This window comes from Athene noctua, chromosome 2, assembly GCF_965140245.1.
Source record: "Athene noctua chromosome 2, bAthNoc1.hap1.1, whole genome shotgun sequence".
In the NCBI taxonomy this organism is placed as follows: Eukaryota; Metazoa; Chordata; class Aves; order Strigiformes; family Strigidae; genus Athene; species Athene noctua.
Genome location: NC_134038.1, coordinates 167,467,788 through 167,611,966, shown reverse-complemented (window position 1 = coordinate 167,611,966; position 144,179 = coordinate 167,467,788). Strand labels below are relative to the sequence as shown.

General features: G+C 44.4%; 1 protein-coding gene across 1 annotated transcript; it reads right to left on the bottom strand.

The window, feature by feature from the left end:
• Positions 1–39,221: 39,221 nt before the first annotated feature.
• Positions 39,222–126,537, bottom strand: WNT3A (Wnt family member 3A). The gene is made up of 4 exons (XM_074898211.1): positions 126,296–126,537; positions 75,709–75,950; positions 42,678–42,943; positions 39,222–39,701 (listed from the first exon to the last, which is right to left on the bottom strand). Exons 1-4 carry the CDS (start codon positions 126,364–126,366, stop codon positions 39,222–39,224), a joined length of 1,059 nt encoding a protein of 352 aa, XP_074754312.1. The 5' UTR covers positions 126,367–126,537.
• Between the last annotated feature and the right edge of the window lie 17,642 nt (positions 126,538–144,179).

Sequence of the window (144,179 nt, the reverse complement as noted above, 5' to 3'; positions counted from 1 at the left end):
GGCAAGTGTGAAAATAGCTTGTGTAGTCGAACGAAAGGATGTGTAATGCAGTGGAGTAGGGCATAATCTGTATTTTAAGAAAACTGCAGCTAGGAGAAGCTGGGACATAATTATTGGAGGGCTATATCCTACAGCTGGGTCTGTGGGACTAAATGAACCTGGTAGGATGAGCTAACCACAAGGCCTGTGAGAACAGGATAATGCTCTCTGGTTTAAGCCCTGTGGAGTTGGAGGAACCTTGTGAAGAAAGACACTGATGGAGACACTTAGCATTTGTGCAGGAGCCTCTCTGAGGTGCAGTATACATGCATATGGACCATCTCTGCCACCAATACCTGCCCTGGGAGAAGGGACCTCTTAGAAATATCAGTCTGGACTAGTTGTTCCAAGGGTGTCCAACTTTCCAGAAACACATTGCGTGCCTGCAGGCCACAGGATATTTTCTTCTGATCTCAGGCAGGGAAGAGGGAAATTTAGGAGTAGTTCACAGCCAGAAGATACATCCCAGGAGTGCTCTTGCTCCATGGTGGGCAGGCTGCAGTGTGGAACAGCAAGGACTCATGATGCAGCAATGCTAGCATGACATAAAAAACAACACGTGGGCGATAGACTGAACGACGTCTTAATCTTCCAGCTCCATTTGCCTGTCATTTTCCCTGTGCTTATTTTATCACCACAGATGGACCTAGAAATCTTTTCCCAGTGATATAAGGGAATGTTTGTCCATCATAATGTCCCATCTGCCTGCTTGCAGCTTCCGAGTGCTATTCTTACTTGATCCTGTGTCCCGCTCATGACCATAGCCTTCATATACCAAGAGCTTTATTACATTCCTCTGAACCAAGGGATTTAGAGCTGTGTAAAATTATGCAGGGAAAGAAAATAGCAGGGTAGAAATACAAATACCAAAAGATCTTGTCTGGAGAACTGAACCTCATGGATGGATGGTCCTTCTATTGTAGGCTTTGGACAGAGCAGCTGACCCTCTCATGCAAATGGATTTGTTTCAGACTCGACTAGGACCTCCCTATCCTGAAGTGTTGTTCAGCACCAGACCAGACGAGTTGTACGAACTAAACATGAGCACGTCTGGAGGAGTGAATCAGTTGATCGTGACTGAGTAGATTACTCTGCTTTTTTTTTTTTTTTTTTTTTTTTTTTCCCCTGAGCTCTCTATTTTTAATTTTAAACCAGTATGCTGGTATCCTGTGATTATACAGCCCACTCTGTTGACTTTATATCTTAATTATGCAGGGATTATTGCAGAATTAAAAAGTGCATTTATAAGGTTTTTAAAAGAAGTCTATGCTCTGCCAGTGGCCCTGGAGATGAACCAATCTAGTGACTTTTATGTCCCTTCCAACCAATACAAAAAGCCTCTTTTCAGCTTCCAAACCTGTCTGTAAATAACCTGCCTTGTTATAATCCCCCTGACCCTCCCTCCTGCCCCCCACACTCCTTCCACTCAGTTTTCTTCCTGTAATAGGTCTGAAAAGGTTGAAAGGTGCTGAACTCTTGTGTGGGGAATTCAGCTCTAAAGACCCTGAACTTTTAAATTCCCTGAGGGATGCAGAGGAGGGAAGGAGGAGGAAGGGGGGGGTGTCTTGTGCTATAGCACAGTGACCTAAATGATACATCTCATGTACGTGTCATGTCAAATGTCATCTCTAGGGCTGGAAGTACTCTGAATAACCTGTCTGGTCAGTAGAAGTGACTGAAAATACTTAGCTGCAAGCCATCGCTTTGAGAAAGCCTTGCATTTTATGCTTCCTTCTTTAATTCTTTACGGGTTGGGGATTTTTTTTCCTCTCCTGTACAGGATCCAACAATGGGCTTTTGCTCCAGCAGATTGCAGAACTGTTTGATGAGTAGCAAACAGCAGCTGCAAAACAGGAAGGAAACAGTGAACCCCATTGCTAGGTGCTTTCTTGAGGTCAGAAATGAGAAACTGTGCCTAGGAACAATAGCTGAGAGCAGCAGCTTGAGCAGTTTCATTTGACTGGGCTCAGCAAGGAGGAAGGCACTCAGCTAGGACCCTTCATAAAAGTCTTGCAAAGCTGAGCAGCAGTACCAATGTTATGGCCATTGTCCATTGGGGTGCTGGTTTCATCCCCCAACCCACCTCCTCTCTCACCACTTCCCTCTGCTGCAAAGCCTCTCACCACCTTCCCTGGGGAAGTGCCTGTGGATTTTCCAAAGGAGGGTGTCAAAAGATGTCTTCATTGCAACCTCCCTTGGAAGCAAGTGCTGCCAGCTCAAGGGCTCTTCAATCTGCTGGGGAAGCACCTGAAAACAAGCAGTGGAATATGAAAACCCGGATTAATTCAAAGTAGAAATAAGGCAGAGTTGCCCCAAGAAGGTCTTTCAGCCTGCCTGTTTGTCCCCAGCAGCTTGGGAAAGCCTTGTTTGCCAGGATAAATGTCCAACTTTTAAACAGGTGATGCTTGGGATGCCATTAAAAACGGGGAGGGAGAAGATGCTGAAGAAAAGCCTGGGATCACAGCCTGATGCATAGGGAATCCTTTGGCCTGTGCTGTGTTGGAGAGCAGACTAAATGTTTGTTACAGCACCTTAGTTCCTCTATGAACTGCAGTTACCTGTCTCTTACCCATTACTGCGTGCTGAGCATCCCTCTGCACCCATCACCAGCAAATAAATCAATGCAAAGCAAGAATTGGTAAGTGCCCAGTATGGTCTGGTCTTGTAGAGGGTATCAGGACTACTGAAATAGCAATAAATACAGAGCTGTGTGTTTCAGCCTTAGCAGTGACTTCTGTACCTTTCTGATGGGAGATGCAGGTCTCCATCTCAGCAAAATTTTGTCCCGATGTTTGGGTGGCATTATGTGGTAGGATTATTGCTTCTAGCAGGTTGTCCAAAATGTTTTGGTTTTGTTTTTGGTTTTGTTTTTTTTTTTCTGGCTGATGGGAACTTAACACTTAGAAGTCAGGTATGTGAACTTCAGCTCAAGAGCTTAAACCCCACCAGAGCGAGAAAGTAACTAACAACAGCTGGAATGGCTTTGCCAACAGTCTTGTGGACTGAGAGGGTTTTTTCCTGTGTCAGTTTTCTGGGGGGCAAACAAACTCTTGCTAAACAGCTGTCTGATCACTACTCCAAGAGAAGACTTTTCCTAACTTAGTGCTGCCTTTTGCCCTTTTACCAGGCAGGATACAATTCATACTTGGGGTTTCAAGCAGGAACAAGAGGGTACATTAAGCCTTCCCAGCAACTCCTGTCAAAAAAGTAGGGTTTTTTAATGCATACGTCTACACAGTGATGGAATTTCCTTGGCTTTTTGACAAATGCTTTGAACTTCCAGCTGTTCTTGGGAAAAGAAGGAACATCAAAGACATGTCTGCAAAGGCCGTTCATGTACCTGAGCTCTGTTCTTCTCCTGAAGTGCCTCTACGAAAGTGGTCAGGAGGGCTGAGGAGGGCAAGAGTCTGAATTTAGTAATGAGAGACAAAAATACATCACAGAGACCCTACCAAAAAAGCCAAATGCACCCATGCTCCTTCATATAATGTAATATCAATTTGCATATTAAGAAGGCAATGACATTTCTGGACAAAGCTGCACAAAGCTACTTATGGGTTCTTCATCCCCCTGGAGCTGGGATGCCAGGTTCATCCTGGACTTGATTGATTTTTGTTTGAAACAATAATTTAGGGGGATAGGGAAAAACCACAATCTCTCCTGAACTTTTTCTGTGGCACATGGTATTTTTCAGCCTTCCTGTGTTTGGTTGAAATTCAGTGTACAGGCCATCACACCAGAAAACTTCACAGTCTTTTTTTGGTTCTTCAATTCCAGTACATTTATGAAGTCCTAAAAAAAAAATTAATATCCTTGCTTATAAGCGATTAAATATAAGACACTTGCTTGGCAAAGCATTCTTGGGCCAATTTAGCACCTATTCATCCTAACAAACAGGACTGAATTACACATTTATAAGTAAGTGGTTTTTTAAGGATTTTGCAGAAATGTGAGGAATAATTTGATTTAATACATGGTGAAACAAGTGAATAGGGAATACAAAGATGAATTAATAAGATAAGAAATTATTATAGCATGGTCCATGTATTCATTTCAGTATTCAAGCCATAATAATAGCTGTGTCGTATCCAAAATGGCTACAGACACTGAGTTAGACAGACACATTCATAGAGCATTTTAAACTGGAAGAGCTGTTAGGAGGTCCCTGTCCAACTTCATGCTCAAAGCAGGACCGGTCTCCAAGTTAGATCCAACCTTGACATTAGATCCACTTGCTTAGGGGAAATGTTGATGTCTCCAGGTAGAAGGGTGTTGCACCCTGAAACACCTCCCTGGTGCAGGGCGCACTCAACAGTGTGGGTTACCAGTCCTTTGAGTCTATAAACACAAACAGGCAGTAAGAGAGCAACAATATGGTGCAGGCACAGACCCCTCTGCATGCAAGAGTTGTGGTCTTGGTTGATGAAGATCATTCAGGAAAGATGGGAACCATCAGAAGAAGCCTTGACGACAGCAGCAGGAGAAAGCAGAGGCACTGCATGACCCTGTGGATGGTGCAGTAGGCAAGGCTTGTCATGCAGGGAGGTCTGCATGTCCTCCTGGGCCAGCTCACCTCCACTTTTTCCAGCTCATGTCCAAGGTGGTCCCCAGGGTGACGATGGCGTTGGTTGTTGCAGCCCAGCACAAGATTTCCATAGCCATAAGATTGGCTCCCTCTGTAAAACAAGAAGGCTGGTTTTAGATCCATAAGACTAAAGTATATTCATGAATATTGGTTTGGACTCCTAAATTGTATCTTCCTTGTGATCATCAAGGTTAGCCATTAGTTGTTGGAAAAGAAAGGGAGGGGGAGAGAGAGAGAGGAAGGAAGCAAGAAGGCAAGACAGAAGAAGAAAAAATAAGAAGATAACACCTAGAAAGGTGACTTAAGGACCATGGGGCTTTGCAAACAGCTGCAAGATGCTCAGAAAACCTCAAGAGATGGCAATGTGGTAGAAATCCAGATGCAGGGTGGAACAGGGCTAGTGTGGCTTCTCTTGGGAATTCAGGAGAATTTCCCCTTTTCTGTGATAAACTGGCCTTTTTACTGAACTTCACTGAAGATACTTTTCCATCTATCACTATTCTTCAAGGCCCCGCATCTCTGTCCTTGTTGCCTCCCAGCCATGATTAGAGAGACACTGGACTGTGCAAGGTCCTTTACTAGGTCCTTCCACAAGTGTTGAACTGTCTTATAAAAATTAGTGTTTCAAAATACCAAACAACAACTATTTTAATTGCCGGAAAGACAAGCAAAGGATGGCTCTGAGGTTGGAGCATGTAGGTGAGCAAGAGAGGAGAAGAGACTACCATGCCACAGAATTCTTGGATGACCTTGGGTGAGTCACCCTCAGTTGGTGTCTCGGTTTTAAAAATTGGAAGTAGTATTGCTTCCTCAGCTTGGAAAGGTTGAATGAGGATGACCAGGTGAGGCTGTAAAGCTCAGACAGGCAGGGTGGAAGGCTTATGAAGGGGCTTGGAGCCAGCAAGGAGCCACCATGCCTGGTGGGTCTCTGTATGAAGACAGTGTTTCTCTGCAGGGAGCTCGCCATGGCTCCAAAGCCTTTGGTACTTGTGTTTTTTGGGAGAAGACAAAGTTATTTAGGCAGCCAGGAGAGCAGAAGTGTGTGATTTATCATGGGGAAAACCACAACTTCTGCCACTGTTGCTTAAATAATTGATAAAGCTGTTGTGGCATAAAGTAGAAATGACTTAGAAAGCACCATCTATTTTTTTTTTTTTTTAAATCTGAACTTCAGTAAATGCTTCCTGCTTGTTGTGACTGGAGAGAAGAGCTGCCCTTTTTTTTCCCTCTTAGTTTTCTGAGGAAAAAAAAAAAAAAAAGGAAAAAGAAAAAAAGAGTTGCTTGCAGACGATCAACAGAAACAAAACCAGGGGATTTGAGAGTGAAAGGATCTGATTGCAGAGATGAATTGCTTTCCAGTTCCAGAGCTGAAGTGATTGGGGAAGGGGAAAGGAGGGGCAAATGTGGGGCTTATTGGGAGAGGGAGGTGTTTGGGGATCTGGAGTGAGAGTTGCTAATATTGGGTTGAGACCCTCCACCTGAATATCTGAGAACCACTTTAGTGTCTCTTGCCTCTCTTTCCTGTGCTCTTGTGTCCAATTTCAGGGAGGTGAGCTCTCAGTGAAGCCAGGTGAATGCACTTCCTGGAACCAGGTTCTTGAGGAAAGCTTGGGGTGTGTTGAATTATTTTGCTCCTTTTCATAAGGAAATTGGAGAGAGAGAAAAAGAAAATGAGGGGGAAGAGCAACAACCACTGTGTGAATATTGGAAAAGACTCAAAGACAAAAAAAAAAAGAAAAGGAAAAAACCCCAAACACACACCCCCACCCCCCACGTTAAATACTCTGACCTGAGAAGGGTTTGAGGACAGGAACAGAGAGTAAAGGATGAGAGAGAGGTTGGCGATCCAGCAACTTGCCACTTAGAAGCCCTTTCCAAAGCTCAAGTGACTTCTGTGGTGTGGGAAGGATCTGCAGATCATCAAGGACAACCTTGACCTCTCTCCAGAAGAGAAAACCAGGGGTGCATTTTTGTACTTGGGAGCCACAAGCATATCTTATGCTAAAGAGCATTCAGTTTTGAAGAAAAGTTGGAGGTTCAGTTAAATTTAGGGGACAGGGGATGGGGAAAGGGATGGAAGAACAGTGTCTAAGTTACTTGGGGATGCCTGGGTCTTCTCACTGAGCATAGGGAGGGCCTAGGTGGATCCACAAGGTTGGATGGCGGATGCTGGATTTGACCTCCTAGATTCTGTGCAAATGGGAGTGATTCAGCTGCAAACTTGATGCCTTAGGGTGAAACATAGAGGATATTCTTCATTCAGCAGAAATCCACCCCCAAAACAAGTAAAAGAGCAATAAAAAGGGCATTGTGAAAACTGAAAGTAACGTTCTTAATCAACTAAATGAGTGGAAAGAAAATGGCCCTGAACTAATGGAGACAAAGTCAGTTCCATTTTTTCCCCCGCTTTTAAACCTTTATTTAAAAATATATATTTTTTAAAACAGTTTAAAATATTTCTAATAACAAAAATGGCATTGAGTCATGTTGACGATCAGAAATCATACCTCTTCCTTTAGAAATGCTGAATGAAACATGTCCATTTTCCTCTGACCATCCACAGATAGATCTTTTCCCCTACAAAACAAAATGAATGAAAATTAAAAAAAAACCCCATCAGTTAAACTGTCACAATCTTGCAGTGCATTTCAGGACCAGGGATATGAGGGGGGGGGGGGGGGGAAGCAAAAAAGCAAAAAAGCTGAAGAAAAGGAACTTTGTCAAGCTCTTCTTTTCACTTTAAGAATTATTGGTACCTGTCCTGAGCCTGTCTGCAAGAAAGCAAGAGCAATTTTGCTACAAAACTTGTGAGTTTGGGTTTGCTTTATCTGGGGACATACATCTGGGCTGCCGCAACCAGCTGCTGCCCAAACAGCCCCTTCTTGGACATCCCTAAGCCCCTGCATGATGTCGTGATGCTCACCAACATCAAAGGCCAAATGATTCAACCTGGAGTGTGACATGTGGGAGGAACGTCCCCAGCTTGGGAAAACAGTTCAAATAGCTCCCGCCACAGCAGTAGGGACATATAGATATGCAGGAACTCCATCCCTCCGGGCTGTTCGCCTTGGCAGGGGGAGAGTGGCGTTATGGCCAGGAGGTTTTGTGCACGGGATGCAGCGGAGGGAGCTGATTGCCCTGACAGCCGCCCCCAACCCTTTTATATGGTCATTAGGAGACCTGAATGGGGGAGGCTTTGGGGACTTCTCACGCCTCCAGCTCAATGCAGCAAGCAGCCCCTCTCTCAAGTACCTGCTAACAGGTCGACTTGCCTTTGGTCTCAGTCAGGTCCCAGCGGAGACGAGGCACCATTTCCTAAGCTAATAGGTGTGAGGGGAGCCAAGAATTTAACTCTTTTTTTTTTTTTTTTTTTTTTTTTTTCTTTTCAAGGCAGGCTATAAACCTCTTGTTTTCTTCCCCCTTCTCTGGATTTGTTTCTCTGCTTCCTCCCCACCCCCAGGTGGTGTTAAAAGTCAACAAGCCCCTTTATCTCAGGGCTGGCCTTTTCCCCTCGGATGCTGGAGCAAATCCACATTTCCGAGGAGGTGGCAGTCCCACACCCTTTGGGTCTTTCCAAGTCCTCACTGGGACTTTCCCCACCTTATGCAGGCTTGGGGCAGGGTCCCCATTAGACAGATTGCAGTCAGACAGGGCTGACAATCCCCATTTCCCTTCAGTTTACAGTGGTGCACCTCAAGAAGTGTTGTATGATGAGCTGCAAAGATGCTGAGCTGAGGACAGCCTGGCTGTGAGCAGAGCCAGGGACCGGCAGCTGTGTTCTCACCTCCTGCCTTGGGTTGATGTTGAACCACTGGATGTTGAAATGGAGGGATCCCAGTTTGCCTTGTAGCTCCTGACTTAGCAGCCAAGCGCATGGGTGTCAATCAGAGCAGCAAAACGGATGCCTTAAGAGCCTGGCTGGCAGTCTGGCATGGAGCTGATTCTGCTCTTAGTCTGCTTATTCCCACTGGTGCAAAGTGGCTGTGAGTAGTTTTCCCAGTGCAGCAGGAGCAAGGAGGGATCAGCCCTGATTTTGAAGCTGATTTCAGTGATTTTGGCTCAGATCGTGGGTGTTGCTCCCCCCAATGACCTTTTCTTTTTTAAAAATTTGAATGGCCCAGATCTAGAACATCCTTTTCTCCTCTCTGAGACTGCTAACATCAAAGTGATATCCTTTAGTGTTACCTTTTCCCTGTAAGAATTGCTGGATGACATTGAGAGAAAGTCGTCATTCACTAAGGAGCTCTGCAAAGACCTTCTCCTTCAGAGGAGGCCATTTGGGCTGTGCTCTCTAAAGACACAGTTTCAAGGCTGTGGCTGCTGGAAAGCAGTAGGGCTGCTCTGCCTCTTCCCTCCTCCACATGATAGAGAGATGTAACTCTGATATCCTATTGAGTCCTTATCCTGGCCATGGGAGAGAAGGGTCTGCTGGTCCATGCACCAAGTAAATGCCTTGGTTTCTCCAACCACCACAGTAGAAAACATATTTATCGGGGGGTCCTCAGGTCACCGAGTGGAGGTTTACTTCAGAAGAGTACAGGTGAGCCATCAGGTCTGTGTACTATGCAGTTCATCCAGTGTCTTCTTCTAGCAAGTCTCCCTGCCTCAGTTTCCTCACTGGCAAAACAGGGATGGTGAGGCACAGCTCTGAGCTGAACTTTGAGAGCTGCAATGCAGCCTTGCTTCAAAGGGCTTTAAGTTCTCTCCCCTCCTTCATTAGGCTGTCTTTTTCAGCCCAGTGCAGGACAGGAATCAGGCCTCAAGACATTTTCTATTTTTCATTGCAGACTTGACTTTTATCTGTTCCATATGCAGTTTCTAACACTGTGAGGGATACGGGCAGGATGGTATCCAGAGGTCTCTTCTAACCACCATCTCCACGACTCTCTCACCTCTTCCCCTCTTGACAGCACCATTCATCCTCCTTGCCCTGGTGCAGTAACAGGCTGAAAGCCCCTTGAAGGGGTTAGCAGGGTAAAAAATTCCCTCTGTGGTGCTCAAAAATCTCTTCTAAGAAGGTCCTCCTGAGGGACACCTGCAGACATTTCCTACAGAAAGCCTTAGAACTTCTAGAAAAGGGGTAGTCCAACAGTGGTGAAGAATATCCTATTATCAGGGAACTCTAAAGGAGTGCTTTCTAACCAGGGTAAGACAGCAAGGGATAGGCTTAGACAGAAGCTTGGCAGTGTCACTCCTTCTCTAACCGCACTGGCTTCCCCAGAAGAGAAACAGGCACTTTACTCTTGCCCTTGGCTTCCCTCAACCGTGTAGACTGGAAGACCCTCCAAATGGCTTAGATGCCTCCTGTTGAGGGCAATGCAAGATAATAGTTTTGTGAACATGAAACAGGGGACACTGTCAATTAAAAACCTTGGAAAAATGAGGATGAACCCTTAACAGGGTCTCTAAACTTCCATGTCCAGCAGAGATGAACCATCTTTCTCAACTGCTGCCTGGAGAGCCGTAGATTCCTCTCTCTTGCATTTTTTGGTCCTGGGACTGAGTTTTGGTCACCACCGCGGAGGTGGTGGGGACGGATGGGGACCTGGGGGGTTCTTCAGGAAGTGCAGCCCAGGATGCAGCATGCAGGGGGTTAATTATATTAATGTGAATACCTGAGGAATTAATAATGATTTGCTGCTCATCAGGCAGCCTTCCTTGAGAAATGTAACGCAAGAAAAAACATGTTAGGAAATGCCAGAAAAATGCAGCAAAAAAAAGAAATTGTGGGTGTGTGTGGAGAGGGGTGGTGTGAAGAAACAGTATGGGACCTCAGCTAGGCTGGGTCCAGAAGTCACACAAGAAGTCTGATTTCCAGGTGGACGGAGCCGGACAGCACCCCTAGGGCCTGACTCTGCCCTTTGTTCAGCTACACCAGACTCCTAGAGACTGAAGAGTTGTGGGGACTTTCATGCAGGGCACGATCTGGCTTGCTGTGGTGCTGCAGCTCCATAAAAGGAGCTTGGAGAAAGCAGCTGTCCGTGCTGGGAAGGAGAGGCACAACTGTGGTATGACAAGCATTTGTGCTGAGGATGGATTACCTTGATTCCTATCAGAGTGAGAGCAAGGGATGCAAGCCCAACGCAAGCCATGCACAGCCATCGTGTAATGTCCCCATCTGAGGAACTCCTTGCTGCAGGACACTGCTGTGCTATCATAAAGAAGAAAGTAAAAAAGAATTAAAGTTGTTTAGAGGAGTGAAAAAAGCATCTGAAGGTATGCTTGGACCTCTGAGGGCTTGAAAATGCTCATGTTTCAGGGCATAGAGAAGTGAAGGAGGAGTGTTTAACAACTAACCCTAATTTTGCATATCAGGGATAAATGTAGACAGCCTTCTTGGCATGGGAGCATCTCTGAAGCTTGAATGTCTCTACTACCATAGGGCTGTCCTTGGAGAGATGACAGTGCTGTGAACCCCACTGCATGGAGAAGGGACCTGAGGTGCAGAGAGGTGGCGGGGAGATTTGGCATGACACATGAAGACAGCTCGCATCTGCCCCAGGCCTGAAGCACATCTCCACAACAGCCCCCCTATTCCCTCTCGGGGCACTCATCTAATTTGCTGTCATGATGCCCTGCCAGGGAAGTTCGGTGTCAGAAGGTGGTGATTATTGGGCAATATGAGACATTTCTGCTTGGTGTCCCGTCCCCTGCGGGGGCTGGCCATAGTCCCCCATTTCTTTTCTTTGAAGGATGAAACCCTTTGGTACCCTGTGGTACATCAGTCCCACATTGTCCCCCTAGTGCTTGTGGGTTCCCACTACTACCTTTCACTGAGATGGGGCTGGTGTTAGCTTGGGATCTGCTTGCTAACAAGTATTTTGGCAGCAAAAGACAAGAGACTTGTCACTTCCTCATGGGCACCATGTAATAGCAGGGACATCCAGAAATCACAAGGGTTGTTTTATTTTTCCTCCCTTTTTAGAGTCTTTTGGAGTACCTACCCTAATTATTAGGCAAGCCAGCAATGTTAACACAATCTGCTGCCTGTCTCCTGCTTTCTCTCCTATCCTGTTCCCCCCTGAAGTGCGAGATCTGTCTTTGGCGGGTTGGAAATGGCCCAGCCTGGATGTCAGCTCCTCTATCAGACAGCTGGCACAGCCATTTTCGGTGTCAAGGTATGTTTTTCGATAGCCAAGGTGCTGCTCCCAACTTCCTTGTCTGTCACCCGCTTGGAGGAAGCCGCCTTGCATATTTGATTCGGAGACAGTCTGTTGATGGAGTGATGCTGCTTTTTCACCAGGCTAGAAGCTCTTGCTACTGCCAAACAGCCGATGAGCTGCTCAGCCATCTCTTGCTCTGCCTTTTGCTAGGTGTGATTTTTGTCTTGATACCAGAGAGTTCTTGGAGCACGGGGGATGTCTGATTTTGAGAAGAAATTTGCAGTGGTACTGTGTCCAAAATACATGTAATAGAAAGAAAATATCTGGCTCCCAGATGTTTATTTCATCAATATTGGTGAATATCAGAATTAATTTATTTAACATCCAAGAACCTGCACTGCCCTTAGAATGAAGAGATTGGACCCTGTCCCTCAGATTTGCAGAGCTGATATAATCCTTCCTATATCACTTTTCCTGAAACTGCCATCCCTGTGAGGAAAGCAGAAAGAAAAAAAAAAAAAAAATCAGGACAATTTGTGTCCATTTACAGATCTGTGGTTCAACAGCCCAGCTCATTCTCTCCTTTCTAATTGCTGCTTTTTTTCTCTTCTTGGGCTCCTTTGTTTCTCTCTGCAAGGAGCCACAGCTTCCAGATGTTTTAGGGTCATTCCTCCATGTGCTGCAAATGCTAATTATTTCTTCTGCCCTAATTCAGTTTTACGTATCACTCCCAGCCACACAGGCCATGTAGCACACACAAGCACGCTCTCTGCATTCACATGATAAAACCTCCTCACAGACACATGCAGGACAACACAAAGCCACAGGATCCTGACACCGGAGAGCAAACCATAGTTTCTGTTGTGCTGCCATCGCTTCATAATCATGCCATCTTCATTAGAGGGTTTCCAAGGCTAGAAATCTGGTACAGCCATGTACCAAGTTTGCCCCACTAATACTTTGAAATTATGAAGATAACACTGATAATAATGCCTAAGACTCCCTTTCTCGATGTTCATTGTGGCCTATCCACAGCATCCAAAATATGTTACGTGGAAACTACTCAAAAGACTTTCCAGTTAATGAATGAATTGTGAAAAGCTCTCTCTTCCAGAAATGACCAATATTAGAATTGGTGCTGATGTCATATAACAGCTCCCATTCAGAAAACCTATTGAAAACAGGCCAAATTCCTCAGAACTGTTAAAACTCTTTTAATTTCTCTTCTTTGTGTATGTGGAGGTTTTGTTTGTTTATTTCCCTCTTGCAGGGAGTAAATTTGAATTTAACTTGTATGTTGCGTTGCTGCTTCTTTTGTGTTGCATTTAATATATTCAGAGCATTTTGGGAGCCTGAGGTTTGGAGGCAGTGGAGAGTGAGATTGTTTCCATTGATGAATGTGGCTCTCAGAAAATAAATTAAAAAGTTGGGGAAAATAAATTCCAAGAGTGCCAGCATGGACAAGGAAATGGAGGATTTTTTTTTCCTCGCATTTTTCCCAGGTAAAATCAGCAAAAAGTCTGTCCTTCCTCATTTTATTTTTTTAATGGCATCTGCTTTAATAAAAATAATTGCAATGATGGCAAGAAAAAAACCCTAGGTAGGGGTTAAGGTACGTAAGTCCCAAGGAAAGATTAATCAGAAGAATGCATGGAGATGTACAGCTCCCATCCAAAAATATACTGGAAAATTAATATAGAGAGGCTTGTGCAGAGCTCTCCATGTACAACACTGGGTCTTGTATATTTGGGTAGTGTTTTGCAACCCGAGGGCTGTCTACGAGGATGCGTGAGGGATGGGGATGCATTGATGTAGCATGTTTTCTGAGATATAAAGAAAGAGATATTTCTTCCAGATCACTTCTTCCATCTCCCCTCCTCATACTTGCTTCTTTTCAAAGTGACATTTCTAATTTCATCTTTTAGAGCCTGAAATGAGCAATGTGTGATGAGGAGGAGGTTTTCTCCTGGCTGAAGGATGTGATAATGCTGAGGACTCCTTGCTGAGGACCCTTGTCTCTCCTAAAGAAGGATTTAGTATTTTTTGACGACTAAAAAAAAAAAAAAGCAGCTGTAGGAGGGCTTGTCCCTGGGCAAGGAAAGGCCTATGTGATCTAATCAGGTTTTGCCATCCTGAGTTGCTGAGGTTTGATATGGTTAAAAGACACACGGTGCACCTGCACCCAGAGTCAACCTTGGGAGCCTTTGCAATGGTCTTTGAGAATGTGTTGCCAAATCCAGGATTGCCTTTCAAAATGAAAGAGCGGGGTCCCTAAAAGGGATCACAAAGATGTTTTATTTTTCTCTCCCCTCCCCAAAAAATACACATATAGAAAGTGCATCTGTCACCTGCCCAAGGGGTGTATCTGGGGAATGTAAGAACCGGGGAGAGGTTATGCCTAGAGATGTCCCAGATGAGGGTCAAACGTTTGTTTTTCCCACTTAATGCTGGAGACCTGTCACCGCTCCTACGTGAATTCCTGGAGACAAAGCGAGCTGCCCCCAACCGATGAAAGGCTCCCGTCCTGCTGGGTCTTCGGGGAGATAACCCTGACAAAACCCCTGCAAGCCTCCGCTGAGCGCCTACAGCCCTCCCCCCGGAGGGCTGTATCCTCCGTGTTTGCAATTTGTGTGTGTGGCACCATTAAGAATTGATATGCTCGATATGAATGGCGATATTTCAAAATGCCTGAATAGGCTCCGAGCCCCCCACCTCCCCCCCCCACCCCCCCAAAAAAAAACCCCAACATTGTTGAAAAAGTCCCCTACTCAGCCTGGGAGGGAAAGTTTGTGTATCAATCTAGTTTTATAATAGTGTAATTTAGTGTCTAGGCCCGGGCTCTGGTGGTGATATTGTACTGCAATGAATGAAACAGAGGACTCCAGGCTGAGCAAGAGCTCGAGGACCCGGCTGGCTCTATTCAGGCCAAACTAATCGGCTTCAGCTCAGCTCTCCGCCAAAGCTCCCCTCTCAGTAGTGGGTTTTTCTCTGGGTTTTTGTTACTGTTTCTTAAAGAGCTCAGCTGGCTGCTGAGGCTGAAAAGAATCAAATTATTAAAGATTTTGTGGAAAATCCAGTGAGAATGGGCCCATGCAAGAATAATAGCATTGTGCCACCGTGGGCCATTCCCAGCTTCCAGTCGGGAGAAATTGTCAACTCTGTCTTTGTTTTCTTAACCCTTTCAATGGAAACAAAATAATATTTAGCTCAGCACAAAATACCTTCTTTTTAATTTCTAATCCTTTCAGGTTCTTTTTTTTTTTTTTTTTTTTTTTCCCCCCCTTCTCCTCCTCCTCTTCCTTCCTCCCTCCCTCTCTTTTTCTCTCTCCTGTCTCTCTTTTTGTTGGCTGTCTTCTGAAATACATTTATATACTTCATACATTCCCCTTTTTCTTGACAGTTGGCCAGAGGAGCATCTGTTTTCAGGAAAGACACTTCTTTTTTAAACAGGATGTAAAATGGGTGATTAAATCCTTTATTAACAGTCACCACCAGGAAAGGGAAGAGGAAAGGGAAATGTTTTCTTTCAAGCTTCTATTTTTAACATTTTTATTAACTGTTAATAAATCATTAGTATGTTGTTCAATGGGCTGGCTATATAATGTCTCACGTTTTTAAATGTCTATACATCCTAAATTTAGAAAAGTATTTAATTGGGGAATTGTAATGTCATTAAAGAACAAAAAGGAAGTGTCTGCCTGTCTGTCTGTCCATCCTCAATCCATCAGGGTAGATACAGACAAGCAATTTAATCACTCTGCTCCTCTTTTATTTAGGGACGAAGCAACTTTCCACTTGTGAGATATATCTCTTCTCAGCTCTTTCTCCGCTGCGTGTGCTGGTCCTAAATGCATTGAGGAGCAGCATTGTCTCAGTGATGGAAGGAAGAGGCCCCTAGCTGTGGCATGGACATTGAACCCAGCTGGGCTGCAGGTCTCTCCAGGTTGCAGAGCAACTAGGTGCAAGGAGCTTGGCTATACCCCATCTTTCCAGGGGAGACAAAAGCCCGTGGCCACAGCTCCTTTGTGTGAGGAAGGCAAAGCTGCTGCCACCTTTTCAAGGCTTTCTCAGGAACGGAGAAGAAGAAGAAGGGATAAAAAAAAAAAAAAAAAAGAGAATTGTCCAAACAAGCCCCCTCCATACCAATCGTTTGGCACCAGGGATGGGGTGACAAAGCATGATGCAGGATCTGCTCCTGGTGTAAAATTGAAGCCAGCAGAGTTAGGCGGAGGTAAACCGGATGAGCCCGTAACCCGCCAAGTTATAAGGTTGATAGCAAGCCCGGTGTTAGGGTATGGGGGTGAAAATTAAGGGACAAAAGGGACAAAATCTCCCATTGTGGGAGATGTCTCTAATCAGGATATTCTCCCTCAATTTTGCTCCGCTCTAACCTATTGACAACAGAACTAGGTCATCTTGGTGAATAGGGTAGATTTTCTGCTGCCTCAGTGTCTTTAAGGCTGGAAGGGATTGTGTGTTCGGTGTTACAAACAGACCTTCTGTCTTTATTTCCCGACCAGCAGCGCGCCGCTTAACAAGGAGAACTGGACCAGACATTTTTCCCGTAACAAATGGAGGGTCCCATCCAAGCTGTCCTTGCCAGTTGGCTTTCAGACAGGGGAAGCTTATTCATGTTTTTAGACCTCAGCCAAGTTCAGTCAGGAAGCCTGAGATGTTTTAAACTGGGGGAAAGGAGGGGGTATCCAGAGCTCCCTTGCCAGCTAGGAAGAGGGAGGCATTGCATTATCTCGGTATTTTCTTGAGTTGGGTCTTTTTTTTTGTGCACTCCCAGGGATAGAGTTGTCTCTCTATATCCCTGGAATAATGCTGGCTTGGGAGGGAGGTGCACAAGGACTTTTTTTGTTTTTCTGGCATTCCTTAAGAGGACAAGTCCACCCCTGCTTGCTTGAATCACCTACAACTGTGGGAGAAGAATGGAGGATGTGCGCTGAGGTTGCTAGTGGTGAGGGATCTCACAGGTGAGTCACTGCCCGTGTAGGTGGATATTACATTACAGCCCAACACTAAAACGTCTTGTGAGAAGCTCTTGGTTACTTTCCTCTGCAGAAGATGTTTATTCTCCAAGTCACCCTAGGATGTTTCCTCTTCAAACGTCTGCTTCGGGGAAGGACAGAGCATCATCATGCTTTCCATCTGAGATCACGGGGCAATATCGCAGAAAAACACTTGCACCACCTTTGTGTAATGTTGCTCCTGGCCCTTTCCAAGTGTAAAAACAACCTTGGATCTCGCGGTGCAGATGATAAGAATAGAATATTCCCTCCTAAGGAACAGCATTACCCTCTCCTAGGGATCCCATAGACATTAGCTCATGGCCTTACACCCATTTTCCTAGGTAGCCAAACATCATCTCCATTACTGTGAATGAGTGGCTGATCTCCTGCATCCTCCTCTGCCCATTTTCAGGCATTGTGCAGAAATGTGACCTATACCTCACTGGACAGCCACCTCCTGTGAATATGCAGGCGAGAGCACCCTGCACTGTCCACTAGATGCCCCATGACTTTCCCCACTGTGATCCCCTGTTGCTGACACCACAGCCACCCCTCAGCAACACCTTTTGGGACATCTGACATCAGGATGAAGGGGGAATACCTGGATAGGGCTAAAAGAGGGATGACTGACGGTGTTTGGTGGAGCAAAACCTTCTCAAGGACATGTCTCATCCTGGTAACACTCAGCATTCTTTCTTCTTCACAACCTTGGAGATAGGATGAGGAGGGTCAGCAGGAGAAGAGGTTCTTCTCGAAGTGTCCTGTTTCTCGTGGTTATCTCTAACTGTCCTCTGTCAGCTCTTGGAGACAAGTTTTGGGGCTCAGGGGACTTTTGGCCTGATCCATCAGAGCTGTTCTCAAGCTGTAGGATGCTCATATGACTGCTACAGCCAGTGCTGAATATAATGTGTCCTAAACTTGGCTATATGCCTGGATTAGAAATTAAAGGCAAATAAGGCAACCTAAGGTCTGGAACTGCATCAAAGGGAAATCCAGGCTAAATGGGAAGGATCCAATTTCACAGTTAAGTTTGTTAAATAGGTGGGTGGTTGTTGCCGGTGGTGCGCACGTCCCTTTATTAACAATTTAAAAATGAAAGGTCCCTGCCTGGAGATAACTGGAGGATCAGACCTTTTTCTGGCTCCCTTGCCATAAGTAATCCTTACTCATGCAAGATTCCTACTAAAATAGACGGAGCTACTCTCGCATGCACACTCGCATGCACAAGGACTATCCTGGATAAACAGAATGTAATGGCAAGGATGATGGGAAAATGCAAGGACAGTAAGACACGCTTGGCAGACCCAGCACAGCAGAAAACAATACAACAAATCTAGCTCTTTCTTTTTCACTTATGAGTAGTCTGCAAGAAAACAATTCCCAGCCATAAATTATTCAACTGTTTGTTCATGCAAGCATGTTTTTAATTTTGGATAGCTTCTGAATTTTGCTGTAATGAATTATAACTTCAGTGTGTGCCCCTTTCACAGACCTTCTGACTGCTTTCCCTGAAGTGCACACTGGTTAAGGATGACAATTTGCAGAAGAGAGTTTGACCATTTTTTTTTTTTTTTTTTTGGTGCAAATCCTAATGTCCTCATTACTGGGTAATCGCTAAAGTGAGAGTTTGTAGAGCTTCCACTGACACTGTCGTGATGCATATTTCGCCTAAAGATTGCTCTTTGCAATGTAGAAAAAGGCTGCGTATAACCTTAGAAAAAGTTTAGTAGTTTCATTCAAAGTCTCTTGCATATGTTTGCAGTGTTCACTGGACATGAATTATAAGAGGGGTCTCCTCTACTTACATCATCATATCATGATTATATTTTGTATATACCTTTGTGTGTAATGTTGAATTATTACTACCTTTTGGCTGATTTTTTTTTCTTGCTTATGGTAATTTATGATTACACTGCAGACTTTTTATATCTGGACTTCTCCTCGTGTTCCCATTCTCAGCCACGTGGCAAAATTATTTGAAAAGAAACAAAACCTCCTCCCTGGGTTTTTAGTACTCAGAACCAGGTTTGAGAAAAATCCCAACAGAGACTCAGAAATCAGCAAATAAATTACATGAATCCAGCACGAACTATTTCTAAGATGTCATTATTTTATGCAGATCTCATAATTTTAGCAGGGAAATGACAGGAGAGGTTGGGCTGCTTGGCAAGGGCTGTGCTGTGGTATGCTACATGAAATGATCCTGTAAACAAAAGGAGGTAATTAAAATACGTTTGCCAGAAAAGAGCCTAGATTTCTTATGCAATGTGCAATACTCTTTACAGAGCAGAGCTTTTCCTTTCTGTGCTCCTCTCAGCTCCATGGTTTTATCATCTCTCAGTCAGAGGCAAGCAAGACAATAGACATTCTTTGAGAAATTCACTACAGGGGATGCGAAACTGAGGTCTGTGGTGCCAGTTTTACATCTCCTTAGGACTTGTCTTCTTGGAAAATGTGACCAGAATAACTATTTTAGAATTAGCTTTCTATGGTGTCACTATTCCAGAGGAAAGAGATTTTATTCCAGATGAATTACCCTGTTTAGGAAAGCACTTGTTATTTTGCAGCTAAAACGCGTATGTGTAGAACAGCACATGGCAGTGTACAGAGATATCTGATATAAGGAGGGTCAGAGATGCAATATGGACACATTAATGCCATGCTCAGATCATGCTCTTATTTGCAGCATCACATAGTTACGTGCACCCAGCAAAAATAGGGTATTTCTCATTAAAACGGTGTTGCCTGAAATACATTGTCCAGTGTGAGCTGGCCAGCTTGTCTTTCTACAGTTCATGGGGTGAGAGGATCCTCCAGAAGGATGTTGGTCTCAGCTGTCTTATCTATCTTAGGGCAGGCAAACTGCTTTGTGTAAACATTTGCCTCTCTGCTGATTAGAAAGGAAGCCAAAATTCCGAGCTTAATCTACATTTGCAAGAGTGTTGATGAAACAAATCCTTCTTTGGGTGACTTCTGTTCTCAGACAGAGTGTGGAACTCATCCTCATATTTCAGATCAGGGTACGCATTGCTTTTTCAGGGATGAACACACCTAAGATAAAAGCTGTTGCAGTCCCTGTGATAAAGGTTTAAGATACCAGCGGATCACCTGTAGACAAAAGCTTTGCACCTGAGTTTGGTTGTATATCTGGGCTTCCCAGAAGTTACCACCTTCTCATGGATTTCCCCACACCATTACCCTTTGCCAAGCAGTGTCTTTTGTGTGGCTCAGCTCCCATTGCCCGCATATTTTGTGTTGGATTTTTAAGTGGATCAGTTGGCCCCTGGCTCCAGCTGGGAAACTGGCCTCCGCTGCTTGGTAGTGACCTGCCTGTGGAAACATCCATCCTGTTCCTGGTGAAGGTGGTGCTTCTGTTTTGTTAACCATGTGTGACCCATGGAGAATGATGAAAAAAAATAACACATCATGGTCAGGCAACATCAGAAAGCATCTCTGAGTCACAGGCCCTCCCCAGTGGAGAGATGCCTGCATGGTTTCTACCACTTTGATGAAAAATGGCAAATCTTAGCAGCTTTTGTGGGGCGAGAGTAGAGTGGGGGATGTTCTCCTCTAGTTAAGTATTGCTAGGGAAATTCATCAGGCCCTAGACCTTGCAGTGAAAGGTGCTCTATAAATGCAGGGAAAAATCAACACTACAAAGGATATAGGTCACTCAGAGTTTGTGGGGAGGGTGAATATCTTTTGTTAGGCCATCTGATACAACTGGAGTAGAGAGATGTGCTTCCAGTTACACAAGATCTTATTTTTATCTAGATTAGTCAAAATTAGGGGAGATCAGACAAATGAAGTAGGTAGATTAGACCGTGCCCTGTGGTGGTAAATGGTTTTCAGCCTCCTAGTCATGACACAGGTTGAGACTTAATCTCATCAAGGTATGCTCAGAATGAACCTTGGGGGCCTTTTCCAGCTACAATCACTTGTAGGGGCCTTATGTGAAAGACAGTTCCTCAGGATGTCAATTGACAGCTCTGGAGAGCATGGACTGCAAGGTCAGTGTGTTGCAAGGCCAATTCCCTAATCAATACGTAGATGGAATGTTTTTCCTTGTTGCTGAAAGATGTCTTACAAGGGTTAGGTTGAACAACTGGCCCTTGGGATAAGGGGACTCAGTCCCTGTGATGCAATTCCTTGTGCAACACTGGGAAATTTATTTGATGTGGGAGACTCATCTCACATTATCTATCAAAAACTAACGTCTAACCCAAGCTAGTCTTTCACCTCTACAGTTAATTAGAGAGACACCAGAGACTTGATACATAAATTTGAGAGAACCAAAGTCAGGTGAAATGACTCAACTTTTGGTTTCTTTGTGCTTCTGCTCCTCATTTGTAAAATAAACACAAGTGCACTCCATTATAGAGAAGATGTGGACAGAAATATGTTAAAGACCATGAACTGTTTGCTGTGGTCACAAAGTGGGAAGGGAAGTGTAGATTAATTATCCTGATATCTGTTATCTTCTGCTTTGATGGACAGTGGGTGAAGGCATGCAGTTCAGAGAAGACAACCGACAGAGTAAACCTCATCTCTATTTCTCTATGCTCGGTAACCAAAACCAAATGTCACCACTGGGAGGCATCACTGGTAGGAAAGAGTTTCAGTTGCACTCATGAGTTTGGCCTACAGCTGGTGAAAAAAACCAACCGGGTCGTGGCATGAGGAAGTGCTCCAAGTTGCCTGAAGCAAAATTGACTTGGGGAATTTTTGTAGGTGTTGATTCGCTATCAAAAGAAATAGTGGTGGAAAAGCAAGGAGAACGGTTGTCAGGGTTTTACTGTTGATGCCTAGTGTGACCTCATGAATAGGTCAGTCCATCACTGTGCTGCCAGTTTTGGCCTCCTGAACCTGACTGAAGTGCTGATCTAAAACCCTTGTCCAACACAAATGACCAAAGAATGTATGTCACTATGGAACCGCTTTCAGTGATGGGCACTTTACAGCCCACAACAGCTAGTACAGAGTTGCCTACCTTAGCCAATCCCATAGCAAAATAGGGGTAGTGACAGTCAGCCAGCTCTGTGCTGTACTTCAGGTCTTGGGGTGCCAAGAACCATGGGAAAACAATGTAATGTGGGGCAACAGTGCAGAATGTAGCTCATTTTGGTCATTTTTTTCTCGCCTTTTATTTCATCCCATGAGTAAACAATTCCAGAACAAATTCCTATGCTGGTGACTCTTCTGGTTTAGAGTCTGGAGGGATTAGCAACCAGTGAAGATGTGTCCTCTCCAACAGTGCCTCAAGTCTCACACCTAAAGATCTTGAGAAGGTTTCTACACTAGTCATGCAAAGGAAGATTAGAAGGAATTATTGACAGTCCCTCTGTAGGATTACTTTCCAGATGCTGGTTTAAATGCTGTAACTCTCCTCTTCAGCCAGCTTTTGCTTTGGAGGACTTCAGGGGTTAACCAACACTCTGCTCCACCTGAACCTCTCCTGTCGATCGCAGAAGAAGGGCTTCTTATGAAGCCTGGTGGGAGAAAAACTTCTTCTTTGCCAATGTTTTGTTTAGAAAAGGAGAAATCAAGACCTGACTGACAACCACCCTTTGTATGTCCACTGAGGTGAAATGAGAGAGGGCAGAGAGAGGGCTGGGATAAGAGATATGGGCTTGATTGGAATTCATAAGATTTTGTTTGTATTCCCTGTTTCTCTGCCACCCAACTCTGAGATATTTTTATTCTTTTCTAAATAGGTTTCTCATTACTTATCCTTTCTACCTATTTTTAACGTCTATGGGGTACAGAATGCTTATCATTATGTACATGCACTGTAGCCAACTTTTGGTTGTGCCATAACAGAAAAAACAAAATAAAATATTGAGACCATTGTGGCAGGAAGACTCCTTAGCACCAACTACTTTGAACACCTTTGCTGGCCTAAAACTATTGCAACGTATCTCTGAGATTTGAGTCTTTTTATGTTTGTATAGCCCCTAGCACAATGCAGACATTATAACTGTGTCATTCAGGCTCTGTTTGACCATAATAGCTGAACACTGTGACTGTGGCATTGTAGCGTAGGGAACATTATTCACCTGCCGACCGTTGTCCCCTACCAAGATAATGCTTATGCAACGGCTCATGTGCATTACTCAGGGTATTGACTGTTGAGATCAAGTGGTAGGCGATAGAAATTTTACAGCAAAAGGAATTGCATATGTTGGTTACAAGAGGCTGCTTATACAAATGTTACAGACCTAGACTTGCCCTCCCCGTTCAAACCTACAGTCATTCTACCATTGTCTCAGTGGAGGAAGAGGTGAGAACTACGTCCAGTTCATTTCAGTTCTGTCAGCAGCTTCCAGTGAAACGCAACATTTGAGGCCTCAAGGAGACATCTCTTGTCTCAACAGACACGGTTTTGGCACATTTTTTGCCCCAGTGAAGAGATGGCAGATTTATTGTTGAAGTGGGAGATGTGGAGGTGTGCGACACTGCTTCAAGTGAACTGAATGGCACGGTGTCTCTGAAGATACCTGTTCTTCTTGAGCCACCTCCCAGCAAAGACATGTCCCAAGAGGATGTGTTTGCTTGCAGAAAATTATTCAGCCACGAGATGTCTCTCCATGCTCCCTGGTGAACGAGGAAGACAAAACTGGAACTCGGGTCATAGGGAAAAATGCTCATTTTCAGCTTCTAACTCTTTATTAAACATCTGCTGCCTGGAGTTGGCTTTAGCACGATCTCAGGAGATACTCTGCTTCAGGGGTGGATCTTGATGCATCTCCTTGGGTTCAGGAGACTGGAATAAATATTGTCTGGAGCTCTCTAAATCAAAGGGGTTTATCTGCCCATGGCTATACATGACAGTACTGTTGAAAGATTAGTACTAAGTAGGTCGCTTAGGTCAGAGGAACTTTATGGAAGAGATGGCCTTTAACGAAGTTGTTTCAAAATGGAGAATGTCTAAGATGGAGTGGAGTAGTCAAAGAAGAACATCCAACCATGAATTCAGAGCATGGAGAACAAGTCTGTAGAGGACTCATTTCCAACACGCATTGTTTCTCCAAACTGCTGATTCTCAATCTCTTCATCCTTCAGACACCCTATACCGAAATGATGTGGAGTCTGAAGCAACATTTATCTCCTGATTATTTTGAGAAGTTTACAGTTAGAGACCATCATGTCAGCCTGACGTTCCAAACAAAAGGGGAAACTGCACGTTTCTGACACTAAGAGCTCATAGACCTGGAATAATAAGTAATGCAGCTTCCTCTGTCCTCACATATTGTGACTGACTTCAGTTCCCAGTGGGATAGAGGATTTTATTCCGCTTAGTAGTCAGTCTACACCAGGATAGGAATTAAATGCCCCCAAACATTTTCTCTCTTTTTCTGCAACACATTAAGGCTTTTCTTTAAAAACTGCAGTATCATTTGAGTTTGCGGCACTTGTAGAGTTACAGCCCCTTAAATTTACCCTTCAAAGTCACCCCCAATTCAGATTTACAACCAGCTCCTGAATCTGACAGGAAACCGTTCTCTGGTGGAAGTGAAAAGACAACAGCTCTGAAGACTTTGGCTCTGAAAGAGGAGTGCACTCACCATTGCTGGCATTCTCTGAAAGACTCCTTGCTAAGGAAGGCTTAACAAGATGAGTGCTAGGTTTGAACTACCTGGATTCCTTGTAACCATAGAATCAAAATCCAGCTGACTGAACTCAAACTTTTTGCACTTCAGCAGCTAAGGAGAGTCTGTTCAGATTATTCCCATTAAGAATACACTTTTTTCATGGTCTGGACAGATATTAAGGCCATTTTTTTGGTCAGAATGAAATTTATTTCGGTGTCTTCAGCTACAAGTTTCTCCCTAGTTAAAAGTGGCCTTTTCATCTTGTTTGATTGTCAAGAGCTTTTCCTTCTTACGGAAATCCTTGTAGTCTTCACAGGGATAACTGTTGTTGGGTCAGGAATTCGCATGTATACCAGAGGGATTGAAAAGAAATTTTGGTGCTAAGATTTAGTTAGCCTGTACAAACCTGTTTGGAAACATACGTGCATTTTCTTTAGCATTTAATACCTTTTTTGGGGTACTTTTTCTATGTTCTACCTCACAGTTGAGATTCCTGCAAATTTGAGGTGAGGTTTGCAGTTTTGGGAGGGTTTCATCAACACTATTTTACATTTACAAACAAAGTTAGATGCCCAGGTCCAAGTTAGTCAGCCCAGGCTTGCTCTGTAGTCAAGGGAGAGGAGAGTTTCCCCTAGGGGGAGATTCATCTCTTAAAACAGACACTCAAGGTTGCTCATGCAAGTCACTTGCTGAATATGTCCCATTCTCTCTCTTGGCTATAAAGATTTGCCAGACTCTTAATCTTTTTAAAGTTAGGTGAAATGACCACTGTCTTCAGGGGTTTTTTTTTAGACAGAGTGAAAAAAAAAAGAACCTTTTTCTTGGAAGTCATCCTTCCCAAAGAGTAGAAAGAGTATTAGTCTCTCCCAAGTTTGTTTCATGGACATTTGCATGTTAACGAACACACAATCAGCTGTGCTGGATCAGACAGCAAGTTGTGTTGGCCCTGTCTCTGAGAGAGGGCAAGAGTAGGTGCCTGGGGAAGAGCAGGACAAACACAGGGTGATACTTCCACTGGAGTATGCCCAACTCCCAGCAATCGCTGGCTGGGATTTCTGATTGAGGAGTTGTATCTTTGAGTGTAAAACCTCCTCATTTTAATTCAGCAAATTTTGTCTAGTTGCTCTTTAAACTCAGGTAAATTTCAATAGCCACAGCTCCCCACAACAGAAATTTCTACTACCAAACCATGTCCGATGAGAAGAAACACTCTTTTCTGTTGTTTTCAACCTGCTAATTCCAGTGGATGTCTCCTAGTTTTATTATTATGAGAAATGGTGGATATTTGTTCTATATTCACCTCTCAGCCCTGTTGTCTCCCCAGGCCTGGCTGCTCCAAGTATTTCTTTTGCAAATCAGGCCAGCTTGCACCCTATAGCCTCTGCTTACAGAGCAGTTCCCATCTTCTTTATGCCAGCGAGGTATATAAACCACATGCTTGGTGAGCTAGCAGAACTTTTTTATTGCTTTGTACTAATTCCAAGCCAGAAGTGAAAAAAGTAATTTCCTTGACATGACGTATTTGATTAATGATGCTAAAAGGTGGACCTCACTTTTCCCTAGTTAAGCCAGACATTGTTACTGTTACTAACTTGATGTTATTTTTGTATTCATATGACTTGTAAGACATCTGCTTGATATGTACGGCTTTGTGGCCTCCTTCGGTATGGTTGTTGTGTCTACAGGCAAATTGGCTCAGGCAGCCTTCAGTAATGCCTAGGAGCTGTTTTGCTTTATTGGCATCACTGATGGATGTAAACAGGGTTAGGTAGAAACAGATCACTTGGAGTGGAAGTTCTTTAGGACAGGGTCCACCACCTTGTTCTGTACTTGTATATCATCTAGCACTTGGGGTGGTCTTCAGCACCAGAGACCCCATCACAAGCCAAGGAGTATGATTATGACTAATATTATCATATAACAATGACATCTGGATCTCATTGTGTTCCTCCAAAATATCCTAATTAAAGTGGATAAAAAAAATTTCAACAAATTTGTGCAGCCAGCCTTTCGGTTGTTTCATTCTGTATGAATTTGCAGTGTCTACTGCCTTTTAATGTATAACCACCTTCTTCTCAGCAGGAACAACATCTGCTGCTAAGACAAGGTGTGTCAGGCAGTCCCTGCCAGCCTGTAACAGCAGCTGGGCAGACAGGGAATTTATTCAGAACTCTTGAGGACCACTCAATTGTCATTCATTAACAACTCTAAAGGTTAGCTCCTTGACAGCCTTCCATGTGCCAAACTCCTTCCTGGTGAACTCCGTTCTTGGGGGATGGTGTTCTCACTCCTCGGTTGAACCAATAACAAGTGTGATTACTGATTTAGTTGCTAATATCAGCCAAAGTCCTTCCCTTACCCACTTCAGGGCTATTTACTTGTCCTGCCCTCTCCATTTTATTGAGACACACTACTGTCCCAACGGACACTGTATAAAGCATGCATGAGAGAAATCTCCTGCAAAGTCTGGTCTGCTATTCTGGTCTGGGTTAGCAATGTGGAAGACAAAACCATCTGCTGGGTGTTTGAAGGGGCTGTGTCTCATCACAGTCTACGTGCAAAGGGATAAATCTTTGTCAAAAACCTCACCCATCTTCAATCACATTGACTAGCCAAATGCTACTGTGCAGTCTCTTCTGTGAACTTGAGTTTAAAGAGTGGGTGGGATCCAAGTTAATTCTTCATTTTTGAGAGCACTTGGAATTCAGGTGTATTGCTTGTGAGGGAGTGTTATGAGGAACAGAGAGGGAGCAGCAATTTCAGAGGGAGCATTTTTCCTCTGGAAAGCAGCAGTTTGTTGAAACCAGAATTCCAGTGAGGTTGCCCAAGACTAGACTGGAGCTATCAGTCACTCAGAAACAGTTGGTGATTCAGCCAGGATATTGGCCGTAGGTTCAAGTCTCTGTCTGACAGGGAGGGGAGGCTTGCACTTGGATTTCCATATGCTGCCAGTTGTCCTTGCTCTGTGGCTGTTGTGGGATACTTTTCTCACCGAAGCTATCCTGTTTTGCATAAAGACCTTGATATTCCCAGGATGAAAGACACTGCGTGCATAACCCAACAGCATTGATTAGGACAGAAAAAACAGGTTCAAGATTCTCCTCGGATGCCTGCGTGAAAGAAATTCTCTCTATAACAAGTTGGCAGCCCACCACTACCACCACTGTTCCCCACACACATCAGTGCTGCAGAATTGAGAATGACCATGGCCTCACCTATCATGGGAAAGAATATCATACTGCAGGTTTATTTCTCAGAGCTCAGGTGCCTGGTGAGACACACTTAACACAGCCTTGTTGTACTTTGACAAAAGAGCAGATGAAAATTAGGGTGTTGGGATGTGCACGAACAGGGAGATTCAAACAAGGGTTCAAAGGTTCAGGTCCAGAGTACAGATATATTTTAGATCACTGTTGAAGTCTATTTAACCCTGTTGTCCTTTCACGAAACCAACTTGCAGAGAAATTGAGCTGACCTCACCTTAACACTAGCACCAAGTTCATTAGTTAACACTTCACCTGTTGACACTGGCAGGCAAATCCCAGACCGGATTGTAGCCCTGTGGAATGCAAATCTGGCTATGTGCCTCCAAATGACTCTATGATGGGGAAAAAAAATTCACACCTGCAAATAAAAGAGATCAGTAAGCAAATTCCAAAGCCAGGCTGGGTAGCGATGAGATGGTAAGGCTTTCAAATTATATTGGATCACAGCTTATTTCTTTATGGCCATGGTTAGCTGCTGGTCAGGAATTGCTTTCAGCTGTTTTTTGCAGCTTCAAAGGATGCAGTATTGGACTGATTGCTCAAGCGGGATTCAACTTGCAGATCAAAACATCTAAATTTAGGCAGCAATATGTAGTGTTCTGCCTACATGTTCTCGGGGAGCCTAAGCTCCCCTTACAGCCAGTGGAGACGAAATTTTCAATGTGCTTGTCTAAACACTGGTGTCTGATACCATCTACGGTATCTTAGTGTAATTCCTCTGGGTGTTCCCCTGCCAATCCAGAAGGACATGGATCTCCTAAAAGGTCTGTAGCGTTTTATGTGCCAGGGCGATACGATATTGCAGATGCACTGTGATATAAGGCAACATTCAGACCTGATGGTGAAAGGAATCCCCCGTTAGACTTCGCTAACAATAATGGGAACTTGAAAGCCAGACCTCAAATTCAGACGAATTGGGCTCAATTCACTTGACTAAAGTGTCTAGTGCCTCTTTAACATGTCTTAGGGTATCTGAGACATCCTCCTGGAGCTTCTAGACATGACACAGACCTGCAGGAGACTTACGGTGGCTCTGGAACAGCACCTGGAAGACAGGCGGAATACTCCAGATCAAAATGCCTAGAGGCCATCGATATGCCTTTTTGTGGTTCCGTGGGCACCTACGTTTGTGTGTTTGAATCTGTGAGTTGAATCCCACTCCTTGTAATCAGTGAAGCCTGTGTGGCAAGTCTGCAAGTCTGTGGAGGCTTTGGATGCCTTGTTCACATGTAGATTTGTCTGACTACGGGTGGTTTGTTTCCACCAGGCTGGTGCACAAGGTCTCTGGGAGGGCTCAGAAGCTTTGGGCTGCATGTACAGACCAGTTTGCACGTGCTATGGGTCTGGCACATCGCAAACTGTTTTGAGTTCCTGTTTGTATGTGACTGGGCAGCCTGTGCATGGAGAGCAGTCAGGAGAGATGATGTAGAACTACCAGCAATGTGGCATGTGAACCTGGCTTTGGAGTAGTGTATTGAGTACTGATTTTTTACTGGTAACCAAAACCTTTGACCAGGTTCAGTGCACTGTTTCTCAAAGAAACACGGAGCTCTCAACTCTGCTGATTGCAAGGAAGTCAGGGGCCTAATTACCTCTCTGCAATCAAGACCTGTGTGCACATTAGTCCTTAAATTACACTCGGGAATGAGGCTAGGCTCTTGGATCTGTGTATTGAATAGTTGCCACTTGGTAGTGGAACAGTTTTAGGTGACTTCTAAGACGTAGGTTGTCACGAGAAAAGCCCATTTCCATGGCTAAATGTGACCATAGTTAGACTATGTTGCCTACCCACAGAGGAGAAAAGGACTGTTCTGCAAAAGACAGGACTTCGACAATTTCCCTATTGATGAGAAGTCGAGGTCATGGGGCAGCAATGAGTTACCAACACCAGATTTTCTTCTTTAGTTCATAAAAGGGTCTGTAAGGGTTAATAGCATGTATAAGGTAAGAGTAAGAGCAACTGACATGTCTATTCATTTCTTAGTTTTTCCTATTAAGGTAAGAGTAAGAGCAACTGACATGTCTATTCATTTCTTAGTTTTTCCTATTTAAGCCAAAAAAAAAAAAAAAAAAAGAAAAGATTCTTGCTCAAACCTGGTGAAGGAGGCAACACAGCTTAACAAATAAGCTTATCTCAAGTGCTCTTTAATAAGAATGTTTATCATTTATTTCTGGAAAATATGCTAAGTCCGGTATGCTGAAAGCTCTCTGTGGTGTTTGACCTGTGTCATGCAGAGCAGGGTGTGGGTGTGTGTTTGTGGGGGGGATATTTTCTCTGGGGAATCACAGTATGCTACTTGCCTCCCAGTCCCTTCTCATAGGAAAGGTGTTGGGGTTTTTTTTGTTTATAGACGTGCTTGTTTAGAGTCTTTGTAGAAAAACAGATGTCTTTGGAAGGTGATTTCTACCAACTAAGGTCTATGTTTCAAATAAGTGGAATAAATCTCTGGATGCGCTCAGATCTCCCCATTGGCTATAAAGGAGTTGTCAAGGATGAGCTCAGAGGAGATACCTGGTCTATGAGGGATAAAAATGGGTGGCTTGAATCTCTCCGAAGTGAATGACCAAGGCCATTGGATCTGATCTGTTTCTGTTTGTATGAGTGGAGTGAGAGGTGAACAAGCACAGAGCCCTGAGAAAGGCTGTTAGAGGGTCTCTTTTGGGAGCAGATTTCTCTGTACACAGTCCATGCTAGCCATAGTAGGGTCCAATGAACAATGTGAGTTCCCCCCTCTTGCCCATCAGCAGTGTGTCCCCCCAATATAAGGACTGTACCCCAATGCTCGGTCCCTGCAATCTATTCACTTTTCCAGCATGATTACAGCCTTGGTGGTTGCATGACTGTGTCCATCAGGTTCCCAACCTAATGTACTAATTGAAGAAGAAAACGGCAGGAAATGGCAGAAGCAACATGAAATTTCTTAAAGCCTTCCAGGGTCATTGTGCAAAGCAACGTCTTGCCCATGTCAGGCTTTTCTTGCTCCAGAGAAAGAATATTTACAGCAGTCACAGGCTGAGCTGGTAGTATCTTACCATGTACCAATTCAGCCATGAGTAGCCTGTGTGGTTGGTCTTTGTCTTCCCCACATCTGAAGCAAGATGCATGTCTTTTGGCCACCTTTCCTCACACTGGAGCTGGACTCTTGAGGGGAAACCGGGTCCCCGTCCTAGTGATGCTCAGCTGAGAAATGGGTTTGTGGCACTTTAAGTGTACATGTTTTACTCGTATTGTCACCTACCACAGCAGCTGGGCATGGGTTAAATGGTGTCAGGTGGCATCTCTTCTTCAAAAGCACACAACTTCCACCCTACAAGAGGAAGACATATTTGTTCCCTACTTCTCCCCAGCTGTATTTCAGCCAGTAATATGAAATACCATCCCATCAAAACTGTGGAATAGTGGGAAAAATACCCAAACACAAGTTAAAATGAATGCTTTTTTTTTTTTTTTTTTTTTTTTTTAATTTTCATTATAAAGTTAACACATCTATCAAACTTAACTGGTAACAAAAAACAGTTACAAGACATCGCTAGTGTGCTGTCAGTAGAAAATAGGGTAGAAGCCAATGAGGTCACAAGCACAACAGCAGAGCAACAACACTGTCCCGATGAGTTATTTCCGCAAATATATACTCTTACTAATATATACATTTATTCATAAAATAAATAATCATAAAAAAATCATCAGACTTAACAAAATACTGAGAAAAAAAGGTGACAATCCTACTTTGTACAATAGCTTTGGAATTTCAGGTTGTATCATACATGCAATCTGTACAAAGGGGTGCTCAGGTGGGGTGAGGGCAGGGGCAGGCTGGGGAAGGGTTACAGACAGTGATGTAGCTTTGAAGATAGTGATGTAATCAGTCAGACAGTCTGTGGGAAGGGAAAGCAATAGTGAAAAAACCCACCCACAAGAAGATACTTGTCCTTGACTGCTGGACAAGCATGTTTTGTACCATGGGGAATCCCCTGGGGTGCTACAGGTCTGTGTTTTATGTCTTCCACACTGCTGGTGGGCTTGTCAGATAGTCCAAAGCTATGACAGGTCTTGTTCAGGCAGGTTTTGTCCTGGGAGTGACAGAAAGCGATGCTATAAGAAACAGATTGAGTGAGTCTCCACCGACATTAAGAGGTGTAAGGCTGAGCTGCAGTTAGTCAGGGACAGGCAAACAGTGGGGCAACCAGATCTGGAGGAATGCACCAGTGGGAACCAGGGTTTTAGTGGGGATGATTTCACCACATGCAGGAAGGTTTTGGGAGCCTACCTTGGAAAGACTCTGGCCTTTTGTGCTTTTCAAGTGGTAGCACAGGGTGGCAAGTGCATGTTGGGAAGGAGCTCTGACAAGATGGTGCCTTCCCTCGAAAACATGGGTGATACTTGTCTGCTTGCTAGACTATGTCTAGCAGACGTGCCCTCAGGATTTTTGATGGAGTGGAATGAATGATAAGAAATAAATAAATACTAATAAATAAGAAGAAGAAACTTGGAAAAGAAAGGAAAATGAGGAAAGCATCTTCTCGCACCTTCCCCACTCTCCACTTCCATGCGGGGCTGTCCAAGACCTCCCTCGGTCCACAGAACATGTGTGAGAAAAGCAAGGTCTATAGAGACAGAGGAGGAGACCAAGTCACATGGAAGAAGACCCTTGTGACCACTGTACCTCAAGGAGCTTTCTCTATCTGGTTGGTATTCACATAACAGCAGGATTATGTCTGTAGGTGACTTGTCCATTTTCATTATGTGCTCACCAACAGGAAGAGCAGAGGTGGTCCCTTGGGGTCAAACCCATTACATACCAGTCAGTAATGTGGATTCAAATATTTATTCTTACAGAATAGGTCCTCCCTCTGCTCCATTCAATACACTTGGAAATCTGGTGTTATGGAAATGATGCCTCCTGATTGATATCGTTTTAAGTGAGATCAGAATTAAGCCCATACACAGTTTTCCATCTTAAAGTCTCTGAAAACGTGAGACTTAGCCATCTGGAGTGGGATCAAGCTCATAGATTAAGACACACACTTGTAGATGTCCACAACCATGTGTCTCCATCTGAGTTAAACATCTGAACACTCATATCTGATGGAGATCTAGTCAGCACAGTCAGTGAAGTCCAGAGAGTGGTTCAGCTTGCCCTACAGTGGGCACTTACATGTGGTCAGCTGAACTGCTCTCTAGCCTCCACTGCTTGTTGACCAGGAGCTCAACTCAGTTGCTCACACACAGCCATCTACTGCCATCTGAGATGCCCTGGGGTTTCTGAAGCATCTGCATGGAGCTTGCAGATATGCCATGGGACTTAAGCGAAGTTCCCACTCTTCCAGAGTAGCTTCTTGAAGCCAGTGAGGTACCCTAGAGCATCCCAAATGGTTTTAGACACTTGTCTCCAATAATTCAGTTCATCCCTAGATGCTATGTTTAGGGCAATGGATTTGTATGGGAGCTTAAGCACCTAGCTCACATGTAGATATCTGTATTTAAACATCTCACTTTGTATTGTGAATCTCACCCTGGGTACCACTGCCTGGGAGATAACTACTGGCCTCTTGTTTGTGCTTAGGAAAATCTCCCCCTCCAAGGTGGAGATGCACCAAAGATACCCCTGGAAACTGCAGCAAAGTGGTGGAAGAATGACTTGCCCAAGTCCATGAAGACACTGGAAGTGTCAGAAATAAGGACTAAACACTCCTTTCTCAAAACGGAGGCCACAGGAACCTCCGTTTCCCACCAAATGGAAGTACCTGCACCCCACAGCAGTTAACGGAGGCCTGAGGCAGGAAGGTCCTGTCCCTTTGCTAAGTAGTGGTGAACTGCAGGTTAGTAGCTTTTGTTGGAGCACACAAGAGAGGGCAGGAAATGTGAACATGGGGAGGTTAAGCCATGAAGAAAACAACTCAGCAAAAAACAAGCCAGATCCCACTGCTGCTGCCCAGAGAGAGGGAAAAATCTAGAAAAGAGATTCTCCCATATTAAGAAGTCCCTACTATAACAGCCAAGATTTAGCTTGGAGGGAGGTAGAAAATAGGAGACATTTAGCTATGAAGAAGAGATGTCCTCCTGCCCAGCCCACCTTCTCTTCCATCATCTAACGCTCTCTCTATGGTTTCTCATCCAAACAGCTTCTTGGGCACATGACTGACAGATCTGAGCAAATATCCCACTCACTCGCTACACCACTGACTGCAGAGCATTGCCTTCTCAGCAGCCTCAGCTCTGGAGCAGGTCTCTGGAAGAGCCAGGAATCATTTTCCTACAGGCAGCCTATTTAACCAGGTGCAATGGTTGGTGTCTGCAGGGCAGTTTGTTTTGGTGTCTTTTCATGGCCCTGTTTTGTCTTCCCAAAGCAATATCATTAAGGCATCAAGGGAAGCCCGGAGTAACTTCCATAGTGCAGAACCTAGGACTAGATTCACAACTCTTAGCTCCTGCAGAGTGCTCCTGCTGTAACCCTGAATATCCCCATGAACATCAAACCCCAGATTTCCAGCACTGGAACCTCTCTTTGAAGCTAACAAAGTGACCCAAAGCTCACAACGTTTCTCCTGTATTTGAATTTAAGGATAAGAATGAGACAAGCATATGAACACACATGATGAATGTATTATAATCCATGGACATCTCTGTGGTAATATATCTGAACGAACTGAAAACACAGAAAATATTTTAGGTTGAGTGGCAGAAGAAATTGCTCTCTGACCTTTGCTAATACAGATATTCTGCAATGCCCAGCTAAGACTACAGCACTTCTGTCTGCAGGGCTGAAGCGTGTGACTTAGAGATTTCCGTACCATATTGCGTTTTGTGGTGTGGTTGTCTCTGCAGACCCTCCTCCCAAAGTCTTATCTGCTTTAGTTCTGCACATGAAGCCCCTCATAAGGAGTGAAAACAATTCTGGAGACTTCAAAATGCTTTGGAGAAGACTGTCCGTGCTGAGCATGACAGTCAGAAGAGATACATCAGGGGTCAAGTAATAGAAAATGTCATGCATTTCTCTCCCCATGCTTTTCTTTTCTCTGAGAAAGAGAAGTTCCCAAATTCTAAAACTAAACCAAAACAAGAAAAAAAAAACCTCCTAAACTTTCCATTTCTTTCATAGAAAGAAAAGAGATGAGTCCAAGTTCACCCCTCGTAGGTAACTCCACTGATTTTAACAGGCTTGATGTGGAACTGATTTGGTCCGTCAAACCCATCTGTTCAGCTAAAGGAAAGGTTGGATAGCAGCATGTGAGAGGATGGGATTGATGGGATTATGTTCCCTTTTTAGTTTTATTTTTTTTACATCTGTGTTACTTGGTTGGATGATACCTTCTCCCTTTTCATGGGTACTGCCAGGCCCATCCCTGATACAAACCATTTGCCTGAGGACAAACCTCATCAGAATTGAAGACTGAAGGGAAGAGCACCATGGATCATGGAGGTTGAGTTGGCCAGCTCCTATTTGTGCGAAATGATCTTTTCCTTTTGACTATAGACTGAGGTGGAGGGGAAATTTTGACAGAAAACCATTTCCAGACAAGTGCACAACTCAACTGTCTACACGCAGGCATCTCATGTCGTTTTGGAAACACTAGTCTCACGTATCTACCCAGGTTTAAGACTTGTGAGAGCCCTGTGTCATTGTAGCAACAGCTGGATCCCAAAAGGATATTGTAGGGCACCTAATAACGTCACCAGATTCTTCTACTATTGAGTACCTAAGGAACCCTAAGTCCCCTCTGTAAGGAAGGCCCTACTGTGTTCACAGCATGGGAGAACCTGAGGCAGAAGAAAGCTCTGGATTGTATTTAGACCATCTCCTTAATGAGGCTCAATGTAGGCATGATGATGTATAGGGAGGGATGGCACCTCACTCATCATTGGCTCAATCTTACATACCAATACAGTGGCAACCCTGACTTGAGACATCAAGTGTAGGCAGTGGAGTGGGCACTTAATTTTCCAAAGACACTTTCTGAATCCATGTGTATGAGGGAGCGATGGCCCAAGTCCCTTCTCCAAGCCTGGGGTCAGACACAGGCCTAGCATGTGCATTCAGAATGCTCCCAGACCCTTAGCAGGGTCTCACTCTCCCCTCCTTATGGGTGGGCAGGGGCAGACCCAGGACTAGGACCCTCAGATGTACTTGGGGTGATTAACAGAATTCGCGCAGGCATTTTTCATTGACTTTAGTAGCAGCTGCTCAACCCCTTACATTATATCATCACATCAACACTAATTACATAATCGAACCAAACAAGTATGCATAGGCTTCATTAAAAATCCCTTGAATGGGGTGGAAGTCCCCAGCCACTGAGATGTTTCAAGCCTGACCCCAGATTTGAATGAAGGGGTACACTTCCAGCCCATGTCAGATGATTGTAGCTTCACCTCCTTGACGCATGGTGGACTTCACATCATCAGACTGTATTCATCTAAGAGCTCATCATCTGGTATGAGCTCATCAGCTAAAGTCAGAGGAAAAACAGGGGTAGACCCAGAGGGCAATTTAACAAACATAGCTTAGATACCATTCTAGGCTATAACATATCACCTTCTGGACCTGTTCGTTTCTTGCCATTGATCCTAGCAGAAAACTAGATAAATAGCTTAGACTAGATGGCATGGCCAGATGAAATAAGTTCCACTGTTGCAGTCAAAAATCTGTATGTTCATCTTAGGCAATTGCTCAACAAATGCCTAGTTTGTTGTGTTGGTTTTTATCTATTTATTTATTTATTTATTTTCCCCATGCTTCCCAAAGAGATTCACCTGATAGTGATGTTGGGCTTGATTCTGGTTCAAAAGCAGAAACGGTGGATGCTGGAAGGCTGTGGATAGGCTGGGGTCAGTGTCCAGCTCCCTTGCACGGAAGCCAAATTCTTCAACCCATTTCTTCACTGGTATGGTATAAATGAAGGAGTTTGAAACTGCCTTGCTTAAAAACATTAGGGTAGAATTAGTTGTGGGTGTGACCCTGCTGAAGTCAACGGATTGTCAGGGACTGTGACCTGCAATGATTTGCATCTTCACTGTTGGAGCACCATTCACTGACAGAAGTACCTCGTGGGAGGTGTCTAACATCTTGCTGTGACTGCTAGCACTGCATCATATTAAGTAAATCAGACATATCTTCCCTTGTCCCATCTTTTCCAATTCATCAATTCCACCACATATGTGGTTTTCTTCAGTGTCTGCTTTCTTGACAACTTGTACTTGAATATTGGCTATTGTGGCAATTTCCCCCTGCAGTGCCTTCCTTCTCTATTTGCCATAATGATCAGATTTTCCTTTTCTCCCAGACTGTATTACAAAAATCAGTCATGCATCCATTGATCGGTCCATCTTTCTCTCAGTTTTTAGTGGTCTGTTTCTTTCTACCAGTTGGTGTGTGGCCATCCACTGGGTGCAAAATTTACAGGTAAAATACGATTGATTGGTTTTCTCCCCACTTTTGTCTTTGTCTCTCTTGACCTCTTCCTCTCTCCTTCTCTCCCTTCTGCATCTCTGCTCTCTTTTCATTGCAGCTTTCTCTGCAGAGCATTGATAGAAGTGCCTCCATGAATAAGCAAAGCTTGCTTGTGCCCTTGGGCACAGCCCTGAGACAAATGGGTGATGCATAAACTGCACCAGCCTAGGAGTAGTCCCAGGAGACACCATGACTCAGAGTCAACCCTTGGAGGCATCATTTCTTCCTGTTTTCTCTCTGATGGGATTAAGCTCTGTTTGTTCCCTGCCTCTTCTGTGTACTCCTTCCTTTGGTTCCCGGGAACAAGCTGACATGCAGGGACAGAAGAGCACTCTGATTTCTCTACACAGACATGCAGGTGTGAACTAGCCAACAGCCATGATCACACTGTCATGAAAAGACTCTTATGGCTCACACAGATCATACCCCATTTCCCTTCCTGTACTGAAGCGGAAGAAAAAATGCCAATTCATTGTCCTTTTCCTAAGACAGGAGCCCAAAGGTACGGGCAAGGCAAAGAGGACGTAGGACAAGTGCATCTGAGGCTAAATGGGCTACAACTCCGTGCTTGATTCACCATTTATACCAGGAATAACTCAAGCAGAGGTACAGTGCTGTAAATACTGAGGTGACGGGCTGAGATTCACACCAGGTATCCACGTGGCTGAAAGAAGCTCTGATGCTCATGGAGGTGGTGAGAGCTGTTTCTGTAAACTGGCAATCCTGATCTGAAATCAGAGGTTGAGCAGCATGCAGAGATGGGTAGTCAGAGGTGAACAGCAGAGATGGGCCAGTGCTGCAAAGTCAGGATTTGACTCATGTCCAAACTTGCCCAAACTCTGGGCTGGTTCAGAGTCTGGGTTTTGTGCATTTTAATCTGTGACACTTTTAGGAAAGAGAATGGCTGTAGAAATTAGGTGTAGAACAAAATTTGACTTGAGCCTGAAACTGTTCCATCTTGTAGAGGGTGATGGTAGTGGGTTGGTTCACCATCATGGAAATTAACAGGTGACAAGCAGTCCTCCAGAGCCATGATCCTGACAGATGTGTGGTCTAAGGCTTTTGCTAAGTGCCCAGGGGGAAGCCTGCATGAGGTGCAGAGAGCGGATGGACTAAGTGCACTTTCCACTGTTGGTGACAGCATTCTCTAACGAGGTGGGAGGGGTAAAGACTTTCCTTTTTCTCTTTGACGGGAACAAGCTGGGATGCTGAGGAGCTGGATGTGCCAGTTGCAAGTGTCCAACCCCAGGAGACTCACTCTCCACCGCATGTTTTCAAGGAAGACTCATTGGCTGAGCCACATACCAGGCCACAGTTGGAGCAACATCTCTATTCGTGGGACTGTCTCCTTCTCAATGCCTACACCAAGCCGTCTTCACATGTCTGGCCCTGAACTTTTCTGTACCGTGCACATCATCTGTGTGCCAACGGGGCATCAGCAGTTTTCTCTCTTTCTCTCCCTCTCCTTCTCCCTCCCTCCCTCCCTCCCTCCCTCCCTCCCTCCCTACAGGTGTCACAGGATTCTGTGTCAAACCTGGCAGAAGCTACTATGCTAAAAAGTTCATGCATAGAGCCTGCCCACTCTACAGCTCTATTATACATTTGTAGACATCTCTGGTTCCAGGGCAAAAGCAAAGGAGTATTTGCATTTTATTTTTTTTTAAATTAATTTATCTGCTTTTATTTCTTTTGCTGCTGTTGTTGTTGCTCATATTATACAGAGTCTGGCCATTTGGGCATGTAGATAGATCTCAGAAAGCTTAGTGCTGCTGTCCAACACAACCTCTATCTGGCTGAGGGAAAAGGAGATACTTAGGAAGATGCAAGTCTTTCAAAGGACACTTAATCACACGAGTCACTTCCAGTGGTGAGAGCAGAGTAAATGCATGCTTTTGCTAATGCTCTTCTTTCCAGCTCTATGTTGTTCACTGGTTGAAAAACTGCTCTCTCCTACAGGAGACATTGTTGGGGCATGAGTTGTGTGACTGCCAGGTGTACCACGGGATAGCCCAGAAGTCATTAGACCTATTCTATCCAACCGGTTTTAGCCTTTTTTAAAGTTTTTATTATTTTAATATCAAAAAAGTAGACTTCTCTCATGTCTGCAACCTCAGAGGAAGTAGGCTCAAATCTGTTTCTCCACTTGGAGCCCAGTGAAGGGTTTTGCCTGCTTTATTTGCACGTGTGGACATCGTAGACTCGTATGCACTCCTGGCAGCGGACATAGCAGCACCAGTGGAAGATACAGTGGCACTTCTCTTTCCGTTTCTCAGTCCTTGTGTTGTGCCCACGGCCGCAGCACAAAAGGTCGCAACCATCAATCCCATGGGAAGTGACGTTACAGATCCTGTCACGTGTCCCAAAGGAACCTGTCTCAGGGTTGGGCTCACAAAAGTTTGGTGAGTTCTCATAGTAAACTAGGTCCTTCTCAGTTGGAGCCTTGAAGAAGTTGTATTTGGGCCTTAGGGTCTCAACCCAGCCACGGGATTCTCGATGTTTTTCCACCACCATTTCAGAAGCGCTGTCATACTTGTCCTTGAGGTAGTCACCGATGACCCTGAAGTCTGGCTGAGACCACCAGCAGGTCTTCACTTCGCAGCTGCCTGAGAGGCCATGACATTTGCACTTAAGATGCATGAGTTCAATAATAGACTGAAAAAGAGGAGAGGAGAGGCAAAGAAGAAGGAAGACATTAGCCTATATTCAAAACACATATGGCATTCTGCTATTTAGCCAGGATTTCCTAAAGAATTGTAGTGTTTTCATAGATATATTTACACACTTGTGAACAAAACCTCCCTTGTCTTCCAGTTAATGCCCTGCACAGATGCTGTGTCTAAGGCAGATAAAAGCTCTGTAACTTCATTGTTTTCAGTGACTATCTCTGATTCCCACTCCAACTTTAAGCATCTAGCAAGTGCTTTCACTAAAGGCTGAAGAGATTTTTGTGCATACTGACTTTTATCAATGTTCATGTGTGAATATTGCATTACTGTCACTCAAGAACACAGTTGAGACACATCTAGGCCGAGAAGCAAAGAACATACAAACCTACTAACACAATGTCTTCATAAATGAAATGTGTATTTATTCCACTGGCAATTAAAGAAATATGAATAATCCTAACCATCTAGCACAGAATTCCATCTTTTACATATATTTCATGTTTACTTAAGCAAAAAGGTTCTAGCCTTGCTGCAGCTATGTTCAGAAACCTGAAAAGTAATGTGTTTTTATTTTTAAGCCAGGCTTATGATTTTTATAAAGCCATTTCAAAGAACAAGAATAGGAGCCCAACTTTTGATTTTGAAAAGCTCAGACCTCAACATAAAACACTGTCCAGGAATAAACGGAAAGGTGATTATTGATCCCAGATGTTTGCTATTTGCTTTTACCTCTTAGAAATTAGTCTAAAGGTTTCTAGAGGTGTTGCCCTCCAGTATTCTGAGGTGGGAGACAGCCTTATGCAACTTACTTGATAATCTGCTTTTCAGACTGATCAGCAAATTTCCAGGTACATGAACAGACTAGTGCCAGCCTGAGTCCAAAATATTTGCCATGAATCAGCACCTTGGTGTTCACCAGGTGCTTTCCTGTGTTATTTACAGAGTATCACCCGCCGCAAAGGAGGTTGTAATTAGCGATCAGAGAGAACCACAAAATGTTTGGTTCATGTAATCATGCCGAACTTAATCAAAGCTTCTGGCGTAGTCGTAGGGTTTGAGTTCATATGGGAACTAGTATGAAACATTGTCTATGGCTCAGGTTTAGCTGGAAACACTTGAGTATGGAGGCCTGGAAAAGCTGTCCCATGAGTGCTGGAACAGTGACAATGGAAAACACGAGTGCTTTATAAAACAGGAGGATTTCAGTTAATGGTGTGACATCTTGTTCTCTAATCTTTGACATTAGTAAAACCTCTGAAAATAACTCAGTGTCAAGTAACAAGACTTACAGTAGAAAGACCTCTGCAGGCCTGTGATCACAGGGATGCTGGCTCAAAACTGGTTTTCCGAGGAATCTCACGTTAAGGTAAATCCCTCCTCTCCACACTGCCCAGCTTCTCCACAGCCCTATTTGTGTCGTTATTTATCCCAGCAACTTCCACCAGCAATGCATGATACCTTGGGGTACCTGAGATAATTTGGGCCAGTGCTGGAGGAAACCACATTATTGCTTGTAGTCATCTACATTGAAGACAATTTTTCGTTTCTGGTGATATTCCATTATGAAAGGTTGTATTCCCTATTTCAGACCAGCTCTCCTGCAGTGTGAGGTGGGATAACTCCACCTGAGAAGCTGAGACTGAAGTCCTAGCTTGCCTGAGGACATTTGTTTCCTAGAAGAGTACTACTGTGGTGGCTTTGCTATAGCTCACTGCACAGTCCTATGTCCTGCTAGACATGTGTAAGGCCTTCTGCTGAGGGAACAAGACCATATTAATTTCCACTGGTTACATTGAGATATCTTTTTTCCACTGAGGAATAAGCTATCTCAAGTTTACTACATAAGAAAAAATGCTGTTATCTCAGAAAATCTGCAGCATGGTCCCCATTAGCAAGAGCTTTGTGGTTCAGTTCCACAAACTGCTTCCCATAGATTGCATTCTTCTGGTACTGAGGGGCTATTCTTGAGATGAAAAAGAGAATGACCTCTTACTAGGATTGTTCCACCTTATGGAAAAGTTTCACTGTGTATGAGACAGTCACTGTGATGAGGACAAGATTTTGTGCTTTCTGTTCCCTTATACATTTTGGCCAATGACTGAACTAAAAACTACATCAGCTGGCTTTGGGGCATGGTCCAAGTTTAATCAGGAGGTACCAGTCACATTCCCTTTTATTTTCTTTAAATATCCCCTGGGAAATAGAACAGTGTTGAGAAGACGGGTGGTGGGAAGTACTCTCCTGCTCTTCCCCACTCTCAAGCCTACAGAGCAAGGTGGTGATGCCAGGGAAATGGACAGTTGCACTCAAACTAGGACTCAGTTGCCTAAACACATGCATCTAATGTCATTTGTGAGCTCCAGGGGTGTCTAAGACATCAGTCTCAAGATGGCATAGGACCTGCAGGAGCCAAACAGTCTTTCCCAGTAACAGCCCAAGGACAGACTGGTTACTTCAGGGTCTGTCAGTTTATATTAAAATGCAATTGCTTAAGTAGCTGAATCCTCTGCATAAACCCTGGTCCATCTCTCTTAACTTCAGATGTCTCCAGTGTAGACATCTCTGGCTGTACAGCTCACCTTCTTCCTACAGCCAATGGAGGTGAACAGGCACAGTTAGAGCATCATTAACTGAGCTATTTCAAATGGTTCCTTCAAGCTTGGATGAAATCCCACCCTAGACCTCTCTGTCTTGATCCATTCTCTGTAAAAGATGCCTGGACAAGTCACTGCAAGGTACACATTTACATCCTGGTGGGTGAATTTATTTGTGGCTTTCATAGAACAGGTACATTGATCACCTCCCTGACAAGAACTTTCATAAGGCAGGTATCATCATTTCGTGATGTAAAACTGCCCAGATTTATGTTTTGTTATTCCCCTCAGTTCCCTCCCACTGTTTATTATGGCAGGTAAGAAAAAATTAAAGGCAGATTGAGAAAGGTGAAACTAAATGTCCTTACGGTCCTTCCAGCTTCGTTGTTGTGCCTGTTCATGGCTGACCGAGCATCTGGTCTGTTCTCTCGGGCATCCGCAAACTCCCGAGACACCATGCTCCCAAACTCCACGTCCTCGCTGCAGCCCCCCCATTTCCAGCCTTCCCCAGGAGAGCCTTTGTGACGGGTGTCACAGCCGCAGATGGTGGCCGAGCCCTCGGCACAGGATCTGGTCACTGCGAAAGCCACTCCAGCAGAGGCAATGGCATGGACAAAGGCTGATTCCCTGGTAGCTGTGAAAGAGAGAAATCAATGAATAGTGGCCAGTGAAGGGTCCACGCATGGCGTTGATCAGCCCTGTGAACACCTTCTCTCGAAGGCATGGCAGAAGACCGAGAAAATCTCCTCTTCCCTGTGGTCTGTCTTGGACCTTCTCCAAAGATGTTTTCTTATACTAGGAAATAAGCTTCTGTGTAGACAGGACCAGGTTTGATTCAAGGCCACTGAGGTCAGCCAGGACGTTTTGACTAAGGTCATCCTCAGGTCTTAGGATAGGGTCATGGCAAAACAAAAAGCAGTGCAAACCTGAGTTTCAGGGGGCATATAGATTATACTATGTGGTATTTTGCAGGCAATGCACCGCACAGCTGCACCCTGAGCTGCTGTCTTGGCTTCAGATGCACGGAATTTGGGTTCTGCTTCCATAACATGGAAAATGCAGGTCTACACTTAACGACAGCCTCCACCCTTAGTGGTGGGACCAGCAACAGGTAAAGCACATCCTCCTTCTCAACTGAGAGAGCTGCTGATGGCTGGAAGGTAGGAAAATGCCAGGATGGCCAGATACTCCCTAATCCTCACTATGTAAACTAGGCATCCTGTGTCCACGTTCTTTTTCCTGGGCTGACTAGTTCACTTAGAGACAGTGCTCAGTATATGGCATCTTGTATCTATCCAAAGTTTTGCTCACTTATCTAATTAAGGCCCCTGCCAAGGAGACAGGAAATGAACTTTTGTTTTCTGCCCATTGCCTCAGGGTGCTGGGTGGCATCAGACAAAAGATGTCATGGTTAGGGACTGAGGAGCCTGACTCCCTGTGAGGACCTTCCTTCATAGCCTTTCCTCCTAGCTGGAGATGGGTGGGGAAGGGCACCTCAGCATTATGCTGGCTTTCCTGGATGACAGGTTTTGTTTTGTTTTGTTTTGTTTTGTTTTTCTACACTGTGTCAAAATGAAAACCAAACATTTCAAACTGCTTTGCAAATGGAGAATATACCAACATATCAGGTTTTAATCCTCCCCCTCAGTTTTGGTCTCATTGTGTTTCTTCACTCACTAGAAATGACCCTAGAGTTCAACACCACACCTCAGAAAACACCACTGCAATACTTTTTGACTTCAGAAAAATGTAATTTTTGTCAGGAACAGGGCTATTCTCAAACCCTTGAAGCAATGCAAAGATGGCACAATGATTCTCATAACTGTCCTCCCTTAACATTCTATACCATTCCCCACAAGAGCTCACCTTGTGCCTGTAGACCAGTTAGTCAAGAAAGCTTGTTGTCTCTGACACCTTTCAGATGACTAGGCTAGGACAGTGTTGAAATATGAACGGATCCATAAAGGCAGAATGTCAGGTTTTCAGTTGGTGCAACTTCCCCAGCTTCTCCCAAGCTTTGCATCAGCTGATGAGGTGCCTACTCGAAACCACTCAAACCTTCTCTGCACCATATTTTGCTGATCTGAGCTTTCCCAGGGCATTTTGGCTTAATCTTTAGATGCTTCCAGGCTTTACTAATGCAAAGAGAGTTTAATATGCCAAACGAAAAAGCCAACATGTTCTTGGGGAGAAATCAAAGCTGCATGCTTGCAGAGCAGTCCCAGCTGGATTGAATGCAGGCTTAAGCAAGAACTTGTGCAGCACTGCTACACTTTGGGAAGACTACCAAACACAACAATATGCAAATCAAATAATGTGCATGAACTTACAAGCTGAAGATATGAGCAATGTTCTGGAACATGTTGTCAATGCGCATCGTGAGGTTAGTAAGTCGCTGAGGGCTAGAACCAAAAAAGGAAAAGGCAGGAACCCTCAGTTCCACAATGTGGTTTTGAAAAACCCTTATTCAGCATCCGTCCGGACTGAAGGATCTCAGCTTCCTGCAAATGGTGACCATGTAGTTTCTGAGCTGTGTGAAAGCTCAGCTTTTGAGCTTGAACAGATGAGTTCAGTTCTAACAGGACTGGGAACTTGATACCTTGCACTTGCCTAAGCCCGGGTGAGATCCAGAAACCAAACTTTGGGGGTGAGGATCTTCGTATGATGTCTCCAAGGACATTGATGACCAGACCTAGGGTCTGTGAAAGGCAAAGGCTTCTCATAGAAGCCAGTTAGATAAGTTGGTGGGATGAATGCCATTACCCTCTGGCAGAGAGGTACTGCCTGACCAGAGGATAGCTAACACACCTTCCACCGCCTCCTGTTGTGGCCTGATCTTAAAACCTTTTGAGATGCTGCTATGCCATGGACAGGAGAGGAAGATGATAATAAGTCTTCCTCTTCTTGTTTTTCTTATTATTTTTCTTCTTTTTCTTCTTTGTCTTCTCCCTTCTGTCTGACAGCTGTAATGGCTAAAGCACATTGCTGGATAGGTTAGCTCTCACCTCTTGGGAACCACCCCTTCCTCTGCTCAGGAGGAGAGACCTGATCCAGGCCTTTGGCTATTTGGGAAGGTGCTGTAGGTGCTGAACTGATGTTTGCAAATGCCATGTAAAGCCCCTGTGCTTTGCCATGCTGGGACGGAGAAACAAAACAACTACAGCCATGGTGTTTGCACAGAAAACCTTCTCCTGAGCGGGCATGAGAGCGATGGCCTTGGCTTAGGAGTCCACAGGTCATGGGTCCCACCTTGGGCTCCAGCAGGAGCCATTATCTCAGAACAGAGGTGCTTCTCTGTGCATACAGGTGCAGAGCTCACCAAATCACGAGGGAGCTTGAGGCAACGCAGCCAGAGGGTCTGCAGAATTCGTGCGTTTGCCAGGGCTTGGTCGTAGCTAAACAAAGATATTACAGGACAGCTTTGGTTGTAGATTGCCAATCCTAAATCCCAGATCCGTTACCTACCTAAACTCTTCGCTGTTGCTAGATCTTGCAGAAAGCCTACAGCTCCAGGAGGGTATTGATAGGATGTGCCTTAAGAAACACCGATTATACTCAGCTCGTCCCTTCCCAGAAAGATCCCAATGCCTTTTACAGCCTGTACAGGCTGTAATCACTCCCCTGCTTTTGAAATGCAGCCACCCCTGGGGTGGAGTGCAGCCACCACTTAACAGCACACAACAGGAAGCAAATAGCATTGTATCTGATCGTAACTACCTGGGGAATGTAGGCAGGCAGAGCAAAGAACCTGAGATCTGGCCCCGGGCACTGAGGTTAGGAGTTTGTCTCTTGAGAAAGTTGCAGCTGATCTCTTAATGACTCCACGAAATTAGGGCACTGGGTTTACATCTCCTACCCCTAACTTAAGGCACCGGGTTCAGTATTGACGCAGATGGAAGAGCTCCGTCGCGTGAATCACGTCCTGCCACCTCCTCGAGGAGTTATAGGACTGTCCTCCCATTGCTCAGCGGACCCGACCCCGCGGAGCTCTGAAGAGCTCCTCAGGTAGCCGGAGGCGCTGTGGCTGCAGGAATGGAGAAGGAGTGTATAGAGATACAGATAAACAGAAGGAAAGCATGCACTTGTAATGGAAATGAGGGGTTATTAAGGTGCCATATAAAAATGCAAGAGACTTAGCAAAGATAACAGGGAAGTGCAGTGTATTTGTCAGGTCGCCTCATTCCTCTCTGGGTGGTTCTGGTAGCAGGAGACAAGCAGCTCGTTAGGACTTGAAGAGAGTTTCTGGAAAGTCATCTGGCAAGAGAAGGTTAATAGGGACTGATACCTCGCAGGGATGTTGACTTAAGAGCATTTTAACCACTTTGTTTTCAGTGCAGCACAAGGTCACCAAAGCTCTGGCTTCGGCTTCTTTAATTCCTGCCTGCTCCCGAATTTCCCCGTAGGGCTTAGAGACTTGGGTGGCTGGTGCTTCAAGGTACTCTGTTCTGGACCCTTTTGTGGGGGCTGGCTGTCAGTGGAGAAGGTGCTGAGACTTACAGAGGGCCTTTAGGGATGTTTTGTAGGCACCCCCTAATGCAGAGCTCTCCGAGTCACTGGTTGCTTCTGGAAATTGTTTCTGAAGGAGCCTGGCCTATGAAGCTGAGAGCCTGGATAATCCTGTGCAGAACACCCCTGGCCACCCCGTCTAAGCGTCAGAAACATCTTGGGATGCCAAGACACATGGCTGAGCTGTATCAATATGAGAATTCAGAGGCCTGAGAGTGAGGTGACGTACAATTTGATTTCCTGCTTTTGCAGGCCATTTTTAAATGAATTTGGGCAAATCCTTTAGTCACTCTGTGTTCCTGCTTCCTTATCCATACCTGGGGACAATCCTGCTTATCTCCTCCTCAGGAGCCTGCAATGTTAAATTCGGTGATGGCTTCAGAATTGTGGTTAGAAGGTGTTGGAGCTGAACACAGGGTCATCAAGTTATGGGATGAGGAAGGCAAATGAATAACCACATGAATATATAAAACCTGCTCTCAAGTGTTCTTCTGTCCAGACAGTGACTTATTTTCCCTGAATCTTCTTCTGAATGACTAAATGATTATCCCCAGGTCAGGTAGCTATCCCTGATAGATACGTGGAAGGAAGGAAGGAAGGACTACAGTGATGTAGAAGGATGAACATAATGGTTTATTTTGGTCTTAAAAAGCTACAGTCCCGTTTTACCACTTTTGTACCATGGTATCGAGCCCTCTTGTTCCCACTCTTGACATCCTAAATATTTCCTTCCTCCTCGCACAGTGGCCTGGTGGGAACAACAGCTTCCTGGGACAGGGCAACACAACTCACCTTCAGATGTGTTGGGAGCTGGAGTTGCAAGTCTTGTGTCCTGGACCACAGCTCGAAGAACTAGTGGGTATTTTAGAAAGGGGTTTCCACTGATTGCTCTTTAAGAGAAAGCAGTGAGATCTGTGCACTCTCAGAGAGAAGGAAGGGAAGGAAGGAAGGAAGGAAGGAAGGAAGGAAGGAAGGAAGGAAGGAAGGAAGGAAGGAAGGAAGGAAGGAAGGAAGGAGAGGGAGGGAGGAAGGAAGGAAGATGTCTTGCTTGAGGTGGTTCTGATCTATATATCTTCTGAGGAAGGAAGCAGACCTCAGCAGCTGGAGAACAGATAGCTAAGCAGTAGAGCTGGACTCTGCTCTAAGGGCTTTCCACTCAGCATGCCACTTTTCTAGATGGTCCTCCTGAAGTGTGGGAACTCCTTTGCAAACAAAACCTTGATGTCTCCAGAACAGCTACTGACTCTGCTCTGTGAAGATACACCTCCCATGCCAACAATCTTTTACTGCCCAGGACCCTGTCACCATCCTTTTCTGAAATATAGCCCTTGGAGTTAAACACTGACTTAATGCCTTTTTGGGCTGGATAATGTATAAACAACAAGGAAAAGAATAAAATTGTCCTGTATTGCTCTGAAGTTAGAGGTTCCTACATCTTAGCCACTCCTCCCAGCCATCATTAGCATGTTTACTCCTGAATAGAGGATCCTACTCCCCATTCCATACCAGGAAAGACACGGTAACGGTGTGGCTGCAAGGTGTTTCTGACACTACAGACTTCCTGAGTGCTCTTGGGAGAGTCACTTAAGATGCAGGGTAAAATGGAGAAAATAAAGCAGGACTGTGGGAATGAGACATGCTGTTTTCTCTGAGCTTTGTTTTTCAGAGCTAAAAGGCAAGAGAAAGCTACTTGTTGTCTCAGCTGCTTCAGATACGCAGACACCCATCTCTGAGGGGTGGAAGGTGTAAAGTCCTTCCAACACTTGTCTAGTAGGGCATGTACCCAGGGAGTGTGAAAAAGGGTTTCAATTCCCTCCTTGGCTCGAGGGGATACAAACCCACAGCTGTCATGTTAGGATTTGCACAACAGTTGACACTACACTGACTCTGGATTAAAAAAAAAAAAAAAATCTAAATAAAACCCAAGAACAAAGAAACTGGAAATAAAACGGGGGGCAGACTAGTACTTCTGGTATTTGGAGCCAGCACAGCCCTGACCCTTACACTGGGGGCCTGTCCTAACAGCTCAGTTTCCCCATGATTACTATGGTTGGGGTTCTTCTTGCAGGTTAGACATCATGGGGATTGCAGGGGAGGAAGGCCTTGTCCAATGGAGGAAGATGGTGAGGAACTGGTGAAGTGAGCTTTGAGAATTTTGGAAGCCCAGTCTTTGACTCAGGTGAGGTAAATTTTATTTTCATCTGTAGCATAAAGAGGACTACTCAACTGCTATCAGCATACTGTGGTCTCCTTCTTGAATCATCAAGAGAGTCACATTACTTAGATGTGGCAGGAGAGCTGTGCTGTTCCCAGGTGGGGAGGGTCAACCATGAACACCTCCACGGTGGAAACTCAACCAGAAGAGTTTGAATGAAAGGCCAATGTTGCACCACTTTGGATGAAAAAGAAGGATGCCAGAAAGATTAATACCAAATACTCCTCACCATGGAATGCAGGAGCTGAAGCACTGATGGTGTAAAAGTCAGTGCCTGCTCCTTATTTGCAAGTACCCTGAAGCCAAAGCTGGAGGAAAGGCTCAGCTCTGAAGGGTACCTCTCAGAGTTACTTTGAGCCAAAGCCTCATCAGTTGTTAAGTTGATGGTGACACCCCCAGGAGAAGAGGTTTTCTTCAGGCTCACACTGACAGCCTTGCAGGCACAACTACATTCTGAACAGCAGAAGTGAAATCCGATGGGACCGGTGAGTCAGAGCTCACAGAAGCTGCAAAAATATATGCAGGCATCACTACTGGCTTACGCTAACATGAATGGCCTGCCTGCCCTGAAATCTGTGTTCAGGGTAAGGACCACCTACAGCAATGCAGCCTTTCTTGTCCCAGATACCAGCAGAAGGTACTCCAGTACCTCAGCCCAGCTGGCCTCTGTGCTAAACTTGCCAACCACCAGACCCCTCAGAGCCAAGAACTGAGGGTTCAGGACATGGGGGTGATGCCCCCACCTTATGATGCTCTTTGCACTAAAAGGGGCTTATAAGTAAGATGGGGACAGACGTTTCAGTAGGGCTTGTTGTGATAGGATGAGGGATAATGGTTTTAGACTAAAAGAGGGTAGATTCAGACTAGATACAAGGAAGACATTTTTTACTATGAGGGTGGTAAGACACTGGAACGGGTTGTCCAGAGAGGTAGTAGATGCCCCATCCCTGGAAATATTCAAGGTGACATTGGACGGAGCTCTGAGAGACCTGATCTAGCTGAATATGCCCTTGCTCATTGCAGGAGGGTTGGACTAGGTGTCCTTTAGAGGTCCCTTCCTACCCAAACCACTCTATGATTCTACGGTTCTGAAAAATGAAGGGTCACATCTCACAGCACAGGGCATATTTCTCCCCAGGGAAAGGAGGAGGGAATGTGGGAAAAAAATATGTTAAAAGATTTTGTGGGTTTTTTTATGATGACAAAGAAGGAAATAATTTGCCAATCAGAACTATTAAATATTGGCACGGCACCAGGTGAAGACAGAGAACAGGGAACCCCTTGGCACACACCAAGCTGACAGATCCATTTACGGTGCAGAGACAGTGCCCAACTGCTGGAGGGGAGAAAGCATTGTTCCCATCATAGAGGAGGAGGAGGATCACAGAGGTGTCACGGCTGCTGAGAGCCTGACATCGCTCGTGGGGAAAACACTGGGAACGTTGGAAACAAAATATTGGCTCTCGCAGCCTTGGAGGCAGGAGAGCTTCAGTTTCACCACATTCCTCTCGATTGTAGCAATAGAGGATCCCATCTCAGATAAACCAACTGAAAGGGTTTTACATAAGCTGTCTGGCTCAGCCTCAAGCTTCCTTCAGCTTGTTTCTGGAGAGGCCCTTGTTTCCAGTGTTCATATTTCCCCTGACCCATCCTCACCAACCTCAACATGTTGATCTGCAACAGCATCTTTTGGCCTGACACCGAAGGCTCCCCATTTACCCCCTTACTCCTTAAAAGGGGATTCTTGTACCATGCTTGCTGTTTGCTTTCAAAGATGCACCTTCTACCCATTAGAAAAGGTGGAGAAGAGCAAGAGGTAGCCTTGGAAACTCTCAACACAAGGATTATAAAAGGAGGGGACAAGTCAGGCTTCCTGGTGGGAGGGTGAATCATTCCACAGAGCACACTCCTAAACTCGACAACATGTATTCTTACTAGGCATATTGGAAAATGCTTTCCAAAGTCCAAACTTCAGGAAGAGATCCTGAGCTTCTTTAAAGATTTCATTTCTTTCCTTGATGTCACTCCCAAGTCTAAACACCAAGCAGCCAAGTGTCCTGACCCTGATTTTCTTCTCAATCACAGTGGCATCAGTCAGGAAATCCTTGTTACTCTGAGAAAACTCTAGAGACTTTTGTAAGATCAGAGCCTGGTCACTGCCTTACATTACAGAGGAGTAAAAGGGAGGATTTTTCTCTTGCCTGTACTGCATGATGCCTTACTACTCTAGGAATGATGCTTATGCTTGGATCACTCATTTTCCATATGGCCCTCCGTAAGAACACCAGTACCTCAGGCTGCCTCTGTGCTGAGCTCTGCCGACATGGCTATTTTCTTATCAGCACCTCATCTGGGCTTATATTCATTATAGGTCTCGGCAGTAGCCCCAGGATTTTCTAAAGTAGCTCTGCACTGCACAGAGAAGACATGTCCAGAGCTATATAATCTTGTCCAGAAGGTCATGACTGCATGGGATCCTTTGGAAAAGAGTGGAGCCTAAATGATTGCCTGGGATCCCTTGGATGCTGAAGGATCACTTAGTCCATTCCTCAAAGATCTGTTTGTAAGACTACAGTCTCGGTGTAGATTCGAAGACTGACCTGAACCGTTTGGAGACATACACCAACGAAACCCAAAAGTCTGGTGCCGTTGTCTGCTGTGTAAGCTTCTCTCAGGTCCCCTAGTCTTTAGCAGCATTTCCCAAGTGGGTTTATCTCCAAGTCTGAGGAAGCCTCTTTTGCTGAAACAGCAGTTCTGGGGGGCTGCAGGTAATTGAGGCTTTCAGGTCGAACCCTGGAATGGGATGAGGGTGGCTCCAAGAGCAGATGCAGCAGTGGGAGAAATGCAGCTTCGGAGCACCCACACTGCAGCAGGTGATACCAGCCAGAAGCCGTCCCCGTGGATCCGTGCCGGGCTCTGCATGACACAACAGCCTATGCTGTTGGTCACAGAGAGCCACGCCAACTCCGTGCCCAGCTGATTCTGCCCTGTTTCTCACCAAAATCCAGCTCCGGGGTTTGTTTGACTTTTTTATCCCTTTAAAAATCAGGCCCCTAAATGCAAAGATTTATGCAAATGCAAAGCATAATAACAAGAAGTTAACCACACTTTTGCATATCTTAAAGGAAAGGTTAGGTTTGGGTCCCATCTGTGTTTTGAACGAAGTTCTGATTGAGTTCTTGTTTCCTCTGAACCAGCATGCTAGTGTCAACACATCCCTGGGAAGATGAAAGGCCCTAAAAAGACATTTGATCAGATTAGCTGTGATTCAGATCATTGGAGGGAAATTATTAAATGGGCAATTCCTGCCAGGGAACATGAAGGCGATACAGATAAGAGAGAATGTTGGATTGAAGGAGATTGGATTAACAGTTTGCAAAATCCTGAAGGGCAAGTTCCCCTAAAACATCTGAAAGATGTTTGTTTTTTTTTTTTTTAATTTTCTTTCTTTTTTTTTCTTTTTTTTTTCTTTTTTAAAAAAAAAAAAACAAACCTCTTTTTTTATGCTGGTTGATTATGATTATTGTTGCACCCAGCGCAACAGAGCTGCAACCTCCAGCGTGGTGCCTGCACTTCCAAACCTTTCATGCTCTACCTGAAACAGGTAGAGCCAGATTGTCAGACACTGGAGCAACCCTGGAGCCTTGTGCGGGGGTCTGGGAGCAGGGCCATTGCTCCCTGCCACCCTCCCAGCCCTTGTGTGAGCAGAGGGTGGGTTGAGGGCTGGCATGCTCTTGCTAATTAGCTACTGTCAAAATAACCCCAGGTGATCGCAGGTAAACAGACCCCCAAGATAGGCAAATCAGCAGGACAGTCTGGTATCAGTAACCCAAGTCTGATACCTGCAAAGCAAACATCCCTCTATCTCTCTCTCTATCGCCCTATCTCTCTGTCGATCTAATCATTACCATGTATGTCTCCCTACCTACCCTGCTTAATGCAAGCACGTTTTATCTGTCTTTCTGTTGGCTTGGTCATGTGTGAAACACTCGGCGTCTGATCCCCTCCTCCCACCATCCCTGTAAATTCTGCCTCCTGAATATTTCATTGCCGTCTCGAGTCCTGAAACAGCATGGTCCTCTCGGCCCTTCGAACCGCCCCAAATTACCCCGACCCCTCATCTCCCCAATGGTCCCGTGTCCCTGGGAGGCTCTAGACAAAAGGAAGCTGTGTGCCAATTGAGGGTTATTAGCAGAGATACAGCATGCTCATTGTGGCAGGACCAAGTCCTTAATGAAAGGGTAAGGTGGAAAAGGAGTGGGGAAGGACTGGGCTGAAATTCTCCAGGGTGCCTTCCAGGTTAAAGGATCATCAAGGTCCCTTCTGGACTCAAAAAAAAAAAAAAAAAAAAAAAGGCAAGGAAAAAAAAAAGCAAGCCCCAAAGACTGCTGTGCAAAACAGCCTCTCTGGTCAATAGGATACAGGGAAGAAAAAAAACCCAAAACTGTATTCTGTTATCAGAAGCAACATGGTCGAACAAAAGGATCGCCTTCGCCCACCTGAGAATGGAATGTGAGGCTCCATTTCGTTGCTCTGATCGTATTTGACAGCCCCCCTCGAGACTGCCTGGTTGGTATGGCAAATCGTCCTTATTACCTGCTGGGGTGAATGAATCCCCCTTTGTGCTGGCACTGTCACGCTGCATTAGGTTGACAATGGCCTGAGATATTTTATATGAAATTTGCCCTCACTTGTGATTAGCCAGCACCAACTAAGTCATAGCAACCTAGAACTATGCATTGGCCGGGCCCCGTTGTCGGCCGAAAGGGAAATCCCTATTCAAATGGTTTAATAAAACAATCTAAAGGGCGTGTGAATCGTGAAAAGCATTTTCACTTTTCTCTTTAGCTTAATCTCATGGTCGCTGGGATATTGTGCTCTGAGCAGACCCCAGCAGGGTGTGGGCTAAGGTCCCCCATCAACTTCTTTTACAGCCTCCTTTTCTGTGAGTTAATGATATACCGGTGTGATTGCCTCCCGCAGCAAGAAGAAACACGCATTTGATGAAAAGGATGGACCTCCTAACACATCCTAAATGGCAACAATTTCTCATCCAAAGGTCACAGGTCATAACCTGGATTTTGAATCACCACCCAGATCTTTTTCAAAGCCCTGCTAAAGCTGGGGGATTCTGCAAGGCCGTTTTACACACAGACGCACACAGACACACACACACACACACACTCAGACACCACGTTATCTCCAGAAGTTCCTGCTCTGCTTGAGTCCTGAGTTTAGTGTTTGGAAACAATTGGATTTTCCCCTGGTTTTGGGCTACAGTTTGCTGCTTTTCACGTCCTCTCAACCCTGAGTTGCAACACAGGAAAAAGCACAAGATGGGAGTGGGCAGTGCAAAGATGCGCGATCTCTCTGCGAGACACCTCCTGAGCATCCCCAGAGGGTCACCCAGAGCTCAGCAGCACCCAGGGTACAATCAGTACCCGTGGCTGAATCAGCCCCTGGCCATTCATCCAAAACCTGTCACACTCCCAGCCCCAAGCATCACCTCTAGCAAGGTTCAAGGTCTGAAAACTCTCCCTGCTCTCTTGCAGGTGTGGAAAAGCCTCCCCAGTGCTGACCCCCTCAATAAGCAAGATCTCCCATGCACACACCAAGATGCAGCCGCAAAGATTTGGTTGTGGGGTGGGAGGAGGGGGAAGGAGAAGCACAGGGTTCTCCTTTGGCATTTTTGCTCCTCTTCCTTGCCCGGGCTGGGAAGCGGAGGAAGACAGTGGCAGTGGGTGCCGGGTCTCCACAAGACTAGCTGAAAGCTCATCTTAACATTTACCTAAACAGAGGAACGCTTTGAGTCTGCAAAATGAGGCTGGAAATCCCCCGGGGGAAACAAGCTCCCTCATGAACCTCCCACAGCCCAGCTTCCAAGCACAAATGAGAGGGGAAAGCAGCAACAGGGACCTGTTTTGTTTTCACCACTTTCCTTTCCTATTCTGCATTTCCCCCTTTCCCATCATAAAGCCTTGGGACAGGTGGAGGGTTCCTCTGTTGCTTGTACGTCAATATTCTCCCTTGATTTTTTTCCCACCAGAGCTCAGCAAGAAGAGCAAGGCTGCAGGGAACATGCACAATGAAAGCAGCCCAGGCTCTCGTGAGGGATCCTTTTTGCTTTCAGAATCCACATTAGCCTCTCCTAAAAGGTGTTCACACGAGCTGTGGTATGTTTCCATTGCAGTTCTCCACATAATTGTAAGCTATGTGGGGCAAGGAGTGATTTTGTTATTATGTGCTTGTACAGTGTTTAGCACAATGGGGCCCTGATCTCTGCTTGGGGCCTCAGAGTCCCCTGTAATACAAATAATTAACCATAATAGAGCTGGGAAAATATCTTAATAAAACCATGGAATCAATTTGAGGCAATTAAGCAATTTTTCAGCTTGCAGAAGTTTTTGCTTTACAGGCTCAGTTTGGAGAAGGGAGGGGGTTTTGGGTGCTGGGGGAACTGCAGGAAACTAACTGCTCAAACCCCTGCAGCAGGCTTTGGAATTTTTTTTTTTTTTTTTTTCTGTGGGTTTCAGTTTCATCCAATTGTGGAGGCAGAAAGTTTTTATGCAGCTCCCAAAGCACAAAAGCCGCTTTTTATAAATAGCTTTTTATAAATAGGAAGCATGGTTTGGAGGCTGGATCTGTGGTTCCTGAGGGAGAAGGGGCTCAGTCCTAAACAGCATGTCTCTTGAACAGCTCATCTGCCCTGCCTCTGCCCCAGTTGCCCACCTGTGAAATGGAGAGCAATCATTATCTTCCTGCTTTCTAATCCCAAGTACTTGAGGATGCAGCTAAAGGAGTAGGGATTGCAGATCTGTTTAGGCAGAGAGGAGTAAGAAAATTGCAAAGCTGTGGACACAGACTGGATGATTTTCAAGCAATTAGAAGTCAGCCGATAAGCTTTGGATGACAGGTATTCTGATTATAGTTAAAGCTCTTGTATAACTTGCAAACAGAAAAGGGAGTTAAATATACTGAACACTTGTCTAAAGTCATATTCAGTTCTGTACTTGTCCATCATGGAGGGAGTGCATGTGAGGACTACAGCAAGGAGCACATCTTCTAAGGGTGGGCAAACTAACAAATCTACTGGCTCACTCAACCAAAACAGTAACCCCAAGAGCTGACCTACACCACCCTTTTCTGAAGGAAACAGCTATACCCTCCATAAATACATCTGCAGGCTAAGTGGGTGCAGACCCTGCACTTTGTCATACATAGACCTTTTCTGAAAAAGTCTTTGCAGGAATTCTTCTTACCAACAGTCATGTTCTAAGGGGCATCCCCTTAAATCTTTCAGTCCTAGGAAGAATAATCACAATAGAAAAATTGAAAAAAATAAAGATATCCCTCTGAGCACCACTGTGCATTGTCAGTATGGCTAAGACAAGTCTGTGAACTGCTGAGCAGCCTGGTGTTGGTCTCAGACATGGACAAATGAGTCCTGGTACTTAAAAATTGAAGAAAAGTATCTGCAACACAATGCTTTTAAAATAGACCTCACCCTCTACTGCATGTATGTCCTAATAATGGTTCATTTTAGCTACCACGAAGAGTTAGCCTGTCATCCTGCTGGACTGAAAATGTCATCAGTTTGATTTGGGAAGCCAAGCAAAAACATGCAAGGTGAATACTTGGCGAAGGAGACCAGCTGGCAATCTGTCACACCCAGAATAAGAGAAAGAGCTTGAGTTCTTGGTGAATATAAGAACACAGAAATGAACTAAATGGAAGATTTCCATCAGCTTCCATGTCAAATGATAGACTGGGGTTAAAAAATAATAACATAAACAATAAAATAGACATAATTTGTATCTACTTGTGATTTTAAAAAGTGAAGCTCTACCACACGCAAACAGTATCTATCTTGCCCCCACAAACGTGCATGGGTTACATATCATGGATAGCCATCCACCCATTCACACCGGTGAAGTGGGTGACATGCAGTTCTCATCCTGCTGTGTGGGCAACGGTCACATGTTCTTACTGCAGGGATGAGGAGTCAGCTCAAGGAGTGAGCTGTCTTCAACTGGAACATCCAACCAGGGTTAGGAGAATGGTCTGGGTTTTCCGATGCCCACCAAGAAGCTCTCTGACATGATGATTTCTGTTCCTCACTGAGCCACGTAGATTTTTGAATCAATGACCCCAAAACAATTTCAAAATTGTGGATAGGTGTTGGTCAAGACCCAGTTCTCCTGCTGCTGCATGATCCCGCCCATAATCAGAGCTGCATCACAGTTGTTGCAGCATGAGATATCTACTTGACCTCAAAAAAAAAAAAAAAAAAAAGCCCTGCTGTAGAAGAAAAGGATACCAAACAACTCCAGACGACTTTCCCAGCCAGTCATCATTTGTATTCATAAGACAAGCCAAGTTCATTAATCTCATGCTTACCTTATTTTGCCCAGGTTTCTTAAACTTGAATAACACCCACCTACCTAATTACAGAGATGCAGTTTTCTCGCCCAGCCCCGTGCCATACACTCGTCAGCCCTCGTGGCAAGCAGAGCTAGAAGTGTGCAGAGATGCCCTCTCCTATGGAGATGATCTCTTCCAGTCTGAACTGCACATAGGTTTTGCCCTCCCAGGCAAGGAAAAGATGGGCACCCAGAATGTGAATAACCTCCAGGTAGGGATTGGAGTCTCTCTGAAGAGAGATGGGAGCTGTGAATGAGTGGGAAAAAGAGGCAGGTACTGTGGGTTTTGATCCAGCTTCGATCTCTGTCTCTGGGCTCACCCATTTTGAGACAAATGATAACATATCCTTTGATGAAGCATTGCCTTCCTTGGGCTATATGTCATTATGGTGGTTTTGCTTCTTCTCTTTCACATTGTCGAGCTTTTCCAGAGCTTTTCCAACCTGACTGCAAGAAAACTGGCAATATACTTCTCATTCTTGCTGCTTTTAATTCACCAAATGCCTGTTTGCTCTTATGTCAGCCCTACCTTCTTATTTGACAGCTGGACACGACGTTATTCCTGATTTTGCATCTGCTGTTCTACTACGGGTTCTTAAAGAGCATCCACACCCCACGGCTATGGGTGTGTGTGCTCAAGAGTCGGTGGGAACAACTCATGGCTCCTTATCCAGCATATTAAGTTGGAGGGAAGGAAGGGTGATGACCTGCTCTGCCTACACGGTCTTTGGTGACTTTAGTGGGAGTGGAAGGCATTTGCCAAACTGCTGGAGGAACCTAGTACCTTAAGGGTTTACTGACAGTGCACATCGCTTTCATCCCTGCCTATCTTACAGCAACAAAATCAAAGCTACGCATCCTGCAGTCTCTTGGGATGGGAGATGCTGAAGATTCCTCTCTTGTTAAATGTAAGCTCCCTCGGTGGCAACAGTGCTGCTGCCCTGTGTAATGAGTGGGGATAGATGATATGTGAAGTGCAGGAAAAAAAAAAAGAACAACCAAGAACCCTTAGGAAATGTCTTTGAAAATCAGTTACTGAATAAATTGGGTAAATTAAAAAATATATTTTGGCCACCAGCAGAACAACATGGGGCCTGATTCCCCTCTTGGCCTGGTGTAAATCAGAATAACCTTTATCTCATTCAGTGGAAGTAGCAGAAAAGTTAAGTCACCCTAATCAGGGGTGAATCTTGGTATAGGAGTATTTTTTTTCCTACATAAAGCTTACTTTTTCTAATGAGACACCTCACTTCTTGTTATTTTGCATGAAGCTGTTATCTAGATGCATTGGCAGGTTCAGCCCCTGCTCCAGAAAACCTTAAAATCATAGATATCAGACTTGGACCTCGCACCCTTCTGCCCAAAGGCAGGATCCACTCTGCCTGAACTATCCCTGACAGATGTTTGTCTAACCTGTTCTCGAAAACCTCCCAGGTCGGAGCTTCCACCCCTTCCCGAGGCAATCTATCCTCATGCTTCACTACCCTTACCGTTAGACAGCTCTTCCCAAAGTCTAGTCCCAGTCCCCCGGCTGCAATTGAAGTGGACATGGAACAGAACTCGTCAAATTAACCTGGGCAAACCAAAGGAGGAGGAGGAAGTGCAAGGAAGAGAGGAAAACAAAGTAATGCTGTAAAGTTGCATAGCAGTTCAGTGGCAGAGCTGGAAATAGAGCTCAGTTCCCTTGAGTCCGTGACTTATGCCTGCGTAAACGAGGGAGTCCTTACCTTATTAATCCCACTGGGTACCTCGCTTTTCTTCTGGCCTTTTTTTTTCTGTGCTGCCTCTTCTCACTCGCTTCCATCTCTCATGTTAATTTTCCTTGCCTTTCAGCATCTCACATGTGCCCTCAGAGGGAGAGGCTGTTGTAACATACGCAGTCTTTGACTGATTCATCCCTTTGCTTATTCATGACTAACACTCATGCTATTTGTCTAACTATTTCGCTTGATGTACATTTAATATGTAAAAATTTAATTAAAGTGTTATTCATAAAAAAATATCTGGGCCAATTTAATATTTTTTTTTTTTAAATACCCAAAGGGAATATTTCAATTAGGGACTAAATGCCAGAAAACACTGTCAGATTTTTTCCCCCCATCTCTAATCAAAGCAGCAGGTTTTGATATTATAAAGAAAAAGCCACCAAAACCACAACAATATTTACAAGAATTCACTCTGCAGGTGCAGAGATCAGTCCTGAGAGAAGCTGAGAACTTCCAGCTCTCAATGGAAACCTGTGGAAGTTACTCTGAGGAGAAGCCAACTACATACCCAGAGCCAGCTCCTTACCTAGTGGATCAGCACTAATGCTCTGATTGGAGAATCTGCTGAATCTTTCTAATCAGCTTGGTCCTGCAACCTTTAATCATGCAAATGGCTCACGTCTTCAGTGCAGTTCCAGACTTGCCAGCAAAAGGCTTGCAGGACTGAGGGGAATTAGGATCTGTACTGGCACAACAAAGTTTCTGACGGTTATGGGCCTGAAAATGCATCCTTCCAATTAGATGCTTCTCCCACATTAGCTGGGAGGGGTAAAAGCTCTTGGGCTTGCATATTACATGGCCCAACAAGTCTCATTAGTGGACAACGTCATTCAGGAGCTTAGCGGATATATTAGTATTTCCTGCTTCCAGATAGGCAGGGACTACCAAAATGAAGGAGTTAGATGAAAACTGTGGCCCAAAAAAACACAGCAAACATCTGAATTTATCCTAAGAGGACCAACTTGGTTTGCGTCTGGGGAAAAGGCTGAGTTCAAATCACCCAATCTTCAGTTTAACGTCATCCAGACCTCATCTACAACCTTGGTCAGAAAGTCCTGTCTCCAGCAATTTCAGGTAACTGTAACAGTGGTTCAGTTCAGAAGTCCACCCAGGACAACACCCCACAACAAGGCTGGGGGTGTTATATGCAGTGCACAGTGGGTGGTGTAATAGTGAGGACACAGAAGTCCTGTATGACTTCTGGTGCTCACGGGGTGCAACACGTCAGTGCTGGTGGTGGCCCTTGGCCTCCCTACTCCTTCCCAACCTCATCCACCACAAGCCACGAAAACTTGTGCTCCCTAATACTCCCAGTGCTTCCTAAGAAACTTGAGACTTTCAGCATGAAATAGGAAAGAGTCAAGAGGGGTAATGAGCAGAATGTCACCCACATCCCAAGCGGACTTCACTCCATGGCTGACATCTGCTTATATGTATATTTGAGACCTTTTCAAGGCTCTTCAAGACTTGTGAAAGTTTTGAAAGGCCTTACTGTCATTCCAGTGCAAAGGAGCTGCAGAAACCTCAGGATTTTCCTCAAACTGGAGTACCTATTTCCTACCTACACCAAAGAAGTCACAGTTGACATGCCAAAAAACTAGGCCAAGGGAAATACTGTGTGTCACATGTAAGGAGTGATTCCCAAACTCTCTAGCAGAAGGCTGTGGATGAGTCATGAGATTAATTCTCCAGGAAGATCTCCAAGCCCACTTAATCTAAGTCTTCATTTCAAGCATTTTTATGAAGTCGTTGCAAAGTCATTTATGTCTTCAGGGGAAGACAGTAGGGTACCTCAAGTATGTGCTGGTATGTGATTTACCTCCGTGAAGCAGTAGCCTTGCAGTGCACATGTAGGAGCTGTTAGATATGCTAATATGCAAACACAGGCATCATCTTGAAATCTTAAAAAGGGATTAGAGCAGATGAGTCCTCATTTAGTTTTCCAGAACAGCAGCAGAGATAAATCTGGCTGCTCCTTTTCAGGGTGTTAAAGGGGGATTTCCTGGTGGGTGGATCTCCTCAGTGAGGTATTATTGTATTGACAGCGGGGCAGGAAGGAACGGATTAAGCAACAGGCAATGGGATATGGAGCCTTTGCATGTGCTGACAATTGATATAAACTGGGGAGAGTGGAATGCTCTCAGAGGACTATAGGAAATGAGGTTTGGTTCCTGGCTTATTCCTGGAGATGACGCTGTTGCTCTTGAACTGAGCATTACTCTTCAGAAATTCAGCCATAGCTCCCATGCTGGGTATGTCAACAGTGGCCAGTGATAGGGCTCGGGTGTTGCGCACACTGCTGGACCTCCTGGTGTGGAAGGCAGTCAGACGGTTGGAACTGCTGAAGTTGGATCGCCCATATACTACCCAATCCTATCCTGCAGTGGAGCAATGCCAATCCTGGTAAGAAATGTTATCTCCTGCCCATAAATCACACCCAGGTCCCACTATCCTTTTGTCTTTCTTGAATATGTGCAATTTTTCTGCTATGTTTCTTGGTTACGGTGAAGATTTTGTCATGTTTTTCACCTAATCTGCATGTTTGGTCTTCTATTCTGGATAAGCATATGGGCATCTCCATCAACTTTGGTGCTAATTTTGGAGGTTGTTGGAAGCCTGCAGAGAGTTCAGGAACTGAGAGCAGACCTGAGCAAAGCAGAGTTGAGAACAGGTTTCCACTTCACCCTGAGATGTCATCTCATTTAGAGTGGAGAGATTTTGGAAAGGCACTTCATGGATTCTTCAAATTTCAAGGCCTGTGTTTGCCCTTATTTTAACATTAAATGCAACATGCCAGTCTCTGAAGCTCAAAGTCCTTTTGACTAAATATATTTAATTTAAGAGGCAAAATGCCCATGATCTGCAGATTCCCACGGTCTCACAATGCTGCCTAGAGATCAAGGACAGAAATTAAGAACTCCAAGCTGGTAAGACCCACACGAAGAAGTTGCATACTTCACTCAGATTGGTTAACCTCAGTTGGCTAAGTTGGGTTAAAACAGTTTTTAAGGCCAGACAGTTTGTGTGTTAGTTCAGGTGAGCAGCTTAAGTTCAAGACGGGTTTGGGTATTAGCTTGGGTGAGTAGCTTAAGTTCAGGGTGTTAGGGCAGGAGTGGCTCCCCAGCCGCTCCTGAATTCACTCCTGGATTACATGTGGCTCTCCAGCGGTTTGCATATGGTTCTTCGCCCTGGCTACGGCATGTGGTTGGTTAGCAGTAGGGCTATGCTGTGTGGGGACAGAAGCCCAATATCACTGGGCTATGTTACTCTGGGATGTGGCTTGCTTGCCCAGGACAGCTTCAGAGGAGCCACTGTCACCCTCTGAGGCAGTCGTGATACACTGCTACCCTGAACACTCTGCTGTATGTCACATGTGGCTCATAGAGTGAAGAAGATCCACCATCCCACACTGAGGCTCATCCCAAACTCTCTGATTCCCGTCAGTATCAAGCTTAGCTCTTCTGTCATTTTAAGCCAGGCTAACTGTCTCAGTTGCCCAGTCTGAATTAAGAACACCCTTCTTGTCCTGGTAGGATTGATGGAACCAAAGAAAAGTCTAAAACGTCAGGAGGCACAAACGTCACGAAAGATGATGCAGCCCTGGATTAACAAACTAGCAGTCAGTTCCAAGCCTCTCAATTATCAGAAGACCCAGTCCTAGCAAGAAAAGCCCAATACACTTCCAGCATGTGGTCAACCCCATAAAAAAGGCACATATGTGCAGTTAATAGTTCAGAGTACCTGATGCAGTGACCTCACTGAATTGCAACACCTGTGATTACAGCCTCTTTTCCAGTAAAGCTGTAATGCTGATGCGTGTATTTTAAAATTGCATCTATCCTACTCTTCAGACTTTGAGTAACTATTATTCTGTAGCCATACCAGTGTACAATGTCAGAGTTGTAATGGTGAGTATAGATGTCAGAGCAGAGCATCATCCATTTCTAAAATATCTACATCAAAAGTCAAGTTCAACATGGAGATGTGTTTGGATACCTTAAAAATAAAACAACAAACCAACCCACAAACCAAACATTTTTTTCACGTTTCCTTCTCTGGTTTTTTTTGAAAAAGCACTGACATAAGTCAGGTGGATTTAAAGATTTCGGGAAAGCCACAGTAACCTTAACATGAATAATGAACAAATGAATTAATGACTGATGGGACAGAAATATTCTAAAGGTTAGCAGTTAGCTTTGGTTGAAGTGAGGAAGTTTTAGGGAGAGTTTTTAGCTCTTATATTTGATTATTCTTACATATTGATTATTGTTTTTTTATATATTTACTGAAGCCTTGGGACGAACATTGGAAACATGGAACTGAAAACCTAGATGGTGCTTTTGTGCTGGTTGAAAGGTGTCAGTGTCCATCTGGCCTCTTGAGAACCAAAGTAAGAAGGCAAGACTCTTGTGTTGCTCAATGGAAGTATAAAGTATTTTATGATAAGACATTTGTATCCTCTTCAATCCTTTCCTGGTCCACAGGAATCAATGATATGATATGGGGATGTGTTTGGACCAGCATCATTATTAATGAAGCCATAAATAGAACTTTACAAAACTCATTATTTGCTAGGGTCTTGCCTTCAGAAGCTCACTAAATCATCTTTGATGAGTTCAGGTGCAAGTGGTGTCCACATGAGCTTTTGATTGAGAAGACACTGTTCTCAGGTGAGTGAAATACAGAGAATATTTTTCATTTCGGATGCTGGGGGCACGATGATAATTCTATTACAAATCTCACTACAGACTGAACATCAAGCATAGATTGGCTGCGCTCCACAGAGCTCCCATCTACCTCCCTCAAGATACATCTGTGTCTTCAAATTCATCTGTCAAGGAATCTATATCTGAAATGTAGTTAGGAAAGCAGACTGAAAATGTTCTCTGAACAGAAACATCTTTCTCCACCAAAACCAACAGCACTAAGATACGTTCACAGCTTTTGTTTCTTCTCTAAGAAGAATCTGTGAAATTTCCTGTTGGAGCATCTTCATGACAGGACTCAGTGTTTATAACCGGAGAGAATAAGTTACAGATTTGGGGCTTATCTATTACAGCTCTCGTTTTATAGAGATGTAAGGCTGTTTTATGAATTTAGAGGGGTCCTCAGGAGACCACTGCTAATACATCGTTCTCAGTTCATCTTGATTTAGGCAGCCTGTCAGAATGAAGGAGTTTGGAGAATATGTCATGACTAAGGCTAGTAGTGAGGGCCAAAAAATCAAATTACTCTATTATGGGAAATCTGGAAATTCTGTTTTGTTTTATTTTTAAGAGCCGAAAATCAGATGGAAAACGTGAGTCTGAATTTTTCCATGTGATAAAAGACTGGCAAAACAAGATATTTTAGGCTGTGGAAGTATTTTATCTTGTTAATTTCAGAATTTTTTGTTTGACAAGATAAAATAATTCAGCTTCAGTAATATAAAGACTGATATTCTATAAAATATTGAAGGTACAGCAGTGTACTTTGATGGTTTAATGACTTTCTATTTTAAGGTAAGATCATGTTCAAAATAAAAAGAAGTAAAACGGCTTCTTTTCAAGAACTCAAATGAAACTATCTGAAATGTGCAAAACAAAACAAGAAAGCCAAAGCTGTGCATTTTTGCCTTGAAACTGAGGGGGTCCTGCAAAACATCTCCATTTTGATGCAGCTGCCTTTTCTGATGGAAAACTGTCCCAGAAAATAAATAAATACATTTTTGACAAGATGTAATATCTTCTAAGCTGGATCCTGCATGCCTAGCCTAAGGGGTCTCCAAGTTTTTTATGGCTCCGGGTGAACAGAAATATCTCCTTGTGCCCTCCCCACCCATTCACAACTCCCACAACATCCCTGTGGCAAGAGCTTCCCTGGGAAAGTAGCATGATTAGAAAAGGATAAACCATAATTATTAGCTATCATTTAATGTGATTTAGCACCTGGAAATAATGGAGAGGAAATTGTGCCAGATGCTTAGTCAACAAACTGCAGTCTACCAGGAAGTGTTCCATGAAGCATTACTGCCCTGTCGATCAAACTTGAGAGCAAGACTCATAAGTAGGCCAATAAAACTACCTAAATTATGTTGCAAGAGCTGCAGGGCCCTACATATGACCTACTTTGGTATCACTCCCTTTGAAGTGTCCAATTGTTTCTGTGGTGCACTCTGTGGGAAATGGAGATTCAGAGGAAGGAGGACCTGCTCCACTGTCTCTATCGCAGCCAAAAGCAGAGCCAGAACCAGAGCCAGAAGCTCTTTTCTGCCTTGTTCCCTGTCACTGGTCCAGGCTGGGTCTGGAGAAGCCAGTCAAACAACATGTATGCTTTGTGACACGTTTTTCTTCTCTAGGAAGAGTGAGATGAGTCAAGAGGAAATAAAAAGTGAAAGACACTCTCCATTCCTCCCCCCATGACCTGTACCCACTCTTTGAGTTTCACCTCAAACCATGTGGACAGATTTGTGTTTCTCAGGATCTGGTGGGCTCTCTGGCTTTCTGTCTGTGCTCTGCCATCAGGTTTTAGGGTCACCTACAGCCAAAGCTCCAGAGCCTCCCTGAGGTTCACTATGTTGTCTTCTACTTCCTAAAACCAAAAAAAAAAAAAAAAATCACAACAGTTTTCTTCAAGTCCTTCCCCAAAGTACATCCATACTGTGACTTATCTATAGCCTTCTTCTATGGGCCCATCTGCTGCCAGCAACACTCACCAGAAGCATCTCAGTGACACATGGGAGCACACTGAAGCAAGAGACAGTGCACCATTCATTTCCTTGCTTAATGTCTTGGGGTCTACGCCAAACAGTTCTCAGCTACCTCTGCTCCACCCATCTCATGCTGTTTTTCCAAAAAATACCACATCTGTGTCGCACCGCTTGCCTACCCCGGAGTGGTGGAAGTCCTTACCTACTTCAGCTGAGTGCTGCCTCCCATGAAGCTCTCTGATTCTGTGTCTTTGCACCTCCCAAGGCTTTGGAGCCCCCTCAAAAACATGCTTTCCTTGTGCTCCTGCTTTTTTTTTTTTTTTTTTTTCGCTGCTCAGTCTTAAGTCAATTGTGCCCTAATCATTCCTAGGAACACATCGTTCACATGCACAACAGAAACACAAACACAGCCATAACAATCCTTTTGAACCATTCCCTCTCCTGGTGTCCGACCCCTGTCTCTTTGTTAATCCGTTGGATCTTCCTGGATGATGAGTCCTTCCTTTGAAGGAGGTGCTCCCTGAAAGATGGGGCTGAGGAAGCAAGGAACGAGGCAAGTCGATCGGTCAAGGCGCACGCTTCCTCCTGCGGCAGACCTTAGCAGGGAGCACGCTAACCCGTCTCCTGCCAAAAAGTGCCTCGGCTCTCTGCCCTGTCTGCTCTGCAGGAGACAGCCCTGCTCCCCTGCTGTGCAAGCCCATAGTGCAGAAAGAAGCATGCAGGGCATCTTTATATGCCGTGGTTTTCCTCTTGTTGCCCTGTCATATCTGCTCAGGGAGGGACAGGAGGAAATTCTCTGCTTGTTATACATCCAACTAGATGATCCCACAGCCCCTTTTAGCCTTAAAATCCCCCTGTCTATTCGGCACTGCCAGCTCATAACACATCTCACAGGGAAGAAAAGCCACATTCATGGGCTTGGATCCCTCTTTGTCAGAAGACTTGGCTTGTTTTGGTTGTTTGGTACGTAGGAGGGCGAGGAGACACACGTCTAGCTGCTCAGCTGGCAAAACCCACCCTTGTGGACCTGGGGACAGTGCACCCCAGCTCAGGACCCATCCCACAGCAGTACTTAGGGATGAAACCCAGCCTGTCCCCCTTCCCCCCAGATGAAGGCGACCAAGCCTCCGCAGTCCCCATTTCCCTCCCTGGCTCCTGTCCATGAGTGCGTGTGTTTGTGCCGCCGGTTGTGCGCCAAGGGCCCATTTGGGGCCGGGATTCTCCCGGGACAAAGGGATGCTAATCAGCTCCCTCTACTGTTCCCTTTTGTCTAGGACTAGCTCCCACGCTTGGACTTGGCACTCTGGGATGCGGCAGAGGGAGCTCCTTGTTGCAACCAGGCTGAGCCCAGTTGGGGAATGCAATATACCCAGCAGGGAAAGCGGAGGAAGGAGAGGGGAGGGGGAAGGAAATAAATCTGTAACTCCGTGCAGCCCACTCTCTGCCAGCCCACTGCATTGTGCACGCCGCCCGAGGCAGAAGTTTCCAGTGCCTCCCGCTGCCGGGAGAAACGTCACCGGTTTTGTAGCCATGGGCTGTCTTGTTCCTTCTCCCCTCCCTGATCCCCCGTCTGATGTTTTAGTCGCCAGAAAAAACTCCGTGTCAAGGTTGACAGATGAGAGTCGGTGCAGTGGGAGGTAGAGGCAGCACAGAAAACAAACAGGATCGTCTCTTGGCATTGTTGCATTTTCTTTTCACCATCACTGCTCTCCCAGGTTTGCAGCCTGCGTCTGGGTGTTGGCTGTTTACAGCTGTTTACATGGGCTGTCTCATCTCCAGAGAACCGTACAGATGCACAAGAGCCTGATCTTTATCCTGGGATCACTTTGCAGGTGGAGAGGTGATGAGGTCAGGGCTTCTCACTAAGAAACCCAGAAAACCCTTGAGCCCACCAAACCCAGGCCACGGCAGCCTCCCTTTGCAGTGGGAGTGGGGAGGCAAATGCAGCCAGATGTGATGCCAACCATAGTCTTTTGCATGCTCTCCTACTGTACCACAGGGCTGCCCAGCGCCTGCCCTTGAACACATCTGAAGTCATAAGAGGGTGAAGTGACCCCTTCTGATGGTGACCTGTCCCTACCAGCAGGTCCAGCAGTAAGGGAAGGAGCTCCTCTACCACCTCACTGGTATCCTGCTCCCAAAGGCTGAGGGACTGACGTGTTGGCAAGCTCCCTCAGCATCTGTTTGTTGCCATTGCAACCTGCAGCTCTTTACAAGGCTCAGTGGAAGCTGCTAATCTCCCAGTCCTGATGGGGGCTACAAACCAGAGATGTGGCTACAGCTCATCTAGATCTCCCCAAACTGCATTTCCCCCCATGATGCTGCTGCCTGTACTGAGTTAGCTACACAAAAGTCTGTTCAGAAATGCTGCAACGATGAATATGGGCTGTTCTGTACCTGTGGGCTGAAACGTGGGCTCAGGCAGGGAATCCTTATGCTGGCACTTACGACCGTCTCATCCTCTGCAGTAATCCCCAGCTCCAAGCTCAATTTACACAGTCACTAAACACAACTGATGCTTCAGTCTTGAGCCAGGATCTGTGTCTCTTTCTCAGCAGCATTGACAAATCTCTGGCCTACAGCATTTATGCATTCTGACGGCTGAGCGGAGCTTGCATAGTCACATTTTCAATCCTGATCCTTCCAGTTTCCTTCCCCATAGTTACAGGGTAGAGTTTGTAGATCTCCCTTGTTGATACCAGGGCAGCTGCCCAAATTGCCATTAGCAGAGAGGTAGACGGGGTGTGGTTGGAAATCAGATCCTCTTGGGAAGAGTTTCATGAGAGAGCAGAGACTACCTCCTACATGTAACTAACCTCCTGGATGGATCAGTATCTTGTGGCTTTCTGCTCATGTCTTACTTTACTGCAGAAGTGGAGAAGTCTGATCTAGAGCAGGGAAAGGGGTGTGTGTGTGTGTGTGTGTGTAAGGATTTGGCACAGAGACAACTGAGATGCCAGAATGTCATCAGGAAAATATGATGAGGTCGGCTAAACATATTCATTTTAAATCATGAAAGACATTATGAGATGGTATTGCGCCTGAAATAGCAAGGGACTGACTGTATTCAGTGGTCCAGGAGATCCTTTTCAGTGCCATGCTCTTGCATTAGTAAGGTGGCCTCTCCAACAGAGGTTGGATGTCAGGACTGCTTTCTGACAGGAGAAAGAGCGGGGATGGGCACTGTTTGCCCCCAGACTGGGCCTCTAAGAAGTACACATGGAAGTATGAGCCTGTAGCCCTAGGCTCCCTCTATAGTCAATGGAGAGAAATAAACATCTTGGTATGATTCATGTTATCCCGAGATAGGTGTCTAAGATAGGTCAGATGGATTGCTCTCTGGAGATGCCAATTGCTCTCCACTGACTACAAAGGGAGCCTGGGGTGACTAGCTCAGACCTTGACAACTAACTTTGGTAGATGAGATCAGGCCTATCAGAGAGCCTGTGGAGCGATATTGTTACGACACAGCAAGAAAAAAAACCACAGGAGACTTGTGTCTCCGAGGTATTATAACTGAATTTAAGTCTTGTTCTGTTCTTGCTAAACCCAGGGAAAAACTCACATGGATTTCACTAGACTCAAGACAAGCTTTCTCATCCACAGTAGTAACAGGGACAAAAGAGAACCCATGAACACAGCTATGTTTTGGCTTTCTTGAGAGAGACAAGACATTGGGCTTATCCCCAAAAGCTCTAGAGTCCAAAATAAGACTAGTCCAAAATAAACCTAGTTGCAAAAGAGAGCCCATCATCCCATATGAAACTGGATGTGACCTGAATCCCACATCTCTTATGAGCTAGACAAATTCCTGCTCTGCCTTTCTCGTGTTTCTTGGGAGCTAAGTCTTCTCATCAAGAGCTGGTCTCCCTGGATTCCCTCAGTGATTGATGGAGAGATGTAGAAACTTCAGGGGTGAATAATTTAATCCTGTCTAGAATACGTCAGATGAATCATGCCCCGGAGGACCCCAGCATCCAATGGAACTCCCTCAACCTGTTTTGCTGCATGACATAATGGACACAAACTTTTGATGACCCACTGCTCTTCTGCAGGCCTCAATTTTAACTTTTTATAAACTGTAATTAGCAAACAAAATGCTCTGTTCTAGAACAGTTATTCTGAATCTAGCAAAGAAAAATATAGTGGCTGGTGGTTACCACCAGAGCCATGTCGCATTAGAAATTAGGAGACTTGTGAAAGGGGAGGTAGATAGATTGTCTCTTGGTGGTATGTCAAGGTAAGATGTCCTTTGGGAATAGATGTCATTGTTAAATGCAGATTTAAGTTTCATTCCAGAAGTCTTGAGGTGAAATTCTCTAGTCCGCCTCATGCAAGAAATCTGCTTTGATAATCTGACAGTCCTGACAGGCTATAAACATGCAGTGTGAGCATTATTGTGAGAAGCAAAGAGGCATCTGAGATCCAGAGATCTCATGTTTCTACCAATGACACACTGTTATTGCCACCCCTTTCCCCTGCATTTGATATTTGGACACTGCCATGTCTGTAAGACGGTGTCATCTGGAGGAACATCATGAGTGAAGGCAATAGAAATTCTTCAGGCTTCACAGATAAGATGACAGGGACATGCCATCCCAGCCCATCCCACCTTGATTTGAATTGGAAGTGCTGGAAGGCAAGACATCTACCCAGTTTAATAATAAAGAAGCAGTCTCAAATACTCCGTATTTCATTCCATGCTCATGCTGGTAACTGCACAAACAGGAGCTGTATCAAAAAGGACATCTCTTTGCTGGACAGGAACGGGGTTAACCCAGGGGGGTACAAACAGTGGGTCACTCCAATGCTTTTGTGGCTCTCATCACTTGCCTTCTAGCCGGGGCAGTGGCCAATGATTGTTTCCGGAATTAATTTATGCCTCCAAGCCTCCTCATTACCCATTAGGCTCTCATTTGTCCAGTGGGGAATTTGATATATGTCCTCAGAGGGCACATCCGACGGGTGCAGACACTTGACAAAGCAACGGGACGTGCACGCACCCGCCCCAGCTCGTTCAAACCCCCTCGCATGCCGGCAAATGCCCCGATGTACAAAAAGGGATGGTGTGGCTTCCCAAGGTTGCATGAGTGTTAAACTCTAATAAACAAGACCCATCGGTGAAAGCTGAAAGAATCTGAGCCCTCCCCAACAAAGCATTTAATCCAGTTTGGCGTAACCTTTGACATTATTAGGGATCGCAGTGACCCTAATCCAATCAGATTGATTAACTAAAGCGGAGACCCAGTAAGCTGACCCCCCTCTGGCCTCTGCTATTTAGTCCTGACCAAACAGTGGGAGAGACGTGCCGTATTTACACCACAATGGGTCCGCGCTGAGAACCTGTTTCATTACAGAGCGACTTAAACTCCCATTACTCCATCAATGTATCATTCTTCAATAGTTCATTAAAAGCTGCTCCTCCACAATAACTATTAACCATTTCTCAGTCCAGCTGGCAGGTTTAAAGCCCCAGCCAGTCTTTAGCAGAAGGAGGTGGGAGTGAGTGAAAGAAATAGATAGACAAGGGCTCCCTTTTTACATTTAAACGAACTGGGGGCTTAAATAGTTTGAGGTAATTTACTTTTATTGAATAGGGGAGGAGAGGGAGGAAACTTTTATTTTGACTTAATTATGTTCTGGGGTCCTTTAAAGACACAGGGCCATGATAAGCTTTTATTGTACTACTTCTCTTGAGATTGGTTCATATTTCTGCCCAGAGGAGTTTCAAAGAGAGCTTGCATGGCATTGAGAAACTATAAAATGCAACACAACTTAAACACAAACAGTGTCTTCAGCGCACAAAAGCTAAAACCGGGGCAAAAGACAGGATTCCCAATATGTGGCACTTAAGTTCGAGATGGAAAATGCCTTTTAGATTGTGCCATTCAATTTCTGTTGTCAGTGATGGCACGTCCCTCTACTACATCCTCCAAAGTTTTATCTTGATTATTCTTAAAGACAACTGAAAAATCTCCCCTTGTCCTTGAGAAACCGAAAGATATTGCAAATGCCTTACAAACTGCAAAACCTCTCAGGTAAGTGGCTGGGCATGAGCTGTGGCTAAGGTGATCAGTTAAGAATGTGTGTCTATGGCCATGTTCTATCCACTGTCTCATACAATACAGGAGAAGTAACAAATGGGATCAAGTGTTTTCCTCTAGAAATTACTCTGTTAGAAAACTTCAAGTGAAGAGTTCTATCCACTGTCCAGTAGTGGAGATTTGAACTTCTGGGAGACTAGAAATTACTTGAACTCTAGCCTCTTAGCTATGTCTGATAAACAGACAGTTAAGTTTAGCTAGGCTCACTTCTTTTCCTATTTAGGCATCCTGTTCTTTGCATTCCCAATAGTCTAGGGTACCTGTGACACCTATTTCCCAGTGCTTTGCAAGAAAGACCCAGCAGTGGCACCTATCTGTCTGTTTCTCCATGGAGATGCACAGCTGCTCATACTCTCCAAGACCGCAAAGGTGGAGCAAAATCCCTGTTCCAACAGCCCTGTAGTAATTTCACCTCCTGCTAATTCCCGAAGGGTTCCCCATGCAGGTAGCACAGCATAGCGAGGCAGGTGACTCCATTCCATTTGAATAGGGAACGTTTATTGCACAGTCAAGGACCTGCAAAACAGATTATTTAAATAGCTGGATGGGATGGGGTATTTCTGCTATTCATATGTCCCGAGTGACATACGAAGAGCTAGAGGGACATAGGGTCAAGTCTGTCAAATATTGTCTCCAAATAGCAGCAGGTCTGGATCCCCGAACATCACCATTCCCTTGTCGCTGAGCTCATGAATACCACTGCTGTTTAATATGTGATTCATTAAGCCTGGCTATGGAAATGTTAAAAAAAAACCCCAAACTTAAGTAGAGTTGTAGCTAAAATGAGGGTTTTCTTTCGTAAACAGGCTGATGGGAAAAAAGAGTCCAATTTTAGATAAGATATCAGAATATGGCTCTTAACAGGACTAGAGTCTGGTGACAGTTTGACACTGCTGAATCACAGCTCAAGCATAGCCCCGAATTAGCAATGGGATACAAAATCAGCAAGTGAGACAACCTCATTGAGTTTTGGGCCTGGAAAGTATTTCCTGAAGGCATTAAAATCGGTCCTTTTCAATGAAAGAATTACAGACAGTCACGTAAGGCAAAAGGGAGTTGCTTTAGTGACTACACTGGTTTGTGCTGAGGGAGGATGGGCTCCCTATTGACTCAAATGAGAAGCTGCAGTTAGATCCCAAGTTAGATCTCAAGTGACTTAAAATCGAAGCTGCAAAATAGAGTTTTGCTTGCTTGCTTTCTTTTTCTCCTTTTCTCCTTCTCTCTTTCTGGGTAGGAGCTCAAATATGTTCCTACCCTGGGGGATCTGCCGCACAAGAATGCGACTGAGCTGTTTTTTTTCTCCCCCCTCCTGCTGTAGGTGAAGCAAAACTGAAGGGTGGTTTGATTCTCCCTCAAGGAACAACATTCTTCAGTTATGAAATCGTCCCAGCCTTTTTTCCCTCCCTGAACCTGGCTACTGAAGGCCTGCAGTCTCAAGCAGGGACAGACCCTTCGTGTCGACACCATTGTGAGATAAGAGTGTTTGGCAGCCTATGGAATTGGGGATCCTTCGGTCAGCAAGGAGGTAAGGATCGCTTTCCTCATGCACAGGGTATAATTGCTACAGCAGATGTGGAGCATCTAATCTGAGACCATCTGGGAGCATGAGGTGCTCCATGTGTCCTTGAGGACATCCAGCCTTGGGATGAGGTGAAGACATTGGGTTATCTGGTTCACTTACTGCCTGTGCCCAGTTAATGATCTTGGGCAGGTCATGTTGGGCTTCTGCGTATGGGAAAAATACTCAGCTTGGCTGTACTGTCATAATTCAACTGCTATAGTCATCCAGGAGTGATGTACTCAGAACGGGTACTTTAATCGCATGCAAAACATTGTGGTATGACACTTTGATATGGGCCTAAGTGCACTAAACTGCAGATCTTACAGGCATCGTTATTTTGGGATGATCTCTCACTGCTAAACCTGAATAATGACACTAGCTTTAATACGGTGCTTTTTACCCAACTCCAACGGGGTAACCCCACCAGCTGAAACCACCCATTCTTCAGCTCGGTGCATGTAAAATGCCTGTTCTGTCTGGTGGAGGCCCTGCTATGATACAAATCAAGGCTTTGCTCTCTATTGGCTGCCTTATTCTTCAAAATTCTTACAAGAAGAAATTCTCAAGTCTCAGAATATGAGTAATGCAACAGGGGAAGAACAAACAAAACCCTGATCTCCAGATGGCAAGTGCTGGAAGAATGTGCCCCAAGGTGGATGTAGATCAGCTACATACACCAACTCAGGAGATGCCCTGAAACTATCCCAGATGCTCCTCTCCTCTCAAACAGTGCTACTCCACTATTCAAGACCAAGTAATTCCAACTTTCAGACTGTCAGGAACCTGTAACTGTTACTGTTTTCAAAAAACAAAGAAAGAGAGAAAGAAAGAGAGAAAAGGAGAAAGAAAGGGAGAAAGAAATGGGGGAAGGAAGGAAGGAAGGAAGGAAGGAAGGAAGGAAGGAAGGAAGGAAGGAAGGAAGGAAGGAAGGAAGATTTCCAAGCCTCTTCTGCTGATATTCTCCTAAGAGAAGGCAGCCATATTCCTGCACAGCTCTGCACAGGGCACCTGGATTTACCATCAGGGCAGGAATCAAATGCAATGGGAGTCTACCTTTTGGATGAACCCCTTTGTGCTAAAGGGAAAGGCCGAGCTTGACCCAGAATTATTGAGACCGTCAGGAGCAGACTAGATTTTAAAAGGCATACTACAAGGGCAAAGAAGGATAAAACAGCTCTTGCAGGCTAAAATAGGCTCCTGCCAACTTATAGGGGATAAGTTACAGATACTCAGATTTAGCCAAGTGCTTAAATCCCACTGCATTCAATGACTTAGGGAAAAAACATTTCTAAGAGCTCCCACTTACATCAGTGGGTGCTGTGTCAGAATTAGTTGCCTGAATTAACACTCTGTCTTAATTTTCCAATGAAAACAGAACCATTAATTGATGGTGATTTCCTCGGGCCTTTGATCTTCATTGTCTCCCATTATGGTATCCAAAGTGATGTTAACTGGTAAGTCCAGCACCTAGGAACCATCCTCAACAGCTCATAATTTGCCCTCTGCAATCATTAAGAGACCTGAAAATGCAGCATGAAATGCCATGGGGTCAGAAAAGGAGCCAGACGTCCAGCTTGACCACTGAAAACACAATAATCCTTTGTGTTCCTTCCAAGAGGCACAGGATCATAGGATATTTCATGTTGAAAGGGACCCTGGGAGGTCTCTAGTCCAACCTCCTGCTTCAAGCAGGGTCAGAGATGACCTCACTCTCTACACACTGCCACATGGGGCACTTCCCAGTTCTCTGGGTCACCTATACAATCCCAGTAGAGATCTGAGATAGAAATAGTGTTTACCTGTGCTTGGCTGTTGGCTGTACAATGGAGGTGGTGGATAACCACCCTCCTTACACTGTGGAGGCACACGGGTACTTGCTATCCCTATAAGAAAGATTAATTATCTTCTTGTCTCTACAAAAGACAGGGTCAGGTTTGAACTGCTTTGATGGGGTCCTGGGCCAACAAAATTTTCCCTGCCTGCATCACATGCCTCCTTTATCAAGCTCAAGTCCTATCTCCAGCCCATTTTACATGATACTTTATCAGAAGCAAATGAATTCACCGTAGGTTTCTCAAGATCTCTGCCACTACTCCACCATGAATGCTGCTGTTGCCAAACCCGTAGCGCTGCACTCACCTTTATCTAGCACAGGTCCAAAGATGGCTAAGCTGTCATTGACAGTCGTGCAGTTCCACCTCCTCCCTCGAAATTGGTGTTGGCATTCCTGGATCCCAATCTTTACCCCTTCTGCTACGCTGGGCATGATTTCCACATAGTTCCGACAGAAGCGTAGCTGCTTGGGTACCAGCCCTGGGATGCTCCCACAGAGGATGGGCTGAGTCCCCAAGGAGGAATACTGGTGACCAATTGCCAAGGACCTAGAAAACAAAACAAAACAGGGAAAAAAGACATGCTGTCAGGGATGTCTTTCACCTTTGTACTCGGTTCACAAGAATGGGGACAGAAAATCAATATCTTAAGTTCCACTGCATTCCCCTCTCCAGAAAATGTCCTTTCCACTGTCATCCCTCCCCAGAACAACATCATCTCTCTCCTGAAGTTTCTTACAGGCCCAACAAGGCAAGCAGCTCGACCTTTAATATCTCCCTTCCCTTTTCTTCGTCCTCTCAAAGCCTTAATCCATCACTGTGCTGCTTCTTCCCAAAGCTGCTCAGCTCGTACAGCTAGTTTCCTTTGTAACCAGAGGGTCAAATCTGTATTTCTTTGAAAGCCAAGCGGTAGGTTTTATAGGAAATTTTGGCAGTTGCAGAGACCCAGGGATTAGATAGTCAAAAGCACTTTCAGAGCTACACAAAGCAATAACATCAACAGCAGAAGACACCATGCTCCAAGTCTTTGGAAGGGGAACACAAAAAATTGACAACCATCACACAATTCAGCAGTGTGCTCTATATGTTTGAACCCTATCAGATAACTTCTGTGCACTGAAACTGACCCTAAAGACTCCAGCAGTTTGGACTTGAGAACTTAAAAAACTGAACTCTGAGCTAAATGTTGTGGGAGTGCTACATAGGTTCGCTACCATGAGAAGTTATATTTTCTGGGCTATAGAGGAAAGGGGATGGAAATGTAACCATGCTAGAACAGAAATACCTTGGGGAAAAACTCTCCTACGGCTTAATATGGGTCCAATATCAATGCTATTCTCCTGTGTGAACAACGGTACTCACGGTACTAGAAACAGTCATGTACAGGTGCATGCAAGTTGGGAGCCATGCCTGGCATATTGGTAACATCCCTGAAAGTATGGTCTACAAAAGATTTTCTACCATTTAGCAAAGCATTTCCACACCTGTTTAATCCAAGTATGTGCTTTGTAAAGCTTGATACTGGGGCTTTCTAATCAGTTTGAAGTGTTTCAAAAATAAATTATTAAAACGGCTGCCAGCGTCCCTCTGAATATTAGTTTAGCACATTTTCGCTTTACTTTCACACCAGTTTCAAATTGGGAATTTTCAAAAGTAAGGCTGTATTTTCACAAAACCGTGCCAGCTTTGCAGTACTACCACAAGCATATGGAAAGCCTGCTTTGACCATCAATCTGTGAATTGCTTTGGTTAAAGTGAGGAGAGTGAAATAAAAAAAAAAAAAAATCAACAAAACAATATCCTCAACAAAACTTGGGTGCAAATTCTGTGCTCAACCAAATGGAAGTCTGTTGAAAGGAGTGTCCATGAACCATTATGTTGGTTAAAGCCTTAGCGACAAACAAGTAAGCTACGCAGAGAGATCAGCAGATATGTAGCTAATCAGATACATTTTTAAAGTGTTTTTAACAGTGCTTCTAACAATAACCTTGATTACTAAAACTGAAGGGATTTTTAGAGTATAATTTCCTTTGCTTCTAATTAAATCTCTTGATTGACTTTTCTGCTCAGAAGTAATGACAGAGACCTGTCTGGGCAGAGTGTATTTCTGTTTACATTCATTTTTGCTATGTGGTTTTCATTTGGGAACAGCCTGGTGTGTTTGTATTATCAACAGGGCAGTCAGGGAATATGCCTTCACTCTCTTTTCCTCTGACTGAGAAAACGTACAAGAATTCTATCATTGGTGGAAAATCAGAAAATTAGCTTGACTTTAGCACCTCTCCAGCTAGGATAAAAAGTGGTTTAAAGTGTCTTGTTCTTTTTATGGGAGAAGGGTCATTGCAGCCAGTTAACTCCTTTCCTGGTGGGTATCTCACCAAGAGGGGACAGAAGAGAAAAGCAGATGGACATTCAGAGGGTCAGGTACCACATCTCAGGGGCTTTGTTAACTGTGCATAGTCTAGGCTTTACAAATCAGTCCTTTCCAGGCAAGTGAGACATAGGGACGTCCATTTCTGGATCCCTAATAACCCTAGGTAGGAGTCTAGAACCAAGAAAATCAGCTCAGCCAAGAATGTGCCCTCCAGTAAATGAACTTTAGGTGGACAAGGTAGGAGGTGCCTGGGAAAGCAAAGGATTTTCAGCTCACTTCCTAAACTTAGATACCTCTTTCCATCTCAGTTGCACTTTGGGGAGAGGATTAATCTCGCTTAATATTAGAGGAAAATTCATCCTGCCCCAGGGAGGAAAGATAAGTCAAACAGCATGAACTGCCCTCCAGAAGTGCCTCTCTCTTCCCATTGCATTAAGAGAGGGAGGAAGACAGCTCATATTGACCAGGAACTCTTCATCTCGCCTTACCTTCTGATGGTCTGCAGCATGGACATCTCCAGCTGATCTACTCACCTTAGCCTACTTTTGTAATCAGTCAGTGGAGAGAAACAGGCACTTCTAAGGCACGATTCATCTGCCCCATTTTAGACATCAGCTTTGGGATGAGGTGAATCATGGCCTTGCCTCCATTGGCTGTATTGACTAGACTATCAAGACAACCTGGGTGACAGGTTTAGTGGGATGTGTCTGCACTGTAAAAGTCTCCAGATCAGTCATGCCATGACACTTAACAATTGGGATGGTTAAGTTCCGTGAAAAAAATCCCACCCAGGAGAGAGAGGTGCTGTGTTGAAGCCCATGCAAAGAGCTCAGCTGTAGGAAGGAGGCAAATTCCTGCAGGAGCCTGCAGGAATCCACAGGAGAAGACCAAGAAAAGGACCCAGTTAACTTGTTTTCCCTAAGTGGCTTGATGTGGGTTTTCTTGAGCTTTAGACTAATTCAGGGAACGACTAGTGGCAGAAAAGCACCTGTGAAATGGAGCCCATGCCAAGCCAAAGAGTGTTTTCACTTTGACTCTACCGTGTACATTTTTGTTTCATTGTTAAGTTATATACAAAACACTGGATCACAGTTTCTGGACTAAAGACACGTTCTAAAACACTGTTTCAGGCTTCAGAGGACTTGTTGAGTGTGTTGCCCCTGTGGCCTTGATGGGAATGGGGAGTCTTAGGGTGCCACATCTCCAAATCTCGAGCTGTTCAACCCTCTGAGGACTGGGAGCTAGGAGGTATTCAGAGATGTTAACTTTAGGCTCGGGAGCCAGGGGCTCCTTATCTGTACAAAGAGCGGGTAGTAATAGATGTCTTCATTGAAGCCTCCAGAGAAAAACACTAACTTTGTTGCTCTGACTTCTCTTTCAGGAAATAGTTCAGTCACTCACTAGAAAAGCAGTCCAGGATGGCTACTTGCACTGTCTAAAGTTAACTTTGGTGGAAACATCTGCATCAACTAGAGTCACCAGCCACCTTCTCAGAGCTTTCAAATGTGCCCCATCCAGTTCCCACCAAAGACAAAAGTATCCACCGAGTTAGAAACAATTTGCTGTAGGCTCCATCCATTATGTTATGAGGCCAGGAGGACTTTCTCAAGCTATTTCAATAGGACCTGGATGGACCTTTAGGATCCCAGTCACATAAACTTTGATTTATATGAACAGCCTAACTCATGACTGTCTCTGTGTTTCTTGTTGGTTACTACAGTGGTAGAGTAAAAACACCAGTCATAGGAGTTTATAGGTTGATGCCCTCAGCTATTCATTTCCGTTGCTGGGAAGATCATCTAAGATTTAAAAAAATAAAAAGCAACCCAACAACAAACCCATGTAGAAATACTTTTAATTGCTTTTCACACTGCTCCCTTCCCAATACAGTAGGGAAACAGTCACACCTTGCTTTGATCTGTGCTACAGTCTGGGAAGTTTAATCTGCAAAAGACAATCTCCAGCAAAAGTCTTGTTCTCAAGGCGTCATCAGGCACTGAGACAGTGTAATGTAAATTTGGCATTTCGTGGAGGAGTGTGGAGTCACTTGACTTTCAGCTGAAGATACCGGGTGGAATCTCAGAACATCTCTCCCATGCACAGTGCCTCTGCTGTTAAACACAGCTAAGGACAGTCCTCTTCCTAGCTCACTTGCAGACTCTGGAGTGTGATAACATCTATCAGAGCACCCTCTTTTGGTCTCTGCTTTGCTTTCAGTTTCCAGGTGTAAACACTTTCTCTCCCTCTCTCTAAAGTCAATTTATCTTTAGAGAACCAAGTTCCTTCAGCTTCCTGTCATTTTTATTGATCATGAGATATAAACCTTATGAACCTTGCGACCCTCCCCCAAAAAACCAACAACAACCCAACAACCAAAACCTTTAGAAAACATTGGGAAAGTCTATAAAGATCAGAATCTCATTTCAGTGTTACTCAACTCTCTAGTAACTCCCATCATTCGTTTTTCTCACTGTTTCCAGTGAATAAACCTGTCTTTTGCATTTTCCACTCTCCTGCGATCTGCTTCTAAACTGTTCTGCTGCATATGGGTGATTTTGAAAACGTGGTGTCGAGAAATAGGCCCAGTGCCATCTACTCCATCTAACCAGGCATCACCTTCAAAGGTCTCAAGCACCAACACTTCCTGGATGCTTTGACACCAGCCTCTTCTTTTTCACTGGAGAATTTATGAAACACGAGTTTACAAAAACATGCACCCCCAGAACAGGTACAGTTCAAGTCTGAAACAAGGAAAAGGGTCAAAGAGCTGTTCTTATCAAACCAATTAGCTTTTTCTTCCCATTAGCTCAGGAGGAGCCATGAAAACACTATTCTGTATGTCCACAGCCAAAGTTCTTGGCTTATCTTTAAGGCTTGCATGCCCTGAAGTGTTTAATTCAACCTTCAGTGAGAACTTTTCTTTGCCAACACACCTAGAGAGCTCTTATCTCAATTTATCTGCTCCTTCAGCAGAGCCGTTGTAAATAAGTATCTGGCCACTTTCTTAATAAATTACATGTACCCTCCCTTTTGGAATGGACACCCCAGCCAGTTTATGAGGTAGAAATATGCAGGAAATATACGCTCATAGCTTTTTCAGAAAAAGAGAAGGCTTCAGTTCTTGATGACCTTGCTGTACAGCACCGCTCTACTGACTTTTCAAGGTCCCTACCTTCTCAGTATGGCTGTCAAAAGTCCTTGACACATCAATAGCAGCATGTAGAGGTGAATACACCTACTTGCCTCTTCCTGAATTCTGTTATTCTTGAACTCTGTAGGAGCTCTATTTTGTTATTCATCTGGGAGAGGCCTTTCACTGGCTCCAAGTGTGGCTGAGAACTTCCTCAGTGGACGTCCTTCTGGGGTCCCCAACACAGGTAAAATAACTTCGTTTATTAATGTTGTACAGCAAGAGTGTAACTTGCCTAATGACCTAGGATAAGACCCAGAGAGCACTTAAGTCCCCACTGAATACTGAGAACTGAGCAATGACAGTGACTTTGCTCCCTTTTTCTTACACAGATGCCAGTCCTGCTGCAGAAGTTAAGTCAAGGGATGTCCATCTGCTTGTGTTTGCTTGGAGATGACCTAGGTTTTCTTCCACACTGCTCCCTTTGTATGGGATCCCCTAACAGGAGGATGTCACATCTCCTCCAAATCCTTTCTCATAATCTGTTTAGATCTCCAGAGGTTCACATCACTCTCTTTTCTTTTCTCACCCATTTTCTCTGCCTCTTCATGGTGCCACATCTAACTCTTTGAAGACAAATCTCAGTCACATTATGAAGAAGGGGACAAGTTGCGCAGACTGATTATCTAAAAAAGATGCATGCTCAGAACACAGCCTTGGTATTATGACACTAAAATACGGAAATGAAGAAGGTGGCTGGAGAAGTCTTCATAGGTCCTGATGGGTTATACGGAAAACCCAGCAAGGGTTGGCTCACATCTACTAGGACAGAAGGGCTCATAGGGAACCTGCCTGCAAGTCATGAGTGGGCAGCCCTTACTCCATCCCTCTCTGGTGCCGTCCCCATAATCTCCCATGGGCTGCTAAAGTTGAGCAGAATCTCCCATGGGCTGCTAAAGTTGAGCAGCATGAACTTCATGCATCTCATGATGCCTGAAAACAGGTGGGGAGAACTGAGATACAAGGAGGCTGTGAAGTTTCCAAAAAATAGAGACAGTTGTGAATGGCCGATGGCACCTGAATGTTCAAGAGACTCATGGGGTAGGATCTGTAAGTCAGCCTTGATTCAGCTCCCACAGATCCTCACCACACAGGGCTGGCATACATGACTGAAGAGCTGTGGTGCCAGCCTAGCTTTGACAACTGGAAGCTGGGAAGGGAACTCCAGAACACCTCAACCAGAGCAAGGGACCAGGCACAGGAGATACAGTTGAGCCTACTGTGTCTTCTTTTAACACTCCTAGAGCACACACAAATTCCCAGTCTCCGTGAAACTCTTCTGTAAAGTTGAACCACCAGCCCAGAGGCCAGGTGAGTGGGCAGGCAGAAAAATTAATAAATCTGCATTCTTTAATGGCATTCTTTTTCACAGAAAAATGGCAATATTCTAGTATATGTTGTGATTATTTTTCTGTTTTTGTTTTGTTTTGTTTTGTTTTCCTAAGAAAATGAAAAAAAAAAACCCTGGACAAGTTTTAGAATGGAAAGTAAAGAAAAAGAACTTGCCAGACTCCATCATTTTAAATGGCAAACAAAATAATTCTGCTAACTAATGTCCCTCCTGGATGGAGGTGATTTTCTTCTATGACATTAAAACTATCCCAAATCCAAGCAATTACAAAATTTGAACAAAAATGACATTTTAAATTTTAATTAATGAAAATCTGAAAACCACCTTAACACAGCTCAGCAAAACAATAGGTTTAGCTCTAAAAGACATGAATCAAGTGATAGTTTTTCAGTTTGAGGGTGGTTTTTGGTTATGTATTGCCCAGTAATAATCAGACCTAGGTCTAAGCGAAGTAACACTCATTACAGAAGTGACATATTTTAATTCGTAAATTTTGAGTGTCTGTTACATTGATTGCAGAGGGCTCTTCAACTTTTGGTCTCTGAGCATCTGGCTATCAACAGACTATCCCTGAGAGGTTCACAAAAAGAACTGCTTGTTAGACAGATCAAGTTAATTGTGCAGGTATCTGTCTTTCCAGACTTTTTTGCTTCCAGTCTGGAAGAAAAAAAAGACTGAAACTTACAGGATTAACTGTTCTTTCCACTTATCTTGTTAGATATCTCTTCTTTTACCTTAAAGTGGAGCACAAGAGCCATATTTAAAGTGTTTTCTTTTCTAGCCCAGAAAGTATGAACATAATTTTGCATCTGGGTCCAATCCTGCAAACAGGCAGGCACGGAGGTAACTTTTCTCCTATGAATAATTCCCTTACCCTTGCCCTGCATTAATAATAGTGATGGTGATGATAATGCAGCATCGTATTTCTCTAGCACTTTTCATCAGAGGATCTCTGAGCGTGGGACTCATCTCACCCAACTTTGACCATTTAAAAGTTAGGCATCTTGGCCAAGTTAGCCATCTACTAGAGTCCGTGGAGCAAGATCAGCATCTCCAGAGGGCAATTCAGCCCATCCTAAGATAGGTGACTCAGATGGGTGGGCTGAATCCCTGGAGATGCCTAGGAGGCGACACTAGCTGTGGAAATGTAATGGGCATAAACTAGGCACCTTGGTTTTAGCAAGCTACAGATAGGGACCAGGAATATCACCCTCTTTTGATGAATCTCAGAAATCCCTGGGGCGCTGGTAAAAGGACACCACGGGAAGTCTTTGTGGAGAGATAGATGGCAGCTATCTTTAACACGGACCATGGCAGCTTATTTATAACACCCAGCGGTAGTTCGGGTCTGGATTTAGAAAATAACATACTCAATGGCAACTTTGAGTGGATGCTAAAATGTAGAGTGTAATTAATCTGAGTTGAGGTTTGGCCAGGACAGTGAATTCCCACAGGAACTACGGCACACCACAACACTCAGCACCTTCCACTCTAAGTGAAAGAGATATTTCTTTGACTTTGTCTTCCCTTAGGATCTACAGTACAAAATAGAAGAGGAAAGAATATGAGTATTAACAACCTGGTTCCTTGCAAAAAGTCTCAGGAACTCTTTAATTACCCTAGGCAATTAACGCCTCTGTTATACATGTAATCTGAAAAACAACCCAACGAGCAGAATAATGACCCCTCAAACCATGTTTTCAAGCCTAGCTCCAGGACACAGTGACCCTGATATCGTTTCCATACCACATCCTAGATCTCGGCTTCTCCCTGGAGGTCTCCCTGCTGAGATCTGCCCTCCATCCAGCTCCGTTTGTCTTGTAAGATCGGCCAGGATCACGGTACAGGGTATTAGAGATGTATAAGCCTTAACATTTTAATCTGCCACCTACACTGCAGTTTATGAGAGCTGTAAATCTCGTGGTTATAATGAACTCATCTAATGATATTGCTGATGGATAAATTTACCTGGGATGAGGAACAACAGTTACTTGCAAATGAAAGAAGAGTAATTTAAAGTTTCATGTAAACACCTTTGCTGCCTTACTTCTGACTTCTCCCAGCCTAACCCCTGTCAGGGTTTCATGACAAATGGAAAGTATGTCTATGTATGTGTTTGCAATGAGGCGACTGACTGGCCGGTGAGAGAACCTGCCTCTTTCTACCCGGTGTAATGCTTCTGTATCTTGGGCATTGGCATCAAGTTTTAGACAAAAGTAGATCAAATTTTCTGGGTCAGGTGTGCTAAATTAGGGGAAAGGAGGTAAGAGAGAAGGCAACATATTAAGACATGAAAAATGCATACGGTATTTAAAGATATTTAGACTCCTGCTATGAATTTCAATAATAATTTGGGAGCGTGACTAATCCTCCTAGCTTCCCCCTGTCCCCAAAACATTCCGTCTTGAACCCTTTTTAAATGATCAGCAATATAAATTATATACTGTGGTTTCAAACCACTCATTAATGCTCATCCCCCTGAACTGAGGTCTGTTCTGGGCTATGTCAGTGCTAAATACCTTGGAGGACTGGGCTCAGAGACCTCAGATCCTTGCGAAGATTGGATATGGACTTCTAAATTGCTTAAGTGCTTAAGTGCTTGGGGGAATTTTATCCTGAAACTCCTTAGTGATGAAGCCAATTTTGAAATGAGAACCATGGATAGAAAGCCTCGTCGTTGTGGTGTTTAGGTTAATACCAGAACATGATTTTCACTGCCCACTGTTCTTATACAGCAAGTTACTTATATTTCTCACCCTTTACTCCAATAATATATTTTTGAATCTGCATTTGGTCATGCTAAACACACACATGCCCTCACTCAGTTGAGCACACACACACACACACACACGTCTGCGAGTTACTTTGGCTTTCACTGAGTCATCAGGCTCACCAAATGTGTGAACTCACGCTATAATGTTCTCCCAGAAAAATAACAAATTGATTTCATTTTTACAGGCTACAGCATGCTATATAATTGGAGACACTGCCTTGTCAACTCAGACCGGTCTGACCCGACCAGAGACATTGCTTACAGCTGTTTACGGAGCCATAAAGTTTCCTCCTCTTTGTTTTTCCTTCCTTTTGCACTCTCGCTCTCTTTTTTTTTTTTTTTTTTTCTTTCCTTTCTCCCTCTAATGAATCCTACAGTTACTTTTGGTTCTGGTCATAAACTACTGTTAAGGAAAATTCAGGAAGCCTTGATTTAGAAAAGCACTTCAGTCTATGTTTCAAGGTAACACTGTAATCAATGGGACTTAAACACATATTTAAAAATGAGCATGTGTTTCAGGACTTTTATTGTGCCAAGTCAGACAGTAAGGTACTTTCTGTTACATTTATGTGTGCTTTTTTTTTTTTTTTTAAATTATCGATACCAAATTAGAGGTTTTGATTGAGCAATCACAGGCACTGTTCCCTTTTTAGACCCAGAGCACAGCTCCAGTTGCATCAGGCATTTTGCCACTTCTCATTGTCACTGTGTCCAAACCCTGGTCATTTGAGGGAGAGCAAACTCTTACACTAGTTTATCTACTTCACTGAAACTGCCAGTTAGGACTGGGCACATTTAAAATTTTTTTTTCATGACTCTATTTCCCATAAAAATACATATTCATAAAAAACCCCACCCTGAAATCTTCTATTTTTCACATATCTATGTAGCTTGCCACATTTGTCAAGCATTTAGAATAAGTTTAATTTTTCTGACCATTCTAAAAATAGAGTTTTGCATACAATTTTACTTTGTGTAAAAATCTTTTATGTTTCTCTTAAAATACTCAGAATCTCAAAATTTATGTGAAATGTTTTGATTTCTGTGGGAAAAGAATTTCTGATCAAATGCTTGATTTTCCAGCCATGAAAAGGTGGCTTCTATTTTGAACTACTGAACTGAAAAAAAGAAAAATATCCTGAATTCAGAAGAGCTTTTCATGTATCAAAATACCATTTAAGTACTTTGCAGTAAATTATGGTTATGCTTCCTTTCATATCATCATCCATTCATCACAGAATCTGCTCCTCCTTTGGTCCGAAATGTCACAAGACTCATCACATTCAATTCATTTGGAAGCCTCAAGGACTGATCAATACTGAATCAACTGCTCCAAAGTCATACATAGATATGAATACAACTCTGAGGACCATTTCTGTACACAGGATGGACTTGGGACTAAGGAGAATATTTATCTGCACCTTGGTCCAAATCTGTATGGGAAAGGAACATGACAGCTGGTTGGGGAAGAACTTCCAAAAAATACCTTGAAGACTCTCAGGGCTGTATTATTCATTTTAGAAAAAAATGGAAAGCAGCAAGGAGCAGAGACCCCCGTAACTTCTCCTTCCTTCTCTTTTGGAAGGGTTGCAGCAAAAGATGACCTGTTATTAGACAACAGAGAATCCACATGGAGGAAAGCCATGAGGAACATCCAACCCAAAAGGAAGTCAACTCTTACTTAGAGCTGAACTTTTGCAAGACTGCCATGAGATAAAAGCGCTTTTTTTTTTTTTTTCTTACAAAACTTTTTAAAAAAATGAAACAGCAATTTCTGCTGCAACAGAACAACTGGATTTTTTTTTTTTTTTTTTTTTTTTTGTGAAGAAACTACTTTGCATGGGAAAAAATCCTCATGGCTCCTTGACATGTTTCAGCTAGATCTCAGTAAAATTAAGGAGGTACAGACTGATGAGTCGCTCAAAGGTACAGGAAAAATGCCAGTGTACATCCTGGCATTTGTATACACCTGAGAGAGAAAAATGCTCTCTCGAAGATCATCTCTCACATCAGAAAGAATAACAACAGCAATAAAACCTGATGCAGAAAAAGAAGAGAAAGATTTAATTTGGTTTACAGCACTGACTTCTATGACTATTTGAGAGTATCTCCCCTCTACTGAAACGGATGTATTATGTCTCCTTCAGCCCAAAATTTATTCTGATATGAAGGGAACAGGCAGAAATGTTTCAGCCATAAGGCAGCTTAATTTTCTTGGACTGCTCGGCAAACCCCTTCAATTTCCTACATCTATGGCAAAGACCTGGTGTTAAGTCATGGTTTTGTAATCTGTTTTTGAGATAGGAAGCCCTATATATATGTAACGTGAATCTATTCACAGTCAGTTTGTTTTTGTTAGCAGTCTTCTGTGGACTCTTAAGTAACATGCCACCCACTTCAAGGGTCTCCAGACCTCTTGGTTGAAAAAAGGTGATTTGGGTGAAAAGCTCTTTCTGTCTTTCGAGTGATCGAGCAACAGACCCAGTCTGACTTCCTGCAACACGGTTGGAGAGTTACAGCACCATGTGTGCATCACTAGACAACTCAGAGAAGGACCAGGATTTCTTCACCAAGATTCTCTCCCCAAACTTGCTGAAGTTTGGTGTTTGCACACCAGGAGCCATGGCTCAAAGAATTTTTCTTTCTGAGCGACTCAGCAGATGCAGTGCCTTGATGTTCCTCGGTAAAACGTAACTGTTCTCCAGCCTAGTAACTTCTCAGTGCGATTGGTGACTCAGTGCCTGGCTGAGAACAGGCTGGTGGTGGTCAGGCTGATGAACAGGAAAGAAACTCAGGTGAGGGAGGAAGCGTGTAGGAGAGGTCGGATTTGGAGGGAAGAAAGCAGGTAGGGAGTTATCCTTGGGACAGGAGATACTAACCCAAATCTCTGACATGGAGGATGAAATAAGATGCTGGGTGAAGAGCAACTAACCTCAGCAATGGGCTTGTTTTCCCTGGTTGGTGAGGGTAAATGACCCCTCAGTGCTCAGGGCAAGGAGCCTCCCACAGAAGGACTCTCTGAGGGTGGCAGCAGCCAGGAGCTGCACCTGCAGACCTCTCTGCGCAGCATCAGAGCCTTAATGATTTCTTTCTGAAAGTGGCTGGGGAAATGTAGACAGGCTGCCAGATAGTGATCTGCTTACAGAGGGGTGATCACTATTAGGCAAAGATACCAGCTTTGACATGCAGCGAGGGAAACGGCCAAGAATTTGGGAAAGCAATCCCAGCTTTCTGCTACATATTCCTCTGCCAAGATACCTCCTGTGTTTACTTTAGAAACCAGAGACAAGGCCTCCTCTTCATAATAATAATAATAAAGCTGCAGGGTCACTCGACTTAGCAGATGGACTCCTTCCAGCTTGGATTTCTCCTCGTTTACCTGAAGAACTGATGTATTTGGGGGATTATGCAATGTTAATAATTAGGTTTCACAGGAGATCTGATCAGTGACAATAGGAGACTGTGGGAAGGAAGCTCCACTGGAGAAAATCAAATCAACTCATGGATCTCATGCGGACCCTGCTTGGGTCTAAGGAGCCTGAGTAGCCACAGGGACCATGCAGCCCTCTGCAGCAGGAGCCCGCTGCTTGCCAGCAAGATGCTCTCATTCATGCAGCAGAAGCAGCTCTATCTCATCAAAGAGCTGCAGCAGCCATCAGCCAGACTCTCCAGTTTTGGGCTTTCCCATGCTCGCAGATCCTAAATATCTAATGGTGCCTACAGTAGCAGTAAAAGAAAAGTATGCAGGAATATTCCCTTGCATTTCTCTTCTATTAGTAGTGAATCAAGACCTTAAGCTCTGGATGTGATCGTGCTGAAATCCTCAAAAGACTAAGCCCCTTCCAAAGTTTTTTGTGTGTTTTTGCAATTTTCTTTCCACGGTGCATAGGTAGCATCCAGAACACTAAACCTGTGCCGTTGTTGGGTTTAAACTGCTAACGTTTTATTTTTCACTTTAAAAACCCAAAATGCTTTGTCGCAGTACAAATAGCTTATTTTCCTCATTGAAACAACTTTTAGCATTATAATTTTTCACTATAGTCCTGCATGCATTAGAACATTGAAAATTAGAAATCTAAAGGAGATATTTTGACTGGCCAGAAATATTTAACTGAACAAATCACTCAGAATTTTAGCAAGCTTTTTTTTTTTTTTTTGATTAAGAAATAAAGAAATTTCCAACTGGAAATTGCCTGGAAAAGAGAAATTAGAGTTTTCAAGGATTTTTACAGGAACAACATATTAAGTGGTGTACAGCTGTTACAACTGCTATCTTAGAAGGCCCTGTACAACTCTGAGTTTTGCTACAATATTCAGCTAATTAATTAATGGAACTCAGTTTCACAATTATCATCGAAATTCAGAGCTTAGCATGAATAAAAAGGGATCAGCTATTTTACACAAAGCAGGAACACCTGGAGATTGGACAGCACAAAGGTTTCTAAGCACTTAATCTACAGGACATTAGCCCATTTGTAACCAACCAGGAAAGCAAAGAGGAAGCTTTCTTTGGAAGGAACAGTCTATTCCTTAACTATAAGGCTGAAAATGGCAATGGAAGCAAAGCCATGAACACAAGAACATGTTTACCCTTGATGCCACCATCAGATGTTTTCTGCCTTCTGTTCCCTTCCCTTCCTGCATGTGCCCACGCAGAGACACACCTATTGACACATCCCTGTCTGTGGAGACACAATTTAGAATTTCTCTGCTCTAGTGCACCCAAGCATTGATCAGAAACATGGAGTGCCCTCAAGGAACTCTTTATTACTTTTTTTTTTTTTTTTGGTTGTTTTTTTTTTGTTTTGGTACTAACACTAATAATATTTGGAAATCAGAAGCTCAGAATACTTGAATGGCCTTGAATGATTGGCTGGTACCTCCATTTGTGAAGAGAGAAGTGAAGCGTCTCATAATTACAGGTTGATAGAAGACCTGCTTAATTACTTTTCAAGTTCTGGAGAATTGCAAAATGACAATTAAGTAACTTTAAATATGCACTTATATACTTGCCAATTTTCAGAAAAAAAAAAGTTTGGGGAAAAAAGGCAGACATAAAATAAAAGTACCTCTGCTATGAAGACAGGCTGAGACAGGGGGTTGTTCAGCCTGGAAAAGGCTCCAGGAAGACCTTCTAGTGGCCTTCCAGTACTTAAAGGGGCTACAGAAAAGATGGGGAAGAACTCTTTATCAGGTAGGGTAGGGATAGGATGAGGGTTAATCATTTTAAACTGAAAGAGCAGAGATTTAGATCAGATATAAGGAAGAAACTTTTCCCTGTGAGGGTGGTGAGGCCCTGGCACAGGCTGCCCAGAGCAGCTGTGGCTGCCCCCTCCCTGGAAGGGTTCAAGGCCAGGTTGGACGGGGCTTTGGGCAGCCTGGGCTGGTGGAAGGTGTCCCTGCCCGTGGCAGGGGGTTGGGACTTGATGATCTTTATGGTCCCTTCCAACTCAGACCAATCTATGATTCTATGAACTAGATGGGTCAAATTTCCAAAACCTGGGGGGTTATTTCAAGACATGGCAGGGTCAGTTTGGTTGACTGCACACTGCCATCTCAAACCTTTCCAGCTACGCTTGGGGATTGTACCTGTCTCCTAGCTGCCACACCAAAAGGGCACAGGTCTTCTTCTGTAGGACCTGAGTGGTAGCTCCCAGCCCCACTTGGGTGTCTTGGGTTCCACCAGAAATCTATGACAGTGTGCCTTGACATGTCCCACTCAGCTGGGTGGGATTCAGCTCAATACCCTGTAAAAGGCTACAGCATACACCTGAGCTAGACATCCTATGTTTCCATGTGTCCCTGGAAAGAAAAGGGCACAATTAGGACACAAGAAATTTCCCTAGTGTAGATACCCGTTTCAATATGAAGTTAAGTCATGTGCTGGACTCCTCTGACTATAAAAGAGTTCTACCTCAGGAGTAAATTGTGGACATTGTAGGTGTTTAGTGAGGTGAAACACACCCTGAACTCAGGATCATGTGGTCAGGTGATAAACAGGAGGTTTGTATTCACCTGTACCAACCCCTTTGGTCAAACAAAGACCTGGTTCTGGGGGGGCTGCAGAGAGAATTGCTGAGAGGAGAAGAGGAGTTGCAGTGGGTTAGGAACACCCTTCATGAGAAGTATACTATGTACAGGAACAGAGACTGAAATCCAGGGATTTCCACTGTAGCTCAAGCCAGGACAGGGGGACTCTCACAAGGGACACAAAATTCTGAAGTGAAGATTGAGCACTGTTCCCTTCATTTGCCTCCTTGTGAGATAGTTTTCCTCAGCTGGGGCAGGAGAACTGGTGAGAGGCAATAACAAAGGTCTAGGAGTTCTGCCTACTTTATCCTCAACAGCATTGTAATCTTACTGATTAATGTAGACACCTTCCAAGCTAGGCCACCCATTAGCTGGTCTCTATACCACCGTCCATTGCTGACTCGTCTCCACCCAGGCTTGATCCAGAGATATCCAGAGACAGGGAACCTGCCAGTTCCCCTGTGGACATGATAACCACCTTTGCTGGTAAGAGCTGCTAACGCTGCTGAAGCCAATCACTTGTGGCAGTGGTGACAATCATAGACCATGGTGCAGAAACCTGTGCAGAAGGAATATGGTTTTCCAGACATGGGCCTTGAAGGTGCTAACTTTGACTCCACTGAAATCAGTGAGACTTGAACCCTGTCTAGAATAGGAAGCGAGAAGGGGAAGAGAGTCAGTCCCCCATAATTTTTAATCTGGTTTTGCTTTAGCTCCTTAAAAATAATCATTCAAGGTTTCACCCGCTCCCTACAAGAGATCATTTATTCTGTCTGCTGGAAAATGAGTTTGTAAGAAAATATGTTGGATCTCTCCTCCAAGTGCTTCTGCTGGGCATTCACCTGAATGAGGGTGATCCCACCAACTGAAGATGTGGTGGTGGTGGAGAGGAGGGAAAGGTTTGCCCTGTTTAAGGAGCCATGTGGGGGAGGACGTGGACCTGACTCCCCTCCACCCCATGCTGCTTTCCTTTCAGCTCCCCACCAGCTCACCTCCTTTTACTTTCAGAGCAGCTAGCTGTTGCTGCTGCTGCTGCTGGTGTTATTGACACATATTTCAAACAAGCCCGTGCAAGGGACTTGAGACACATTACATTGCACACGATGCCCCGGGCCACAGATTTGCCTCCTTACACCGACAGCACGTTTAGCTTCATAAAGAATGTGCAGGCCTTCACCTCCAGCTATTTATCCAGTGTACTCAGAAGAAATGAGAGAGGGAGAAAACCCTACATGCCCATGTTGGCTGTTAACCCTGTACTACATACCCCATAAGTGGTCAAACACTGACGTCTCTCCTCATGAGGTCTGGGCCATTGTCTGCTGATGAGCCTGGATGGATGCATGCAGTTCATTCCTCATCTTTCTGTGCACCTGCATTTAGGAAAAGGGCTCCTTGCACCTCTTTGTAACTTCACCAACCATTCATACAACTCCTAGCACATGCTTCATCACAGAGCACAGCCAGAGCTCCCAGACTAGTATCATCCCACACTGGAAGAGGAAGACTATCTGGTGAATAAAAGTTGCTGATACACACCTCTTTCCAGGATCAGGATAATCTTACCTTGCTGTTAGCAACATTTTTTCCTTCCTTTCTCTAAATCTTTCCATCATTGTTATTACAATGATAATAACAATAATTATTACTATTATGCCTTGAACTTGACTCTAAGATTAGGGTTCCCATTGTGTTAAGAGGTTGATGGAGAAATGTCAAGCAGACGATTCCTTACTGTAGAAAGATCATTGTCTGCGTTCAGGCAGAACATGAAGGGGTGAACGAAACAGAGAAAAAGGGCCAGGAATGAGGTAGGATGAGAAGAAGCAGTAAGGAGAAAATGAAGAGCAGTGAGCAGAATAGCAGGAGTCAGCACTGGTGTCTTGCCTAAGCAAACCCTGCTCCTTCTCTGTGTACATACATGTCAAATCTCGGCAGGGAGACGGGGAATGCTCCCTTAATTTACCAACTGTAGAAACGTGGACTTTTTTGACACAGCAGTGGGAGAGCCCTTAGCAGCTGCACACAGGTCTGATCACTGTCATTGCCTTTTCAATGATAAAGCCCTGCTCCAAGTACATCAAATGACCAGAAAAGAACCTTCTGTGACAAAATTAGGGTGGAGTGATTTCCACCACAGAAACCCTACATTACTCTTACCTTGAGAAAAGATATGCAGTCGTGTCCCTTTTGGGGGCTGGAAAGCTGCCAGGGATCTGGGGTAAGGAGTTGCTAACATCGTGCCATACTAATAATTCTTCATTTCACCCACCTTTTTTTCTGTCTCTTTAGATTAGATTTGAAGCGCTTCAGGGCAGGGACTGTCTCTCACTATATGCACATACAGCACTTAGGACAAGGAGCCTTTCCACTTCCTTGGAACTGGCAACTGCTAATGTATTGCAATTAATAAATAATTGAAGAGATCTTGAATGGTGAGATGTGAAATGACAACGGACTGACCGAGAGGGGCTGGCAGGGTTCAAAAATTTTTTTAAAGCTTGTTGTTTTGGTAAACAGTAAAAAAATGCACACATTTCCTGGCTGTATAAAGGATAAAGAAATTAATTAATTCCTCTACCTGGACTGCGGCAGGAGCACTGAACTACAGCCTAGGTCAGGGAGGGTAAAAGAAAAGTCTGTTCAGGTGGAGTGACATTAGAAGTTTAGGTCACGTGAACGTAATTCCCGAAGTGAACACCTTTGCTCTTACAAAAAAATGAAAACGTTGGTGAAATCCCATGGGATAGGTTAAAAATCATCCATCAGCTCATAGCACTGCCCATGAATCTCAGACTCACTCCCTTTCTACATGTGCTAGTACTAAGAATATGAGAACTACCAATAAATAATTGTTTAATGTTATTGTTAGAGAATATACAGAGATATTCACACACACTCACAAACATACATTTATAGTCCCTAACACTATATTAACCATGTGTAGATAAAGAAAGAGATAAAGAATAAAGGGAATCCAGGATACTTCTGGATAACTGCTGTTAACATTTGTAATATATCTCTAAGTGATGATGGAAAACAAGAGAATGCCAAATAGGTTAGGAATCTACTGTGTTATTAAAGAGCAAATGGATAACTGTAAATCTGTTATCTGGCCCAAAAGGGAAATGGATGATACAAGACTGAACCCAATGAGAGTGAAAGAGTTGTAATATAATTAGTGGTAGTAACCACACTTATATGGAAAATGAATTTTGTGCAATTTTTAAATGAGATTGTTAAACGTAGGTGATAAAAGTAATTCTGTTGATATAGCATTCTTGTCAGAATATAAAGAAAAAAAAGTGAATAAAGAATTCGAAGTCGTAATATATAGGATGGATAAAGTACACAATAAATAGATGTACAGCTGACAGCTCTCCAGTATCATTCTGCTAGGCAATCATTATCAGATGGGGCTGTTTCTAAGTGAAACTCTGAGATCATCTCAGTGCTATTTAACTTTCTTACCAGCAGTCCAAAAATCTCTCTATCACATCATTATTGAAAAAGTCTGTGGGATATTGAAGCACCAGGGGAGTGAGAGTGAAGGATACGGACAGGGCAGCAACAAAGTGAGGGATGAGGATGTGTCCACCTAAGGGCACCTTGATGCCCCAGATGCCAAGTCAGCCTTGCAGGAGTGACATAAGCTGTGTCGAGACTCCAAGAGGATGGGGGACTGACCCCGTGATGTGAATGCTGAACACAACAGGGCTGGCTAAGAGAGTGAAGACAGAGGAGGAGAGTGTTCTACTACCACGAGTGCTCTACTACCGAAATACCACATTCAGCTGTACTGAAAAGCTGGAGAAGGCCTGGCAGCAAGACATCTAAGTAGAAGAGGAAGGAGTGATTCATACCATCTGCAGTCCATAGCTGCCACATCATTCCTGCCTTTATAGCCAACAAAGAAAGTGGACACAGGATTGAAGCCAGTCACACACAGGAGATGTTTCAAATGTTACCAAAGCTTCTTTCTGGTGACTCAGAGCGAGCTAGAGTTTTGACCTGAGTTATTCATTACTTTCTTGATCTTGGATGCCATGATATGCACTGATAAGTTCCTCTAAGGTCTAAGAATAGTGGTCTGTATAAGAACTACCGGAACTTTTTGAACAGCTTTCTAAACACTCTATCTCAAACACAAGTTATTAGACCTGACAAAAGAGTGACCAAGTGTAGCTCTCAGACATAATGGTCATAATGGCCCTGAAGAGACAGAATCATACCAAGATTTCCTTGAAGGCTTCCCACCCAAGTAGTGATTCAACCTCCTTATTGTTTTAGGTAAGGAATCTGACACGATCAGGCCCAAGACGATCCTTGGCTTTGGGCTATAAAGTCCCCTATCGCCATGTGCTATAAAATTCTCTGATCAGAGGAGCGTTTACCACAAGCCCTCAAAGGGCTGAGTACCAAGATCTGACTTAGACAATGGGATGTAATATATCTGCAACCATATAAATAGCTAGTTGGATGAGAGTTGGATAAGATCATGGCTTTACAATGCTGCCCCTCCTGCTTTTAACCCATCCCAGTGTTGGATGAAACCAGGATGTGGCAAGCCTCAAAGGGATTTATGCCTTGAAATTACCAGCCTTCTTCAGCCTTACAGGAATAAGGATGTTGATTCTCACCAGCAAATTGCTCCCACTCAACAGTGACTTTTCTTGTTGATCCTTTTAGCACCACCTTTTTGTTTAGAGCCTCTAATCACTTATCAGCAAAGGTCTTAAACTAACATCTCGCTTGTGGCCCTTCCATTCCATTGTCCTGCAGCATCCTGCTCAAGAAAGGGTTTTGCACTTCAGACTCTCCCTGTAAGTGATACTCTGCTCACTTTGGGTCACCACTGTGAAAGACACTCTGTGCCAGCAGAAGAAAAGGAATCACCTTGCTGCAATTTCTATGCTGCTTGCTGTGACAGGACAGAAATGTCTCTTCGGTACCCAGAATTTGGTTGGCGCCAGAGCTCTGGGAACAGACTGAAAGGCGTGGGTTGTTTTTGGATGAATCATATTTTTAATCATCAAACACTGCCAATCAGAACTGCAGCAGATTTTCACACCCACCCCCCCCTTTTTCCCCCTTTTTTTTTTTTTTTTGGTTTTGTTTTACCTTAAGAATGATAAATTCAGACTCACAACTCTGGATTATGCACAGATAGGAACTTCACAAGCACTGACTAACAAAACCACAGAGCCCTCTTGTTTGAGATGGAAAACCTTCAAAACAAAAGATTAGGTTATTTATGAACCTGTCCTTAATGGAGCTGACATTAGATTTGAGATAATAAACCTTCCAGTGTGCACATGGATCAATTATATCAGTGACTAACTTTAATTAGGAGAAGAAGATGGCATAGTTATTAAGGCATGGGTAGAGGACTGTGGGTTCAATACCTCATTGCACAAAAGATCCCCTGTGGACTTGAGGCAAATCAGGCATTTTGGTTTGCCTCAATTTCCCATCTGTGAAGTGGGAATAATATTACCATACACATTCATGAAAATAGCCATGTATTTAAGGAATTAAAGACAAAGACCATTAACATGATGGATTATTAATAAATGAGCCATGTTGCAGTGGTAAACTGTGTCTTATGCCAACCACAGGAACACAGGAACAGACGGTAGATGATGGATCACTGAATGTATTTTCTTCTAGAACGGCTGCAAAGATGCACATCTCGTCTCTGCCTATAACCAGCTGTCTAACAGTATGGTAGAGTATGCAAACCTGACTTGCAAGTCACTGTAGCACCTGTGAACACTGTTTGGGTGGGAGAGGCTTCACTTCTATTTCTGTGTAGGAATCCCCCTTACCTCACCCAAAAAGTTTTCTCCTCGTAGTCTTCAGAGCAACACTAATGCAGTTGTTTTCTACGGTTCCAGTAAAGCCTTGTCTGATCACTAGTGGATTTTTGTTTTCAAACTGTCAACCCACTTTACTAAAAATAGGGGAGATGGTGGGAAGCTGGAAATTTTCTTCTCTCACTCCTAGGTCAACTACATTTGTTCCCAATTTACCCAATGCCCAACTGAGCTATTGATCAATGAGACGCAAGCAAGTACGTGAGGACGAGATGTCCTAGGTGTTTAAACATGAGGCTGTGTTTGGCTGAACCAAACTTTTCATAAGGATTAGATTTAATGCAATAAAAATGAGTAATCCCATGCATGACCCAAGTTTTCCTGTGTTAGATGCTGTAACATTGGACCCTACCCTCAAGAAATTGCCACTGTGTTTTAAATTAAGACTTTCAGAATTTAAAAGCATGAACATTTTCAAATGTTTAACATGCTCTTTCCCTGCCCCCCACCAAATCACAAAAACCCCTTTTAGGTAAAACTTCCAATAAATCTATGCTCAGCTTTACTTTACCAACCACCAACATCCATTTATGGATTTAATTAAAAATTTGATTACTGAGGGTGCTACTTCTTTATATCAGTTACTAACTCAGCCAAGATCTATGGGGATATTTTAGAAATTATAGACAAAAGTGGGCACATCATGCACTTACATTAGATGGAAGACTTGATCCATAGCCTGATCCATGGAGTCCAAAGACTACAACTGAGTAGAGATCTCCAATAAAGAGACCTCTAGGAAACCTCTGTCTCTGCAGCTGGTTGAAGTTGGCTTAAAGGAGAGCCCAAATAGAAACATGATTCTGAAGCCTGAGTTAGGAAATGAGAGTACCAAGGTGGAATGTTTGTGTCTTTGCACAATGGATATTTTAACTGACATGTTTTCACCTATTCCTTCTATTACAACATCTTCTTGAAAGATGGCCAACAGGCCAAATTCAGCCTGCAAAAGCACAAGTAGATAGGAAGCTCAGATGAACCAAGAGAAGCAGCAGCTCACAGCTGTCTAAGATCTGGTACTCAGAGATGAAGGCAAAAGTCCTGACCAGACACTGACCTTCAAGACAATCACACAAATACAACACAGATGAGTCCTCAGCTCTTATATTCACTTTAACTCTCCTCAAGCCCTGTTGCCTGTGGCCTGCATACTTTTAGGGTCTTCCCATATCTTGTCCCCTTCAAAACCACTCGAGACCTACTGTTTCTATTTGATTTAAAGGTTACAAGAGAAGAAAGTCAAGCACTGTATTTTTTGAGAATGTCAATCTTTAGGTTGCTTTTTCATCTATTTCTTCTCTTTTTCACAGAGAGAGGTAAGGAATCATGTGATCAAGCTGTCCCTTGGGATTCAGGTGGCCACAACTGCCATATACACTGTCCCAGGAGAAGCAAGTCCAGAACAGACTGTCCTCATCTGAACCGGGAGCTCATGAAAGCCATTTTGCATGTTCCGTTCTGAGTGAAAGCCGTATTTCCTGGCAAGAGTTGGCTTCAGAACTTTATCAGGGCCTTGGATAAAATAAAGCAGGATCTATCTTGGTCATATTTTACACCCTGAGTCCCATGTATATCTTCTCCCAGCTAACTGCTCTTTGGGTACCCATACAGTGTAGACAAGATCAACTTAGCACACAATCAAGATTCAGGGATTTGATCAAAGTGAGGAGATAAGAATCACAAAGGGCAATTTTATGGCTCTGTTGCTGATAAGGTGACAGAGCAGGGACTAATCTAGATACTAGCATAATTGATAATAACCTTGGAGCTTTTCAGAGTTGTTTAATGACCCAGGAATCTGGGGAATGTTGTTGCATGGCGGAATTCCTGCCATGTACCTAACTCAATCTCTACCTCGGGCTGTGAGAGGAGGCATTAGGTCAGTTAGATTGGATTGATAGGCCAATACTGAGCAAAAGGATTACTTCAGACCCAAATGTTGGGTGTCTCAGATCTTGGCTTCTGGTGTCCCCCAGATCCTGGAATACAACATCACAAAGGTGAAGGGAAAAAAAAAAAAAAAAAAGAAATCTTGGATAATTCAGCAGCTGGGAGGTAATCCAAATTCATTAGGCAAATTTGCTTCTACGAGCCAGGAACCTGCATGTCACGCCTCAGCCTGGAATCAATCATATTTCAGTAGCTATGGTAAAATATGCAAACAGTGACTTCCAGCTGAGACAAGTTCAGCATAGCTTGGCCAATGAGGTGGAGGCTCCATTTTTGACTCACCTAATAGAGTTACAGCCTAAGGACCGTGAGGGTCTCTGTGCAATGTGCACATGAGCCATGAAGTCCAGCCAATGCTGGGAGAAGGGGTGGGGAGGATCCGCTCATGTATTTGGCCGCCAGCTGGATGGGAAGTATGAGATTCTGCTCCTGAGCTTGTCTCAGCTGGAAGGAACTCACCACAGACATAATTCATCCAGACTCTGTCCTCTGCAGCTTTCTGTATAAATCTCATCCCAAGGCATTTTGGAGCAGTATATAATATAACATGACAACACTGCTGAAATCCAGTGATCTGTATCAGCTCTGAAGGAAGACAGATCCTTAGGTGGTGTCAAACAACAGCACTCCTGGACCTCCAGAAAACTAGGACTCAGGTCCTTTAAGGCATTTAGCAGCCAATCTCTAAAGATACTTACCCCTCTTCGACTATTATGACAAAACCCTTCTTCCTACCAGCTGCATACCTGTGCATTTACACAGTGATCTAAGCACTGATGGCAACTCCACAGCTAACAACATACTGGAACTTCTAAGATGAGTTTGTAAATTACATATTCCCTTCTATCTGAACCTTGTTAAGTCAATCAACAAACTCTGACTCTCTGCACCATCTATGTGCATTCCTTTGGCCATTTTACATGTCCTGTGAGGATCCTCTCTTTTAACACCAACTCTTTGACTGCATGAGCGTGCTGGCTGCCCAATTTTTCAATAGGGTGCTAAAGAGAGAAGTAGAACAGTGCTTAAATATTGTTGATCCTGAAAGTCTTTTTACATTTGCCCTTTCACACGCTGTAAGACTAGAAAGTTGAAAAAATGACCATCTCTCACTGAGGGTGTGTCTAAAGGAGGGGAATATCTATGTTCCACTCTAGCAAGCAGCAGGAGACCACTCCTTCACTTCATCTTCACTTATGAAAATCTAAAGTAAAGCCTGGACCTTGAATTAGGGTCTCTGACATATTATTATCTGTTCTCATACACTCCACAGCTTCTCAAATGGGCATTTGCAGCTCAGGTAGGACCCATCCTACCTAACAAAAGCTGTCTAAAATGTAGATATCTAGTCTCACCTACTCATTGAGTTTCCTACTAGATTTGACGTAAGGAAAGGCACTTTTGAGGGGCAATTCAACCTACTGCATCTGAGTTATGATAATGTAAATGAGAAAAATCTCATTTGTGGAATCATAGAATTGTAGAATGATTTGGCTTGGAAGGAACCTTTAAAGGTCATCTAGTCCAACTCTTCTGCAATAAGCAGAGACATCTTCCACTAGACCAGGTTGCTCAAAGCCTCGTCCAACCTTATCTTGAATGTTTCCAGGGATGGAGCATTTATCATCTCTCTTGACAACCTGTGCCAGTGCCTCACCACCCTCATCATAAAAAATGTCTTTCTTATATCAAGTCAGACTCTATCCTCTTTTAGTTTAAAACCATTAGCCCTTGCCTTATCACAACAGGCCCCGCTAGAAAGTTCGTCCCCCTTTGCTTGTTTGGCCTTTCTTTCAAACCCCTTTTAAGTACTGAAAGGCTTCAATAATGGCCCCCTTGAGCCTTCTCTTCTCCAGACTGAACAATCCCAACTCTCTCAGCCCATCCTCAGAGGAGAGGTGTTCCATCCCTCTGACCACTTTCATGGCCCTCCTCTGGACCCGCTCCAACAGGTTCATGTCTTTCCTGTGCTGAGGACCCCAGAGCTGGATGCAGTATTCCAGGTGGGGTCTCATGAGAGCAGAGTAGAGGGGGAGAATCCCCTCCCTCGACCTGCTGGCCACACTTCTCTTGATGCAGCCCAGGATACATTTGGCTTTCTGGGCTGTGAGCACACATTGATGGCTCATGTCCAGCTTTTCATCCACCAATACTCCCAAGTCCTTCTCCACAGGGCTGCTCTCAATCCAGTCATCCCCCAGCCTGTGTTGATACTGGGAGTTACCCTGACACAGGTGCAGGACCTTGCACTTGGCCTTGTTGAACCTTATGATGTTCACATAGGCCCACTTCTCGAGCTTGTCCAGGTCCCTCTGGATGGCATCCTATCCCTCAGGTGCATCAACTACAAATTTGCAAACTTGACGAGGCTGCACTCAGTCCCACTCTCTATGTAATTTATGAAGATACTAAACAGTACAGGTCCCAGTATGGACCCCTGAGGGACACCACTTGTCACCAAATTCCATCTAGACATTGAGCCATTGACCACTACCCCCTGGATGTGACCTCACCCACCAAACAGTCCACCCATCAAATCCATCTCTCCAATTTAGAGAGAAGGATGTTGTGGGGCAGCAAGCACAGTTACTTATTGGGCTGGAAGGTATGTTTAATGATTAACACTGTGAAGGCACACAAACATGGTCATAGCAAATTTTTTAAGTTAAGATGAAATTATAATTTTACACGCTTTGTTACACCTAGTACACCAAGTCACGAATTGGCAATGTCACCGTTTTATATCTATATATGTGAATGTCCGAGTCCTCGGGTTAAGTACACAGATTAATGCCTAGAGATTCCAAACAGTCATGGCCTGTATTCCAGCTCTTCAGTAGTCTCTTCTACATCTTTGGATATATGCAACAACTTCACCAAAGTCAGGGGAGCTGTGGTGATTCACATGAGCTGAAGATAAGCTCACTGAATTCCGTTAAAAAATTACTGATTTAATTTGGTTCCACCCAGCTATAAAAAAGAAACCTTCATCACACATTACCCATGGTCTTGCTGGGGATCATTCTGAATAAGTGAAATGATGATACTTCCATCATTTTAAAACACTCCTCTATACTCTCACATTCTAGGGTATCAGATAAGTTGCTTTCCCTATCTAACTGTTACCCCCTTTCCTTCCTTCCTTCCTTCCTTCCTTCCTTCCTTCCTTCCTTCCTTCCTTCCTTCCTTCCTTCCTTCCTTCCTTCCTTCCTTCCTTCCTTCCTTCCTTCCTTCCTTCCTTCCTTCCTTCCTTCCTTCCTTCCTTCCTTCCTTCCTTCCTTCCTTCCTCTTACTTATGCCCACTGGTACCCTGTGGAATAATTCCTCCTTGCTTGCCTTTACTATATACACCTGACAAATGTCTGAGAGCTATTATCATATCACTATTTGGACTGGATTAGTACTTGCTAATCTTTGTTCATCAGCACTAGTCCTTCCAGCCCTCTGGCTCTTTGAATACCCTCCAGTTTGTCAATAGCTTCCTGGCATGAGCATGGGATGAAATACAATAGTCCAGGTGCACTTGCTCTGGAGCCATATCATCATATCTACTCAATTCAAGGGCTCAGTGCATTGGATCATGTGGATTCTTCTTTCCTGTCACCTTGCATTTCACACTTAGGCTGAAGGATGCATGTCTGTGCATAGCTGATCTGTTCATGTCTATCTGTGTGAAGTTGTGCAGGTTGACATGGCAACGCTTCTCATAAATGCGGAGGTAGGGGCTCTGTCTCCCTCTGTTTACTCACCAAGGTGACGAGAAGCAAGGTATTGGCACAGAGTGAATCAGACCAACTAATTGGCAAGTTCCTGCCTGCCAGCAGAGCTGCTGCAACTGTCCATGTGAGTGCTCTTAGTCTACATCAACTGGGAGACATGAAGGCTTAAGTCTCTTCCTTTCTCTTTGACATTAGATCAAGTTGAGGTCATGTACAGGTGCTGCAGTGCTGCTGATGGCTGGTAATGTGTCGAGCCACAGCAAGAATATTGCAATCAGTCATCTGAAGGTGATGCATTTTTTTTATCACAAAGGAAGTTCAATGCTAAAATAACCCACCTGTCTTTAACTTTAGTGCAGCTGCTGTGGTAGTAAATTCAAGATTATCCTATGCAACACCACATCTTATCCTTCCAGGTAAGACTAACATCTTAATTTTCTTCCTCAACAGTAACCAATCACAGATCTAAATCAGTAATACTGGATTACTCTTGAAAGTGAAAAGTATTTGTAGTCAATTTGAAACTGGTGACTGGTGCTAGATTACTAGTTTCTGGAAATTGTGGTCTTCCTTCATCATCACACACGTACTGGCAAAATGAATTTCTACTTCCCTGAACATAGGCTAAACCTGATTCAAATTAACCAAACCAAAACACAGGAAGGTGATTAATTATTTTCTCTTTTATTTCAATTTCCTGTTACAGTCAAGAGCTCCATAGCCAGGCTAGCAGACCTCTCAACTAACATTCCCATTACCAGGATCAGTGTTCATTTCTGTACACAATGTAGATAACATTATTTAACATACCACTTGTAGTCATGAAATAGACATTCTGGAGCAAGTCTGCTAACAGCTGCTTTTTTGGGAGAAATTTTATGTGACTGCTTGAAATTATCTTGGTGGGTTTTTTTCCTTATAACAATAATTTTATTGCTTAAGCATAGGTATGTAGAGTAGCGTTTGAGGTGCCTGGCTTCAGCCTGCCTTTCTAAAGCATATGGATACCTCAGATGACATAAAGCATCCCAAATGGCACTAAACACGTAACTATATTCAACCTTTTATCTCCACTTAATGTAACAGGACTCAGAAAACTAGCCAGGCATTGATGTCCATATTGTAGAAACTCAAATGAAAATATCTGAATCTGAAGCTCAGGAATAATTCAATTGCCTAAATATTTCCACATGAAAGACCCTATAGAAGGTACCTACACAGGGCTTGCAGACATGATATGGGACCTATGGGAGACTTGTACCCTTCTGGAGCAACACACGGACTCCAGGGAAATCTCAAATGCCTTCAGACACCTCTGTTTAGCCAAATGTATCAAACTCTCAGTGAGGATTATTACTGTTCAGTTTGAAAATCCACTGTGTGCAGCATAGGACTAAAGTCCTCCTTCTTTTCTTTGCTTAAGATTGTACCAAAAAAAAAGGAATCTCGAAAGTGAGACTACAGAAAGGGTTATCTGTGTTAGGGAAAGGAAACTTGCTGCATTGTACATGCTATTGAAAGACACTGATTTTTTTTTTTTTTTTTTTTTTAAATTGCTTGGTTGGGTCATTATTTCTACAACTCTTAGCCTCTCCATTCATTTCTTGTGGGCTCAGGTATCCAGCTACCTTGGAATTTGACTGATTCTATTATTCTGGGCTGCATGAAAGCAGGAATTGCATGCTGCAGAGTGTCTTCAGTTCTCTGAGTTATCATATGCACCTATAGAACATGTATAGATATCACTAATGATTTACCTACATCATTGCATAACAACCTGGACTGTAAATATATTAAGTGCTACCTGTTCCTCACAAACCCTGAAATACAAATAGGCATCAGTATGTGCGTTTGAATAGTCTACAGCAGAATGACTCAAAGGTAATTTGTTCTTCTTTGAAAGGGGCCAAGTCACTCCACTTTTAGAGCATAGTTTCTGAGATATGCTTGTGGGATTGGCAGATATGACACGGAATTTGGAGACACCTGAGCCCTTTTGGAGGGGCAGGTGGAGTCCCCTCGGGTACACTAGACCCGTATGGCCTGCAGCAAAACTGATCCCTTGGTGTGCCCTGGGAGGTGGGATTCATTTGTCCAGCTGGTGATATCTGCAAGGTAGTGGTCTACATGTGAGCAAGTCATCCAAATTTCCTTTTCAGCAATTAAGAGAAATGTGCCATTTTAGGGCACAGTCCAATGTGTTTTCATGTAATTTTTTTTTTTTCTAAATCTTGAGGGTGAGAAAAATATCTCACTATAATCATCCATTTCTCCTCTTTATCAACTTTAAATGAGACAGAAAAAGATGTCTCTGTTGCAGATGTCTGAACATGGGTGTCCTAGACTGTGTCCTGAAGGAATCAGTACGCAGACACCACTGAACAATAAATTCAAATCTCCATTTAGGGCTCAATCTCATGGTCAAGCAAGTGAAGCTCAAATTACTATGTGCTAGTTGACCCACAGCAATCCTACATATGTGGATTCCTAGCCTACAGCAAATGCTAGCGAATGTGATTTAAATTAACCCTTTTTTATTGTGGGTAAGCAAAGTCTAATTACCTCACCCGCTGCAGGCTAGCAGTGAGCACACAGACGGTTAGCAAGGGTCAGCTGATGTGTGGTAACTTGTTGCACCGCAGAAACTCGATCATGAGTTTAATTTGCTATAACTTCCACACATAGGCAAACCCTTAGACCTGGATTCTAATATCTCTTAAAGCCTCAGGCAGTACAAAATTGACTAAAAGTTGTATTAAGGAGAGGGAGCAGTCATACCAATACTCCTCTTTGCTGGGAGGTACTATGACATGATGGGTGTTAGTCTGTATTCCTCCAAAAACTTCCATTTTGCACAAATGATGTATCTAACAGTGGCAACAATAAAAAACCCCTTAAACTCCTGAATCTTTTTCTGGCTTAAAACATTAAGAGCTACTCGTAACAAATAGCAACAAATCTGTTTCAATGGAGGCAGCCAGCATCCCTTGTAACAGAACCATGCTTAATAGAAAACAATAAAATGCATTTATTTCTTAGAAATAAATAAAGTTACAAATAAGTTAATAATACTCTTGCTTCTGAGCCAGGAAACAACAAATAAAGTTCACCAAAGGTCCTTAGTCATAGGTACTGTGACAGTCCAGCTAGCTCTAAGTCAGAAACACAACCTCTTTGCTGTTAGAAGAGACACTGATCTTTCCCCCCCCCCCCATCCCATCTATGTTGTTTGCTGCCTAGGTAGAAGATAGACATGGTCAGCAGCAATCTCAACATAAGAGACCTGTTCACCTCGCCAAGCCCATGACAGGACACAGAAACGCTTGTTTCCCAGACCTCCAGCAGTCCATAGGACACTCTTGAAATGACTTAGTAGGGGACAAACTTCCAGCCAGATACTTGGATTATATGAGGGTATTCTTAAATCAAGTAGTGAAATGGGAACCAGTGAAGCTCACTGAAACCAGCCAAATTCAACTCAGAGGGAGACCCGAAGCACGGTGAAGTCGATGAATGCCCAGTTGGCTAGGTCCGTCAAGAGAAAGGATGGATTCTTCCTCCCTTCTGACAGCTTCTACATCACCACTGAATGCTCTTCACAAAAACGCATTTCAGTCCAATACAAGTTGTTGAAATGCGTAGGGGGAAAATGTGTTGGAATCTTCACTGTCATCTTAAGAAATGAACCCGTAGAGCTTTACATCTCAGGCCCACTTCCAAATGGGTCTGGTTATCAATCACTTAATGCTGAAGTTTCTAAGGATGGGACTCAGTTCACAGACTGAGACATCTATAAATAGATGTCTGCACACACAATTGTGTAGCAGAGCTACTTCTGGCTTTACTGAATCCAACGCACACAGTATTTTGCAAATAAATCTTATCTATTCAGGACTGCAGATGTCCCCAGTCACCTCCAGGACCAAGCTTTCAGTATTTATAAGAAATCCCTGGAAACATAGAGCAGTATTATGCTAAAGAGCTGAGCTTGCTACTCCCACCATTACCTCTGGCTTCCTAAATAATGCATATGTGTGGATTGCACTGTACTGACAAATGAAAGAATTTCTTAAACCCTAGGTGAGACATGATGCAAAGAGCAGGAAAGTGATGGGAAAAGTGTTCGGACATTGTAGAGTTACAAGAAAGTAGATGAATATTTCAATTAGAGAAAAATCACATCAATTTTGTTTAAATTTTGCAAAGCTGAAACTTTGCATTTACTCAGAAATTCAATTATCACTTTTGCTATAACGGTAAAAATGGGATAATCATCATAAAAACAAAATGTCATGGGACTCTGAAGGTCAGTGGAGACCAGACCTGTAGTCTGCAAAGCCACATTAGTTGCAATGACATCTCTTATTTGCTCAGGGCATTCTGAAGAAATCTACCCGTTTCCAGGTTGCCTCATCTGAATACACATCCACCAAACCCTAATGAAATGTCGAGGTTTATGCTTATGAAATCAGTCTGAAGGCAGAGACTTTCTCACTGTAGAGGTTTGAAGCAAAGTAAGAAGGAAGCTTCCAGAGATTCATAGCTTGGTTAAAAACTTCCCTGGAGTCAGGGTTGCTATAGCGTTAGCACAATTAGCCTTTGAAAAGACATGTAGGTACTAGTAAATTGCTCAAAGTCATAACACTGTGCAAGCAGCTTCCGTAGCTTCTTCAGCCACAATGACCTCACATTTCATCTCTGCACTGTAATACTGTTGGTGTGATACTTGTCAGCTAAGGTCCCCAACCTCTAGGCCATAGAGCTGTGCCAGTTCACCCCATTTCAGCTTCAAACAGGTTCTCAAGGCTGCAGAACTTTGACAGACTTGCAAAAAACTCTCGATTCACCAGGACTGAAATCTCATGCACGCTCACGGCAGAAACCAATGCTCACACCGAAGCTGGTCACCTGGAATAGAGCTAATCTCATCTCTCTGTAGCCACCTAAAAGTTAGGAATGTAGTTAATGATATTCCTAGGCCCCCCTTGTCCTCATAACATGGAGATCAAGGCAAGTTGCTCTGTCCTCAGACAGGTTTCTAGGAAAGGTGGCCTGAATTGCCTTCTGAGAGAATTAGTCCCTACAAAAGGAGCCTGCATGAAAGCCATTAACCAGATGTTTAATTTTTAGATGGCAGAAACCTGCTAAGATGAATTTCTCATGAGCCATACGCACACACACAAAATTCAACGGCGAGTTCAGAGGGAGAGGTTTTTAAATCACCTTTCAGCATGGCTAGCACGCACTGTTGGCAACTCAGCTTGATATTTCTCCAAACCATTGTCAAGTTATACTGAGCCACTGGCCAGTAACAAACCATCGGCTGCCCTCTGAAGAATACAGTGATGAAGAATTGCTGCTGTTTTCTCTACAAAGATCTTGGTGTCCCCATTGCAGCCATAAATGGATTGGCACTTTTCACACCAGGCTGGTAACAGTGCTCGGTTCCTATAGAAAAATGTGAATTAGTGGACCTGAGGCCAGTAACCCTTTCCTAGAGTGGCCAGAACCAACTGCTCTAGAAGAAAATGTAAGTACCCTGCACAGTACATTTGTGGACATTGTTTCCTTGCATGAATCTTATTCTGGTCTTCAATAACCAGGTGTCACATTAAGCCCAGATATAAACCCCCCCCAAATACTTGTTGTCATTAACTATGACAATCCTGAATATTTATAATATCTGTAAGTATTGCCTTGAAAAATTCTATTGAAAAACACTCTTGAATCTTTTTAAGATTTTGCCCTGAAAACTGGCAAGTTCTGCTTCTACTTCAAGACAGAATATAAAACTCACTTTCCATGGGGAGGGAGGCAATTTTCATTTCATTCTGATGCCTTTTTGGTATCTGAAGTAGACCTGCCTTCCCATTCAGTTTTCGTTTTTTAACGGCAAGCTTTTTCCTTCTCCTGAAGTAACTCTGCCATATAGTGTCTACTTCAGTTTGTTTATGCACTTAAATTGGAAAAGTTATGCTGCTTGCACCAGAGGGGATTTGGGTCTTTTACCTCTTGTCTCCAGGCAAAATCACCAAGGAAGGTCAACAACTTCAGAAACACTTAAGGCTTCTCATCAGCCATTCTTAAAATAGGGATAAAAACCCTTCCAGACACCAACTGGCATCACATCAATGACATTTGTGGTGTGTTCAGGCACTCTCATACCTTCCAACTTTAGCTGTCTAAAAGGTAGGTGTTTAGGCTGTTTCTAGAGTGGATGGAGAAAGATAGGCAACTCCAGACAGTGATTCACTACATCCACTAAAATGATAACTATCTCAGGAAGGTTGAATCTCCTTCAGAAGATTCCCATCTTTCTAGAGGGAGGTAAGATGATTAGCTCAGATAGTTAAGCATTACATGGCTAACATCGAGTGAAATCCATCCAGAGGTCTGTTAGGGGAGTGTGCTGTCACCCAGTAGAGTACAGATACAACTCCTTGTGTATTTAGAAAGAGAAGGTGCCCTCAAACTTTCTGAGAAAGCACTGTTTTCAAAACAGAGTTGTCCCCAGTTAGTGGGACACTTCCTCAAGGATGAATTGAATCTTCCCAATCTAACTTGAAAGGAGATGCCTCAAGATAGCTTGAGTCAGACAGGCTTTGAGATCATCATGAGACAAGGTCCCACCCCATAAACAAGTAGGGGTTTTTTTAACTGGAACATTGAGTCCAGATCCTGGAATATTTTAAAGGCATTTTCTCTTGTTCAGTCACTTGGGTTCATGAACAGTTATGCTGGGTCTGCTCCTAGGCAAAGTTGCCTATCTCTGCAACCCTGGTAGGCTCCCAGACCCACATGCCAAGAAATGAAATTGAGATCTTCTCTTCAGAGCTTCTGCCTTCCTTTATGGCTATTTCCCAGGCCTATGGGAAATGCAGGAAAAAGTGCTGAGCACCCAGTGACCTCAAGGCAACCTGCAAGCACTGCTCATCTCACAACCACACCACCTTTTCTCCACATAGCTAAATAGTGTTTTATGTACTTAACTTCATATCTCCACATGTTTAAACCTCTTCAGGGCTCAGGGGCTGGCTGTGAGAAACAGGGCTATTAATATTATGTCAGTGCCCAGAAGGTCTCTGAGTACAAGGCAAGCAATGCTTGTAAGGCATCAGTAGACTGTCTGCCCACACTGGCTAAAGCTGGCCGCAAGGATCTCAGGTGGAACTGTTCTCTGCCAAAAGAGTGTAGTGGAGTCAAGCTCAGCAAATTATTCCTGGCAAACCAAAAATACGCTAAAATAATTATAATTGGAAATGTAGAAATGGAAGATTGGAAGGGGGGGGGGGGGGCTTGTAAAATAGAAGAGTTTGATTAATTTTCTTTCACAATGTCTTCTCAAGGGTACTGAGGTTAGAGGCATAGACCCAAGTTTCTGGGAGTCAAATCAGGGTGTGATCCATGTGAACACCCATGCGAACGTTGTTACCCCCTGGTATATATGAGCCATCTTCTATTTATTGCAGGGCAAGAGCATTCACACAGGCAGTTACCACAGAAATCCTGGCATCTTATTAGTTCACACCCTAACTTACCTCGTGGTAATTTGTTCATGTGCCCATCCCCTAAGGTGCCATTCCCAAAGAGAAGAGTTAGAGGACACAATGTCCCCTTTATACTCATAGTCAGCAACTTCGTGGTTAGGGCACCTACCCATGGTATGGAAAAAGGAGCTTCATAAGTTCCCTCTGTTTGATTTGAAGCAGGATTTTAAACCCAAGTTTCTCAAATCTCAGTAGCACACCCTAGCCAACAGATTATCCCGTTCCACAGAACTACCAAGTCAATTATTCACGGTGATTGAGTCTTGGCCAACACTGGGGATTCAGCCAGAAACCTCTGGACCTCAGAGCAGAAGCTCTCAACACCTGTAGTATCTAAGACCTGGGTGCAGATCAGGGTAGGTCATATATGGATGGATTTTGCAAATGCTGAAGCCCATTAGGATACACGCAGAAGTTCTGCGATTCTGCCTTTGCATGCCCCAAAACCCCATCCAGCTCCTAGCAAAAGTTTTGTTGCATGTTGTCAGATATATACAAGCCTTAACTGGGCCTTCTCTCTCCTGCAATGGGATAGGAGATGGGACTGAGAGATATGCCTGTAATTTACATATATTATTACTGTATGTCCCTGATAGCATGTATAATAATGTGCTATGTATCAGCTCAACACAGGAAAGACTCTCCCTGCTTTTGGACTTGATCTCAACCTGTGTGACCCAGCTTGGTGCCTGTGCATAAAGAATGAACAGAACTGCCCAGATATTTAAGGATAAACACAAGGCAAAGCAGCACTTTCCTGGCCCAGCATCAAGGTATGAAGCAACTTGCAGGATCAAGACCTAAAGGAGCTCAGAGTCTAAGACATGAGACAAAAAGATTGCTCCACAATCTGCTAAAGTTAAGGGAAGATTTCCCTTGAGTTCAACCTTCTTTTGGAGTAGGAGCTAAATCCGAGGAGAGGGATTAATATGCATGTGCCTGTCTGTGCATATTCATACACATACATAGGTATATGTATCATATGTGTATATAACTGTTTTCCTTCATAATATGTACTTCTCCTCTCCAAAGAATCCTCAAGGTAGTCATTAACTAGACTTTTCTGGGAGATGTCACTGGGACCTGCTAACACCACTCCACCAAGGAAGTGGGCACATTTCTGCAGCTGCCTTGCTCCTGTGCTCACAAAACACAAGCTGGCGGTTCTCACAAACCCTTCATCGCTCTACCAAAATGCCTGCAAATGCACAGCTATGCTGTGAGGTGCCTCCCAGGCGAGGGACGTGAGGTGTGTGTTGTCTTGGTATGGGAGTCAAGCTGTGGCTGGGAATCATGGACCTTCCAAGAACTGGAGCCCTTTGCCCTCCTTGAACCTGACAGGAAGGTTCATTCAGTTCATCTCCTCCTCAGTCATACAATGCAATATGTCTATCAAGAGATTGATCGCGTGGCCCACATCCTCCATGTTCTCCTTCCTCCCACAAATCACGTTGTTAAAACGAGAAGGAAGGGAGAAGAAACAGAAGATGAATTGATTAAAAAAAAAAAAAATTAAAAATAGAGCAAGCAATGATTCCGTGGGAACTGAAACTCATGAGCACTGACTTCTCTGTCCTCCTGTCTGGATTTCTGGTGTCCAGGGAACATTGTATGCACACACGTATGCAATGCACACACATGTGCAGGTTTACTTACATGCACACACACACATGCACACACACTGCAGCCTCTCCCTCTGGGAAGGCACCAGTTACAACTCTCCTCTACTTAACTGCCCGTTTTTGTGAGACCTGTGGGTATCCAGTAACTTTGAGAAACTCTGTCAAACAAAGCTCATCGGACCAGTATGTTCAAATGTCGTTAAGGAGACAAAGAGATAAGCAGCAAGACTGCTAAAGCCTTGGTTCATGCAGACACCAGCTGTAAGAGATGGAATAGGGGAATGATGTATCTGAGAGCCCCTCTGCCGCCACAGAGCCCATGCCCTGAAGGACATCAGTCCCTTTGCACAAGCTCTCCCCTTAATTGCAGGTCTGCATTTTAAACACACTTTAGAAGGGGCTGAATTTCACAGAGAAGGGAGACAACACTTGCTGAAAATTACACAAATTACACCTGAGGTGTCTCCATCTATTCTCACCTAATATTAGTAATAAAGTCTAACTTAGCATAGTAGGGCCTAAGGCTAAGTTCATGCCTAGCTTAGCTCCCAGACAGTTTTAATAGCAAAACCTATGTAGAGACCTGAAATTTAGGCAGTTTAGAGGGACGTTCAATCACTTCTCTCACTCTTCCTTCATATTGATGCCACCATATTCTTCTGACATTAAAGAAAATCCCTGACATCTTTAAGATCAAGAGAATTTAAGATGAGACATCATCTTTCACAGTAACAGAAACAGTCTGGGAATTTGAGGACTAGACAGCACAACTGTGTGAATAAATTTGTACAGATCTTATCAGCAAGGTCAGCAGAATCTTAAAAATCTCAACCTCAGGAGAAGACAATCTGAGTTGGTGACTTGTTGAAGTGATTTCAGAATCATGATTGGCCTTGAGGGTGGTCTCTGTCACAGTACCTCCACTTGGCAACTCGCTACTGGTTAAAAAAATCAGTCCAAATGACTATTTCTTTGATGAATAATGCTTCTGCAAGAACACTTTTTTTTTTTTTTTTTTTTTAAATCAGCCTTGGCATTGTAAGCTAGCATCACAGAACACCAAAAGGGATAGACTTTTGCAGAAATGCAAATTCCTTGTCCATGGGGTCCCACAGCTGTGAGCAGGATGAATGTAAGGATTTGGGCATGATGGAGTTACACTTGACCTAACTTTGTTCATCCAGAAGTCAGGCACCCAACTAGTCAACTTGGTTCTCTTGATCACCAACGACGTAGAGAGACCAGCTGGTACAATGAGAGTCATTGCATCCAAAGATTGACATCAAAGATAGGTCTGGTGAATCACAGTGAGGAAGTGTCAGACTTCATTCATTGACTAGAAAGAGAGCTTAGATGACTACCTTAGATGAGATGTCCAGCTCTGAGATGGAGTATGACAAATCCTGCTCAGCATCGCTGCAATGCGTAAGCATTACGTGTGTCTCTACAGTAGTGAACAAACTTAAACTCTTCACTCACGGTCTCTCTTGTACTGACTCATGTGTGTCCAGCTGCCCTGGCTGTTATCCTCACCCCAAGTGGGGTTTTTTGGAAACAGTGAGTCAAAGGCAACTCCAGCACAGCTCTTCCTCCCGTACCTCAGGCTCTGCTCAGTGACCCCCTACCATCCACTGAAACGGGATGTGTACAGCTTGCCTCTGCTAGAGACTGTAGGAAACTGTCTTGTTTTCCAGCTTTCTCATCTTCATCTGTCCAGGTCACCAAGCTATTTGTTTAGGCTTGCAGAGGGCAGAGAAAGGATATGACCAGAGGTCTCATGTCCTAAGGATGGGCTTTAGCCCCTGAGCTATCTTTTTCCCCTGGTTTATTCCAGAGTCTGCAATTCATTAGATAGCCAATGTCTTGCATATTGACCTACACTTCTTGTACTAAAGATGGACAAAACTGTGCTCTGGCATGCAAAAATCCAAACAAGAGCCTGTGTTGTCCTATTTCTGGAGCTTGTGTGCAGGACAGAATTTCTCAATTTATTCTGAGTACCAGTGTCAGAGGCAACAGGAGCCACCACTAGCACCACTGCTGGTGGCAGACAACACCACTGTATCTGTGGCTGCAAATATATGCTAGACTATATAACCTTGGAATTAGTTTCTGTACTAGTTTGGAGACCTTTTGGTAAACATGACAGTTTACTTGTAATCTTAATAGAGCTGTAAGAAAGCTGTACTAACAGCACACTGCCTTGTATTATGGCTGAGCTTGAACCTTTCATTCGCTAGGAGACTGAGACTACACATTGCATCAGCAGGACAGATGGACTCAGTGCCGGTTTCTTTCACAGACTTCCCCGTATGCCTGTGGGCAAGTTGCAACAAGGATTTCGGTGGCTACTGAATTAGCATTTCACTGTCTGATTCCCAATCTTCTGCTAATGTATCTTATCTATTATCTTTCAGCTCAGATGTTTGCCCCGTCTGTCTGGACCCTATACTCTTTCAGGCAAAAGTAATACTCACTGTGCCCTCAGTCTTCTGTTGTAAGTGACTCCTAGGTTTTGCAATCAACCCACTAACACCGATGACCTGTCCTGTTAGAAAAAGGCTGTGATCCAGTAAGCTCCTTCCTTATCCAGATGACATTCTTGTTAGTAATGACTCAGTGCTAACTACCTTTTATATCCATTACTTCTTCACAATTCTGATATAGGTATCAATTCTGGGGCACATGAGAATGGATGAGATGATTTCTGGATCGAATGATTTCATGATGGTAGAAGCTCTTATACCCATTACTGCAAACCCACAGTGGGATACACCTCAACTAACCTAAGGTGTCTAATAGTTAGACAGTTAAATGTGTGCTACTTAACTTCTGTTCTCTCTGCAGCATGTGAGGAGAAACAAGCACTTTAATAAAATCCACTTTTCCTCACATTCAGAATGAGCTATTCATGGACTGGTCATCACAACCCACTGACAAGGGACAACTCAGTAAAATCAGTTAATTGATCACCTTGTAGCAATGCAGTAAGTCTAAGGAAAAAAGCAAGAATTATGTGTCTAAATAGTCTTACACTTCACTTCTTCTGTCCTTTTCCACTTAGCCTCTTATTGTTTTGCTTGAGCTCTTCCACCATAAAATCTTTCCGGATGGTGGTTATAACACACCTCTGCTAATGCTGCAGCAAAACAGCTTTCAGGCCCTGGAGATAAGGCTGCCACTTTCCTTCTCTGTAGATTTACACTATTTGTAAATGGGAGTGTATCCAGGCCTTGAAAAAAATCAGCACACTTTGTTCAAGCCAGTCAGTGAATAGGCTAGGCTGGACCGAACTTCCCCCAGTCCCTGGATCCCTCACTGCCAGAAAATAATAACTGTATCAGCAGACACTTCAAAACTCCTATAGTCTAGCATCTACACATCTTCAGAAGGGTATTGTTCTCACAGCCTTTAGGACGGCTCTCCACCACCATTATAAAGACAATCCAGAAGGAGAGTCAACAGTCCTGTGGTATGCAGGATCTAATGAGGTACCCAGCTTTCTTGGTCTGGGTCACTAAGGCTAATTATTTCACGACAAATGCATCTGGACTGCTCTTCCCATGGAAGAATATACAAGAAATTGATACTTCAGAAGAATTCCCTTCAAACACCTTACTGAGATATGGATTTTTGCTCAGCTCTTCTATACATATGTGGAATGCAACACCAGGACTTCAAGTGATGGGTTTTTCAAGGTAATTCAGTCACTAAAGATCTAAAGCAATGCCCACTAGGATTTTCAAAAGGGTTTTCCAATGAAAGGATCCTCTTTCAGTATTCTACATGTCTAGGTAGATCATAAAATTCCAAGCCTTTAGGAGTGCATTCAAAGCAAAAAAAAAACAACCAACAAACAAACAAAAAAGAGCAGCTGATTCGTCTGTCTAAAAGGTCTTTGTCTGGCCTAGTTATCCAAGGTCCTCTTGCAGGTGATGGTAAGAAAACTTACACAGCTGGGATGTGATTCTTCTCACCAGAAAGTAAAGGTCTAACATACATCAGAGAAGTTGCATCTTAGTTCTCACCAATAGCTCTAAAGGGAACTTGGCTAGTGACTGCTAAAGCTACAAGATGATTCTCTCTCCAGGAGGCATCAGAATCAAACCGGGATCTCTCCAAAGCCACCATTAACTACATTTGCATGCCTCTAAAGGAACTGTGGATCTCCCAGTAAATTCTACAAATCTTATCTGATGCCCCATGGTCTTTCCCCAGTCTTTACTGGGCTCTGAATGAACCTGTCCAGCAAGACCTTAGACTGTCCCATTTTTTTCCTGGCTACCGTAAGCTCATAAAAAAAATGGAAAGTCTCCCTTAAGTGTGTCCCTCAGCCTGCAAAGGATTTAGAGTTGCTTTCTGTCATGCCACACAACACTGTCTAGCAACAGGCTCTATTGTTGTTCTTCTGGGGGCAGAGGGACAAACTGAATGGTAGGCTTGGCAACTGTTCAAGGAGTTTCATTCCTGCCTTCCCACTCCTTAGTAAATATCTCTATTAGACAAGGTGCACCCTTTTAGAAGCAGAAGAAACTCCTGCTCTGCTCAGTGCTGTTTGGCTTCATTTCACAGGCTTGGCTACAGCAGAGATGGGCTCTGCCTTTCCTCCCTGCTCCATCCCACAATGTGAATTCTGTTAAATAACAGCAACTTCCCTGGAAACCTGAATGTGCGTAACCTCTGACATATAACTGCATCTTCTAACAGAGATGTAGAGGAAATACAAACCTGGAAAGTGCAATTAAGAGATATAGACTGGGAAGAGAGAAGATGTTTAGATTTCAGAGAACGGAAAGTAAAACAAAGTCAGAGGAATTCTCTGAAATGCAGATACAACTCTTGCATTAATAAGAGTGACTGTGTCCCCTGCTGAGATAACCGTCATGACAGTGAAGCAAGAAAGCCATTTTAAATATTTTTTTAAATCTTTGAGATAAACTTCTATTACAAACTTGAGCCAATGGCTTGTGGATGTGGTTGGACAGTGTTGGGAGACTCTGGATGTGTTTGAGGATAAGGAGCATGAGGAAGATGTATTTGTGCTCTGGAATGTGCTGGGATTAAATATGTTACAGAGAAACTTGCAAAACACTCAAGCTGCCTAGGCTATGCTGAGACATGACAAAATAGAAGATGGTGTGAATTTGTTGAGGAGAAGGGTGGCCTAGAGGCTTTTAGTACCAGCCTGGATGGCATGCACATTCCTGCAATAGCATACCATGGCTGCGCCCATTCCAATGCACCAATGAGCACTGTGCACTAAAGAACTTATTAAAATACGGTAAAATGATACAGAAAAAGTCCATGACTTGATTTTAGCCGTGTGAAATCATGCCAGGCAATAGGAATATTTTAACAGCTAGGAAACAGGCATGTGAGCAAACTCTAAGAGGATTCCCTGTCTTGGGTATTACCTAACTAAACCTGGATGGCAATGGTGGAGGTATCTTTGAACTCGTTGCCTTAACTCCTCAATCGTCGCAGAGGATTTAACCAGTCAAGCACAGTCGAATGTTTTAGGGGTGAATTGCACCATAAGAAAGTGCCCATTTCTCCCCATCAATGAAAGGAGCCAAAAGCACCTCTCTTGGATGGAGACATCAAAATTGCAGACACATAACGGATAAAATGAATTCCACCCCAAGGCTTTGCTCAGTTGCCTGCAGACAGGCATCAAGTGCCACTGAGATGCTCTTGGGTTTTCTTGACTAGCCTCCATCTGCTGCTGAGAAAAGAGAGTATCATCATTGGAATGTAGAAAATCCTTGCCAGGCTTGTGAGGACAACCAGGATACCATAAGGCATTTTAACTGGGAGTAAAATCTATGCATGGGCATCTGATAGGAACCCAGGCATCTTCTTTTTTGGACTAGAGGTCTTTCCTGGAAGACATGCTTAAACTGACCACTAGGATTGATGCATGGTGACCAGGAGAGTTTCCATAACCTGTGACAGACATGAGGCCAGGCTAGAAATGTGAGAGTCTACCATGATCTGAGCTCAAGGAACCCCTGAGGCACTCTCTAAGCCTTCTAGGAAAACCTGCTCCAACACACTTTTTGCCTACAGAGCCCCACGGAAAAGGAGAAATGGCCATCCCAAACACCTGGGGATGTGAGAAGGGAACCAGCCCACAAGCTATGGCATGACCTTGTTGATGAAGCCTGAGAGTGTTCAAAGATGCGGTAAGAGAAAAGCATTTCACACCAATAGAGTGTGGAGGAATATCCCTGCTGGAAAAGAGTAACAGCAGCCCTGCTAAGAATTAACACTATACCAGTATAAAGCATAACTGACTAATTACACCAGAACAGAAACTGTGATGAAGAGACCAAAGGCACCTCAAACTCCTTTGATGGCCCAGGCTCTACAAATGCAAAGCGCTCTCTGGGTATCAGCAACATCCAAGTGGGAAGGGGGCTGTGAATATGCAGGTGACAAACAAGGAAAAGAGACAAACAACATCTTTGTGATGCATAACGCTCTCCCCTGGTTTACAGGCTGTTTTTGAAAGCAGTGCCCTATGTTAGGAGTTCAGAACAAGGGAGTTAATGTATTGGTTCTTTTTCCTTTAACTTGTTTTTTGCAAGCACCGGTAGAATTTGGAGTAGACTGATGAACTGATGAATTTTTACATATTGTGCTAAGATGATAACGGGACTTAAAGCAAACCTTGCCACTTTCAAAGGGACAGGAAGGGTGAAAAGAATTACGAATGGCCCAGGCTAGATGGAAACAGTTGGCATAATCAGGAATAGCTTTTCTGCAAGACCAACACTTGGCCTGATCCAGCAAAGCCCTGCTGGGTACATTATGGAAGGGCTCCTGCCCTTACAGACTTTCCTGAGTATTCATCTCCTTTCAGGATTAAGCCCCGCTGAACTGGCTTGGCTCTTATGGACCCTGGGCCTTCATTTGGCTTTCAGTGGTGCCAGCAAAGCAGAGACGGATTTAGTGAGACAGGATGGGAACAGCTCTCGCTGCAGCTTTGGGGCTGTGCCCCATCTAGCCTTAGCTGAGCATGTGGACAAGATTGACGTGCTCTGGCTAATGCTTCTTCCCCTGCTATATCCTCTTCATTTCTTCTATATTTCAGTGGTTTTAACCGGCATCATCACCCCAGCACCTGACTGGGCAGAAAGCACCAAGCTCCACATCACCAGAAGATGTCTATTTTGAGCCTAGAAAGCCCTTGTTCTTTGCAGCAATGTTCTTCAGACCTCCTGCCTGCTCCATCTCTTCTCTTCCCAGCTGCACTCTTTGGTCCTGCAGGGTTTCCTTTAGGATCCAGAGCAAGATCATGAGTCCAGTTCTGCTCCGATAAGGAAATCTCAACATGGAGGTTGGTGGGAGTATGACCAGCCCATCCCTGCTCACAGGAGAGCCCGTGGATAAGACAGTGTGCTCAGTGCACAGCCGGCTGCGTTCACCGTACTGCATCCAGCTCAGCTGTCCAAACGGAGCATCCATGACTCAGAGCCCGGAGGATTGCCCCTGTGTCACACTTGTGCAATGCCTGTTGAGTGCTGTCATTATGTCCAATAAGGCCCTTTGAAATGAAGCCGGGCTATTTGAATCATGCACTCGAGGAATGCAAGCACAAATGCTGAGCAAGGGGGAAGGAAGGACCCATGGGTGTCCCGTTGGGTGTTTCTTGTGCTCTCATACATGCAAAGCAAAACTATCTGCTCCTCCAAGGTCTAGCACAGAACTACCTCCTTCCTCTGCTGCTTTGCACCCGCACTAAGCACTGGTGACATGGGAAGAGGTGCAGAGACCAGCAGTCCCTGTCTGGAAAAGCACCAGCATTGCAGCAGGGCTGGAGTCGAGTTTCTCATCCCAGTTGCAGGAAGAAGAATGGAAGCAGGAAAGGGATCCCATAGATTTAGGATGGAGAGACCAGTGAGGCAGCCTCATTTCCCCTGGTACAATCAGCAGTCCTTGACTTTTCCTTCCTAGGAGAGACCACAGACTCACAGCAAAGGTCAAGGCTCCTCCAGTCTGACCCTTCAGAGGAAAGAGCCAAAAAGACTTTTTGGCCAAAAGAAAGCACGGTTACAGCCATCCCCCTGTTCCAACTACTCTACCTATGTCAGGCCTAGCTGTAGAGCTGAGTCTGGAAAAAAACCTCAACATGTGCACAAGTGAAATGGCTCACCTAGGTGGCACGGGAGCTCAGACAGGAGAACAGGACCCATCTATTTCATTAATATCTGCTGACCCTAAAGCAGACGCTTCCTTACCCTGCCCTGGTGCTGTTCACTGCACTAGCACCCAAGGACCGTGCCTGTGCAGAAAGATCTTTAGAAGGAAGAGAAGACCTGCCTTCCCATAGTGAACCAGACAACCTAATGTCCCGGTGCTACACCCATCCCTGTTGCAGACTCATTGCAAGGTCCAGGGCAGGGCCTTTAAATTCTTCTGTCTCTGCTTACCCACCTGCAAAATAGGAATAAAAAACATTCTCTCCCTTCCTGGGCACACATCAGAGCTTAAGCCATGTTAGTAGGTGCTCAAAGGCTTTCAGGTGAGAAACCTTAGAGGTGTTCAAATGTCTGAAAAGGACATATTTTGCCTCTGGGGCTGCCCAAAAAGGGCTGAGGAGCGAAATGATTCACTTTTCCTTATCTTAGTTAGGCAAGGCTTGCTTGTTTGAAGCAATACCTTAGTTCAAAGCTTTGAATATCGAGTTGCTGGTTTTCAGGTTAACTTATCTAATAAAGTCCTCTTAAAATTGAAAGAGAAGTCAATTAATACATAGCAGGACAACACAATTAAATAAAATGAGTCTAAAAGCTGAAGACATGATGGCTCTTCTTTAGCACACGCTGTGGTCTCTGGGAGAGTCCCAACTGTCCCTGTGTTTGAAACAGGGGTTTCTTGCTAGGACCTTGCAAAATTTTCAGTTCCCGCTGTGAGAAAGGCTTTTTGTGTGATTTTGGTTGGGTCATTTAATCTCACCAGCACAGCTCCTGCATGCCCGGAGTACTTCAGGAGCAACATGAAGACCATTAAAGTCTGTTTCTCCAGTGCCACCATTAAAAAAGTGGAGATGGGAAAATATTTCCCTTATCGTTTGCACACCATATGCTATGCATGAACCAGGCAAGGACTGTTTCTTAACACATCTACACAACAAGATCCCCTCGACCCAGTCGCCCTCTATCTCCATTTCTGCTTGGGTGCAAAGCACCCATGCTTTGCTCTGGAAAATCGAAGATAGTGGGCAAGTTGGTATCCGAGAAGAGGCTAAAACATCATTGCGTGGTTATATGCTGCCTGGCAAAAGAGGGACATGTAAGATACTGTTGTAACATAGATACATGTATACAAAATATGATTCCCAAGCCTTGGGACAAGGGTGGCCTAGGGCTGCGCACACAGAGATGGCAGCACATACAGCTGAAGTGCAGCCACCGCTGCAGAGGAGCACAGCAACTGTTTAACATCACACCCCAACCTGCTGCAGTAGCAGAGGCAACGAGGATGAATGCCATCACCTCGGAAATGTCAAAACCCTCAACTCCAGCTAATCATGCAGAGAAGTGTGTAGATGCAATTTGCATTTCCGAGCTCTAGAGATTGTTTTAGGAGCTCGTGTGCCAACGCACATGGCTCGTGCTGTCCCTTGGGTGACCTTCCATGGCTCTGCCTCTCTCCTGGCTAATGAGGGATGATCATCTCTCACTTAACGCGGCTGCTCTCTGCCAAACCTAAGCTTTGCTTTCTCAAGTGCGGAGCCTGCCAAGACTCAGCTTGGTTCTCCAAGATTTGCAACAAAAGGAGAATCGGGTTTCTCATGCGATCCAGAACCTGGCCTGGCTTTCACCCACCCCAGCGTAAACTGCAGGCTGTTCCACCCACCTTGAGGGGGACAGATCCCAGGAGAGACCTGAACCAGAGCACAAGCCAGGACTTCATCCGTGCATTGCTCTTATTGTGGTGATGCCATCACACTCTGACAGGGACACGTTCAGGTGTTGCACCTGCATATTGCTGGAGTAATGCCACTGGGTTACTTGTCTTTCTGTTGGCAAGGCTCCCACCCACCCTGCTCCTATGCACTTACATTTCCTGAATTGCAAAAAACAGAGATGGAAAGATTTGTTAAATCACTTTCTCCAATCCTCATGGGCTGCAAAGTGGCTACTGCAGGGCATCACAGGCTTTGGCCAAGTTCGTCCTACATGGATGAGTAAACCAATAGAGCTTCTGTGACCAGGCTTGGGGACTAAGCAGTAAGAAGCCAAGAGCGAACACCGGGCACAGCCAGGAAAATATTTCTAACACGCATCCTTCACGTTTGCTTTCCAAATACCAGCCTGGCATTTCCAGTAACACTGCATTCAGTCTGCATTAATGGTTATGGCTCATCTCCTTTCCCAGTTCATTATGGGGCTGACTTCATCCCACCCTACTTTGGATGTGATACAGGTGTTACAGAGAGCAGCAGAGGAGACAGGAGCTCCACCACAGCCAACGGGACAGCGGAAGGGATATGCACTGCTGCCCAAAGTGATGCCACCGTGTGAGGTCCCAGACAGTGCCTATCTCCTCCCATGAGATGTCCCTGCTCCAGCCCCTCTCCAGCCACATGCTTTTAACTATCAGCATCCCTCAACACGCACCAGGCTGCCTTGCACCCCAGGAACATGTGCCAGTTGGCAGGTTTCTCCCACGGTGAGGAGGTCTGCCTGTTCTTCTAATTCAGCTCAGTGATTCCCTGCCATGATCATCTGCCCTAGGACGAACCTCCTGGGCAACAGGAGGTTAAGATCCCCAGCACTGAAGCTCTGTTAATTTTTATTGCTGCTTTTTCTTCCTGAACCAAACCCTTCTTCCTTCTGAATCATTTCTGCAATCCGGCTGTCCTCAGACCAAGTCAGGTCTCATGCCACTGATTAAAAAGTAAAATAAAATGCTTTTTCCATTCCATGTGCAGTTAGCCATCCAGCCAAGGCAGTGCATGTTAGCTGGAAAAAGCTTTAATTTTGTTCACGCTGCTACTGTGACTCCACAAGGTTATATCTAACTCTTCCCCACTCATGAATTCTGCTTCTGAATTTCCTAAGTCATCCCTCATTCACTCCAGTACCTTTTTTTTAAAAACAAGCCAAAAAATGAGCAGCACTAACATTTGGGGGAAAAAAAAAAAAAAAAAAAAAAAAAAAAGCGCCACATTTTTGCTCTTAATCTGGCCTCCTGGGTGTGGAAGAGCCTGTTGCAGCTACCAGTAGCTCCTTTAGGTTGAACAACGCAATGCTGTGCTGCGTTGGAGAAGGTCCCGTGGGGTTACTGTGCTATAATAAATCATGCCAACACGTCCCTAGAAACTCGCCACATCAGTCCCGATGGGAAACACTGCCCTTTTCTTTTGTTATTTTTAAGTAATTATTTTTACAGCTTATTTCATCCCTCTCTGTAAATACATTATTTGGAAAATTTCTGGTTTTAAGCAGCTCCTGTAGCTTTCCCCAGCATCGCCACCGAAAGGACAGAGCATGAGAGCATCACTGCTCCAAGGGATCTTTTCCCTTTTGCCCCACTGAACTTTTTCTGTAGATACCGTGCATCTGGGTCTGTGCAGAGCCCACCCAGAACTGCAGGGCCTGATTTTAAACAGGAGCCTCTACGCCACGGTGGGAACAGCAATTTAAACAGCTCAACCAAGTAAGGCGCTCTGCTTAGAGGTAGACAGAAATTTCAGTAACAGACCCATACCCACTTGCTCCCCCTAACAATTGCACACTGGATGTTTCCCTTAATTTCTTCCCTCTGGGAGAATAATTAACCAAAACCTACAGGAGAGCCTTGCTTCTCAGTTCCTGCTTCTGCTCAAATTGCCTTGAAGCTGAACGCAGTATAAGTATCCATAGCTCTGTGTGCTTCAGGATGAGTTTACGCTTTAACTAGAAACTATTATTTGTGAGGGGCACAATTTGGGGATGGTAAATTACAGATTTTCTGCTGTAAGCAGTCAAGTTGCTACGAGGGAATAAATACAGGGGAGGCTTTAAACAGAAATTTAAACAGAAATGGTTTGTTGCATGCACTACCAGTTAAAAAAAGAAAAAAAAAAATAAAATCCTGGCCCTCTGCAGCACTTTCAAAAAAAGAAAAACAGTAACACACACACACCCCCCCCCCAAAAAAAAAAAAAGAAAAAAAAAAGGAACAAAACCAAATTAAAATAAAGAAGATTGATTTGCTGAATCTGCTGGTTTGGAAGCAGGCTGTCCTTGACTAGGAGAAAAGAAACTGGGCTGCCCGTACTGGGATGTGCACGGGTGTGTCCAGGGGACCCCTGTGCCACCCTCCAGTCCCCGACTCGCCCGTCTGCGGGGCTGTTCCCCAGCTCCAGCCGTCGGGGGGACCATGGTTTTATAACTTGCTTGAGGATACAGAAGGAAAGGAGGGGTGGGGGCGAGGGGGGAATTTAAGCAGCCAATATAACAGCACCCGGCCTCTCCTCCGACTCCCCCACCCCAATCAAAACCTCCTTTGCATTTCCATGGCCTAAGGGGGCTTTGCTCTCTTTGCGAGAGAAACGTCGAAAACCGCTGGTTGGCACCGAGGAAGGATGGAAAGGGGGGGGGGGGGGGGGGGGGGGAAGCCAACAAACCAACAAAATAACACCCCCAAAACCCCCGAAAGTCGCCGCTACCGTCCCCCTTCACACACCTGATGCCCCAGCTTGGAAAAAGACCTCCTGTCCCTGTCGCCACCGCCTCCTGCCCGCGCTGTTCCCGCTGTCCCGCACCGCCGGGAGCGGGGAGCCGGGAGCGGGGCTGGGGGGGGCCGGGGCGCTTTGCCCTCCTCTCCCCTCGGTGGGTGACAAGGGAATATTTATGTTGGTATTAGAGGAATGCGTTTCCTTCTCCAATCAGGAATGCAACCAGAGTTTTTAATTATAAGTTAGATGGTGGCTGGGAATAAAAGATTGCTTTTTAATGACTCCCGTCCAGGTGCTCTTTCTGCCTGTCTTCCCAAGAACACATTTGCATTTTATTGCTTTTCTCCCATCCCAACGAATTCCCTGCTTTCAGACATACCTGAAATAGTTGAAGAGGCTGCCTTCAACACCCTCACCTCTGCACCGCCGGGCAGCGCGGCCGCGGGCGGAGGGAGCGCTCCCGCGGCCCCCGTTCGCCTCCGCCCGCCGTGGATCGCACCTGACCCCCCGCTACTGCCCCTCGTCACATGGGGGGAGGCAGAGATTAAATGCACTTTGCAAAAAATTAATTATTATTTTTATATTAGCTTTTTTTTTTTTTTTTTTTTTTTTGGGGAGGGGGGGGGGTGTTGGGGCGGGGGTGGTTGCACGCTTCGGAGTTATTTCCAGCACCGCCCCGGGTGCGGAGCAGCTCGCCTTCCCCTCCGCGCTCGCGGAGCTGGCAGCTCCCTACCCGGGTAGCTCCGCACCCGCGCACCCGGTGTCAGAACGCGAAGCCCAACCGGCTTCGCCCTGCGCCTCCGCGCACCGCTCAACCCCGCTCCGCGCTTCCTACGCGCTCGGCCGTGCACTGCCTGCGGAGCAGGAGCCTTCCTGCGCTAGGGCTTCCCTGAGCCCAATTACCTCCGCGGGGTAATTAGAGCAGATCTTGCAGTTACATGCCTAGCCCAGCACCATTTGCTTTTTGTGGGGGAGAGAGAGAGAAAAGCCTCTTAAAGGCGTAGGGTGCAAAGCGCGGAAAAAAGGAAAAAAAAAAAAAAAAGAGAAGAAAAAAAAGAAAAAATACAAAAAAGAGCTGCAGCCCGGCCAAAAAAAAAAAAAAAAAGCGGTATCCCCGGGGGAAGGGGGGTGCGCAGGTCCCCGCCGATTTTGCGCGGGACAGCTCCGCGGCCGCGCCGGGCACATCTCCCCCAGCCCGTCTCTGCTCCCTGCTCTGCTTTTCCATAACCAGCCCAGGTTGTTCAGCTTCCTCTCACCTCCTTTCTCTTTCTCTCCCCCCCCCCTTTTTTGTTTTTTTTTTTTTGTTTTTTCTTCCCCCTAAATATTCCCTTAAAGCGAAGGGGGGGGGGGGGGAAGTTTTTCATCCTTTCCCCCAATCCTTCCACCTGACTAGCTCGAAATCACCTTGAAATGCTCATGTCAACTTGTATCATTATCTCTTTAATTCAGGCAGCGCCTTTTGTTCTTCACAGGAGAGGATCAAAGCACTTAAAAAAAAAAAAAAATAACTTTCCGATCGCTCTCGCTCGCTCTCTCTCTTTTACAGTAGGAGAAGGAGAGATCAGGTATAACCCAGTCAAAATAAACAAAGTGAATGCATAAATAAAAAAGGTGAAATGCAGGTCCTAAGAACTTGCTGGCGCTGGAACAATCCCACCTCTTTAGCTGAGTGGCAACGAAAGGAGAATTTCAAGTCATCTTAAGCGCAGGGGTTGCAGAGAAAACAGAGGAGGGGAAAAATAAATGAAAATGAGAGAGAAAAAAAAAAAAAAAGAAGAATAAAACTTACCACCAGATTGGGTAACTTGACAGAGCCTGACTCAACCCACAAAGAAACAGGAAATATCCAAAAGAGGCCATTGATGAAAAGTTGTCTTTCTTTTTTTTTTTTTTTTTAACCAGAGTTGCCAAAAACCTTCCTTTCTTCTGAGGCAGGATGATTATTTTAATAATAATAATAACAATAATTTAAAAAAAAAAAGTCAAATGAAGTGAACTCAACCCGACCAGGTAAATCCTCTCTTGCTTCCTCTACTACTCTCAAGGAAAAAAAAAATCTCAGAGAGGTAAAAAACTCTTCTCTCAGCCAAGACACTGAAGGCAAATATTAAAAAAAAAAAAAAAAAAAAAGTTTGAAGTAGCTCTCTTAAAAAGGACCCAATCAGCACTTATTGCCAAAGGGAGAATTCTGATGCTTTGGCTTGTTCTGTCAATCAGGAGCGCGAAGTCAGGAATGAGCTAATTGCAAGGAGATAGTGTTTTAATACTCATTAGGGGGCACGTTGGCCCACAAGCCAAGGGATAAAATGTAGTTTTAAAAAGGGGAAGGAAGATTTAGGGGGTTTAAATAGACAGGGGGGACCCCTGTGGATTTGGGTAGCTATAACAACCTGCCCGGATTTCACTCCCTGGGTCGAAGCTACTAAAATGCAAAAAAAAAAAAAAAAAAAAAAAAAAAAGTGTGAAGATTTTTTTTTTTAATTATTATTTTCTTGATTTGCCTCTTGTTGCCATTCTGTCTTCTTCTCACGTCCCCATTTCCTCACGGTGATGGTCGGGATACATTTAAACTAACTTTCTAGAAACTTTCGGTTGGTTCTTTTTTTTTTTTTTTTTTCTTCCTTTTTTCCTTAAAAAAAAAAAAAAGAGGATTTACACCCAGACATGCACGCACACACAGAGACATGCACACCCCCACAGACACGCACACCCCTTCCCCAGCAGCCCAACCAGACAGATATCCAAGAGCTCTACTGAAAACATCTGCTAAGAAATCAACTTGTTCCATGCAAATCTCAATAAGGCTCATCCAGATCACCACAATTTGCAGGAGTCCCAGCCCCGGACTTTGCGAAGGCACTGCTGCAAACGACTTCATCCACCAGATCCACCCCACAGGGCACTAGTAATTGATCTCTTTTTTAATTTCTCTCTCTACATATTGTAACAATTTCTTTCCTTTCAGTGGCGGTGGTGGGGGGTGATTTGGGGTGGATCGCGCTGTTCCAAAAATCTGCAGGTTTTCGGTGGGGTGGAAATAAGAAAAAAAAAAAAGAAATTATATCATGATTAGTATTATTATAAAGATGTAGCTCCTCAAGACTGGGTACGCAGTTAGATTTGCTGCTCCTCTGGAACATATTGTTTAAAGCTTGCTGTATCTGTGGGCAAGTGTCACCCAGCTGACAGGCTTTCCCCTTACTCTGGGTCATTTGAAAGGGGCTGGAGAGGTGAAAACAAGGGGATGGAGGCACTGGATGAACTGGGAGATATTTTCTTCCTGGAATAACAGCGATGATTCTGTTTTATGTGATTTTTTTTTTTTTTTTTTTTCCCCCCCCTGGTTGTTGTAATTGCTGCCTGTTGCTTTTTTTTTTTTTTTTTTTTTTCTGTTTTTTTGTCACTTTTTTTTTTTTTATAGGAAAGAGAGAGAACTGGATGAGATTTTATTTATTTATTTGACTATTTCATTTTATCTGTGAATCAGAAAATTTCTGTGGCTCACATGGAACAAAGAGAGGTACAATTTTTAATGTTTTGTTTTGGTTTTTTTTGAGGAAGGCTTGCAACTTTGCATTAGCTCAAATCAAAATGTGTTGTTTTTTTTTTTTTTTTTCTCATTAAGAACTGCATATATTTTTTCCCTTAGTCGGGAATATTTCTATTTACACACACAGAGCTTTATATGCATATATATAAAGATATGTTTGTGTTTAGCTAGATGGAGAGATATATTCATTCTAGTGAAATTATACTAGAAATGCAGTTCATTCGGGGATATTTAAATCATTGGGAATTTGGCAGGGGTCGGGCCCTGATTATTTTCTTTAGGGTTGGATGACAAGTGATTGCAAATGTGAGCTCTGGCAAGTGCTCCGAGATCTAATCGCCCTGTGTAGCCAAGCTCGAGTTGATCTAAGCAGCTTCTTGCTTGCTTCCAGAGGAGGAACGGATGCTCTCTCCGGCTCTCCCAGCAAATACCCGCGGTGTCGATGCTGCAATTATATTGAGTGTATTAAATCCAGCTCCCCCCCGACTTCAGCAGTTCCCCCACCCCAGAGGAGCCAAAGAGACTGGAGAGGGGGAAGGGAGTTTTATTGCATAAGGTAGGATGAGGAAAAGGAGGAGGGTTGGTGGTGTGTGAAAAATCATCTTAAGGACTTTCCCTCTGTATTAGAGAAAATCCCATCCAATTATAGCATTACTGGAAAGAACCAAACACTGAGACTTTCAAAAGGAGGGGATTTCTCTGTCTTTTCAAGTGAAATTGCTCACACTGCAGACTGGAACACACACACACACACACACACACACACACAGAGACCCTCAGACACCAGCGCCTGTCTGGGCGTGGGGGTCCCAGCAAACCAGGGATGAAGGGGGAGGAAGGGGCAGGACATATATCCCTTCCAGGGGTCCAGCTAATCTCCCCTCCTTTTGTCCCTGGGGAGAGATTTAAACATCCTCCAGAGCTTCTGCCCCTCCCACCAGGAAGCACCAGGCAACTTCACCTGAAGGTACAAATTCAGCCACTCTCCCTTTTCCTCTTTGCTTTGCTGCTGCTATTTGGGGAGGATGGAGATAATCCTCTTCGTCATAGGCACACACACAAGCAGGATCGTATTGATTTCTTCAGCAGGCGACACTGCCACTTACTCTGATGCCAACTGCTTTTAATTACACTGATGAAAAGGTAGTTGGATGTATAATAGCTATTCCCATTGCTAGGAACGCTACTGTAGGTTAGTTAACTATTATTAATGTTACCATTGAACCAGAGCCCTTTAAGGGCCAGATTTTGCAGTCCACTAACATCAGTTAAAAAGGGTGACATGGGCTTTGTGGATGCGGGACTTCTAGCATTTGGCTGCCCAAATCTGCAGTGTTTTCTCTCATCAGTTGCCTAATGTCAAAACTTGGCTAAGCTCATCCATGCTGGTCCATTGGTTTCTATCCCTCTCCCAGATATTTGGACATGCATTTAGACATGTCCTTTGCAATGGGAAGTGTCTGGTGGGGTGACAGCAGCGTGGCTTTGGCTCCTTTGCTCTTGGCATTGCTCATCAGTGCCCAGGGAGAAGTTCTGAGGGAAGTCCAGGTTGCAGGGTTGTGAATCCTCAGTGGTAGACATCGAATCACAGTCCTGGTGGAGCTATACTCTGCCCCACACAGATTTTCCACAGGGCCCATCCTTACACCAGTAAAGTAAACACCAGTTTTTGTTCATGACTTCCCCAGGAGGTGAAGGTCCATCATTCTGACTGTCAAAAGAGAGAATAAAGTCTTGACCATGCTTGCAGCTGTGTGGCCAATTCATCAGCCCCCATAAGCCTGCTGCAAAAGGAGGTGGGTGACTTCAGTTATCAAACTGGCATGAAGAAAAGGGGATGGGGGGACATGCAGCAGGCCTCATCATCATAGGATTGGAATGCCTTATGAAGGATTGTGGGCTGGTCCTGTCTTGCTTATTCATGGGGATGACCCAGTTGACATCTTCAGCTCTTGAGTGTGTAAATAGAGCTGAATTTAGAAACATGACTGCTTCACGGTGCAGTTAGTCACAAGGGGGATCAGTGCACTTGCCCATGTTCAAAAAAAGGCACAACCAGGGTGTTTCCACCCCAGAGAAGTCTGTCTAAAGAGAGCAGGGGCAAGGGAAGGAGGTCTGGAGGGATACAGGCAGACAGGAAGGCAGGCAGACCTGTGCAATGCAGCCCGTCACACTTCTCAAATATTCTATGTGTTACTTGCCTTGCTCTCCTTCCCCTTCTGCCCTACATGGAGAAGATTTGTTATGGCTGCAGGACGGGAAGCTCATCCTCACTGAGAGTGAACACAGAGCCAGTGCTCCTTGTGGGGTAGAACGTTTTGCTTATTTTTTGTGGAAGACTCTGAACAGTGGTCTCCAGGGTTGGCTATAGCCACCACGGCAGCATGAGAAAGTCACGGCCTATTTTTCCTTCCATGCCAAGGAGCCCACACTGTGGAACACTGTGGTAATAGGAGAACCAGTAAAACCCTAGCAGTCAGCTTTGTAACCCACCCTTCCTAAAGCCAGCCCTGGTGAGGAACATAAATAGCATGTAGGAGTTGCTACAGATAGCTGGAGACTACGATATCAAAACATGCTGTGAGCACTAAAACTCCTCCCTTCACTGATGCTTGGAAAATATATAAAAGCTGGGATCCTAGATGCCTGGGAACTGGGTTGCTGGAGGTCTGGCTTTGCCACGGGCCTGTTTACTTGTGTCATGTAATTCTGCTTTTCTCTCCCATTTTGCCTCTGTGCCTTTTAAGGGCCCTGAAGACTGAGATTCATGTCATCCATGTCATCCAAACATCTCGACCAGGAGTCACAGCAGTACAAATAGCGACAAGGTAGGTTCATATTGATCTCTTCAGCTGTGGAGAACAAGGCAGAAGATGAGTATTCACTGTCTTGTGATGTGATTCAGTGGCAGAACTGAATTTTCCTGCTAAATTCATGTCCCCTCTTCAAGACAGGTCTGTCTGTGGCCAGCTGGTTTTACCACACAAAGGTCACTGCTGTCCAAAAATGGAGGTTGGTCCAATGTTGGAGATAGAGAAGGTTTTTAGAAATGTGCAAAATATATTGATAGCATGAATCTCACCTTGCCTGACTACAGCTGTCCAAATCCTGTTGACACAACACTGGCTGCCTCCCATGATCAATGGTGCAGTAGAGACCTGAGCAGCTCGGCCCACTATAGATGCTAGTCTATGGTAGGTGGGGTGAATTGCTTCTGGAGTCGCATTTCTCTGTCTTTGGGATCCATTTTAAACTTGGTGCGTAATCTCCAGATGGTTGAAGTTAGGTGAGATACCTGCAGGCCATTGCCTCTACTCTGGGCTCTAAAGAGGCACTGATGGTAATGAACAAATCAGGAGCACATTTGCGGTGGGTTTCTCAGCTCTTTAGGCTTCAAGGAGACGTCCTCAACTGCAAGGCAACAGCAAACATTTGACACTGCTTAAGACACCTTTAGTATGCTTGTCACCTGCCCAGGTTATTCTATGCCAATGGCAGACTGGGATTTTGGCTGCTCCTGGATTCCCACCAAAACATTTCTATATGAAGGTGTTATCTTCTGATCACAGCGCTCATAAGAGAAATGAAGGGAGGCTGAAAACGTAAGATATCACCAGTTATGTCACCAGGAGGTCAGGAAGGACGTGGCATGGCTTCCAGTTTAGTGGAGGCAGAGCACCCAAAATACTGCAGTGCAATGTGTCAGACCTTTTGCAGAACAGAGCACATCTGTAACGGGTGATGATCCTTTCCTTTGGACTTTTGTATATAGTCTCTTCTGTCACCTCACCTTGGGTGAAAAAAAAGAATGTTATTTTGAGGAGAGTTCCCCTCTCGTATTGTGTGTGCCTCCAGTTACTACCTGCAGGCACCGGTGATGACTGTTTCTTCCATACCGGGCTCTGAAGAGCTGCTTTAGAAAGACAGAAGGTCGCAAGGGCAGGCTTGAACTGGTGGTGGGGGCTTTGCTCTTGCCTTTGGCACCTTGCCACCAGTCTGTGATGTGACTTTGTGAGAGCGACTTCCCTAGCCTATGTCATGTCCCGGCTGGGTTGCTCTCCCTGAGATGGTCGCTTCTTTAGGACAGTCCACTTCTCCTGCTAGGGCTTCAATGACAGCAAGGTGAAACTTAGGGCTCTCTGACACCTCGTCTTGTTCTCCTTCCTCCCATCCCCTGTCCCTCAGCTGACTGTCCCCTGGCCACCAGGGGTCAAGTAGACACCTGCCTCCCCTGTCTTCTGCAGGAGAGGTAGGACTCTCACCGGTGTAACTTTGGCCCACCTAGTGGTACAGCAAGAGAATGAACGTGGAGAGAAAACACGGACAAAAATGCAGCCAGCGCACATGGATCTGCAGCACCACGGCTCTGGTTTCCTTTCCCCACCGAAGAGCTGGCAGAGCCAAGATGGGGAAGGGGCTTGTCTCTATGTCCCTGGTGGGGCCATAAGGATATCAGAGAGGGCTGGTGGGCAGAAGGATGGTAGGGTCTTGCCTTGGAAGGTGGGAGGATGAACTGTGGGTGCTACTCCTTCCCTTGCCTCCTCCATACATGCTCAGGAGAGACCAGTGCTCTGGGGCAGTGCCACCATGCAGCTATTCCCTTGTCACCTGCACACTCAACAGCACAGGGTGGGTGGGGACACCAGCACCGCTGGTCCTGGCCTTCTGTCCTGGTGAAGAGTAGATTAACATGGTATTCACCCAAATCTCCCCTAATAAATGACAACGGAAGGGAACTGAACATGTGTACCCAGTTTTAGTAGCAGTAGCAGCCAAGTGTGCCACGTCTATGTTCAGGCGAACATTTCTTTTCATTGTCTCTTCCTCCTAAACCCACTGAGTTGGTTACCTTCAACCATCTTCTCCAGAACCTCTCACAACCCCTTGGGTTGCGGCAAGAGGAATCAGTGCTCTGCTTGGTAGGTCCATTTGCTGACAGCAGAGAAGACTTTTCCAGGTGGCCTCCACCAGCAGATGCCTGGCTGTTGCAAAGTCGCTTTGCGGAGACCATCCTCTGACAAGTGAGGGCTGTGAAGGATAAGTTGGCATCTTCCTCTTGGGATGAGATTTGGGAAAAACCAATTTATTTTGAAGGCAAACTGTCCATCTGAAGGCAAACTTAACTCTCTGAGTACATAAGGAGCAGCCCTGCCTTTCTGGCACCTTGACACCTCCAGATTCATAGAGGAAATGACCCAAAATAGGAAATGAAGGGTCTGATCAGTTTAAGGTTTCCCCTAAGGACTCTCATTCAATAGATGTATCCATAACCTGAACTCTACACGTGTAATGCGTGTTTTCTTATGTGAAATTTCTCTAGGCCAGATTCAGATTAAAAACCTATTAATCAGCAGTGGAAGTTGATAATCTCTAGGGGCCCAAATCTGCTGTTATGTACACAAATTCACAGGATGATGCAGGCTTAGATGCTAATAACTGAGCACAACTGAATCTTTCCAAGAGAGTAATAATAATCACCTGCTTTCTTTGAGAGAAACATTTTAGGGTCTGGTATTTTGGCTCCTGGGGGCAAATCCTGCATCCCTTTCTGGAGACATCCATCTTACCAAGTCTCAGCATCTAAAAGGGGGATGACAACTTGTTAATGGTACACAGCCAAAGGGAGCTCATGTCCTTGGAAGTAAAGTGAGTAAAGTGCCTTTGATGGGCGGAATAAAATGTCCTTTTGGGGTCCTTGTTTTCTACTGTCTTGTAACTACTGCCTAGACATCTACCTTCACCCATGTGCCCACATCAAGAAAGCTCAAGTCAAGTAAGGCGGTTCTCAGCATTACTGTAATGAGCATCAAAACAGATGCAATGTTGCTGGTCTCAGAAAGAAACCACCGGAGCAGAACAAGGTTTTTGGAGAAGATTCCATCCAAATTCACACTCAGAACAAGGACTGACTTTAAAATTGTAATTTCTTTACTCTGCTCCATCCAATCTCTCTTTATAGAAGTGATTTCTTTTTTTTTTTTTTTTGGAGGATATACATTGGATTAAAGGGGGAGGAGCGGGGAGGAAAACCAAGTATTTGTGAGACAGAAAGATGAAAACCAGAAACACTTATTTACTAAATCATTGATGCACTGATGTTGAAATTTTCTAATCCCATTCTAACATACAATTCAAATAACCCCTTTTCAAAGGGCTAGCCACACTCCTGCTGAAGGTGCAAACAAAATTAAAAAAAATTAAAATTGAAATCAGTGTTTTATCCTTTTGTGAGTTCACTCATAACACCACTCTTTGAAACCCAGGTAATACCATCACTCAAGATGAATGTTGGGATTCAGTCTTGTGCTTGCAAATCAATATGCATTTTAAATAGGGATTACTCTATGCTGCTGACAAGCACTGAACTGAAAAACTACCCAGTCTGGAGTGTCTTCTCTTCAGCCACAGAGCAAGCTCATCAAGATACATTAACACCTGGGAACCTAGGGTACAATCTGAAAGCATAGGAGCATCTGCACTCCTGTTACTGTCTTGTATGCAATAGTGCCCCGGTGAAGGTCTGCAAATCCTTTTTTAATGTGTTTCAAAAGCGCAGAACATCAATAATTTTTACATTATTTTATTTTCTGGCATTTGATTTATTTTAAAACACCTTATTGTGAAATATCACAATGGCAAAGGTGTCATGATGCGTTGCATTTGGGTACCAGCCCTCCACAGTATGAGAGAGGGGAACATGGTAGGCTGATGATCTGGGCCAGAGCTTTGCCATGCGGTGGGAAATAAGGAAATAAGAAACGATCTTTCTCATGCACACCAAAAATCCCTGTCACTGTCAAGGTGACTGGACAGGGCTGGATGGGGGGTTGCCTGGTGTTTTTCTGTAGGAGACTCTCATGCTCAAAGAAGATGCTTCTTGTAAAAGTAGTGGGAAGAAAATATCTGCCTGCACTCAGGGGAGGAAAAAGGACAGATTTGGCTGAGAGAGTTAAAAGAAAAAAAGCACAACCTCCCCCCTCAAAACTGCACCAAGGTGTTAAAACCTCAGTCAAGTGAGGTGTTGACAAGGAATCCAAGCTGATAAATAAACAGAAAGGAGCTGTCCCTTGCAAAGCCTGAATGACAAAGAGAGAAAACCAGGCATTGGAGAGTGTCCCTTACCATTTTCATCACAAAAGCTGATATTGGGGGGGGGGGGGGGGGGGGGGGAGGTTTTAACACTACAACAAGTCTGACTTTCTCTCCCTTTCTCTCTACTTTTTTTTTTTTTTTTTTCCCTTCTCTTTTTCTTTCCCCTTCCCCTCTCTAAACAGAGAGGACAAGAGGTCATAGCCCCAGGGTTTAAAGAGACACTTCTCCTCCTTCCAGGGAGGGTGGATGTCCTTTCAGCCTGTTTACAAATTAGTCAAAGTTATGATGTCTTAATGCAGTTGCCGGGTGGCCACCTGTCCCAGACTTTCTTCTGGCACATTAACTTCATGTGCAGGAGTGACACCTGCAGATGGTTTCTCGCCCAGCATCCAAGTCTATGTGTCAAAATGGAGCAAAATGCCACGAGTCAGGTTCTTTGTGCCGGTTTCGCTCCGGTCTAAACAATGGTGAAGATGCATGTATTGGTCTGCAAAGTCCACAGGATGCTTTGAGGAAGGGCTGTGCTCCCAGGCAGGGTGACTGATGTATGTTGGGTGCTGTACAGACCCAAGAGACACCCTAGTGAGGGATTTCTGTCAGGGAGCTCAGAGCATGGTGATATATGGGAGCAAAAGCAGGGGCTGCATCACTCTGGTTTGTTCTCAGACTCGTGTTTGCAGGGAGAAAATTAAGCCCAGATCCTCCCATTCTTCACACTGCTGTAAAACGTTGTTGCCAAGCCCTGGGCACGAAGCAAAGTGGCTTAAGCAGCAAGTAGTTCAGTGGGAATTGGTGTAAATGATGCTTGGTCTCCCCTATACCCCCCCCCCTCCCCCCCCCCATGTAGGCTCTCTGGTGCTTAATAAAGGTTGAGCTCACATTGCAGTCCTTTTCTCCCAGGGCGAAAGGAGGGAAATGCAGTAATAAGGTCTTTCTTCCCTACCTGTACACTTATTTTCATACAACTTAATTTCTCTGAAACTTTTATCTTTCTGCCAAATTGGGCTGGGATTGGCTGAGGGGTTCAGAAGTTGGAGGGGAGGAAATGAGTGGATAGAGACACACAACATAATCAGCTAAACCAAGTTTCCCAAGGAAACCAGACTTCAAATGCATTACAGTGCTTTACAAGTCTTGCAGGAGCTGCTTACAAATCCCAGTCATGAGCCAGAACACCCCAGTGCCAGGCACTGTATGAACATATTCCTCAACACAATCCTTTCCCCAGGCCAGTGCTCAGGAGTTTAAAACAAGAAGTTTAAGGCACGTAATGCTGGCAAGCACCCGTTTTTCAATATGAATGTAGAACAACTCCCTTAATGTGGGTTGTATTTGGCTGGATTCTGCAAGAGAGCAGAGCTGGGCTCTGCTGGAGTTGTTTTTTTCATGGGAATGGCAAGGAAATCACAGGGCTTGAAGAACTTTGCCTTCTAACAGCCCTACTTGGCTTCAGTCCTTCCCAGAAATCCTGTTGGCTCTGTGGAGTAAGAAGGGGTCAAATCTGCAAGGCTTTGCCCCATTGGCAGCTGTGCAATTTTTATTTTTTTTTTTCTCCCCCCTAAAAAAGGGTTATACTCTTTCTCTGCAAGCATGACAGGTAGAAAAAGTGCTTAGCTCTTCACAGGGCATAGGGTCATCCATGTGCCATTGCCCCGCTGGTGTCACACCAGGGGTGAGCTGGTCCAGTTTCTGGAAAATGCTTTTACCTACTAAGGCAAGTGTTAAACCCTGGAGCATGCAGTGGGAACCACTACATAGATTATTTCTCTTTTTAGGCAGTTTGTTGAACTCCAGTTGGTTCCTTATTGCTCTGACTTACTGGCTTCAGGCAGTACTTCACCGGAACTGGTGGACTGAAGGGGAGAGGTAACTTGTGTCTACAGCCCTGTGGTAGGTAGGGACTGCCCCTACGCATCTGCTCCTGTCTCTGGGTCATGGTGGCAATACTGCCTGTCCTGGAGAGGAGGAAGATCTTCAGCCACCTGCTAGGAAGGCCCTGAAAATAGTTCATGGCTGCTGAGTCCTCTCTTGAGATGCTTCCTCATCCTTTCTTCAACTTTTCTCTCCCTCAGTGGACTCCTCGGAGCTAAAGCTGAATTTACATGTACAGGTCTGAACATGTAAATTCAGAAGATGTCAAGCAATAAACGATTGGCACTCCAGACATCAGGAGTCAGCTCTTTCTGCCTCTCCTTCTCCCAGAGCTTGTAAGTTTTTAAGGAATCAAATATGTTTGGAGTCATGAGTTACCTTCTAGTTTCTGAACTCTTGAAATAGCCAGGGGAGATGCTTTCTGAAATATTTTGCACGCCATGAAACTTAATGTATGCTTGCACAAAGTACCATGACTCCAGAAGCTGGTGTGCTGAGAAGAAAAATCAAAGATACCCATCAAACATTGAGATATCTGGTACTTAATTTGGAGATACAGACATTTGAGGAAATAGTGCATGAAGTGGAGAAAGTGACAGGTATATTTTGATAGGGTAGGCAAGACTGGTCATAAAGAATGCAAATTTTTGGAAATATTTTTATTTTTGAACAAAGTTCTCTTTGCATGCAGCTCCCATAAATTCTTTGTAATTCTAACACCTCCTTGAAGCTCTTCTGAAGAGCTGGGGATGAGGGTCAATTGGAACAAGTCCCCACCAGCTCAGTGTGGTCGGTTAAGGGAAGGTGTGGGGAACCTGCTGGTGGGAGAGGACAAAAAACCCAAATTGACTCTTTGCCACACCTCTCCAGCCAAAGTCTGCCTGACACTTCCTGCACAGTTGTGAACATGGCAAACTCTGGACCTCCCTTGGTTACAAGGAATGGTGAGTTTTAGGAGGGATGACAGAATCTCGGTTAAGCAGCTGGAAAATGCCCTAAAGCAAAGGCCCCAGTGACCTTTGTTTAAAGCTACCGAGGGTATTTCCCAGTGTAAGGTTACAGATGAAGAAAGGGCATCGGCGGCTTTTCAAAGGAGAAGTAGGTCACGAGAGAAGGTTAAAACTTTTTTCCTATTCTAGTATAGGATTTGCAGGAAATGAGAGGTCTCTTGGACTTGTGTGGGTTGAGAAATGTAATGTTGCCTTGAATGATTAGAGGAAATACACGCTCATGAGCTATGTACCATCAAATATCACAGCACGTCATTTGAACCTTCTTTAAACTCAGACTTTTAGGGTTTACCTGATAACCATTCTCAATGGACAGCATGATGAAGCAGGGCCATCATTGCTCAGTCCCTGCAGTTTATCACCGATGGCATCCTTAAATAGATACAACACCACATCTCCTCCCTGGGACCATGGGCAACACCCAACAGAGGGTGAAAATGCTTCTCAAGCATTTTCAAGCTTTCTGCATCATCTAGGATGTAAAATGGTGGCCTTTTACCTCCTTTAGGCTGAGGATTACTGCAACACCATGGACTATGAACTATGGGATAGATTTCTCAGGGTCTAGGGAGAGCATGGCTCATGGAGAAACCAGCAACTCTCCAGAAGAAAAAACATAACAAAAGCAGAAAGAAAACACTGAACTCTGTTGAGGGAGATGGAAAGATGAAGAGATGGGAAAAAGGGGAAAAGGAAAGGTAAAAGCATGTGGACGGGAAGGAAGACATTAGTTTCCATTAGAGAAGGTGGAGGAAGAAGGAACTGTCCAACTCAAACATGTTGGCTAAAAAATATCTTACGGACAATGGCAACAAAGTGGTAAAACATCTAGTGGTGGTTTAGTCTAATTGGAGTTTGATTAGCATTGGGCAAGTGAGACTGGTTGATAGCATCCAGTGCACACAGCAGGTGATGTTGCCTTTGAAGAACCTAAGGTGTCACAATACAAGGCTTCTCCATGAACTGCCACAGATCAAAAAAAAAAAAGCTGTTGTCCTCGATGGACAGCTCCCTGTGCAGGAATGATCTTAAAAAAAAAAAAAAAAGAAAAAAGAAAAGAAAAAAGAAAAGGAGTCAGATGATATCTAGGAAAAAAGGGGGAATAATACTGGGAGTACCTCATGAGATTGCATAAATATGAAAACTGTATTCAGCTCCAGTCACCCTCTGTCAAAATAGAAAAAAATTAAAAGACAGACAGAAGAGGAGCAGATTAAAAATATCAGGGTTTCATTGCTGAGAGGCAGTGAGTAAGAGATGCACAACATAATGAACAGGATAGAAATCAGTCAAGAAACTGTAATTTGTTCTGACTCATGTTACCAGCCTAATGGAGTTAAAAGCAACAAAATTAAAACCAGTAAAAGCAGACGCTTTTAAATACATAGCTAATGATTAAACGGAGGAACTCACTGCCACAAGACAGCACAGGTATTTAGCAAGATTCAAATTAAAAAAAAAAAAAATCCCAGAAGAAACAAAAAAGCAGCTTTATGCTCTGATAAATCAAATCATTCCAGAGAATTTTTAGAGAAGTGTCATAATAACACCTAAATCATGGTTTGGCACTTCTGTTTTGGGCCTCTCTAGAGGTCCCTTGAGGATGTTCCACCTTGGCTTACATCAGATCTGGTTTCTTTGTGGTTCCCAAAGTGACGGTACTTGATCACAGATACAGATTAAATGGAGGTGAGCTTGAAATAAATTTCCCTTTCTTCCCCCTACACCCATCATACCAGTACATGAGCATTTGTGGACTACAAGGGATAACTGTAGAATATTAAAGGATATTAGATTCAAAATTAAAAATCCTCATCCCAGATGAGCACCCACTCTCCTGTGCCCACCCAGCATGTACTCCTAGTGAGGTCCGTGTTCTCAACTCCTATTAAAAGCTTTTGGATCTGATCACGCTCCGAAAATTACACTAAAACAATTTCTGAACCCTCTATACAGTTAGAAAATTAACAAGACCAAATCAGCCAATCCCTTTTTTGTTTTGTTTTGTTTTTAGGAACTTTATTTCTTGGTGGAATTTGGACAAGAAAATGCTCCACCGTCTTGAAAATCACCTTGAGACATATCTTACAAGTCCCCAGATTTTCTCATTGTTGTTAGGATAGGTCCTTACAGTCCCAATCATCATGACAGCCTTACTCTGTGGGACAGATTAGGGGTGTTTTTTCAAATAGCTATTTGGATTCTGATTATTTTTAAAAACTCCATCTCAGATTTTTCAATAAAAATTGGAGAATGGGATGTATGTTCTGTAATTGTTCAAAAAGGCGCTTATTTTTAATAAATTGTTTTCCTTTCTCGGGGTTGTCTGTACGGTACCAGCCTCCACCACGGGCTTGCCCTTGCAGAGGAGAGGTGCCCTCAGATGGGGAGCAGGCCCCTTCCTTACCCCACCTCCCCTCCATCCCCCAAGGTTCTTCAGACAACACAATGGACAACACCTTCTCTTCTTCCCAGGACTTGCGCAGTCAGAGAATCTGAGAGGCCCGCTCGAGGTCACAGAGGAATTTCCCTCTTTGTAGAGGTGGACAGACCTGTGATGAGGTCCACCAAGCTGAGGACAATCTCAGGAGAGGACATGCCCAGGCTCCACCAATGTTCTGTGTTCAAACAGAAAAGCAAAGCATCACGTTTGGGTGAGTCTTCAGCATCTCAGATCCAGCTCTTCAAAGATATTAGAGTGGTGGTTAACCAAGGTTAGCCATATGTTCCTCCATGTCCTGAGGCCCAGGTTCTCAAAGGCTTTGTTACATCAGGAGATAAATATACATGGCAAGAATGCAACCATTGGGCCTACCATAATCGACCAGGTTAGTTGTCTACCTCACTTAATAGCCATCTACAAAATTAAGGGCTCTTCTGGGGAATCATCTTTTGGGAGACCTCTCACACACAGCAGTAAGGGCTTGCTTTCTGCCTGGGAACGAGAATGTTCCTCACCTTGTCATAATGTATTTTTTTTTTTCCATTTTCTGTTATACTGCCTATGTTTTTGTAATGAGAATAAATGTGTAATCCATTTTGTTATTGAAATAAATTATTGACAGTTGTCTTGCCTCAATATCATGCAGCAGTGAGTTCCACGGGTGAATGACGTATGGCAAAACTTACCCTCACTTCAGAAGTCTTCAGAAGCGTAGGATCATCTCACACATAGTGTTTGGAAGAGCACTGTAACCTTTTAGTCAGTGTTTCCCAAACTGTTAGCCACAAGCATGTCCTGAATGTGACTACAAATGTGGGGTTTACAGCGGGAAAAAAGGGTCACCAGAGAAATACTCCGCTACCTCCCTTGCTGTTAGTGTAAGATAACGATTGGGGGTTTCCCACAGGTTTAGATCAGTGCCGGCCATGCTGAAGTCCGTGGCTGTTGGTTCCTGCACTGATGAGAGGCTAGCCAAAAGGCCAGACCTGTGTGAAGGGGATGTGAACCCATGTGTCCCAAGGAAACAAGATTGTTCAGGGATGTGGTTGAACTCTGTCTCCCGTGCCAGCAGAGAGGCTTAACGGGCTCAAACCATGCTATTTCATCTGCTGTCATAGCCCCTGGAGTTACAGATCTAAACATCCAGCAGGATCCCTGTGTCCCGTGTCCATCCGTACCACAGCACGAAGTGGACAGCAGTCTGTAGCTGTTGCTGCTACTGGTGGTATCCATGACTAGAAGAAGGAGTGCAGATCCCCCCAGTTCTGACTTGCTGGGACACATTGATCCAAAATTGCTCTTTAACCAATGAAGAAGGAGCTTCTCTGCTTCACTAGGTAGCTTATCCCCGTGGGCTACCAGTCTGTCCCTGCAGCCCACCACAATGTCCTTGCTGACTGTTCCAAGTGATACGGATTTCGTCTCACCCTTGGATAGCCCTCAGCTGCCAAGACCCGCCAAATGTAAACAGTCACTGCCATCTAGTGACCGTGGACAAGCTCACAGCTCCTGCAAAACTTTTCTGGCTTCCTGAGGGGCACTTGCAAGGGGATCTGGGAAAGGAGACAACCGGTCAGCTTCAGTCAGAGACCTAAGTCCATGTGTAGGTACACCTGAGGCTAATTTAGGATTTCACCTGGAGACAGCATTTCATTGTCCGTTGGTTTGACATTTCTTGAGCAAGTGGGAAGGGAAAATGTGCTTTGCTGAAGTGTCCTTACAGAATCACAGAATCGTCTAGGTTGGAAAGGACCTTGAAGATCATCCAGTCCAACCGTTAACCCAGCACTGACTGTTCCCAACTACACCAGATCCCTAAGTGCTATGTTGACTCCAGGGATGACCTCCAGGGATGGGGACGCCACCACCTCCCTGGGCAGCCCATTCCAACGCCCTTCTGTTAAGAAATACTTCCTGACATCTAGTCTAAACCTTCCCTGGTGCAACTTGTGGCCATTACCTCTTGTCCTGTCACTTATTACTTGGTTAAAGAGACTCATTCCCCCTCTCTGCACCCTCCTGTCAGGGAGTTGCAAAGGGCCAGGAGGTCTGGAAGCTTCCTCTTCTCCAGACTAAACCCCCACAGTTCCCTCAGCTGCTCCTCGTATGGCATGTGCTCCAGACCCTACACCAGCTTCGTTGCCCTAACAGCTACTATCTCTGGGAACTTCAACTAGCTGCTCATATCCCCAGTAAAAGCTGTCCTATCCATTGAGAGGGTGATTTGGGGGGGTTTATGCCCCTATTGTTTTTCAGCTGCTGTAGTCATCCCTTCAGCCCAAGCTAGAGCTGAGCCACAAAGGTGCATCCAACAGTTTCACTTAGCGGAGCACTGAGACAATTAAATGAATTGATAGTGTTGACTTCTGCAGTGTAACAGGGACCCACTTCTAGGAAGGACTGTGATTTAAGGGGTCTGTTTCCCAGCTATTCATCCTAAGCTTTCCATGAGTTACTTCAAGATGGACCCCAAGTTACATCTCAGAGCTAAAATCTCAGCCTCACTCTCAGCGAATTAGCAAAATGGGACTGAAATTACAAATAGCCCCTGGATCATTCATGGGGAAAGTCAAAGTGACTCTGTGTTATTGCTATCCATCGCACTGTCTCTGAGAAGCCCAAAACCAAGCTAGCACAGAATTGTATAATCACATAATACTGCACGGACAAGGAGAAGAGGTGGATTTCCAGCTCTTCCAGTCAGAGACAATCTTTTATTCTGTATCTGCACACAGCCTAGCAAAACGCAGATGTAATACGATGCTAAGTGTGGTGGCAATACAAACCATGCCGGTACATCTCCCTGTCCAAAGTGACCCTAAAATCTAGTGTTGTGCTTTGCCCAGCCATCTATCGCCAGGCCGTGCGCTGCCTGCCTGCCAGTGCTGGGCTGGGCAAGGTCTCTTTTGCCAGAAGGTGGCACTGGTTCTCCATGGAGCTGCATGTGGGAACAGGTGAATCCCCACCCTGCCCAACAACTCCTTCCCCTCAGTTTGGGTTAAAGCCCTTCCCCAAGACACTCCCTCCTGGGGATCCTGTGGGTTGTCGGCTTATCAGGAGCACAGGGCAGCTTTATTCCCACCTGGCCAAAGCCCAGGTCCTGCAGATTCACATCTCTCCCTATGTAACAAATGCAGGATGGATTCTCTGCATGTGAACATATTAAAAAGCCATCTCTTTTTATTTCCTGTACTATTTCACTCCCTCATCCCAAAGCCTTGCTTTCTTAAGGACAAAAACTGCCTGAAATAAGTGTATTCGGCTTAGCAAGGACAAGGACTATTTCAGGTTAATTGCTACTTATCACTTGCACCTAAGTGGCAGCCACAGGAGATGGACATCTGCTCATTCCAATGGTGGCCCCATGCTTGGAGAAGGCCACAGAGATCATGGGAGAAGAAGGAGACTGAGGGTCATTATCCAGTGGCAGATGAGCAGTGTTGCATGATTTCAGCATGCTTTGAAGGTCGCTGTGCTCTACATCAGTTTTGTGGCCAATAGATGGGGCCGTTTCCACACCTATCATCTTCAGGGCCATTAAAGCAGGTTCTCCCAGTGCCCACAGGGAGGTGGTTCCTGTCTCTGTGGTACAAAGGCTTCCTATGTATGTGGTTAGGAAATGTCAGGGGGAAGGCCAATGCTTGGTCTTGCCTTCTTCCCTTTGTAAAAGACCAGCAAACAGGCAGGAATAAGTATCCTGTTGATC

Excerpts from the sequence above, each read along its gene's own strand:
- WNT3A (XM_074898211.1), bottom strand. The coding sequence starts at position 126,366 with ATGGCCTCTTTTGGATATTTCCTGTTTCTTTGTGGGTTGAGTCAGGCT. Across the intron at positions 75,951-126,295 it reads TCAAGTTACCCAATCTGGTG|GTCCTTGGCAATTGGTCACC; the intron begins GTAAGTTTTATT and ends TTTGTTTTCTAG. Across the intron at positions 42,944-75,708 it reads TGGACCTGTGCTAGATAAAG|CTACCAGGGAATCAGCCTTT; the intron begins GTGAGTGCAGCG and ends TCTCTTTCACAG.